General features: G+C 35.4%; 9 protein-coding genes, 2 long non-coding RNA genes and 1 other non-coding gene across 20 annotated transcripts; 8 read left to right on the forward strand and 4 right to left on the reverse strand.

Moving 5' to 3' along the window:
* The first annotated feature begins 8,810 nt into the window (after positions 1-8,810).
* LOC147563837 (GEM-like protein 6) lies at positions 8,811-10,055 on the forward strand. Its single transcript, XM_086665126.1, has 3 exons — positions 8,811-9,104; positions 9,245-9,519; positions 9,681-10,055. Exons 1-3 carry the CDS (start codon positions 9,035-9,037, stop codon positions 9,858-9,860), a joined length of 525 nt encoding a protein of 174 aa, XP_086521252.1. The 5' UTR covers positions 8,811-9,034; the 3' UTR covers positions 9,861-10,055.
* Positions 10,056-11,568: 1,513 nt separating this feature from the next.
* On the reverse strand, positions 11,569-12,723 carry LOC147563838 (putative GEM-like protein 8). Its single transcript, XM_086665110.1, has 3 exons — positions 12,561-12,723; positions 12,144-12,418; positions 11,569-11,983 (listed from the first exon to the last, which is right to left on the reverse strand). Exons 1-3 carry the CDS (start codon positions 12,628-12,630, stop codon positions 11,804-11,806), a joined length of 525 nt encoding a protein of 174 aa, XP_086521236.1. The 5' UTR covers positions 12,631-12,723; the 3' UTR covers positions 11,569-11,803.
* A 3,008-nt stretch (positions 12,724-15,731) lies between these two features.
* On the forward strand, positions 15,732-16,991 carry LOC147563839 (uncharacterized). The gene is made up of 2 exons (XR_015236693.1): positions 15,732-15,946; positions 16,637-16,991. It is a non-coding gene; the product is annotated as an uncharacterized LOC147563839 (long non-coding RNA).
* A 9,806-nt stretch (positions 16,992-26,797) lies between these two features.
* LOC147563840 (uncharacterized) lies at positions 26,798-38,862 on the forward strand. The gene is made up of 2 exons (XM_086659334.1): positions 26,798-26,960; positions 38,648-38,862. Exons 1-2 carry the CDS (start codon positions 26,798-26,800, stop codon positions 38,860-38,862), a joined length of 378 nt encoding a protein of 125 aa, XP_086515460.1.
* On the reverse strand, positions 31,737-79,252 carry LOC147563841 (RNA-binding NOB1-like protein). Of its 5 annotated transcripts, none has more exons than XR_015225416.1 (7): positions 77,619-77,841; positions 76,580-76,963; positions 74,800-75,841; positions 74,447-74,615; positions 74,190-74,306; positions 73,775-74,079; positions 31,737-31,795 (listed from the first exon to the last, which is right to left on the reverse strand). XR_015225416.1 is itself a non-coding variant. In XM_086641160.1 (6 exons), exons 2-6 carry the CDS (start codon positions 76,932-76,934, stop codon positions 73,933-73,935), a joined length of 1,830 nt encoding a protein of 609 aa, XP_086497286.1. In that variant the 5' UTR covers positions 76,935-76,996; positions 77,619-79,252; the 3' UTR covers positions 73,717-73,932. The 5 variants fall into 5 exon arrangements, 3 of the variants coding, with proteins under 3 accessions (XP_086497286.1, XP_086497294.1, XP_086497309.1); XR_015225415.1 differs by having other exon boundaries at positions 76,580-76,996; positions 77,619-77,834; XM_086641160.1 differs by lacking the exon at positions 31,737-31,795 and having other exon boundaries at positions 73,717-74,079; positions 76,580-76,996; positions 77,619-79,252.
* On the reverse strand, positions 39,643-47,614 carry LOC147563842 (uncharacterized). Its single transcript, XM_086659436.1, has 2 exons — positions 46,799-47,614; positions 39,643-46,723 (listed from the first exon to the last, which is right to left on the reverse strand). The coding sequence occupies exons 1-2, from the start codon at positions 47,612-47,614 to the stop codon at positions 42,152-42,154; spliced, it is 5,388 nt and encodes a 1,795-aa protein (XP_086515562.1). The 3' UTR covers positions 39,643-42,151.
* A 7,385-nt stretch (positions 79,253-86,637) lies between the features above and the next one.
* Positions 86,638-88,971, forward strand: LOC147563843 (uncharacterized). Of its 3 annotated transcripts, none has more exons than XR_015225420.1 (3): positions 86,638-88,092; positions 88,226-88,294; positions 88,622-88,971. It is a non-coding gene; the product is annotated as an uncharacterized LOC147563843 (long non-coding RNA). The 3 variants fall into 3 exon arrangements; XR_015225421.1 differs by having other exon boundaries at positions 86,638-87,354; XR_015225419.1 differs by lacking the exon at positions 86,638-88,092 and having other exon boundaries at positions 88,099-88,294.
* On the forward strand, positions 87,741-87,811 carry LOC147563844 (small nucleolar RNA snoR60). The gene has a single exon (XR_015231628.1). It is a non-coding gene; the product is annotated as a small nucleolar RNA snoR60 (small nucleolar RNA).
* Positions 88,972-92,001: 3,030 nt separating the features above from the next.
* On the reverse strand, positions 92,002-94,894 carry LOC147563845 (uncharacterized). Of its 2 annotated transcripts, none has more exons than XM_086641209.1 (5): positions 94,423-94,894; positions 93,687-93,864; positions 93,507-93,608; positions 93,290-93,439; positions 92,002-92,353 (listed from the first exon to the last, which is right to left on the reverse strand). In XM_086641209.1, the coding sequence occupies exons 1-5, from the start codon at positions 94,563-94,565 to the stop codon at positions 92,144-92,146; spliced, it is 783 nt and encodes a 260-aa protein (XP_086497335.1). In that variant the 5' UTR covers positions 94,566-94,894; the 3' UTR covers positions 92,002-92,143. The 2 variants fall into 2 exon arrangements, with proteins under 2 accessions (XP_086497335.1, XP_086497343.1); XM_086641217.1 differs by having other exon boundaries at positions 93,507-93,605; positions 94,423-94,813.
* A 3,116-nt stretch (positions 94,895-98,010) lies between these two features.
* LOC147563846 (uncharacterized) lies at positions 98,011-106,278 on the forward strand. The gene is made up of 4 exons (XM_086665138.1): positions 98,011-98,077; positions 98,185-98,254; positions 98,359-98,640; positions 103,747-106,278. The coding sequence occupies exon 4, from the start codon at positions 104,070-104,072 to the stop codon at positions 106,095-106,097; it is 2,028 nt and encodes a 675-aa protein (XP_086521264.1). The 5' UTR covers positions 98,011-98,077; positions 98,185-98,254; positions 98,359-98,640; positions 103,747-104,069; the 3' UTR covers positions 106,098-106,278.
* A 2,245-nt stretch (positions 106,279-108,523) lies between these two features.
* LOC147563847 (uncharacterized) lies at positions 108,524-110,317 on the forward strand. The gene is made up of 4 exons (XM_086641229.1): positions 108,524-108,874; positions 109,367-109,397; positions 109,707-109,725; positions 109,845-110,317. Exons 1-4 carry the CDS (start codon positions 108,698-108,700, stop codon positions 110,041-110,043), a joined length of 426 nt encoding a protein of 141 aa, XP_086497355.1. The 5' UTR covers positions 108,524-108,697; the 3' UTR covers positions 110,044-110,317.
* A 5,224-nt stretch (positions 110,318-115,541) lies between these two features.
* Positions 115,542-120,052, forward strand: LOC147563848 (Calcium-binding EF hand family protein). 2 transcript variants are annotated; one of them, XM_086641250.1, is made up of 7 exons: positions 115,576-116,330; positions 117,342-117,444; positions 117,532-117,597; positions 118,024-118,197; positions 118,294-118,390; positions 119,701-119,833; positions 119,956-120,052. In XM_086641250.1, exons 1-6 carry the CDS (start codon positions 115,772-115,774, stop codon positions 119,818-119,820), a joined length of 1,119 nt encoding a protein of 372 aa, XP_086497376.1. In that variant the 5' UTR covers positions 115,576-115,771; the 3' UTR covers positions 119,821-119,833; positions 119,956-120,052. The 2 variants fall into 2 exon arrangements, with proteins under 2 accessions (XP_086497368.1, XP_086497376.1); XM_086641242.1 differs by having other exon boundaries at positions 115,542-116,330; positions 119,701-120,052.
* Positions 120,053-120,883: the final 831 nt, after the last annotated feature.

A 120,883-nucleotide genomic window follows, 5' to 3' on the forward strand; every position in this document is an offset into this window, starting at 1 on the left:
GCGATACTGTCTCACCTTAGTTGATGACTATTCCAGATACACTTGGACATTCCTTATGCAGTCCAAGTCTGAGACTAAGAAATATTTAGAATATTTTTTAATTTCACAATTAAACAATATCAAAAGACTATTAAGTCAATTTCTTCTGATTCGGCAACCAGCTCTACCTGCCCTATTCAGACTTTTCGTTCCGACAATGGAACTGATTTCTCACTAAAGACTTACAATCTTGGTTCCAGTCGAATGGTATTATCCACCAACGCAGTTGCGTTCATACTCCACAACAAAATGGGGTCGTTGAACGCAAACATAGACATTTGTTGGATGTTGCTCGTGCCTTGCGATTTCAAGCTAATCTCCCCCTCAGTTTTTGGGGCGAATGTTTAAAAACGGCAACTTACTTAATTAATCAGATGCCAACTCCAATTTTATCACTTAAGTCACCTTATGAGGTTTTATATGATACTCCACCAGACTACTCGACCCTCCGTGTCTTTGGCTGTCTGTGCTTTGCTCATAATTTTAAAGCTACTACTAAATTTGATATGCGAGCTAAACCAGGAATTTTTATCGGGTACCCTTATGGAAAAAAGGGTTACACCATTTATGACCTAGAGACTAAAACTCTCTATGACTCTCGAAATGTAACTTTTTTTGAAAACAAATTTCCTTTTGAGTCGGTTACTGACGTTTCGTCTGACTCACACATTTTTACTCTTTGAATATTTTGGATGACCATGTGCCTTCTCCCGACACTTTTCAGACTCCGTCGCGACACAATATTTTTCCACCTCCACCTTTAGTCGAGTCTTTTCACTCGCCTTCGGTTGATTCTCCTCGTTTGCCTTTTATTGAGACGACGCCTCCTATTTCAGGTAGGCCCCTGACTCCCTCTGATCCCAGCAAGGATATACTTTCATCATCTCCTGTAGAGGTGCCTATAGCTTCTTCTGATAGTGCATCTTCTCCAGACTTTTCAGCTTCCGCTTCTCCTCGGCCTTTTACCACCAGTGGCACTTCATCACTCGACTCTCCCGTCGAGGAATCTGGTAATCCTACACGACCAATTCGTGTTAGGAATCCGCCTGCTTATTTGGCTGACTATATTCTTTCTAGTTCAGAAACGACATCTTCGCGCACTCCTTATCCACTGGTCGACTATATCAGTTTTGACCGTTTTAGTAATTCTCATAAGGCTTTTCTAACTTCCGTTATCACCACAGAAGAACCAAAATCTTACAAAATCGCTTCTGCTCCTCCAGAATGGCGTGAGGCGATGACTAAAGAGATTTCAGCTCTCGAGACTAATAATACTTGGTCTCTGACTTCCTTGCCACCTGGCAAGAAACCCATTGGTTGTAAGTGGGTTTACAAAATTAAATATCGTTCGGATGGATCTATCGAACGTTATAAGGCACGCCTCGTCGCCAAAGGATATACCCAGGTTGAAGGTGTCGACTATCATGATACATTTGCTCCAGTTGCCAAATTGGTAACCGTTCGAGTCCTTCTATCCCTTGCGTCTATCCAAGGATGGTCGTTGCATCAATTAGACGTCAATAATGCTTTCCTCCAAGGAGACTTGGAAGAAGAAGTCTATATGACCATTCCTCCAGGTTTTAGTAGCAAAGGTGACACTAGAGTTTGTCGCTTGAACAAATCTTTATATGGTTTGAAACAAGCCTCCAGACAATGGTTTGCTAAATTTTCATCCGGTTTAAAAGCTGAGGGTTTTTCTCAATCTTCGTCAGACCATTCTCTTTTCACTTATTTTAATGGTCCGACTGCTATCTATATTCTTGTCTACGTAGATGACATCATCATTACAGGCAATGACAACAAGGAAATTGACCTCCTTCGACAACGTCTCGAGAAACGATTTTCTCTTAAAAATCTCGGACGACTTCAATATTTTTTAGGCCTAGAAGTATCTAGGTCCCCTAAGGGTATTTTCCTCTGTCAACGGAAATACACTTTGGACATTATCCGTGATTCTGGACTTCTCGGAGCTAAACCGAGTTTATTTCCTATGGAACAACACTTGAAATTATTACCTACAGATGGTACACCTTTAGACGATCCCACTTCTTTTCGGCTTCTCATTGGTCGACTTCTCTATGTCACTGTAACGAGGCCTGATATCGCCTTTTCAGTCAATTATTTAAGTCAATTTATGCAACATCCCCGTTCAACACATATGGATGTTGCGACTCGAGTGCTAAGGTACTTGAAGGGCACCCACGATCATGGGATTTTTCTTTCATCTTCTAGCTCTCTGACACTTTCGGGTTTTGCCGACTCTGATTGGGCCAGCTGCCCCATCACACGTCGTTCCACCACCGGCTACTTCACAATGCTTGGTGCGAGTCCGTTGTCTTGGAAATCTAAGAAACAACCGACAGTCTCCCGATCATCTGCTGAGGCAGAATATCGTGCTCTTGCTTTCCTTACTGCCGAGCTCCAATGGTTAAAATACCTTTTTCAGGACCTTCGAATTTCCATTCCAGAACCTTTTGAGGTTTTCTGTGACAATAAGGCGGCTATGCATTTATTATGTTATTATAACGACATTCAAGTTTTTCACTTAGTAAATCAATTTTAATTAATAATCGGAATTGATTTGTTCATGAATTTCATAGTGTGTAATAATAATAAAATTTGTTGTAAATTTCAATAACCAAATCATTTATTTTCCTTAAATAGGTTGTAATAAAATAAGTTGACTTTGGGTGAAGTATAATTCATAATTGGTGGTAAATGATGAAATAAGAAGTCTTAAAAAGAACGTATAAGTAAGGTGCTGTTTGTTTTTTTTTTTTTTCTGTGTCTGAATCTGAATTAGCTGAATCTGAATTGACTGAACTGAATTCGCTGAACCTGAATTGGCTGAATTTGAATACATATTAGAGTGTTTGTTTTTCAATCTGAAATGTTGTGTCTGAATTTTAATTTTGACACTTATACCCTTTTATATATAAGTAAACATGTCACCTCCAAATTAGAAACCCTAACTCATTTTTTATCTCCCTTCTTTCTATCTCTGCCGCCTCTACAAGCTCAGACAACATAAACCCTCTTTCCTCTTTCTCTCTCTACAGCCTCTCACCTCCCATGAAAAACTAGTGGTCTTGGTCCAGACTCATTGGAGACCTGTTGAATAAATTGAAGATCCTTCACGATCTACACATAGAAGCTAGCAGGAGGAATGATGAGAAGATGGTTCAGGAAGATGTGAATCTAGGATTCTTTTTGAATAAAAAATCTAGGGTTTCGTTGTAGCACATACGTTTTCGAAAATCACCTTGATTGAGAGAAGAATATGAATCTAGGGTTTCATATTCTTGTTTACATTGATTAATTGTTTACATATGAATCTAGGGTTTCGAAAATCACATTGATTTCGAAAATAACCCATCCTTCAAACAGGTTTGATTATCAATGGAATCAGGGCTTAATTGTTTACATTGATTAACAGAATTTAAATGATCATCTCCTTGCTTCAAAATTTGCCTTTTAATTTGTGTTCCCTTTGTTATTTTGTTTTATTTTATTTCTGTGTTGTGGTGGTCGGAGGTCGACATTGTGGTGGTGGTGGTCGGCGGTGGGTGGTGGTGGTCGTCAGTCGGTGGTGGTTGTGGTGGTGGTCGACTGTCGGTGGTGGTTGTGGGTGGTCGATGAAGTGAAGATGGAGAATGAAAGGTATTTCATTATTTTCATGAGGGTATGTTTGTCATTTGACTTATTTTCAGATGGTGGATTCTATTTCAGACTTGTTTTAAAGTCTGAAATATATGGACTCTTTTTTAGTCAATTCAGATTTTGACCCAATTCAACTTAATTTTCAGATTTTTTCAAATTAAAAAACAAACATCTGAAATCTGAATTGGGGTTCCAATTCAGATTTCAGATCTGAAAAATAAAAAAACAAACAGCACCTAAGTATCCAATACCCGACAAGTATTGTATCCAATACCCGACAAGTACTCGTTTTCTTTATAAGTTTTGGGTCGTTACATCATAGGATGGGAATCCAAATTGTTATGAACCTAAGTACTTATTAATAATTTCTGATTTTGAGCAGTGGCAAAGTCGAACCAGAACTGATCCGTGGACACTCCTACTATCTTGACTACCTCTACTACTTGTTTATATGTATGGAATTGATGGGATATAATAGGGAGTAGGGGTGGGAATCGGACGGGTTCGGACGGGCTCGGGCAACTATGAACTGGACTCGGGCGGATCGGGCTCGGATAAGCCGAGCCCGCGATAGGGAATCGGGCGGATCGGGCCGGACCAAACGTTTAATGTAAGAGCCCGTAGCCCGTCCGAGCCCGGCTGCCCGAGCGGGTTCCAACGGGCTCGGGTTATTTACTTATTTTAAGAAATTAAAATATAAAATTTATTAAGCCTCTGTTTATGAAACCCTAGATTAAGGGCCAACAAATTCTTGCTTCAGCATCTAGGGTTTCCTTCAAAAAAAAAAAAAAAAAGAACATCTAGGGTTTCAATTTCTTCCTCATACCCTCATTTACTAAAAAATTGGCAATACTTCTTCCCTAAATCTATTGCTCTTGCCTACTTGGGTCCTTTCTTCATTAATCCAACCTGTTCCTTGAATTTCATTTCTGTTTCATCTTCATAACATCCTAAGAAGTTTATGCACAGGTTCAAAATCTACTCACTTTCTTCAGCAAGTTGTTTCTTTGTTTAGGTCTTTTATCTCTCAGTTCTACTGATCTTTTGTGAATGCAAAATGGTTGAATCTAGTTTTTTTCATCACATCATATATCAAAAACAACCAAATAACCGAACATCATCTCACGTTTTTACCCACCGTTGTTGAGTTGTAACCGGTTAGAGAGATTAGGGTTTCTATTTGAGAAGAGATTAGGGTTTCTATTTGAGATCAGATTAGAGTTTCTATTTGAGAAGAGATTAGGATTTCTATTTGAGAAGAGATTAGAGTTTCTATTTGAGAAGAGATTAGGGTTTACTGATGGAGTGATTGAGTTGTAACCGGTTAGAGAGAGAGAGAGGCAGAGAAGAAATAGTGTTTAGGGTTTCTGTTTGAGTGTTTGGGAAGGGATTTTATAAGAGATGGCTCGGGCTCTCCATCGGGCTCCCATCGGGCTCGGGTAACGGGCGGGTTTATCGGGTCGGGACTCGGATTTGAGCCCCTGTCCGAGTCCCGGCCCTATAAGCTCGAGCCATCGGGCCGGGTAAGCCCGACTCGGGTAGTACGCGGTCAACGGTCCCTAATGGTCCGTGCCGAACGGGCCGGACCCCGGGGTCTCGGACCGTTTTCCCAGCCCTAATAGGGAGAGGTAAGCACTAGACTAGAAGTCCATATACCCCTTCTCATTTGTTGTAACTCTAGCGCAATGTTTGGCACGTGGGAATGAAATGCGATTTCTGGAAATCCGTTTACTGTTTAACTCGCGAGAATGTATATTTCTCAGGAATATTGTTCCCGAAAGAATAAGATTCCCCCTAAACGGGATAATAGCAAACTCAGGGAAGGTGTGGGTTTGTGATTCTCATTCCTGGAAATGATTTATTTTAATATTTATGAACATTCGTAATAAAGTATTATAATGACTAATTTAAAAATCGTCATTAACATAATATCACAACTAAAAGAATTAAAAACCTAGGTATTTAGCCACCACCATTACATATCTCTCTCTCTCTCTCTCGATCGAATGTTACCCTCGTCTGTTTTCTCTAGTTCTTTTTTCATTCCAACCGATTCCATTACTTTTAAAAAGAAAAAAAAAAATTAGTCGAGACCTTTATTTGTTTTAAACAAATATTTGAATATTATTTAAATTGGTGTATCGCGTTACTAACTCATATCTACAGATTAATATTGATTAAATTACATAACAAAGTCTTTCAACAAAAAATTACATAACAAAGTTGGCGTATAATTTAAGTAGTTTAAGTAAGAGTATATAACATGACTTTTAAAAAAATTAACAATCTTATTCCTATATGAACTAAACACCAACTTAATAATCTATCAGGAATCGAATTCATATTCCTGGTCAAACCAAACATTAAACTAAAATAACTGATTTCCAAAAATCGCGCTGTACGGATGCGATTTCCAAAAATCACTTTCCATTCTGACGCACCAAACGCGACTTAGGAGTAACTTAGAATAGTGGCATATTTTGATTAAAGAATCCAAAGTAGGATTCTCCTTAAAAATAAGGATTCACCAAGAACTTCAATTTTAGGATCTTTTTGCCAAATAGATCTTAGGAAATTTAAAACAAAAAAGAAATAGACCAATAAAAATTTATATTTCATGAACTTTTCGTCCAATCGAATATATGGTCTTTATTTGTATAGATAGTTAGAACTATAATCTAATAAGATTCCATCTTAAAAAGTAGATTCTAAATGAGAAAAATCTCCTCAAGATATTGTGACATTATAAAATGCCCCTATATCTTACTGTCTTACTAACATTTTTTTTGTTGATCTGTCTTACTAACATTGTATCATATAAAACTATAGGGTCATTATCTAAACACTAGTTTAAAAAAAAAACTCAAACACTACAGTGCTATCAACTCGTTCCGATGAGACAGGTCACTGTGTTGTGTTTGTTTTTTAAAATTCCAGATATGAAATATGAACTGGCATTCGATTTTTCTTTTTTCAAGGGTATCTAAAATCTCCGTCTCAATGGACTGAATAAAACTCATTTTTTCGGCCTTAAAAAAATGTAAAATTAAAGGCCACCCTAGAAAATATACCAAATGAAGAAAATGCATGCCCTCGATAAAACTGAAAATATGTACTCCTTAAAATTGATTGGAGTTGTTCTTAATCTTCTCCATCTATTACTTCATCAACCAACATTCACTCGTATACTCTAAAAGTTTTCTACTTATAGGACAACGTAGGTAGGGGCATTCCCCTGGCGGGGTCTCTATAATCTACTTACATGCATACATTTAAGGGGTAGTGTTTCAGGACATTAGTGGACATCTCGTCTATAGACAAATATTCCGAAATGTCTTAAAATATAGCTAAATATCTTAAAATATTTACGAGATATTTTGTCCATAAATGTTCTTCTAAATCCATATTTATTACCACCTCTTTAGAGCATCTCCAATGCAACACTCAAGCAAAACTTCAAAAATCCTATATGTCAAGTTGTGAAAAGTGAATTTCTAAATGGTTTGTTTCCTTCTCGGTCATATAGATACACTCTATTAGAAAGCCTTCTCCAATGCAACACTAAAGACAAACTCTAAAACTTATAATTTGTCAACAAAATTTATTGATTAATTTGCTTATGTCGCATTTAGAAATCCTAAAATAAATCTTGTCGCATCATTTTAAACATATATATCTAGTTTTGCATTTAAGATTATTTTTAAGGAAAAAATCTAAAAAAATTGTATATTTAATTTTAGAATTTGAGGGTCGCATTGGAGATGCTCTTATACAGTTGAAGTAAAAAACATGAGATCTATTTACATGCATAGTTTGTCGGCATTAGAGTTTAAAATAAATGATCAGTAAATAGAAAATATATATTAGTCATCTTAAAAAATGCTTAAATCAAAAGCTTAAACTAATAAAAAATTGAATACAAAAGATTTTGATTAGTAACAAATGGAGAAGAATGAAATCTTTAGTGGGGTCAACCATGCTAGACTTAAAAAAGAAAAGAAATACGTGTTTATGTCACTTCATTCGTGGCTCTGACACAGCATTTTTCTTCTTGGCCAAGGTAGTTGCCATTTGCATCATTTAGGTCAATTGTGGGGTATTCCAATTAAAAGCCAACACAGCTCATTCAATCCGTCACATATGCCCTGATGGCCAATGCTATTGACTAATATGGACCGTGGTGTTTGCTTTTCTCATCATTTTCTAATCTCAACCATTTGATTAAAATAGTCTTTAGGATTAAGGGTTGATTAATCCACCTAAGTCAATGTACCGACTAGATAAAGTTGTCATTGTAGGAGAAGAAGGAATGTATATGCTGACAAAGAACCACGTAGGATCTTCAACAAAAAAAAAGAACCACGTAGGAAGCTCACATCGACAAGTTCTTCTCTTCGTTCACCCTCTCAAAATCGAATAGTAGTACTAAATATTGTTTTACCAAATTGAGCGGCAAAGCCATTAATATTGATTAAACTCAATTGATACGGTACTATTCCGGTATACGGTACTAATTAATATCGTTACATAATACGTCACTATCTGCGTATTGAGTACGTTCTGTGTATACTTCTTCAGTATGTTATTTCTTATTGCATTATATTTTGGATTATTTTCCTAGACAATTTATATTTTTAGGATGTATTTGTCACAAACAAAACTATTCATCGAAACTTATGATCTAACAAGATAAAGAAAAATAGTTTTTGTAGTTAACAATCCAACTAGTTAAAAAGACTTTGGATTTATTAAGACTAAAAATTTCGATATGCTAATTTTGAAATACTGAATCGCGAAAACACTAAAAAAATACGAAGAAACGGGCTACGCGATATGCAAGGAAAGAGAGTATCTGGTAACATTTAAACTTACTTAAGTTGGACACCAACATCATGCAACATGTAGCATGTATCTTTAGTCTTTGTAAACTATTTTTTTACATGAGAGGTATAAAAAAACAAATCAAGGAATAAATCACATACAAGGAATAAATCACATAGGATTGCTTGGACTTATTTTAAAACTTTTTGAAAAGTAATATTAATGACACCATTCTTTAGGAACCATTTCTTCTTTTTCTTTTAAAAACTTTATCAAAGATAAGATCATGTGGGCCTTTGTTTGTTCTAATTGATGACCCATGAATGACTCTGCAAAACCAGAAAAGTATTGATTCACTAACTTTCCTTTCTCTTCTTTAATTCCCTAGGCTATATATATACACTTCACATGATCAAAGTATTTCATCACCAATTCCAAACTACCTCTCTTCTCTTCAATCTCTTGTTTTCAGAGAGGCACCAAGCAAACTTAATCATTTTTCAAGTAGTAAAGCATGAAGAGCAAGCTCGCTAACCGCGTTATCGACATTCCAATTAGTTTCGCCCATGGCGTTCGTGAACATGGTAACTAATTAACCACTATATTATGTACTTAAACTTATAGAACACACATTTTTTTTCAATGGTTTCTTTTGATTTTCACTCCAATCTAGTTGGGCCTAATTGATTATTGATATACTTTTCTTTCTTCTTTGGGTAAACAGTGAAATTGGGGCCTAAGATATCAGAAACAGTCAAGGGGAAGTTGAGTTTAGGAGCAAAAATTGTTCAAGGAGGTGGAGTTCATAAGGTTTTCAGGCAGTTATTCAATGTTGGTGAAGATGAGAAGCTATTGAAAGCTTCTCAATGTTATTTATCAACCACTGCTGGCCCTATTGCTGGTTTACTCTTTATATCGACCGAAAAAGTTGCATTTTGTAGTGAAAGATCTCTTACTTTTTCTTCACAAAATGGAGGTTTAATCAGAACACCTTACAAGGTAATCTTTGATTCATTCTTATTGATATAATTTTCGAATGATTCTGGATCAATTGTATTAGTATCGGTTGGGAACCGTTGCTAATAGTTATTTAAAAATTTCAAGTAGAATCAACCACACGATTTTGTTTTAACATTTTGATTATTGATTTGATTTTACAGGTTGTGATCCCAATAGAGAAGATAAAGAGAGCATCCCAAAGCGAAAACGTTGATAAACCGACACGAAAGTACATGGAAATTGTTACAGTTGATCATTTTGATTTCTGGTTTATGGGATTCGTAAATTATGAGAAAGCCTTCAAGTATGTTCAAAAAGTCATCTCTGCAATGCCTCAATGACTAGGTTACTTGATGAGATATCAAACACCCCTTTTTCTCTACCGTTTTAACACATCTTCGATGAGAAAAGAAGCTAAAATGATAAATACTCTTTATCTAGATTTAGTTTTAGTTAATGTAAGATATATTTACGCAGTTCTTGTAACACAATCATCAATTTGTATAATATTCTATCCTTATTTATCTTTCATTTTATATCTCAATCTTGTCTATTTTCTCTTAAAAGATAAATTCTTGTCTATTAGTCCTAGAATATCATTTGTAGTGAGATCTAATATATCTGATTCTCACTGACTTAGAATGAATGATTATAAGATTTTTTTTATAGGGGATATAAACTAATAACCATTTCAATGAAAAAAAACTAAGGGACTATAAATGTTAGAGTTCTGACAACTAAATGAACCTAGGCTTGATATTGAACATTTTTTTGAAGTAATATATGTAATTACGCTCGAACCTGAGACTTAGAAGGTCGAAATTAACCAACTTGATAACCACTACAACCAAAAGGCGTTGAAAATGTTGAGCATATATATCACCTTTAATTAACTAAACTAACCTTTTCAACACAAAAAAACTAACCTAGCCGTCAGATACAACCGCGTGTAATATAACAAAGTAATCCGAATTTAAATGTATATTCTATAAAGATCTTAGAATTCATGGTAGAAACTACTTCATAAAAAATATAGCAAATTTCCTTTTGTTTTCTCTCCTTTCACAAAAATAATTTAAAGATAAGTCAAAGATAGGTTATAAACAAAGAATACAAAAAGGTTTTTCATTTAAGGACAGACATTGTATCATGAGTGGAAACTAGATGCAATGAAGAGGATGGAAAGACTTTGTTGGTGTAATCCACCTCATCCACCAAAACTATGACCATAATCCAGGTTGGTTTTGCCATTTGTCACAATGTGGTTGCACCATTATGCTTTTTAGCCCATGGGTATGGTGCAAAAAGATATCCACCTCATGACCTATGTCAAAAGACTAATATGGGAGGGACAATTTCACAATTCAAATCTTCTAAATAAGATTTTCTAGTTTGAATATTAATTTTCTTAAAAAGACTAAAGCCACACTTTTGCTCTCTTATGTTATTTGAGACTATATTATTGAGAAGGTTCTAATGGTATTATTGAGTACATTTCCTTGAACATATAGTATATGGACCTAATTAGGAATATAAGAAAATTTGAATATAATAACATAGTGGGAGGAGGAACATAATAATCATATAATATAGTTCTATTAAGTTATGGAACGGCACAGTCAAAGGGTAGTATGGAAAACAGTTTGCCAACCGGCCGAGTGTCGCGGTGGGGGTGTATATTTTGTTGTTTGACACTAACTATGCGCGGTCTTTTGTCTGTGAAATTCTTTGATCTTAACAATTATCTATTTGTTGAGTGATTTACAACATATGTTGCTACTAAACTTCTTGAGTGATTTAGATCATATGTGGCCACTAAAGGTAGGTCCTATGTGGTCACTAAACTTATCAAGTGACACACTAATTTTGATACCAAGGTAAGTTTGACGACGCCAAACTCTAGTCCCAATTGAAAATGATTAAAGATGACCTGCATATATATTGATAGTAACGGTGTTCATGTAAGATTATTTTCGCTATTTTTACCTCCCAATTTTAGGTTTCACCTTTAATTCAGAGCTAAAAAATTCGAATAAAAAATACTTCAAATTTGCATAAGATGAGATTTGTATAACTTTGATAATTTTGAATATAAATTGGAAGAGAGTACAATGAGGATAGATTGTACAGACTAATATTTCTCGTATTTGAGTCAATATATCTTACATTAACTTCTCTTAAGACTAAATTAAAAAATATATATATAATACTTCAACTTCTTTTTTCTTTGAGGATTAAAACGACCGAGAAAAAATGGTGTTTGATATCTCTGCTCGTGAACTAGTCATTGAGGCATCTGAGAGATGACTTTTTGTAGATACTTGAACGCTTTCTCGTAATTTACAAATCCCATGAACCAGAAATCAAAATGATCAACGGTAACAATTTCCATGTACTTTCTAGCAGGTTTATCCATGTTCTCACTTTGGGATACTCTCTTTATCTTCTCTATTGGAATCACAACCTGTAAAATCAAATCAATAAGCAAAATGTTAAAACAAAATCTTGTGGTTGATTCTAATTGAAATTTTTTAATAACTTTAGCAACGGTTCCCAGCCGTTACTAATACAATTTATCCAAAATCATTCGAAAATTATATAAATTAGAGTGAATCAAAGATTACCTTGTAAGGTGTTCTGATTAAACCTCCATTTTGTGAAGAAAAAGTAAGAGATCTTTCACTACAAAATGCAATTTTTTCGGTCGATATAAAGAGTAAACCAGCAATAGGGCCAGCAGTGGTTGATAAATAACATTGAGAAGCTTTCAATAGCTTCTCATCTTCACCAACGTTGAATAACTGTCTGAAAACCTTATGAACTCCACCTCCTTGAACAATTCTTGCTCCTAAACTCAACTTCCCCTTGACTGTTTCTGATATCTTAGGCCCCAATTTCACTGTTTACCCAAAGGAGAAAGAAAAGTATATCAATAATCAATTAGGCCCACTAGCTTGGAGTGAAAATCAAAATAAACCATTGAAAAAAACAAATGCTTGTTCTATAAGTTTAAGTACATAACATAGTGGTTAATTAGTTACCGTGTTCACGAAGGCCATGGGCGAAACTAATCGGAATCTCAATAACGCGGTTGGCGAGCGTGCTCTTCATGCTTTACTACTTGAAAATTATTAAGTTAGCTTGGTGGCTCTCTGAAAACAAGAGAGTGAAGAGAAGAGAGATAGTTTGAATTGGTGATGAAATACTTTGATCATGTGAAGTGTATATATATAGCCTAGAAAATTAAAGAAGAGAAAGGGAAAGTTAGTGATTCAATACTTTTGTGGTATTGCAGAGTCATCCATGGGTCATCAATTTGAACACAAAAAAGAGGCCCACATGATCTTATCTTTGATAAAGTTTTTAAAAGAAAAAAGAAAATGGCTCCCAAAGTCTGGTGTGATTAAAATTACTTTTCAAAAAGTTTGAAATAAGTCTAAGCAATCTTATGTGATTTTTTCCTTAATAATTTCTTTTTGTCAAGAGAAAGATTTGTAAAACTAAGAGGTAGTAGTTATGGGTCTATTTTTTAAAATAAATGTCCTCACACATTAATATTAATTTTTTTGGCCTTTGTATATAAATAAAGTTTTCCTCGTTATATAAAGTATAACAAAAATTTTGACACCACAAGAGTAGGAAGTAGTCGAATTAATAAGTAGAATTTGAATTCTAGCTCTCTTATTTGAATTGTAGTAATCTTTTTTCTTTTTAACATGTCAAAGAAAGTGGGTAAATTTTAGCTCTAAATTTAAGACTTCAATCCTTTCAACACAAAAAAAAAGACTTCAACATGAAGAATGTGATGGTTGGTTCTTATATTTTTATAAGGATAGTATTTCATTTGGTCCAATGTGAGAAAGTGACCAATAAAGCAACAAAACATGTGGATATAGCCCTTGATGAGGTGGTTCCTAGTCATCATGTTCCTTCTATATGACAGTTTTATGGAGTGGTAGGTAGGCCTGAGTTAGTTAAATGTCCCTTTAAACCCGACTACCGGCGTTTCATAATTAATTTTGCATTAACGCAAACTTCATTTCAGCCACATATATAAATAATCTTCAAAAATACATGTAATTATGTAAAATATTGTTTTTATAGTTTCTGTGGCTCTTAAATCAAGATTAAACTACCCCACATTAAAATAAGTTCAACAGATTGAGAAAATGGATGATGAAGTAAAGACTGGTCATGAGGTTCAAGCCACATCCATGCATGATTTTGGTGTTTATTGGTTTAATCTAACTATATATGACTATTAATCCAGCTTGGATTTGCCATTTGTCACGACTCTGTTGATCGAGTTGATCGAGTTGATCGAATCATTCTTTATCACTGTGGATGTGTTGCAAAAAGATTTCTTCACACCCACCAAATGGATAGGAATGACAAGTTCACAACTCAAATCTTTTATTTGATATTTGTCTAGTTTGAATATAAGTTTATTTTGTCATTGGTGAAATAAAAGGGAAATGATAAAGTTACAAAAGATTTTGACAAAAAAAGGTTCCCAGCTGATGTGGTGGGTGTGGTTTCAAACTTTGACCAAATCTAGGCCGTTGAGAGATGAAAATCACAACCGCCACATCAGTTGGGAACTTTTTTTTGTCAAAATCTTTTGTGATTCTAGCATCTCTCAAAATAAAAAGAGTATTAGTTTATCCAATGGAGATAGATTATCAAACTGATTTGCTAACTAAAAGTTTGTCCGCCTGAGATCTTCAACCCATCTTTTGGTTTTAATTTTTTCCTCTTCTTCTCGCTCTATCTTCTTCCTTTTTCCTTGCTTTTTCTTCTTCTCTTCCTCTTCTCTATATTCACTCTCTCCTTCGCCAGCCAGAGTAGAGAAGGAGAAGATAAAAGAAGAGGAGGAAGAGAAAGAGGAGGAGGAGGGGAGGGGTAGAGGAGGTACTTCGTCTTCGATGAAAACAAATCCTTTTAACTTCGGCATTTCCAATAAGCTTCCCTAACAAAATATTTTTTGTCGAAGACCCTAAAACATTTTGTTGACGGTAAAATCTCAAACTATGAAAGAATGTTTTCAAAAAATGGGGGTCCAAAAATTTACGTAATAGTGGGGGTATATGTCAAAATATCTTAAAATATTTCAACAACTACAAAAGAGTAAAATCGTCATGGTTGGGGTGTGTGTCGCACACGCCTAACTTAACTCGGAGTTGACTGTTTCCATCCACGTGGAGGTATATATCAAATGTTTTCAAAAAGGGAGGGTGTAGTCCTACTATGCATATAAAAGTAGGGGTGTATGTCAAAATCTCCCATTTTTTTCTTCTTCTTGCTCTATCTTCTTTTTTTTGAATTGTTCAGCGTGTACCTCGAACTCTATCTTCTGCCTTCCTTTTTCCTTACTCTTTCGTGTTCTTTCTTATTCTCTTCCTCTTCTCTCTCTTCACTATCTCCTTTGTCGCCGAGAGTAGAGAGGGAGAAGATAAAAGAAGAAGAGGAGGAGAGGAAGTACATTGTCTTAGGTGAAAAATACATTATTTTTAACAACTTTAGGTTCCCTAAAACATTTTTTTTTTGAAGACCCCAAAATACTTTGTTGACGACATGTGACTGTGACATAAACATTATTCTGTCGCACATTGTAGAAATTTAGAGAAGGAATTGTATAAATTTCGCATGTTGAGCCCGAATGACTTGGCCCATGTATAGATAAACCCAACCCCTACCGGGGGTGGAACTACAGCTAGCTAAAGGGAGCCATAGCCCCCCTTGACCCATCCACAGGTCTTTATTGTAACCATGATTATCAAAGAATGTTAATTTGTGAAAAACGTAAGCAATAACAAGTGAAGTCTTTCAGTCTTTTTGGTAGCAGTTCTTAAAGTTTAGTACTAATGTTTTCATGTGCAAATCAATAAAAAAAAAGGCAATTGAAAATTTTGAGCGAAACAAAACAACAACGAAACAAGAGTCACACATTATAAAAATATATTTGATTTTTTTACATTGATATTTGATCTTTCGATTAATTATTTGAATGTGATGTGTGAACACCTGTATCTCACTGCTATTAACCATTATTTAGAGACATAAAAACTTCACTGTTTGAAACAAAAATGATGCTATGTCCGGCCGGGCGAGTTGGCAGTCCCACCGGGCATAACATCCTGACATGTTACGAGGGAGAGAGTCCTTTTTGGGTATTTAGCTTTGAGTCCCTCAAGTTTTGTACTTTCCGAGTTGAGGACAACCCCTATCAAACACGGGATTCAGATTTTGCTTTACAACAGCTAGGGCAAAACCCAAAAGCTAGGGCAAATCGCAATTTCTCCCCTCTTCACTCGATTTCAAATCGATTTTTTTAACTCGGTTTCAACTCGATTTTCATCATCCAAAGGGTAAGGTTCAACATCTCATCCCCTTCTTCACTCGATTCCATCCACCTAGGCATCATCGGGTAAGGTTAACTCTCATACCTCTTGTCACCGTCTAACTCTCTCTCACTCTTTACAAATTTGAAGGTTTCAGTCCACTTTCTCTGTCTTTCTTGTTGAAACTCTTAGGGATTTTGATGCCTAAAGTTTATAATTTCATTTTGTTTTGAAGTTTTTATGAAACCTTAGTGACCATTTACATGACACTTGAATTTGTTTTGAAATTGTTATGATTCAAACATCAGTGAAATAAACCCTCAAGTTTATGATTCCATATTGTTTTGAAGTATTTATGTAACTGTTATGATTTATGATACTTGAATTTGTGAAACTTTTATGAAATTGTTAGGGTTTATGTTATTTCATGATTCATTTAGGGATTTGATGGTAAGGAGCCCGAGTCCGTAAAATTGTAGGTTATCAAATTTTCGGGAGCGACAAACGTATACAACTTCTTCTCAAATCCTCAATTTTTCACTATCTGAAATCCGAAAGAGTCGAGTAATGGTTAGAAATAACTTCAGTTTAGTGTCTTTTATGAAGAGTTTTTGTTTTCTTTTTAGTTTGGTTATTCGTGATGATTGAACTCATGGATATCGTCTTAATTGTGATTCTGGGTTCCCGTCAAGTGTTTGTTAAGAAGGGTTTTCGTTTACGAGAGACCTTTAGTCCCTGCGAGTTTCGTCTGATCTGTAAAACTTCTTGAAATATAGGAACTGAGGCAAGGTGGAGATTGTCTTTTGGTAGCAACAACTATAGCAACCAGAGGCTTTGATTTTCCAGAGACAACCCGTGTACAACTTTGATCTTCCAAGTTCGACTGTAGATTATTTTCCGAAGAAAAATGTGTTGTCACCAACATTATAGCAGCCGAAGAATGATTTGTTTTGCAGAGACATGAAAATGAGCTTATGTTTCGCTGTGAAGAACGATTTGTTTAGTAGAGACATGAAAATGAGATTATTTTTATAATGTTGGTTTGCTTAAAAATGCGATTTGTTCTCTTGTAAACAATGGATTGTTCTTCTGCATTGACTTGATTATGGATATAGTTTATGTTGTAAGAAAGTTCCCTTGAATTCAACTGTCAATTTGATGAAATCTTATGATAATCTCATTTTACAACTAATTGTTGTGATTTTCGTGGTATTTTGTGTTTATAGTTGAGTCACGTTCTTGGGAGCCAAACATTACTACGATATGTACATAAAAACTACCAACAAGAGGAATTTTTAGACAATAAGAGCATAGTCTTCAATTAGATCGTAAATATTTCCAATTACAAGAATAAAGAGATCAACTTAATTCACAGGCTTCAACTCGAACTAGATGTTGTGATTTGTAATAGTTTAGTTTACAAGCGTTGTAAATCTGGTAATGCCATTAAAGCAGAGAAGGTGTTTGTTGAAATTAAAGAAGTTCAAAAGCATAGTAACCGATCTGTCATGTCGAAATGCCCAAATTCGACCATAATCAATATAACACAACATTGAAAACTACATCAACAAGATAAAGTATATAGATCAATTAAAACTTCAGTTCTACCATTATTTTAAGCCCTAATAGTATATTCAAAACTTGAACTTCAGCAATGAGAACACAATAAGTAAAATAAAACAAACTCTTCGTGATTTATAATCAAAAGTGTAAAACCCTAGATAGAAATTTTTTTCTGGAAAGGTATCTAACTATCTATAATGGGTACCTTCTTAGGGTTATTCGAAATCACTTTAAATTGAACAAGAAGCATAAGAGAAGAAAACTTTAGGGTTTGTAAGATGGGATGCTATGAAGTAGAGAGTGATGAAGTCGATCTTTAGAGAGAGGAAGGAAGAAGGCAGCCGATAAGATGGAAAATAGATTTTATGGTATCTCCAAACAGGTCAGATGCTATGCCCGAGGGGATAATAGATAGGTGTGTGTAAGAATTCGATTTTTATTTATAATCTTTTTCACTTCCTTGTTTAAACCAAAAGGTAAGTTAACAATCAATTTGAGACCAATAATTAAGATAGTGCTCCTAAATATCACATACACCCTTGACATTTTTATAATATAAGTTTCCTCCAAAATCTTACTACCTTCGAGCTCAAAATAGGGTAGCTTTGGTAAAAGTATAACATGAGATACAAGGGAAAGCTTATTATGAATTGTTTTATAGTCCCAAGAGAAACCAACTCAAAACGTGTGTCTTTTATCAACTTGGTAGTTATTTTGAACTGTAGTTAGTTGAGCTCCATAGATAGTGTGTTGTGACACAAAATTCTCATAGTTTCGTGACTTTTAACTTAGATTTGGCCGAATTAGAGCTATATGTTTTTTGGGGTTGTTTGTTCCTCGTCTATTTTTTGGAAAAGTATAGGGAATTTAGAGATACACCTTCTCCACTAATGTAAAATTTGACTTCTCTTTTTTAGTATCCATTTATAGATTGTTGACAAGGGTCGTTATAGCCCACAACAATTTTTTCCCGAAAGGATGAGCACCACATATTTCCAAAAAAAAATACATTTGTAGTTAGGATGTAAAATCATCTCTAATTAGCCATTAGTGGAGAGGGGTACCCTTCAAAGAATTTTTGTTATTAATGAGTGAACAACTCTTTCTTCTATAAAAGCAGGCAGGGTGTCCAAAATATTCTTTTGGGAATATTAGTCAATTAGATATGAGTTAGGAATTAGGATGCAATTTTTTCTCCGATGGTGACTTGAAGAAATAAGAAAAAAATTCGGATGCAAAAACTTTCTAAAAAGTTGGTCAACTTTAATTGACTCATTTTTTTAATTGTTAGAAGGAAATTATTTTGAGTAAAATATTTTTTTATTTCATTTCTATTCTCCACAACTCTACCGCTATCCTCTCTCTCCTCTCTCATCTCTCTCTCCCTCTCTCTCTCTCTCTCTCTCTCTCTCTCTCTCTCTCTCTCTTCTTCCTGTCTCTTCTCTCTCTCTCTCTCTCTCTTCTCTCTCTCTCTCTCTCTCTCTTGCCCTCTCTTCTCTCTCTCTTGCCCGTCTCTTCTCTCTCTCTTACTATGTAGCCGTTTTGTGGTCTCTTTTCTCTCTCTTACTATGTAGCCGTTTTGTGGTGAAATTTTTTATCGAAAACGACCCTGGTTTGGGGGATCCCAAACCAATCATGTTTGGGAGAACCCCAAGCTGCTAGCCAAACGACTTTCCGAGGAAGGGGAGTCAGATTAAATAAAGAGAGAGAGGGAGAAGTGGAGAGAAGAGGGAGGAGTAAAGAATGGAAAGGGAGGAGTGAAGAAGAAGGAGAAACTAGTAGTGGACGGAGTTAGAGGTGGTGATCGGAGTTGGTGGTAAGAGATTAGGAAGAAGAAGATGACTTGTTTCTCATTAAAATTTTGGACCCTGGATAATTCGTCAAAATTCACATCTTCCCTCTAAAATTTACCTCAGATAGTTTTAGCAGTTATCATACTTATCACACCTTGATGAAGTGTCAATGTCATGTAATAACCATTGTAGTTAATTTCCAAAAAAATAAAAAACATTGTGTAAACTATATAATCACATTATAGCATGTCATATGTTTTTTTGTTGAAAATATATGTCATAAGCTAATCAACAAACAATTGTGGATCTAAAGTTTGATAGTTATCCTTCCAAAATTCTACACATTCGTTTGGCCATTTGAAACAATGATTTGATCATTCTGAGATATTTTTAGACCGTAGTTGAACACATAAAATGACATTTTGAGGACTTTTATTATGTGATCTTGATAACACTAAAATATTAGGATTTTGATTCCAAAAAAAATATTGGAATTTTATGGGAAATATCCAAAGTTGTCGGAAGCAATCTTGTTAAAGGCAATCCCACAGATGGTTAGACACAATGTCTTCTTGAGAGCAATACACATCTTTTTTCTTCTTTGTATCCTCTTCTTCTCTTCTCTCTCTCTCTCTCTCTTCACTCTCGCCGACCCCCCTAGTCATCTTATTTTGACCAAGTCTTGGGTGAAAACCTCGTTGTCGTTAACAATTTTGGGTGTCACCTATAAAACTTCTCTAAAACATTTTGTTGACAAGTGACCGTAACCTATACATTACGCTGGTATACATTGTGAAATATTATAAAAGAAATTGTATATAATTTGTGGGTCGACCAGGACTGACCTGACACATCTACAAATAAGCACAACCCTGATCCCGTGTTGAACCGACCTATTTCACCATCGAGAAGTATCAGGAGCAAAACAAACAATTGACACAGTTATTCACTTAACTTGGTTACTTGGTCAAACATGTGTAGGACCAAAGTCAAAGTCAGGGAGATATGCTATCCCTTTGGTATAATTGACTTGCTGTTTGGACTCCCTTTTTCCAAAGTTGCACTTTGGACTCCCTTTTCCAAAAAAAATTAAATATAGCATAGTTATAAGGAAAATTACTATTTTATCCTCTACTTTTTTTTTGTTGAAATTTTATCTTCTACTTAATCCACCAATATATATTTCAACCAAAAAAAAATAATCCACCAATATATGAAAACCAATTCAAATGATATTTTTTTTTTACTAACCATTCAAATGATCTTGAGAACAAGAAAGAAAATAAAAGAGACATTCAAATCTAAGTGCTCATTCCATCATTTCATTCCAAAATGCATGAATGGCAAACCCACTTCCTACTAAAACACCCATTAATTAAACTTCTAGAGAGAGAGATGAATAGAACCTGTACCATTAACAGGTAGGATCCAATTTTTACTTCTTCTTGATATTTATCCTCTCCTAATGAAATTAAACCATCTCTCATTAGCTATGGTTTACTATAGCAAATGGAAGAAGCTCTCACTGTTAAAGAAAATGGAAGAAGCTCATTGTTTCCTTATCACTAACAGATTCAGATGAGTTCAGTATCCTCTCTCTACATCTTATAGTAAGACAATTTCATCATGAAAAGAGTTTGAATGATTCAAGATGAGTGAGTAGCTTGTTGTTTCACACATTTAAACAGACAGAGATATCCCATTTTGGGTAATGACTGCCTGTATGAATTATTAAATCAAACCAATGTGTTAAGTTTGTGGCCATCCAACTCAAAACCAATTGGCAATGAGTGGAGAGGACCTATACTTTATATTCTTGGTTGCTAGTCGCCCATTCTCCCATGTGGGACTATTCTCACACGCCCCCTCACGTGTGGCGTTCTTTGAGCCTAACACGTGTGTTTTTTTTTTCTTTAGGGTGACGTGGAGCACGTGTGGCTTTTAAGCCTATCACGTGTGGGCCTAGCTCTAATACCATGTTAAGTTTGTGGCCATCCAACTCAAAACCAATTGGCAATGAGTGGAGAGGACCTATACTTTATATTCTTGGTTGCTAGTCATCCATTCCCCCATGTGAGACTATTCTCACACAATGGAAGATCAGATAGTGAAAATTACTTCTCTGAAATATATTCAATTCTCGCTATAAAGAAAACATTCACTTTGACATACAAAAGTATCTCCACCCCTTTCCCTTCCCCATCCACACTCATTATTTCCTTCAACATAATTCTTTTGTGGACTTTTGTCTATAAATGCTTATACACAGTGTTCCATCCCTCTTTCTTTCTCTTTCATAATATTTTCAAGCTTTTCTTTCTGACATCCATTTTCCTCTTTTCTGCATGGACTTTTGAAGCTCCACCAGCTAAACTCTTCTGTGCAAGTGTAGTCGACCCGCCAACAACAGTCGTCTCGTTACCCGCTGCAGAAGCTCCTACTGGAGACAATAGTAACGAAATCTCATCATCACGTACACGAATTTCTACTAGTACTCCCATGATTGAGTCAATTTCTAAATCAATTGACAGTAAAGAGGGGGAACACAAGTTTATTATTGGCCCCTTCCTCCACATTTATCCTCTCCTAAATGCTAAGTGTACAAAGAATCTTTGACAAGATTCTTGACACGATGAGTCACACGGGTAAAAGAACGGCCCAAATTAAAGTCAAACTTTGAAAAACTTTGAATTTCTTTTGTCTTTTAGTGAAAATGACTCATCATGTCAAGGATCTTGTCAAGGATTTTGTACATCTAGCACTCCCGATGAAAATAAACCATCTCTAATTCACAGTCATTATTATTATTGATTCCTTCCTCCATTGAATGGGGCTTGAAGAAACTCAAAAAATAGTTGTAGAAATCTCGGAGGAAATTCGTTGCGAGTTGGATCCTGGAAGAGAAGAGAGGAAACACAAATTTATTAACTAATTCATCTACATATTTTGTATATCCTAAAAGTCAATTCAAGTAATTAAGTCATTAGGGTTTGTGAGGAAGAAAATGAGTTAAAGATAGAAGAAGATGATGAGTTAAATAAACTAGGGGGTCTAAAATGCAATATTGATGATATAAGGGTAAACTGGGGACTCTTCAAAATATAACTTTAGAGACGGTATATTCTCGAATGATTCCGTCAAAAGGGAGTCCAAAGTGCAACTCTGAAAAAAGGGAGTCCAAACAGCAAGTCAATTATACGAAAAGAGGTCTAAACAGCAAATCTCCCTCAAAGTCAATTAAAAAACCTATGTTTTTCTTACTGACTCCACCGCATAACCCATAACTAAGTACACAATAACCCTCGCCTCAAGGATCTATTTAGTTGGGTCTTGCCGAAATACCACTTTTATCTTCTTTCTATCTCATTAATGTAATTAGTTGGGTCTTTCCGAAATACCACTTTTATGTAATTAGTTGGGTCTTTCCGAAATACCACTTTTATTTTCTTTCTATCTCATTTGTTAGTTATTAAAGTTTAATATTGATGTCTTAACTGAAAAACAATGAAAAAAAGATGGGGTAACTCAAAATCTAGTGAAAAACTTTCCTAGAGAGAGATTTATGGAGAGAAGAAGAGAGAGAAGAAGATATTATTTCATTATTTTTCAATTATGACCAGGGGCGGCCCAGGCCCAAAGCAGCCAAAGCGGCTGCTTTGGGCCTCACATCTGGAAGGGCCCCAAATCTCGAGTTAACTTAAGGCACCTATGAGAAAAAAAAAATAGAAACTCAATCAAACAGTTTAAAGTTGGGCCCAAAATCTATTCCTAGATCCAAGCGTACCTGTTTAGAAGGAAGGGCGTTGACACTTTTAATAACTAAATCTTGGGGCCCACAATATAATTTAAACAGTAACTTACATTCAAATTTTACAGGCTTCTCAAACCCTATAATTTACACTTTTCTTTCTCTCCATAAATATTTGCTTTTCTATCTCAAAAAGTTTTTTTTTTTTTTTTTTTTTGAAAAGAAACTTTAATTTCATTAATCAATATCATTCAATACATATGTCTGAATACATAATGGAAGATTTAAACTATTCCATTCTCCTTCGAATCCTTGGTTTACCACCAGTGCCGCGAGTTCATGAGCCACTTTATTGCAACATCGTGGACAATGGACAAATTGAATTGACTCAAATGTTGATTCTATAGATCTGATATCAAGTAAATAAGGAGTGAGACGCCAAGGAGGGGTTGTCGTTGTAGTAGGGATATTGTCGATGAGTTCTTTTGCATCACTTTCTAGAATAATTTTACCATAACCTCTTGTTGTCGCCAAATGAAGTCCTAAAAGAATTGCATTAGCCACTGCCAAATCTGATGAAACGGGTGAAAGCAATTTTGAAACACCCGCTAGAAACTCTCCTTGATTGTTTCTTGCCACTGCCGAACAACTGGATCCGGAGTTTGAACACGCCCCATCTACATTAATTTTGATAAATGATTCCGGTGGAGGAGTCCACTTCGGATAGATCTGAATTTGAATTTGATTTGAGGATATAGATGGTGTAAGAGTCTCACCTTCCACAAGTATCATCTCTTCAGTGATGGAATTCCGAACTCGATTGAAATTATATGGAGTAGAATCAAACACAACTCGGTTACGTTCTTTCCAATGATTCCAGAAGACCACACAAACCATATTAAATGTCTTAAAACTATCTTCAACCTGTAAGCACTCATGTAATAAAGAAATTCCCGTAGTCCCATTAAAGTTTTGACCCGATAAAAAATGATATCCCGTCCTTAGTTGTTGAAATATATAGCATTCACCAAATAAGTGATCAATTGTTTCTGGTTCTTGATTACAACAAGGACAGTTAACTTCGGAGTCCGGTATAAATCTATGAATATTTGTTTTTACAGCAATACCAAAGTGGAGAATTTTCCATATAAAGTTTTTAATCTTCGGTAGGAGGCACTTATCTTTGTAGAAGCGAGACCAGTTGAAATTGGTAGATGGGTATGTAGAATGTTGAGATTGTAATAGTTCCTGATAACAAGATTTTGTCGAAAATATCCCACTTTTGTTAGGCGTCCAAATTAATTTATCTTCAGTTTCCAGCATTGGTAGTCTGATCTGTAGAATTTTTTCTGCTGTATCATTATCAAAGAATTGACGAATTAACATTTCATTCCAACTTCTAGTTAAAAAAATCTATTATATCACCAACCGTATTTAGATTCTCCGGCCAATGTGGGGGTTTTGGCAGCAAGCATTCCACTCTACTCTGGATCCACGGATCATGAAATAGGTTAACTCCATATCCATCTCCAATCTGCCACATTACGGTTTTATCAAAAATATTTCTTGATTTTAAAATAGCTTTCCACAATGGTGATGAGGTTTGAGTAGATTTTGCCCTCCAAATATCCCCTTGCTGAAAATATTTAGCCCTTAAAAGTTTAGCCCAAGTAGCCGATGGAGTCTTAAGATAGCGCCAAACAATTTTGGCTATCATTGACTTGTTTACCAACCCGAGTTGACGAATACCCAAGCCACCAACGTTTTGAGGAAGACAAATTGTGGTCCAATTAATAAAATGGTGTTTCTTTGTATTATCATCATGTCCCCAGTAGAATGACCTTTCAATTTTTTCCATTTGCTTAATGATTCCGAGGGGGATCTCCGTGGTACTCATGTAAAACACCGAAAGTGAGGAGAGGACTGACTTAATGATAACCTTTCTTCCTTCTTGTGATATCATTTTTTGTTTCCAACCCGACATCTTCGACCTGAATTTACCAATTAGGAAGTCAAATGACTTAAGACGGGTATCCAATTTTAAAAGTTTAGTGCCCAAATATTTTTCTTCCATTTCTATTTGGCGAACACCTAACATTTGTGCAATTGCTACAACCACTTCTTCTGTCACCCCCTTACTAAAGTAAATTGCTGATTTATCGAAATTGACCAATTGGCCAGAAAAACTCGAATAAAGAGCAAGTAATTGCTGGAGACTAGTGATATTACTTGGATGACAACTTCCAAAAATAAAAAGATCGTCTGCAAAAAGCAAATGTGAAATTGAGGGTGCCGTATAATTAATTTTATAACCTTGGTAGAGTCCCGATCGTTCAGCTTGTGCCATTAAAACCGAAAACCAATTGGAAGTAAGAATAAAGAGGTACGGAGATAATGGACAACCTTGTCTTAGCCCTCGACCACTTGTGAATTTTGCTTGAGGAACTCCATTGCAGATAATCAGAAATGAGGGAGATGTAACACAATTCATAATTAAATCATGAATTGTGCCTGACAATCCGAAGCATGTAAGGGTGAAACTCAAGAAAACCCAATCCACCCTATCATACGCTTTCTCCATATCCATCTTTAATGCGAATGTCCCAACCGTATGCTTTGATAATTTCATTGAATGAATTAATTCTTTTGCTATAATGGGACTATCAGAGATTTGTCGAGATGGCACAAATGCATTTTGAAACTCAGAGATTCTGTCCTCTAAAAAGGGTCTAATTCGATTTGAAATAATTTTAGTTATGACCTTATAAATAACATTACATAACGAAATCGGTCTGAAATCCGTTTCCTTCTCTGGGTTCTTTTTTTTTGGAATGAGAGTGATGTAGGTATGATTCAAAGATGGAGGTAAAGAAGAAGTAATAAATATGTTACTAATGTAATTACATATATCCGAACCAATTACTGCCCAACATTTTTTATAAAACAAAACTGGATAACCATCTGGTCCTGGTGATTTAAATGAACCCATGTTTTGAATTACTGTCCATATGTCATCAGGGGATGGGGCTGTGGCTAACTGAACTCGATCAAACTCTGGGATTGATGGAAATAAAGAATGTAAACCCGAAGGGATCGGTATGACATGTTCTTCTTCAAATCGACTCTTGAAATGTTCGGTTAGTCTAGCGCCAATCAGGTCCCGATCTGTTATATGGTCCCCGTTGTCTAACAATAGGTGGGAGATAGTATTCTTTGTCCTTCTATTCTTCACTGATTGATGAAATGCCTTGGTGTTTCTATCACCGTTGTGAACCCAGTACTGCTTTGCTCTTTGTTCCCAGAATCTAGTATTCATTTCCTCCAATTCTTGAATTAGTTGTTGTAGTCGGAGTTCTATGTGTAACGACTCTGGAGTTAGGTTTAGTTTCTGAATTTTCAATAGTCTTGTCTTTAAATTACGCAATCGTTTTTGTACATTGCCAATTGCGGTTTTGCTCCATTGTTTCAACTTCGAACCCATCTCATCTAATCTGACTTCGATTGTTCCTTCAGTTGTGGACCAGATTTGTTCCACCGTTGTTTTAAATTCATGGTGAGATAACCATTGTGATTCGAACCGGAATGAATGATGTTGTTGCTGTTTTGACCCTTCAGTCTTTAATAGAATCGGTGAGTGATCTGAATTGTATCGTGGCAGATGAAATACACAAGACTGGGGATATAAATCACACCAACTTAGGTTTGCCATTGCCCGATCTAATCGTTCTCTTGTAAGATTATTAAATGATTTCTGATTTGACCAAGTGAAAGCCGGTCCTATAAATCCAAGGTCGACCAGAGCGTTAGCATTCATAAAATTAGCAAAATAATCGATGAAAGGAATCCTATCTGAACCACCAAATTTCTCTGATCTACTTCCAATGGCATTCAAATGCCCAATGCAGCAAAAAGGTTCGTTAGACGCTGAAATAATGGCAGTAAATTGCTCCCAAAATGCTCTCCTATTAGATAAAGATGGAGGACCATATATGCAGTGTAAGTCCCACTCATTAACAGCCCCGTGAGATGCTATATGAACCGCTCAAAAAGTATATGGTTTTCCCTCTACAAATTTTTGTTGTTCAAATGTTCTCGCTTGTGGATTGTGCTAATCCAAACTCTTAACAATTCTCTCTCTAAACAATATAAACAAGTAATAGTTCTTTTCTTTTAGCCCTAATCTAATTTCTATCCTAACTTTGAAGAATAAGTGCCAATTTGAAAAGATTTAAAATTAGGTTTTAGCAAAAAAACAATTACATTATCTCATTTTGGGATCTCTTAATGTTGAAGAATAAGAATTATTTTTATAAATAAGTGTTGATTTTAAATTTTTAAAAGGTTGGAAGAATGTTTTCGGTAGATATTTAGTTTATCTGAATATGTAAATTGGATCTCCTTATATAATTCAGATTTATGATTTAAAGTTATGATTTTCATACTACTTTTTTTGTTACAACAAAAAAATTAACATTTTTATAACTAGTGGAAAAAGGGCCCCAAAAATTAGTTCGCTTTAGGCCTCCCAACTACTTGGGCCGCCCTGATTATGACATACATCTTTATTTTTAGAGTTGAGTTTAGAGAGAGAATGGAGTAAAAAGTAGAGTTGTTAGTGTTTTTTTTAGATGGGAGAGTTGTTAGTTAGAGTTTGTGATTAAGCCTAAACAAACTCTAACTACCATTTAAAGTAAACACTTATTACTAATACACTCCTCTTACACCTCTATTTATTCTTAAGAAAACTTCTTATTCTCACACCCTAGTAACACTATTTTCTTCCTAAACTGTTACCAAAAGGATGGTGTTAACGTTTTCATAGATAGATGTTTACTAGTATTCCGAGTGTCTTTGTAAACTTTTTCGCGCTTCGTGATTGCAAACCACAATCAAGTAATTTAACCATCATTCTGACACGAGTCACCAAGATGGTAACACTAAATATCCAATCAAAGATGGCATTTTTATAAAATCAATTTCCTCCAAAATCTTACTACCTTCAAACTCAAATAGGAAAGCTATGGTAAAAGAATAGGAAAGCTTTGGTAAAAGAGTAGCATGAGATTTGAGGGAAAGCTTATGATGAATTCTTTTATAGTTAGAAGAGAACCCAACTAAAAACGTGTGACTTTTATCAACTTGGTTAGTTATTTTAAACTGTAGTTAGTTAAGCACTACAAATAATATGTTGTGCCACAAAATTCTCATGGTTACATGATTTTTAATTTAGATTTGGCCGATTAAAGCTGCATGGTTTTAAGGGTTGTTTGTTCTCATTTATTTTCTTGGAAAGTCATAGGGAATTTGGGAATACACCTTCTCCACCGACGTAAACTTAGATTTCTCATGTCCATTTATAGATTGTTTACGGGTTGTTACCGCCCACACAATTCTTTCGTGAAAGGATGAGAAGAATTGGAATACATATAAGTATCTATTGCTACAATAATTAAGAAGGCCAAAATAATATTGAAAATGAGTAGAAAAACACAACATATTTCATAATTATTATCCCGGTAAAAAAAAAACATACAAAGACTAAAGTACCATTTTATCATTTTATGTAACTAATTCTTTTATTTTATTTTTAAAACTTTAAATCTATATAACTTTTTTTTTGAAATTGGCTACGAAGTACGATAGTCACTACAATGTCGTTGATACATCAAAGATGTGATAAGCAATATAACTGCAAAATTTAACAAGAACAAACTTAAAGCCTAACTAAACTATGACCTAAACCTTGATCGGTCTGTTGACGACTCCGGCGAAGGGAAACCCCTTCGCCGGTGTTTTTTAGAGAGAGAGAGATATGAGAGTTTTTTCTTTTAATGTTTAGGTTGTCGGTCGGAAAATTTCCCGGCCGGCAACCTTTACAGGACTATTTAGAGAGAGAGATAGATGAGAGTTTTTTTTATGTTTAGGTCGTCGACCGGAAAATACCGGACTATTTAGAGAGAGAGAAGAGAGTTTTTGAAAATAATTTTATTTTGAAAATACATATATAGAAAGGGTACTTATGGCATTTACACAAAAACTTGGGACCATATTTGAATTTATGAAAAATAGGGGGTCATAAAGGAAGCTGGTCACAAAGTAGGGGGCCAAATAGAAATTAACTATTTTTTCTTTTTGCAAACTGGGTTTCCAATCATTGCAAATAAGGGTTTGAAAAATGTATATCGCAAACAGAAGTTTCCGCAATGTGAAATGCAAACTTGGGGGTTACAAAATGTAAGTTGCAAACTAGGGTTTGCAAAATGTAAACTGCAAACCGGATTTGCAAGCATTACAGATTATGATCTCGGCTCAGATTTTGCAAACTCGATTTGCAATACGATAACAAAAAAACCGAAATTTCTTCTTCAAATTTGGAAAATTGCATCTTCATCATCATCATTTAAATTAAGGTTACAGATTTGGGATCCTAATCGACCGAGGTTCAAAAACAAAGAATACTTCAATCAATGTTTTTAATAAGCAAAGTTCACCATTGCTTCGTGGATTTGCATTTTCTCTCTCTAGAAAAAGTGAATGAGTAACCCTAGCCATCAAGATTTTTCGTAGGGTTTGATGTTGATTTTCGATTTGGTAATGGAAGTATTCATGGTGGTGATATAGTTTAGGGTTCTGGTTGTTTCTTCATCTTCTGCTTCCTTTATTAATCTCGATTTGAAGATAGTAGCATCTCATGCAACAATCATGTTTTCTTTTATTTGAATAAACATCTGATTCAATCTTCTCAAACTACAATCGCAGTACTTGATGTACTAAACTTCTCGATCGTTGCCCTATCGTATTTAGACTACTCTTAATTTTCCAAATCCATGAAGATTTGAATCAGGTAAGAAGAAGAATTTATTGTCCATTGAAGAAGAGAAAAAGAAAAAGATAATGATATTTTCTAGAGAAGAATTAGTTTTAGTGGGTAAAGTTATTTTGGGAATGAGGAAAAAAAATGACCTTATTCATAATTATCAATATTGTTTCAAACTTTACCTACTACTGCACATTAAAAGCTTTGGTAACTTCTACCTAATAGGAAAAGACTTATACCTTTTTAGTTATTATAATAATTTTTTCAACATAAAAAAAATCATTTTCTAATACTATTATTAATAAACATAGCATTTTCTTGTTGTGTTTTAGTGTCTAGACTCTAGACTGCATGTTTGCAAAAAAAACAATTGCTAATTGGAGTGTAAAACATCTATAATTAGACATCAGTGGAGAGGGGTGCCCCTAAAAGGATATTTATTTTTCTATTAGCGGATGAACAACTCGTTCTTCTATAAAAGCAGGCTGAGGCATCCAAAATATTCTCTTGGTAATATTAGTCAATTAGATTCGAGTTAGGGTGCGATTTCGTGTAACTTAAGGGTCTCGCGGGAAGCGGATCATACTTTAGGAGACCAATCACCAAATAACACAAAGTAGGGTCTTCGGGTCAACATGTAAAAATTTACGGGGCCAAACCAAACTGTCAGACACTTATGAAGATCAAAACAGCTAGTTGGCCGCACAATGGGAGCCAAAATAGAATTAACCTATTCCTTTTGTGTAGTGATACTATTGATTATATGTTGTCATTGAACCAATCACCAGTGTCGTGGTTGAAGTTTCGGTGTCCAGTATCACATTCGATCCTGACTAGAAATTTAGTGAGGGTTAAATAAAAATCAAAAAGAAAAAACTTCTACCATGATCATGTATATACGTTTGTTGGATCGGAGGCATTATGAGTAGGTTCATTATTGGGTTATTTCCCTAATGGCCCCCTACTTTGTGACCAGCTTCCCGCCTGACCCCCTACTTTACGAAAAATACCCATATGGCCCCCTTCCGTTATAACACCGTCACTCTCTCTCCTCCATCATGTTTTCTCTCTCTGCCAAGTCATGCCACATCATCTGATACGCCACCTCATCACCTTCTCCGGCGAGAGTCGCCGGCCGGCTAATTTCCGGCCGGCGACTTCAAACAAAAAAAAAAATTTCTCTTCCTCTCTCTCTCTAAAATTTTTTATTTTTTATTTTCTTTCTTCTCTCTCTCTCTCTAGAACTGAGTTCTAGAGAGAGAGAGGAGGGACCTTCAACAGACTGTTGAAGGTCCCGACCGGACCTTCGACAACTCTGTTGAAGGTCCGGTCGACCTTCAACAACTCTGTTGAAGGTCCGGTCGACCTTCAACAGAGCTGTTGAAGGTCCGGTCGACCTTCAACAGAGCTGTTGAAGGTCCGGTCACCTTCAACAGATCTGTTGAAGGTCCCGACCGGACCTTCAACAGAGCTGTTGAAGGCCGACCTGACCTTCAACAGATCTGTTGAAGGTCGACCGGACCTTCAACAGTCTGTTGAAGGTCCCCTCTCTCTCTTTAGAACTCAGTTCTAGAGAGAGAGAGAAGAAAGAAAAAAAAAAAAAAAATTTTTAGAGAGAGATAGAGGAAGAGAAATTAATTTTTTTTTTTTATGTTTGAAGTCGTCGGCCGGAAATTAGCCGGCCGGCGACTCTCGCCGGAGAAGGTGATGAGGTGGCGTATCAGATGATGTGGCATGACTTGGCAGAGAGAGAAAACATGATGGAGGAGAGAGAGTGACGGTGTTATAACGGAAGGGGGCCATATGGGTATTTTTCGTAAAGTAGGGGGCCAGGCGGGAAGCTGGTCACAAAGTAGGGGGCCATTAGGGAAATAACCCTTCATTATTTTGCAAGCATTTGGTTCACAAAGCATCTCATCGAGTTTGAAGGGTCAGTTATCTTAAGAATGGATAAATAAAGAGTAAACTCAGTGTTTTAATTCATTCAAGTTCAAAATAACAGAGCAAAATCGCACTTCGACAATAATGTTATTGTTGCGCACCAAAAACACATTTAATCAAAAGTCTATAATATCAGTTTCCTTCAAACTTCCATCAACCTATAAAAAATGAAAAAAAGAAGAGAAGAAAATAAATAACTTGTCACTGGCTTCATCAAATTCGAAATTACTCAATGCTTAGAATAACAAGAAAGTGATTATCATTAGGGTTCCGTTTTCCACTAAATACAACAAGAGCTTTTCGGATTGGTGGATGTAAAGGAGCTCTTTTATCTGGGGCGTGGCTGAAGACATTGTCGGGAACGAAAATGTCATCTCCCTGCAGTGAAAAACATTAATGGTGTGTTTGGTTACAGGATTCCTAAGTAGGATTCCTATCAAAAGTGGGATTTGGTAGGATTCATGAATCCTTGGTTTGTTTGGCTACCAAGAATCCTAGGACTCTTGAATCCTAAGGATTTCTAATTCCAAAATTTGTATTGGACCAAAATCCCACCCTACCCTCTAGGATTTGCTAGGATTTTTGATTAATGAACCTAAATTTCAAACTTAAAATCAACAAAAAAAATATTTCCTTCTACAAAATCATTATTTTTTTTCAAAATCATTATTTTTTTCAAAAATCGTATTCTTTCTAAAGACGTTTAAAAATACTCAAATAATAATAAATCATAGGATTCTTAGTTGCCAAACAAGCCAAAAAATATTACTAGGATTCATGAATCCGTGGAATCATGAATTCCAAGGACTCATGAATCCGCGGATTCATGATTCCGCCATCCAAACACACCATAAGTTACAAAAATGGATTCCATGTTGTACCAAGGATGAGGTATTCATGGGAAAAAAAAGTTGTACTTAGTTACTTGATTTCTTTTTTGTCATGGGGGTATAGAACCTTCTGTGGGAGCTGATCTTAGAGTTATAGAAATCAGAAACTATGAAAGTTTAAAGTACGTCCGTACAATATACAAATTTATCTAACTTAACCATTTATGATCAACCAAATCTTTTTTAAATGCTTACTTTTGTGCCACCAAGTTAATCCGATGACACGCTACAATAATCCGATTATCCAACTATCACCGCTACGTACCCTTCGTAGAACACCCTTCTCACATTTCAGACAACATATTATCCCAGGGCCGTGCCTAACAATTTAGGGGCCCGGTGCCAAACTTGAAATCGGACCCTTTTATATTATAACATGAGATTTGAAAGATTTCTTTAACATAATTTTTTTTTGGTACCATTTAACTATAAAATAAAGATTGAATCGTTAAATAATCCAAACTCAATGTATGATATTAATATATGATAACACTTTCCATGTAAAACTTCTTTGGTTTGACGAGAATCTTTTATTTCATAAAACATTATTTTAGAATTCAAAAAATGAAAATTGAACTACGAGAATAAGGAATTAACGTCTAGGCTTGTTTGCTTTCTTTTTCTATGATGACAAATTAAAATTTTTTCTTAGATAATCAAATGTTAGTCTGGTACGATTCAAGAAAAATTAGATTAGTCCATCATGGTTTTGACTTGGAACAAATTTGAGAGGGAGGTGAAGTGCACGAGCAAAAGAATATACCAAAAGGTTACTAAACTCAAACTGGATTTCGCGTTCACACAATGAGGTAGCAATCACAAAAGTATGGTGCTCTTAAAAAGAAAAAAGTCAGAAAGCACACAAGTGTTAGTGTTTTTCAAAAAACAACATAAATATTATACAAATTGTCGGCAGGATAGCTCGGACTCGGGACCTCCCGCATGGATAGAGAAGCATTTAACCAACTGAGCTACTTCTATTTGTACTAGGTGTCCACCGCGCCTTACGGGTGCGGTACATCCCTTTTGGCTACGCCGTCGTGTCGAGAATATGAGGGAGGTCGTACTTATCGAGATCAACTACGTCTCATTGGTGTGTGTATATCAAAATCGTGCATATACGCAGACGTTTATACGTCGAGGACTTCATATCTACACCATCCAACATTATACACAGACCTGTAATTCGCATTAACAATGCGAATCACATGTCTCTGCTTCATCCTAGATGGTCTGGAAATGAATTCTTCGACGCATAAACGTCTACATATATGCACGATTTTGATATACACACACCAATGAGACGTAGTTGATCTTGATAAGTACGACCTCCCTCATATTCTAGACACGACGGCGTAGCCAAAAGGGATGTACCGCGCCCGTAAGGCGCGGTGGACACCTAGTTGTTGTTCTAAAAAAAATACTTGAAAAACTTGTACTGGAATTTAAAGTAGAAACGAAAAATAAATATATCTATATCAAACCATAAAATTACTTGAAACACATTATTTTCAATATGAAGGAGAAAGAATTAAAAAATATAAACAATAGATGAAAAAATAAATTGAAGAACAACTACTATAGGAGATTACAAAGAACAATTACAGTGAGATATTACATTGATATAATCAAAGATAGTAGAATGTAAACCAATCTGTATTTAAGACCGAATATATAAAACCGACAATGACTATGATATTTGACATAAAAATAAATACCAAAATAAAAAAAATCATGAGACTATTACTGCTTCTCAAAAGAAGTATATTACAAAGAAATATAAATTAATCAATTATATGCTTCATTCCTTATTTTTGTGTTCTTTAATCCACTCATCCTTTAATCACAATTTCCTGTAGACTAAATGTTAACATAAAGTTAAAAATTTGAAAATTTTACAATTCTTTAAAGAAATAAGAAAGGGAGAGATTGAAATTACAAACAATGAAGGGAGAGATTGAAATTACAACAAAACTATATTATACAAAGAAATAAGAAAGGGAGAGATTGAAATTACAAACAATAATACGAGAAAATGGAAGATGAAGTAGTTGATGAATATGTTTTAGATTGAAGAAATTGAGTTCAAACATGGAACCAACTGATCAATATATTTTTATATTGGTATACATAAAATATAAAACCGACAATGACTATGATATTTGACATAAAAATAAATACCAAAATAAAAAAATCATGAGACTATTACTGCTTCTCAAAAGAGGTATATTACAAAGAAATATAAATTAATCAATTCTATACTTCATTCATTTTTTTGTGTTCTTTAATCCATTCATCAATTTCCTGTAGACAAACAACAAAAATGAACAAACTAAGCGTTAACATAACTTGAAAAAATTGAACAAACTAATCCATTCATCAATTTCCATTCATCATTTTTTGTGTTCTTTAATCCATTCATCAATTTCCTGTAGACTTACACCACATCAATTTCCTGTACATAAACAACGGAAATGAACAAACTAAGCGTTAACATAACTTAAAGAAAAAGAAATTTGGGGATGGTTTCTGACACCCTAATGAATTAGGTAAAACATGAGTGGTTCAAAAAACTGAAATTCCACCACCTAGATTTTAGAACAAACTAAGTGGTCAAGCGGCAAAACCATATAGTAGGGATAAATGAGAAAGGGAGAGACCGAAATTACAAACAATAAAATGAGAAAATGAAAGATGGAGTAGTTGATGGATATATTTTAGATTTAAGAAGTTGAGTTTATACATGGAGCCACTGCTCAATATATTTTTATACGATATACATAAAATAAATGCAATATCATAATCTATAGGGTCCATGGGTTTTAGGTCCAAAATAAAGTTCAAAAAAAGTTTAAGGTCCAATCTTCCCAAAAAATAGGTTTTTAGTCCTTTTCGTTTTGGAAGAAACATTGTTGATAAATAACGTGTTATGTATGACACATTTAAAAAAAATGAAATAAAGTATGGAAACATGAAATAAAGTATGAAACTTTAACAATAAATAACAAGTAATTTATGAAACAAAACAAGAATTTTTAAACAGAAAAATACTGTAACTTTGAAGTCTAGACATACTTTAACTAATTTGGACTAAATATCCATTATAATTATTATTTTGGCTTAAAATCCTATATTAATATTAGGGGGGACTAAATGTGTGTTTAGGGGTAGATTTTTGGACTAGGAACTTGAAATGAAAGAAGACGAAGAGGACAAATACGTAGCAAGAAATTATTAATGGAGTAAAGAATAAAACAACTTGAGCGGGAAAGATGATGACCAAACAATGTTAGAAAAAAGTGAAGAAAGACCATGACTGAGTTGATAAACGAAGATACAGAAAGATTGTAAAAGAAGAAATTAGAGAAATTTTAGGGAGAGATCGGGTTTAGTGAAAGGGTAAGTAGTTATAAATTGAAACAAAATATTAAATAGTTGAGATTTTTAGGGTAGTTTTTTGGACCTGACCAAAAGTAATAAAAAACTAAATTCGTGGGGATGTAGTTTTTTTAGGGAGACTCTAACCGAATATTCAAAACAATAATTTGTTGACACTAATATCCTTATTTTTTTAATTTATTTACATAAAAAAAAAATTTATATCATCCGTCGGATGTGTTCCCAACCAAATCTCTAAAATAAAATGGACGGTCAGACTTATCCCCTGGATAACCGACTGACCTGTTTTAATATAATAGATGTTTACACTGTGAAATGTTTTTTACTTGTTACAAATCGCTACATCCTCGCAAGGTAGAAACGGGCCCCATGTGGTGGGGGGCCTGTGCGGACGCACAGCCCGCACCCCCCACCACACGGCCCTGTATTATCCCAATGGGACTATCAAAGAGAAGACCAAAGGGCATTGATCCTTGTGCTTTTACCTAGTCATCAAATGCTTCTCTTGGTGTGATGTGGAGGGAGATCCATGCAATGGCATTTCATCAACAGATACTACTAATTATCGGTTCGTATGCTGTTTTTTAGAATGCCACCTTTCAGCTGGGCCTTGTAATGAAGAATTGGAATTGGACGGGGAAAGTCGTATTGAGCCGATGCGTGGAACTACATTCTTAGTATGACTTGCCTAGCTAGTGTTCCTTACTGACTGTACTACATGCAGTTGTGTTGTCCAAGCAGCACTACATACATATAAAATACATAATATACGAGTATTATGATATGTTGTATGTAAGGTGGTTTTAAAGACGCTCTCTCAGAGTGTTATTAGCGCCTCTCTCTGAGGCCAAATTTTAGGATGAGATTGTGTAGAAAAGTGGCGCCAATAACACTTCAGTGAGAGGCATTTAAAATTGGTTAGGGCTTTGGGGAAATCAAAATAGTTTCCGGGATGTGAAGACTTTGTCAAAAACTCGTCAACTTTAGTTGACCGGTATATTTTCTAAATGTTAGGGGGAAAGCAAATTTTTTGACCATTTCTTCTCCATTCCGGCCACCACTATCATCACCGAAATCCGGCCACCACCATCATCACCAAAATCCGGCCACCAACATCTTCACCAAAATCCGACCACCAACATCTTCATCAAAATCCGACCACCACCTCTCTCTTTATCGATCTCACTGCCTCTCTCTCACTATATCTCGTTCTCTCTATCATTGAATCTCGTTTTCTCCGATCACCAAACCCAAATATTCCGTTTCCCTCTCATTCACCCTAAACTCGTTCTCTCTCCCTCGGCCCCTTTTTTCTCTTACCATCTCTCTCTCATACACAGTTCCGGCGAAGGAACCTCTTCCTCCGCCGGATCAAGACCTCGAGGAGGGTTTCACCAAACCCTCCTCGAGGTTTTGTGGGTCTGTCGACCACGAAACATTTCGTGATGGATAGACCACTGACATTTCATGGGAAGTCGTACCACAAACAACCCAAACCCTCCTCGAGGTTTCGTGGGTCTGTCGACCACGAAATATTTCGTGGTCGACAGACCACCAACATTTCGTGGGAAGTCGGGCCGCGAAATGGTTCGTGGTACAACTTCCCACGAAATGTTGGTGGTCTGTCGACCATGAAACCTCGAGGTGGGTTTGGTGAAACCCTCCTCGAGGTCTTGTTCCGGCGAATGAAGAGCTTCCTTCGCTGGGGCTGTGTATGAGAGAGAGAGATGTAAGAGAGAGAGGGGCCGAGGGAGAGAGGTCCCATTAGACTAAGAGAGAGAGATCGGTACTTGGGGTTAGGGTTTGTATTTGCAGGTCTAAGAAAGTGACGGTAAGAGAGAGAGGGGCAGAGATAGAGAGACAAACTATAAGAGAGAGAGAGTGGGGAGAGGAGGTAGAAAATGGTGGTGGTTGTGGACGGAGATGGTGGTCGGAAATGGTGGCCAGAGTTGAAGATGATGAAGAAGAGGAAGAAGCAATGTTAGATTTCCCCTTAAAATTTGTTTCCCCATAAAATTTCTAAAATTTTACATATTCCCTTTAAAATTTCACACCCGAAAACTATGGTTGTCGGAAATGGTGGCCTTAAAATTTCATGTATACAATAATGTAAAATCCCTCCAAAACCTCTTATGCACTCCAAAACCTCTTATGCACTCCAAAACCTTTTATGCACATTTATTTGACCATTTGGAATAATTAGTTGACCATCACAATTATCGCAATCATCTACTGATAGTTCCCATCCTCAAAACTCTAGATCATATTTGACCTTTCAACACAGTTGTCGCACTCATCTACTAATAGTTCACATCCTTCTTCAAGCTCAACTAATTGTTAGTTTAAGGGTTATTCCCATAAACCCTAATAGTAAGTTGTTATTCCTTTTGACAATATAAAGGACTGTTGAATCATACTAGTTTTGATGGTAATACTTAATATGGGAACCTATGAAATCAGTTTCCTCCAAAACCTCATACAATTACTTTAAATTGTAGTTAGTTGATCATTGTAAATGGTATGATGTGCCAACGCAGTTCGGTGGCTGTTTGTTCCCCGTGATTCTTAATTTAGTTTTGGCTGATTAAATTAACCAATTTCACTGTTCCATCGAAAGATTTCAAATTAATTGATAGGTTGTGATAGTTTCATTACTACTTACACTTTTGGTACTCAAACTGCAAAACACAATTTCTGCAAAATTTGTGGAATTGCGTCGTATTATGTGCCACGATCAGATCCAGATGGAGTGGCTTTAACAGTAAAATGTATTGATTCAGGTACTTTGAATCATGTTGAGATTAAACATGTTGATGGTAGAAATTGGGAAGAAGTATTTGGTCGTGGTTGATAAGGAAGGTGATGGACCTAAAAAGTTACCTAAATAGGTTTCCACCCGCAAGTATACGGGCGTCAAGTAATAGTTCCGGTAAGACCGGTTCGTTCCTCAGAGACTAAGTTAAATTAATTCTAACCTTAAAACTATTGAGATTTAAAATTGGTTTTGATGGTGATAAAATAGAATTAAAATATAAAACTCAAGAAAAATAAATAAATAAATAAATATTTCGATATTCAGAAAAAGGGAACCTAGGGTTTTCGAATCCGTTCTCCTAACAATTCTAAGGACAAATTAATTTTGGTCTAATTCGATAGTTCTTTGTATAACTCAGGTTTTCAGTCCATGAACGGTCTAAAGAAACCCGGAAGATATTATCGTTAAAACAATAAAAACTGTAATAAATTTATTATTAGAATAGTTATTTAAACTTCATCTAAAACCCTAGATATAAAAGACTTAGCTACTCATGCTAGAAACGATAAATATTCGAAGTAATAGAAGAAAAAGATGAAAGAAACTTACTTTTCTGCGATTTTCCCACCAAACAGACCCTTAAGGAGTTGATTTCCTTCTGTTTTTCCCGGAAATCTGCCAAACGCACCCTCTGGGAAAACGATTTTCTCGTCTTCCCGGAAATATTTTCCTTCTGGGAAAATAATTTTCTCACCTTCTTCAACTCTGTTTTCTCTCTCTAAACTTTCTGTTTCTTTCTCACTCTTTCTGTAATCTCTCTCTCTCTCTTTAATCTCCCTCTCTCTCACTAAGAAGTAGAAAATAACAAGAGAAATAAAAAAAATCAAGAAGATCGAATTAAGTTCTTTAAAAACCGAGAACCTGTTTGTCTACAATAGCTCTCTGTCTCTCTCTCTAACTCTCTCTCTTTCTCTGTAATCTCTCTCTCTTTCTCACTAAGAAGCAAAGATTAACAAAAAGAAATCAAAAAAATCAAGAAAAACTGACTTGATAAAGCTCTCGGTTTCTCTCTCTCTCTCTACTTTTCTGTTCTAAAAACCCGTGATGATCAGCTCCTCTGCTTGCCTTCTCTTTTATAGCCCAACCAACCTCTCTTTGATTCGAACTCATCTCCAAAATCTCCTCCATCTCTCTCTCGGTTTTCTCTCGATCCGATTCTCTCTCGGGTCTTTATCTCCAATATGGTTTTGATATGAGATGGGAGCAGATTTCACGTACTGGTGATGGAGCAAGTGATCCAGTAGTTCGCGGGTGGACGAAAATGGTACGGCCTCAGCTCTCTGATGTTGCCACGTATCTCAGCTAAACCGGGTCTGTTAAATAATCCCGTATTTTCTAATAGCTGGGTGTACTTCTGACCGTGACAGAATGTAGCCCGCGACTTCTTTGGTCCCTCTGATGACTTCCTGGATGCGCGCCACGTGTCCCTCTTGACCTTTGGTCAACTGAATTTGACCCGAACTTTGACTCGCTCTATTTTACTCATTCGAACTCCGATTTGACTTCCGTTTTCGCCTACGGGTTCGTCTTGGTCTCTACTTTCCATCCGAGCACTAACCTTGACCATGAAATCAGAATCAGCAAATGACCAAAATACCCCTAGTCTGTATTTCTTCCGATTTTATCCGTTTTGCACGCATAACTCTGTAAAAAGGTACCTGATCATAAAAGAGAGTAATTCGTGAGAGTAACTGCTCTAGAGAGACTAACTCGTCTAAATTAAGAGACTCAGATGAGACATTTCCATGTCTCATCAAACATCCCCAAACTTAGATTTTGCTAGTCCTCGAGCAAAACAGAAAAAATAAAACTAAACCCATTTCACCACTTTCGTAGGGACCCACGATTGCACTTAGCCCGTGCAACAAGCCGTTAAACCTCTAGGTTACCCAAGAGGACGAGTTTTGTCTCGTGAGGGTTTGCAGTGAATATACCCACAAAATTCAAAAATCAAAAATGCAAAAAGGTCTAAATATGATGTGGACTAGAAATGTTCATCCGGTAGATTTTCAAAAGTTAATAGACATGAAATCTAAGTCGACCAAACCATACAAATGCTAAAAATCCCTTCACTAGTAATCAAGACTCGAAGTGCACGTGACCAGCCAATATGAGTATCATTTCGGTTCTGAAAAGACAAGACCTCGATTACCGTCTCGATACATTTCGCCTCGACTACTGCCTTACGGTCATACACTCAAAAATCAAAGTCACTCAAGAATGGTTCACTCTATGTGTTAGTATGAATATGAGGGAAAACTCAACACATGAAAAAGATGGACTAAAAGTTTAGTGAACGACTGATCTCATCGGAAGGAAACAACCACTAATACGGAATGGGGAAGCTAACCAACTCTTCTCACCTAATCAACTATCTAACAATGCTTCCTAGAGGTCGATAGACACTAAGGATGAACTAGAACTCCTGAGAACTCGACGTCTTCAAATCTTCAAGAACTACTTCAAGGGGTAAACACTTAAACCAAACAAACACTTTTTTCCTTCTTCTTCTTTTCTATTTCTATTTTTTTTTTTTTTTTTTTTTTTTTTTTTTTTTTTTTTTTGCTACTGACTCTGATAATAAAACTCAAGATACATAACATACTTTCTTCACATTATTCTTTCCTTGGATAAAATTCTATTCACTTTGCTTCATGCCTTATTCTCAGAGTTCTACATAATGATGGCGTTCTATCTTTCTCTAGTTGACACTGTTTTCAAGTTTCTCAGACTACAAGAGAAGGTTTGCATTCCTGATGACATCCCTAGTGGTTGTAAAATTTGAACTCACGAGATCAACTGAGTTCTAATGAATACTGCGAGGTTGAGTAGCTCTTCATTCTACTCAGAATTAGCTCAGAAGAGATCACTCAAAACAAAAAGAAAGGCTCAGAATCTCACATGGGTTAAGTCTCCACTAATGATCGATTAAGTTCTCTTAGAAAAGTCTACTCTTCACCTATCTAATACTCACATGGCTCGTGCACAGACAACTTCAAGACTCAAAATTCGTGGAAAAACCCTTAGCAAAAGCATAGTACAACCGACTAGACTCTATAACTATTAACAAGCAAAAACAACTAGACTCACGTTTCTAATCCAAAAATTAAAAATTTTGAACCCTTTTGAATTTTTGAAATAAGGACTAAAAATTCAATCCCCATCCCCAAACTTAAACCGAACATTGTCCTCAATGTTCTAAAGACTATGCAAAATAACAGGATTAGGGAAAGATGTTACCAGATTCAGAAGTCCTATGCATGGGTTGCCTCCCAGAAAGCGCTAAGTTTAACGTCTTCAGCCAGACGAAACTGATCATAGCGGATCAGTTTTGATAGACAGGATCTTCGATAGGAACGTCCTCTGTATCGGTCAACATCTCTAAAAATGGTTTCAGTCGTTGTCCATTCACTTTGGACACACTACCATTTTTGTCTTCAATGTCAACCGCACCATAAGGATACACAAACTTGACCGTAAAAGGCCCTGTCCATCTAGAACGGAGTTTACCAGGAAATAAATGCAAACGTGTGTTATATAATAGAACTTTCTGACCCGGTGAAAATGTTTTTCTTAAAATAATTTTATCATGCAACATTTTCATCTTATGTTTATATAACCTAGCACTCTCATATGCATCATTTCTCAACTCCTCCAACTCACTGAGTTGCAACTTTCTCTCTCTACCCGCCTTGTCAAGCGAAAAATTCAATTGCTTGATAGCCCAATATGCTCTATGCTCTAACTCAACGGGTAAGTGGCATGCTCTGCCATACACTAGTCTATATGGAGACATTCCAATAGGGGTCTTAAACGCTGTACGGTAAGCCCATAGTGCATCGGTTAGTCGTAAAGACCAATCCTTCCTATTGGTGTTAACCGTTTTCTCCAGAATGCGTTTAATCTCCCTATTCGACACCTCGACTTGACCACTAGTCTGTGGATGATATGGGGTAGACACTTTATGGGTAATACCATATTTATTCATTAAAAGCTCAAACTGCCTATTACAAAAGTGTGTGCCCCCATCACTAATAATTGCCCGCGGTGTACCAAAACGTGAAAGTATGTTTTCCTTCAAGAAAGTGATCACAACTTTGTGATCATTCGTTTTGCAAGCAACCGCCTCTATCCACTTAGGCACATAGTCAACTGCCACTAGGATGTACAGATTTCCAAATGAATTTGGGAAGGGACCCATGAAATCGATGCCCCACACATCGAAGACCTCAACTACCAAAATAGGATTAAGGGGCATCATGTTCCTACGTGAAATGCTTCCCAACTTTTGGCATCGTTCACATGCCAAACAATATGCATGGGTATCCTTAAATATAGACGGCCAGTAAAAACCACATTGCAGAATTTTGGCAGCCGTCTTTTTACTACTAAAATGCCCTCCACATGCATGATCATGACAAAAGGAGATGATTTTCAATTGTTCCTCATCAGGAACACATCTCCTAATGATCTGGTCGGGACAATACTTAAACAAGTATGGGTCGTCCCAGAAGAACCGTTTCACCTCGGATAAAAATTTATCACGATCTTGCTTGGTCCAGTGTTTGGGTATTTGACCAGTGGCAAGATAGTTCACTATATCAGCAAACCAAGGTAATCGGGAGACACTAAAGAGTTGCTCATCAGGAAAGCTCTCTCTCATGGGTAACTTGTCTTTGACAGACTCGACTACAAGTCTAGACAAGTGGTCTGCTACTAAATTTTCGGAACCCTTTTTGTCCCGAATCTCTATGTCAAATTCCTGTAGCAGTAGAATCCATCTAATCAGCCTAGGTTTTGCATCCTTTTTAGAAAGGAGATATTTTAATGCAGCATGATCAGAGAATATAATGACCTTAGACCCAACGAGATATGATCTGAACTTCTCTAAGGCATACACTACAGCTAACAACTCTTTTTCAGTGGTAGAGTAGTTTAGTTGTGCATCATTCAACGTCTTACTGGCATAGTATATAACGTGAAGAAGTTTATTCTCACGTTGACCTAACACTACTCCAATGGCATAATCAGATGCATCACACATGATCTCAAATGGAGTACTCCAGTTGGGAGGTTGAACAATAGGGGCGGAAGTAAGCATAAGTTTAAGTTTTTCAAAGGCTTCTAAACAAGGACCGTCAAAGACAAATTTGTTCTCTTTTGCCAAAAGATTACAAAGAGGTCTAGATATCTTGCTGAAATCTTTGATAAACCGCCGATAAAATCCAGCATGTCCTAAGAACGATCGAATATCTTTGACCGTTTTAGGGACTGGGAGGCTTTTCATCAACTCAACTTTTGCTTTATCTACTTCAATGCCCTTTTCAGAAATGACATGCCCTAAGACTATTCCTGAGCGAACCATAAAGTGACATTTCTCCCAATTAAGAACTAAGTTCTTCTCTTTGCATCGAACCAACACGAGTGTGAGGTGATGCAGACACTGATCGAATGATGAGCCAAAGACTGAAAAATCATCCATAAAGACCTCGAGAAACCTCTCTACCATATCTGAAAATATGCTCATCATACATCTTTGAAAAGTGGCGGGTGCATTACACAACCCAAAAGGCATCCGACGATAAGCATAAGTTCCAAATGGACAGGTAAATGTGGTTTTCTCTTGATCTTCAGGGGCTATAGGAATCTGATTATAGCCAGAATAGCCATCTAAGAAACAGTAGTAGCTATGCCCAGCTAGTCTCTCTAACATCTGATCAATGAAAGGAAGAGGAAAATGGTCTTTCCTCGTGACCGTGTTCAATTTCCTGTAGTCAACACAAACACGCCACCCAGTGGTCATCCTGGTGGGTATTAACTCATTTGCTTCGTTCTTGACTACAGTAATGCCTGATTTCTTGGGTACAGTTTGAACAGGACTGACCCACGTACTATCTGAAATAGGGTATATGATACCCGCACCTAATAATTTCAGGACTTCAGCTCTAACTACCTCCTTCATGTGAGGGTTAAGTCTACGTTGCATTTCCCTAGACGGTTTAGCATCTTCCTCTAGATAGATATGGTGCATGCAAACAGAAGGACTTATACCCTTTAAATCTGATATTGACCACCCTAAGGCCTCTTTGTGGTTTCTAAGGACATCTAACAGTCTACTCTCTTGTTCTTTTTCTAACTCAGAAGCAATAATGACAGGTAGAGTTTCAGATGGGCCTAGAAACGAATACTTTAAGTTGTCAGGCAAGGGTTTCATTTCTAAGGAAGGTGGTTTGTCTGTGGATGTAGACAACTCTGGGATAGATGGACCACAGGACTCATTGGTAGATGATAGTTGATTTGTCTCTAAAGTTGGTGAGTCAATTGGCTTAGACAAAATGAGGGGTTCAACTTTCGCTTTCCACTTATCAGTATCCAGTAATGGGGTAGAATCCAGCAAAGCATTTACCTCATTGATACTTCCCTCCTCATCAAAGTCTAAGCCAAAATGAGCCAACAGTGTTTCTAAGGGATCCTCAGATAAAGTTTCAGGTAAAGAATCCTGAACAAACATATCTATCAGATTCAACTCGGTAAAATCCTCAACATCATCTGGAAAAAGTCCAGCTTTATAGATGTTCATCTCTACAGTCATGTTTCCAAAAGATAATTTTAAGAGACCACTCCTACAATATATGACAGCATCAGATGTAGCTAAGAATGGTCGCCCTAAAATGACTGGAATCTGACTCTGGGTATCACGAACAGGGTCGGTATCCAAGATGATGAAATCTACAGAAAAGATGAATTCACCGACCTTTATTAAAACATCTTCCACAATTCCACGTGGTCGTCTAATAGACCGATCCGCCAACTGGAGAACTATAGGAGTGGGTTTTATTTCTCCTAAACCTAACTGTAAGTACACCGAGTAAGGAAGGAGATTAACACTAGCACCTAGATCTAATAATGCTCGTTCGATCTCATGTTCTCCTATGGTGCATGGTAACGTAGGACTTCCTGGGTCTTTGTACTTAGATGGAAGGGTTTGTTGGATAATAGAACTCACTTGATTAGTCAAGAAGACTTTCTTATGCACGTTCATCTTACGCTTTTGAGTACATATGTCTTTAAGGAATTTAGCGTAAGACGGGATCTGTTTAATGGCATCTAATAATGGAATGTTAATACTAACCTGTTTGAACATTTCCATTATCTCCTCAAACTGAGACTTCTTCTTAGGTTCTACCAGACGCTGAGGATAAGGGGCTCTAGGGACATATGGCTCAGGTACAATGGGCAGGTTTTCAGACTCAGGAGCCTTTACAGGCTCTTTACTAGGGGTACTAGTTGGTAAGGTTGGTGGTTCAGAGTTTTGTTCATTATCTTCGGGAACTCCTACCTTATTGTCAATTGCCCTACCACTTCTAAGGGTGGTTATTGCATTGGCCTGGTCCATTTTACCCTTCGGGTTTGGCTCTGGTTGACTAGGAAATATACCCTGTTCTCTCTGCCTAAGGGCTTCTCTAAGTTGACCTACCTCGGTTCTTAAACTAGTTACAGCTTGGTTGGTCTCTTGTACAGTCTGGTTAGTCTGTTGTAAAGCCTGGTTGGTCTGTTGTATAGCCTGGTTGGTCTGTTGCATAGACTCTCTATGGGTTTTAGCTAGTTGCTTCATGGTTTCCTCTAAAGATTCACTGTTTTGAGAAGGATATTGGGTACTAGATTGACCCTGGTTTTGAGCATAAGGATTCCTAGGAGCATTAAACCCAGGAGGGTTCATTGAACTACTAATCTGGCCCTGACCCTGACCCTTTGACCAAGAAAGATTGGGGTGATTTCTCCAACCCGGATTATAAGTGTTCGAATAAGGATCATATTTCTGACGGTTATCTTGCCTAGAGTTTAGATAAAGAGCATTAGCATGCTCTTTTTCGTCAGGAACAAAAAATAAGGTACACTTATTTCCAGTATGAGATGGGTCTCCACAGACCGAGCACGGAAAAGAGATGGATTCATTTCCAACACTCATGACTTGAGTGGGATCCTCCCTGAATGCTTTAGGCTGACCAAGTTCTAGGGCTTCTATCCTTCTCGTCATGGCGGCGAGTTTAAGATCTGACTCATCAACTCTATAGATGCCAGCTTTATTCGGAGTAGGATTAGCCCTAGTAGGAGGTCCTCTAGAAGTTTCCCATTGCTGGGATTTCTCAGCTAGATCTTCTAGAAAAGCCATGCAATCATCGGCGGATTTATGAGTAAAACCGCCACCACAGAATGATTCTACCATGGATGTAGTTGGGTAATTTAGTCCGTCATAGAGAATCTGGACTAATCTGATTTTTTCAAAACCATGGTGTGGACACTGTAGTAAGATTTCTTTAAATCTCTCAAGATATTTATAGAGAGATTCGTCTTCTTGCTGCACAAAACTGTTAAGACTTTGCCTTAAAGAGGTAGTTTTGTGTTTCGGGAAGAATTTCAGAAGGAATGCACTGCTCAATTCTTCCCATGTAGTAATGGAATGGGGTTGTAAGGCATACAACCAAGATTTTGCTTTCTCCTTCAGTGAGAAAGGGAACAACCTAAGTCTCAATATTTCGTCAGGCATATTGGGGAAATTCATAGTCCCACAGATTTCTTCGAAATCCCTAACATGGTAGTAGGGATTCTCGTTCTCAACCCCACGGAAAACAGGGAGCATTTGAATAGTGCTCGGTTTCAACTCGAATTGAGTCGTGCATTGGGGTAACTGTATGCATGACGGTTGACACGTTCTAGTGGGATTCATGTAATCCCTGAGTGTCATAGGCTGATTTCCTTCCCTGGCTTGGTTTAGATTCTCACCCATAGTGTCACTCAAAGAGAGACTCGCTAAAAGATTACTTAAATGTGTTTCTCTACTGATGAAACGACCTCTCTTATCACGATATCTATTGGGCATACACTAGAGCCCAACGACCAAGGATATTCGAACCAAAGAATCACTACGAGGAACCTATAGGAAAGCAAACACAAACAGTCTGACTCCACCAAGCAACCTAAACAAAATCTAGACAATAGACAGGTTTGTCAGATTCCCCTAAAAAGCTAGACAGCTCCTACTTCTCCACAACACTTGAACTTTGACTGTTTATAAAGGTTACTCGACCAGAGTAGTCGGTAGACAATTCTCCAGGAAGACAACCAACGATGAACGTTGTGATAGCTGTCTTCCTTCGGCAAACGTTTCCTCTTCTCGAGGCGGCCTTTTTGACAAGAATTGTTTACAAACTTTCCTCTGAGAATGCCTAGATAAAAGTCAATTCCTCGAGTTGTTTTTGAAGGGTCTTATGAGCTCGATACCTTAGGGGCTGATGTCTAAATAATATTTTAGCTTTTTAAGTAAGGTCTGGGTTCGTGAATGTTGTTACCTATGTGGGCAAGAAAACGGTGATGAAATCCGTTTCTTATCTTGTAACTGGGTTAGTGCCCTTACTAGAATGATTACACTAAACAGTCCGATCAAAGCAATTAGGCACACGAATTCACACCAAAAACCCACTGACAGGAGATTCGTGGGTGTTCAAGAAATTTACCTCCCGTTCAAGACGGGCGATGACCTTTGTAGATGACCCGCGAGTGTTCCGAGACTTCTTTTTGGTTTTTTTTTTTTTTTCGGTTACAATTTAGCCCTTTAAATTAGGGTCAAAACTTAAAAAAAATAAAACTTGAAAGTCTAAAAAGTCTCTCTCTCACCAAAAAAAATAAAATAAAATAAAAATAAAAATAACAAAAAATGTAAATTCTTCTTCTTGAGCTCCTCTCCTTGTTGCGCCTTCTCCTTTGCTCCTTAGTGTTTTTCTACACCAAAAACGGAAAAGCAAGTAAAAGTGTCCAAAAATATAAACTTACAAAAAATAGAAATAAAATTAGATTAAATTTAAACTAAGTCCCCGGCAGCGGCGCCAAAAACTTGATGGACCTAAAAAGTTACCTAAATAGGTTTCCACCCGCAAGTATACGGGCGTCAAGTAATAGTTCCGGTAAGACCGGTTCGTTCCTCAGAGACTAAGTTAAATTAATTCTAACCTTAAAACTATTGAGATTTAAAATTGGTTTTGATGGTGATAAAATAGAATTAAAATATAAAACTCAAGAAAAATAAATAAATAAATAAATATTTCGATATTCAGAAAAAGGGAACCTAGGGTTTTCGAATCCGTTCTCCTAACAATTCTAAGGACAAATTAATTTTGGTCTAATTCGATAGTTCTTTGTATAACTCAGGTTTTCAGTCCATGAACGGTCTAAAGAAACCCGGAAGATATTATCGTTAAAACAATAAAAACTGTAATAAATTTATTATTAGAATAGTTATTTAAACTTCATCTAAAACCCTAGATATAAAAAACTTAGCTACTCATGCTAGAAACGATAAATATTCGAAGTAATAGAAGAAAAAGATGAAAGAAACTTACTTTTCTGCGATTTTCCCACCAAACAGACCCTTAAGGAGTTGATTTCCTTCTGCTTTTCCCGGAAATCTGCCAAACGCACCCTCTGGGAAAACGATTTTCTCGTCTTCCCGGAAATATTTTCCTTCTGGGAAAATAATTTTCTCACCTTCTTCAACTCTGTTTTCTCTCTCTAAACTTTCTGTTTCTTTCTCACTCTTTCTGTAATCTCTCTCTCTCTCTCTTTAATCTCCCTCTCTCTCACTAAGAAGTAGAAAATAACAAGAGAAATAAAAAAAATCAAGAAGATCGAATTAAGTTCTTTAAAAACCGAGAATCTGTTTCTCTACAATAGCTCTCTGTCTCTCTCTCTAACTCTCTCTCTTTCTCTGTAATCTCTCTCTCTTTCTCACTAAGAAGCAAAGATTAACAAAAAGAAATCAAAAAAATCAAGAAAAACTGACTTGATAAAGCTCTCGGTTTCTCTCTCTCTCTCTACTTTTCTGTTCTAAAAACCCGTGATGATCAGCTCCTCTGCTTGCCTTCTCTTTTATAGCCCAACCAACCTCTCTTTGATTCGAACTCATCTCCAAAATCTCCTCCATCTCTCTCTCGGTTTTCTCTCGATCCGATTCTCTCTCGGGTCTTTATCTCCAATATGGTTTTGATATGAGATGGGAGCAGATTTCACGTACTGGTGATGGAGCAAGTGATCCAGTAGTTCGCGGGTGGACGAAAATGGTACGGCCTCAGCTCTCTGATGTTGCCACGTATCTCAGCTAAACCGGGTCCGTTAAATAATCCCGTATTTTCTAATAGCTGGGTGTACTTCTGACCGTGACAGAATGTAGCCCGCGACTTCTTTGGTCCCTCTGATGACTTCCTGGATGCGCGCCACGTGTCCCTCTTGACCTTTGGTCAACTGAATTTGACCCGAACTTTGACTCGCTCTATTTTACTCATTCGAACTCCGATTTGACTTCCGTTTTTGCCTACGGGTTCGTCTTGGTCTCTACTTTCCATCCGAGCACTAACCTTGACCATGAAATCAGAATCAGCAAATGACCAAAATACCCCTAGTCTGTATTTCTTCCGATTTTATCCGTTTTGCACGCATAACTCTGTAAAAAGGTACCTGATCATAAAAGAGAGTAATTCGTGAGAGTAACTGCTCTAGAGAGACTAACTCGTCTAAATTAAGAGACTCAGATGAGACATTTCCATGTCTCATCAGAAGGATAAAGAAAGCTCTTTTGATTCTCAACGAACTTTTGAGAACCTTTATTTTTCTGAAATTTTGATTTCGTATTAACGGAGATGATTAAACTGCTTGGGTTGTTAAAAAAGGAAATATTCATGAACAAGTATTTCATTAATTGAACATGAGCCTTCTCTATTTCATGATTAACTTCCTATATAGTAGTATTTCAAGATTGACTCAGAGTTAGTTAATAAAGTTGTATTACAAAAGAAAATTTGAACTAATAGGAAATTGAGATATTGGAGTAAACTAAAATGGTTAATTTGAATTAATAGGAAATTTGATGTTCTTTGTTCCTGAAAAGCTTATGAACTCCACCTCCTTGAACAATTCTAGATCCTAAACTCAACTTCCCCCCTTAACTGTTCTTTGTTCCTGAAGAAAGAAACCTATATTAATCAATTAGGCCTAACTTGGAGTGGAAAAACACATTGAAAAAAATGCTTGATTTATAAGTTGAAGTACATAAATATTGGATAATTAGTTACCATGGTCGCAGACGTCATGGGAGAGCTTTGAATATAGAAGTGTTTACAAAGGAAATTAAAGAAGAGAAAAAGAAAGTGAATCAATACTTTTCTGGTATTGGAGAGTCATTCATGGTTCATCAATTGGAACAAAAAAAAGGCATCTTATTTTTTTTTGTTGAATGGCCCACATGATCTTAATCTTTGATAAAGTTGTTAAAACCAAAAAAAATGGCTCCCAAAGTCTCGGTTCCCACGAAAAACGGAAAACGGACATTAAACAACCAGTACGGGAACAAGACCTAAGTGTCCTTCTAATTTCACACTACCCAAACAAGTACTGTATTGAAACTTTCAACAAAAAAAAAAATACTGTTAGGAACACTACAACAACAGATTATTTATTAAAAAGTTGAACTCCCACTACAATGTATCAGGAGGGTTAAAAAAAATGATAAAACAAACAGAAAACTAAATTTTTCTTAATTCGTAGCTCCTTAAGCTTCTAACTATGTAGCGAGCCAACTCAAATACATCGGGTCTCTAAAAAGTAATATTTCCATCCATTTTTCACTTATTAAGGTATTTGTCGATTCTTATACGACATCTAGTTTAAAATTAGTTTCTTGCTTTTTTTTTCTTTTTTGTTCACAATTAGTTTCTTGCTTGACCCTTATAAGTTTTCTTTCGATTATGTACTTATATTTTTCTTTTGTCTCTTTCTATAATTTATTTTTCCACTTCAATTTTTCATTCTTATCTAAAAAAATAGAACGAACAATTTCTTTCATCTCTCCGTTCTCACTTCCTTTTCATCTTTGCAAAGTCACATTTGCTCGATTTTCTTCCCGATTCATACTGCACATATACAATAGCTTGTGAGAATATCCCAACTTATTAGTTGGTTTGGAGGGGATTCACCCAAACCGCACCGGTTTGGAGGATATTTTCCTTTGTCGGAACAAATAAAGAGAAGAGGAAGGGGAGAAAAAGTGAGAGAAGGAAGAAAAGAGAGTAAAGATATATTCGTACTCATATTTAAAATATATATTTTTCGATATTTGTGAACATCTCTGTATATCTGAGGACATTAATGGACAATTGGTGGATATTTATTATTTTAATATTATCATTATTGTCTAGCCACATGAAATAATATATTTGTACTCATATTTCAGAAATATATTTTTCGACTTTTGTGGGCATCTGTGGATATCTGAGGACATTGATGGACAATTGGTGAACATTTATTATTTTAATATTGTCATTGTTGTCTAACCATATGAAATAATATATTTGTACTCATATTTCAAAAATATATTTCGACTTTTGTGGACATCTGAGGACATTGATGGACAATTGGTGGACATTTATTATTAATATTACTCCCCCCGTCCCAATTTAAGAGTCCCGTATTCTTTTTTCGTCTGTCTCAAATTAAGAGTCTCATTCCTCTTTTATCATATAAAATCCATAGATTTTCCAATTATACCCGTGTTGACAATATATAATGTATATATTACTTAATTAAAACAATTCGTATTTTGGTAATCTTTTAGAAAGAGATAAGAATAATTTGTGTTTATGGAAACTAATCTTATATATAGTGCTAATTCTTTTGAATTCCAAAAAACATGTTAAAAATTAATATTGGTAAAAACGGAAAAGTAAAAGTTATGAAAAAAATTACGGTTTTAAAATGGGACTCTTAATTTGAGACGGAGGGAGTACTATTATTGTCTAATTATATGAAATACTACATTTGTACTAGTATTTCAAAATATATTTTTTGGACTTTCGTAGACATCCGTAAATATCTATGGACATTGATAGACAATTGATAAATATTTATTATTTTTATAGTAGAACAAATATATTAATATAATATTAATAATATGATACAATATAATATAATATAATAATATAACATTAATATAATATAATAACAATGATATAATATAATATAATAATAATACAATAATATAGTAATAAGTAATATTATGATAATATAATAATAGTATAATATAGTAATATAATAATAAGATAATATTATAATAATATAATAATAGTATAATATAGTGATATGATAATATTTTTATATATTATTTAATCTAATTTGATAATAATAACTTCCTTACTGATATGTCCCCAAGTTTCCTCAACTGTCTTTCATATTTTGAGAAATATTTTCTCTCAAAAACTCTCCAAATTTACAATAAAATGTCTCCAAATGTCCCCAAAACCAATTTGTCTTGAAATGTCCATAATTTCGTGTCCTAAACGAATAACACAGACATTTCAGGACATCTGAAATGTCTCAAACAAATAACAAGGACATTCGGAGACATTTGAAATGTCTCCAACTAATAACACGGACATTTGGAGACATTTGAAATGTCCCCAACCAATAACACAGACATTTGATAATATTTGAAAGGTCAAGGATTCAAGTCCTCCTCTAAGCATTATTAAAATTTTCATTTATTTTTTGTAACATGCACTATTTAGGGTCCCAATTTTTAATATCGCTTGGGGCCAAATGTTAGGGCCGGCCCTGTTCCAGGTCATCATGTTCCTTCAGACAGTTTTATGGAGTGGCAGGTAGGCCTGAGTTAGTTGAATGTCCCTTTAAACCCGACTTCCGGCGTTTCATATTTAATTTTGCATTAATGCGAAATTCATTTCAGCCGGATATATAAATAATCTTAAAAAATACATATAACATAACTTTTTTTTTTTTAATTTCTGAGACTAGCTTAAATCAAGATCAAACATGACAAATGACTTAAATTCTCATTTGATATATCCTCATATATAGAAACTACCCACATTGAAATAAGTTCAACAGATCGACAAAATGGGAGATGAAGTAAAGACTGGTGATGAGTTTCAAGCCACATCCATGCATAATTTTGGTGTTTTATTGGTGTAATCTAACTATATATGACTATTAATCCAGCTTGGATTATCATTTGTCACCGTTGCTCGACTCATTCTTTATCACTGTCATGGATGTGTTGCAAAAAGATCTCATCACCCCACCAAATTGATAGGAATGCCAACTTCACAACTTCTTTTAGTTGAGATTAGTTTGAAAATAAGTTTATTTTATCATCGGTAAAATAAAAAGAACATTAGTTTACTCAAATGGAGATAGATTATCAAACTGATATGCCAACTAAAGGGGTAGTGGTTGTTGTCATTGGTGGACAATGACATGTCCTCCAATGTATGAGTTGCTTGTTGTTGAAATATTCTCTGATATAGTTTTGAGTACAATGACCATCTTCCTCTCTCGACGGTAAAAGGTTGTCGGCCTGAGACCTTCAACCCATTTTTTTTGTTTTTATTCTTCTCTATTTTTCCTTATATTTATTCTTCTTTCCTCTTCTCTTCTCTCTCTCCACTCTCTCCTTCGGCGGCAAGAATATAGAGGGAGAAGATAAAAGAAGAGGAAGGGGACTGGAGGTGCATTGTCTTGGGTAAAAAACACATTCCTTTTAACAATTTTGGCACGGCCTATAAGTTACACTAAAACATTTTTTTTTGTTGAAGACCCTAAAAAGTTTTGTTGGCGACAAGTGATTGTGACTATAAATTATTTTAGGGCACATTTTAGAAAATTGGAAAAGAAATTGTATAAATTCGCAAATTGAGCCCGGATGCCCTGGCCCATGTACAGATAAACCCAATCCCGATCCCATGTTGAGCCGCCTTATTTGACGGTGGAGACGTATTAAATATTACCGCAAAACATAAATTACAATTGACACACTTCAATCACCTCATCCCATGTTGAACCCCAGACCTATGTTTTTCTAAGGTACCTCAACATTAAACTGCAACTCTCACCTCAGGGATCTCATTAGTTGCATCTTTCAAAAATACCACAATTAATTCTTTCAACTCATTTGTTAGTCGTGACTAATAGGTCATCTGTTGTCGTTCCATTCACGAATCTTTTATTTATTTGTTTGTAAATAAAAAAAAATATTTATTTTTTAAGTCAAACGGTGTGATCTTTGTTTAAACTTCAAAACCTATAATTGTTTTATTAATTATTAATTTCATTAACTATTAATTTTATTAATTAATAACAATTTTAAATAAAAAGGAAATAATATCTTGTAACCTAAAAACCTGTTTCTAACGGGTAACGTGGCGTGACGGGTTAGGAACGCCACGGATCGTAACGGTCATATTTTTGTTCCTGACTAGTCATAGTTGACTGGTCTGGGAGCTTAAAATCCTTGACCTGTCACGCCCCGCTTGGCTCGTGAAGAACGGCACGGCAAGGCACGCGTCGTTCCATGTCATATTGTCTTATAAATGAAGCATTCCGGCAAGCCACGCGTCGTTCCGTGTCATGTTGTCTTATAAATGAAGCATTCCGGACCGTTTTCAGATCAACTCCTCGTTAGCCCCCAATATTTAGTACTTAGAGAAAGAAAAAATGGAGAGGGAGACACGGGATAATAGATAGGTGTGTACAAGTATTCCATGTGTTTTTATAAACTTTTGTAGTTCCTAGTTTTAAAACGAAAGCACGTAAGTTAACCATCAATTTGACACCGTGACAATTTTATAAAATCAGTTTCCTCCAAAATCTTATTACCTTCAAGCTCAAAATAGGAAAGCTTTGGTATAAATACAACATGAGATATGAGGGAAAGCTTATTATGGATTGTTTTATAGTCTCAAGAGAAACCAACTCAAAACGTGTGACGTTTATCAACTTGGTTAGTTAATTTAAACTGTAGTTAGTTGAGCGCTACAAATAGTATGTTGTCCACAAAATTCTCATGATTATACAATTTTTAATTTAAATTTGATCAATTAAAGTTGCATGTTTTCTAAAGGTTCTTGGATCGTAACTCTATTTTATAGGGAAACTAGGGATACACCTTCTTCAATAATGTAAAATTAGATTTCTCTATTTTAATGTCGATTTATCGATTGGAATATATATCAATGCCTATTATTATATAAACAAAGCATTTTTGTTGTGTTTTAGCGTCTCAACCCCATATTTGCAAAAAAAAAAATTGTAATTTGGGTGTAAAAACATCTCTAATTAGACATAAGTCTAGAGGGTACCCAAAAAGAATTTTTTGTTAATGACATGAACAACTCTTTCTTCAACAAAAAAAAAACTCTTTCTTCTGTAAAAGCAGGCGGAGGCATCCAAAATATTCTCTTGGGAATATTAGTCAATTAGCTAGGTTCTGAGTTAGGGGGCAACTTTGTTTTGATTTCAGAAATCGACTTATTTGTTTTCTTTACTTGATAATATTTATCTCCCTTCTACACTTCCGACTATGACAACCCTCCCTCTTTCTGTCAACAAATATACGCGTAGCTCCCACAATCATGGAAGAAGTGGATCCGTCAAGAGTTCAAATTTCTCTCTTCACAACTCTTTTCAAAAGTTTCAATTTCTCTCTTAACAATTTCTCGCTTTTGGAATCATCATTGTCGTCATCATTTTCTTCTTCATTCAATACTATCTCTTGAAAGATTTAGGTTTTGGTTGAGGAAAACCATATACCTCCATGTTTATTTATAACTCCATGTTTATTTATAATAGAAAAATACTACAATAGATGGAAACAAATAACGAGAAATAACGTAACTATGGAAACGACCCAAATCCTTAGCATATCCAATCCTTTCATATCTTGGAGATATTCATAAGAAGATTTTTCCTGATTTATATATTACCCTTATTACCCTCCCGCAAATTGAACGGAGGTTCAAAGCGAAAGTTCAATTTGGAAAATAAATCCATGAGACGAAAATTGATGAAACCATTCTTCTACAAATTCTTCAGTAAGGCAATCATGGAATACATTGATGAACAAATTTTTATTTGGTGTAGATCGGTATGAATATTACGGCAGTAATAACGAACAAACATGACACAATCACACTGGATTCAGAGACCATTTAAAAGACACGGGTTAAACCACACTAGATTCAAAACCCTTTGCACTTAATGAGCTTAATCACAACGGATTCAGAGGCTCACGGCAAAAATACAACCAATTTTTGCTGATAAAGTAAGCAAAAACACAAATTGGAGGCATTAACCTTGCACTCCAAACAACGATAACAATTACAGCCGATATTATCGATCGGCAAAATCTTCCCTTTACGGATATCGAACTTGCACCAAAATTGAATTAACTTCAAACTTACTTCAACACCAATTTAACTCTTAAAACATCCATGAGTCCCTTTTTCATTATAAATAACCTATCTATCATTATTATATACTCCAAGCACAGAAAAGATTTGTCATTGTGGATGAACTTTCTTTCTTGATAATATAAACCTTAAAATCCACAGTTACTATAATATTAGTAACTAGAGTCGCCACCATTGAATATTATTGAAAAACATTAAAAAAAAAAACTTCGACGGTAAACCTTGACTAAATTTATTGAGAAGTATGAACTAAGCTAATTAAAAAATTAGAAAAGACAATAAAGGAGAAAAAATAACTATGATTCTGGCGGACGGTAGTCATAGAAGCGGCTACCGCCGCCGGTTAAGCGGAAGCTAAATAGGATCGAAACTCTACTTGTTAGAGTTCTCTAGGCTCTGATACCATGAAAGATTTAGGTTTTGGTTGAGGAAAACCATATACCTCCATGTTTATTTATAATAGAAAAATACTACAATAGATGGAAACAAATAACGAGAAATAACGTAACTATGGAAACGACCCAAATCCTTAGCATATCCAATCCTTTCATATCTTGGAGATATTCATAAGAAGATTTTTCCTGATTTATATATTACCCTTATTATCTCTGAGAGTGAGACAAAGAGGGAAAGAGAGAGATGATGATGGTGGTGGTGACTGGTGAGGGAATGAAGATGAAGAACATGAGAGATAAACTATTCAGAGAGAGGAAATAATCAAAGAAAAAGTTGAAAAGCTATGAGTTTCTTGAAGTTAATATAGTATTAAAACTTCTCAAATCAATAGTAGTTACAATGATTATCAACTCTCTTTATATAAGTAGAGAGAGAGAGAGTAAACTGAAATTAGTTATAGAGAGAGAAAGAGAAAACGGACTTAATTAACTAACTAATCAAGAATTAGTTAAAACAAACGCACGTTATCTACCCCCACCAGGAGTGCCTCTTAACTTTGATATTCTGAGTGCTCTACTTCAAGTGCCCGAGTGCCTATATCTTGGTAGTTGGTAGTTAACTTCTTCATCCTCTGATCTGCTTCTCTCATCCTCTATCTCTTACAAAAGACAAATCTGACTACTCTCCCCTAAGATGAAAGGGAGGCCAAGAAAAAAAGGAAAGGGGCCATCTTGGTATTTCGCGTTTAGGGCCACGCCTACGCGGGAAGTGGTCATACTTTGGGAGGCCAATCACGAAATAACACAAACAAGGTTGGGTCTTGGAGCCAAAACAAATATGTTGTGGTTGAGATTTCCGGGTCCTCATTTTTCTATAATTCTAGTATTTTCCTTGAGTCATTCTAAGTAGGTTCATTATTTTGCAAGTATTTGGTTCCAAGGCATCTTATCTAGTTCGAAGGTTCAGTTATCTTAAGAATGGATAAATAAACAGTAAACTCAGTGTTTTCATTCATTCAAGTTCAAACTAACAGAGCAAAATCACACTTCTACAAAAATATTATACTTCCGCACCAAAAAACACATTTAATCAGAAGCCTATAATATCAGTTTCCTTCAAAGTTCAAACTTCCATCAGTCTATAAAAAATGAAAAAAAAAAAGAGAACAAAATAAATAATTTGTCGTTTGCTTCATCAAATTTGGAATTACTTAATGCTTAGAACGAGAATAGGGATTATCATTAGGGTTCCGTTTTCCACTAAAAACAACAAGAGCTTTTCGGATTGGTGGCCGTAAAGGAGCTCTTTTATCGAGGGTGTGGCTGAAGAGTGAAGACATTGTCCGGAAAGAAAATGGCATCTCCCTGAAATATTAAAGTGTTTTTGAGTTGGAGGACCAAATATTAGTGGGTTAATAAGGTTCTCCTCCACCATAGATGAAATATGAGGTGCAGGTCCAAATTTCAGCTTTTGTGGTATCCCAAGTAAAAAGGTGTTTTGGAAGTTGTGTTTTTTTTTTCTCTTTTTACCCTTTTCAAATCTCTCTCTCTAATTAACGCATTTTCTTTTTCTTTCATATTTCTCATTCTCAGTTTCTCTCTCAACTTAATGGGAGATTTACTTTCTCTCTCTAAAATATATCCACTTAAAACCTATTGCTCATCATCTTCTAACCTGATTCAACTTAGAGTTACAAATTGTTGGCAAAAGTATATAATTGTAAAACACTAAATAAATTTCTAATCCAAATCATGAAGTAAAACAAAACCTCATCTTTTTTTTCTCTTAATGTTTTTTCCATCGATTTACTCAGTTTTAAAAGAGTTCAGACCTTAGTTTCTTCTTTCTTGATTGAAGACTGATTAATCAATTTTAAGATCAATTGATAACACCAGAAACTTGTACGAAACTAAACTCAACTTCAAAGTTGAACCACATCTTCTTCTTCTTCTCTTCAAAGCCTTAGATTTACTTTCTCTCTCTAAAATAACTTAATATGAAAAAGAAATAAAACTTTAAAGATAGCGAAAATAGGAAAAATCTGGAGAGAAATTCCAAACTGGAAAAGAATTCTCGGTACAGAAAAAGAATAAAAATAGGAAATATGGAGAGAGAAAATTCCCAGGCTAGTACATAAAATAATTCCCGGTACACAAGAAAATTCCCAGCACATAACTAAATGACCAGTACATAAAACAATTCCCGGTACACAAGAAAATTCTCAGTACAAAAAGTATCTAGTACATAACCAAATGTCTAGTACATAGAACAGTTCCCGGTACACAAGAAAATTTCCAGTACAGAAGTTTCATTCGCCTCATATTTCTATCTTTGTCCTTATTTTGTCAAGGTTGCAACGTGAAATCTTTTTCTTAAACAGAGAGTCAGAGATTAATAGATTTTGGAGAAATTTACAAAAATTTTATAAAAGGGGAAAACACCATGGAATCATTTGGAGACTGATTAAAGATTTTATTCCCATTTTGATCTATCTAACCTTAGAATGCATATATAAACAGAGAGAGAGAGAGAGAGGTTTCAGCAGGTAATCTTGTAAAATTGATTTGGGGAGGAGAGAAATGGTTAGGTCGGTGGATGTTTTAGAGATGGGGTTGGGCGAGATTGATGGATCGAGTTAGGAGATTGTAACTGTGGGCGTGTGGGTTTATACATTTATAGAGAGAGATGGGAAAAGGAAGTTTGGACATTGAAGAGAAAGAGAGGGAGACTATGTACATACAAAAATTCCAATATAAAAGTGTCACGTACATAACCAAAGGGCCAGTACATAAAATATTTCCCGGTACACGAGATAATTGCTAATACAAAAGTGACCTAGAAATAAAAAAAATGTATAGTTAATAAAACAATTTCCGGTACACAAGAAAATTCTCAGTGAAAAATGTTTCGTAAGTAACCAAATGTCCTGTACATTTCAAAATTCCCGGTTCATGTGAAAGTTCCCACGTTTCTTTGTCATGTGGAAGTTCACTGTACATTTTTTAGTTTCATTTGTTTCATATTTCTATCTTTTACCGCATTTTGTCAAGGTTGCAACTCTGAATTTTTTTTCTTAAACGTTTAAATTTTTCAATTTAGGAGTTATCCTTAACTTGATCTACGTTGACTATTTTATTTTCTTTACTAAAAAAATTCCGGTACACAAGACAATTCTCGGTACACAAGAAAATTCTCAGTACAAAAGTGTTTAGTAAATAACCAAATGGCTAGTAAATAAAACAATTCCCGGTACACGAGATAATTCTTAGTACAAAAGTGACCTAGAAATATAAAAAAATTGTATAGTACATAAAACAATTTCCGGTACACAAGAAAACTCCAGTAAAAAATGTTTAGTAAATAACCAAATGACCAGTACATAAAACAGTTTTCGGTACACAAGAAAATTCCCAGTACAAAAGTGTTTAGTACATAACCAAAGGCTAATAAATAAAACAATTCCCGATACACAAGATAAATCTCAATACAAAAGTGTCCTGTAAATAAATAATTTCTGATACACAATAAATTACCCATTATCATATATCGTACAGTTACAATGTTTTGTAAATAAATAATTTCCGATACAAGATAAATCTTAATGTAGGTTACAGACTTGTACATGGTACATTTCCTAATTTACAGTACATTTCCTAATTTACTGTATATTCCAAAATGTGAGTACATTAGATTATGCACATTTCTAAATGTAGGTTGCAAACTTCTATACGGAGTACATTAGACAATGTACTGCACATTTCAAAACGACATGAACTTAAGGTTGAAATATCACCAAAACATAATTTTTCAACATATACATTCGTGTGCAATACACATGTCTATTAGTAATTAAGCAAAAATACAGTAAATGTTACAAAATACGGTAAATTGTTTCACTAAAATTATTTATGTTTTGGAAGAAATGTATATGACATTTGATTATAAATGGAATGAAACCTGAAAAGAAAAATATAAATCTGTAGATAAATTTGAAACTTGAAAGACTAATATAAATAGAATGAAATATTTGACAAAAAATAATGCAACATCTATCCAAAAAAGAAAAGAACTTTAAGATTTTAAGAAAATATCATACCTAAAATAAAAGAAAAAAATTACAAAGAGAGAAAGTATTTAAAGTACATTTCCTAATGTGGGGTACAGACTTGTACAAGGTACATTTCCTAATTTACTGTATATCCCAAAATGTGAGTACATTAGATTATGCATATTTTCAAATGTAGGTTGCAAACTTCTATAGGAGTACATTAGAAAATGTACTGCACATTTCAAAATGACATGAACTTACGGTTGAAGTTTTACCAAAACATAATTTGTCAACATATACATTCGTGTGCAATACACGTGTCTATTTGTACATAAGCATAAATACAGTAAATGTTACAAAGTACAGTAAATTGTTTCACTAAAATAACTTATGTTTTGGAAGAATTATATATGACTTTTGATTATAAATGGAATGAAACCTGAAAAGGGAAATATAAATCTGTAGATAAATGGAATTAAAAATTTGACAAAAAATAATGCAACATCTATCCAAAAAAGAAAAGAACTTTAAGATTTTAAGAAAATACCATACCTAAAACAAAAGAAAAAAACTCACAAAGAGAGAAAGTATTTAAAAAGAGGAACAAAAATATATTTGTAGAAAGAGAAAAAATTTATTTTAGATTTGAGAGAGAGAGAGATGGAGAGGATGACTGTGGATAATAGAATGTAGAGAGAGAAAGTGGAGAATAAAGTGTAGAGAGAGAAACGTGGAAAGCCGGATTTTTTTATGGCATTTCTGTAATTTCGGGGTGGCAATTTATGTAAATAAGAGTAAAAATTTCCCTAGTGTTGTAATTTCCCACCATCACTTGATTATTGGACCTGCCCCTCATTCCTTGTGTGCAGTGGGCCTGCTTCTCTTTTTGGAGAAAGGAATGGGCCTTTTGCCCAACCCCTCAATATTAAATTACAAAAATCTTAAGGGATTCCATGTTGGACCAAGGATGAGGTATGCATGGGAAAAAAAAAAGTTGTACTTCATGATTTGATTTCTTTTCTGTCATGGGGTATAGAACCTTGTGTGGGAGTTGATCTTCACGTAAAATGATAAACATGAATAGAGTTGTAGAAATGAGAAACTATGAAAGTTTAAAGTACGTCGGTACAAGTCGGTACAATATAAAAATTTATACAACTTAACCATTTATGATCAACCAAATCTTTTTTAAATGCTTACTTTTTAATGACAGTGAACCGGTGGGACTCGGTTAGAGTCTCACCCAAGTAACAATCTTGGGAATATCCTTTGAGATATTCCTACATTTCTTGTATATCAAGTCTTTCCTTTATGTATATCCCTTATTATGTAAAGTTTCCGTTTAATTGTAAACCCTAGTAGTATAAATATAATACAAGGGATTGGTATACAACCATCCTGTTTTACGGTATCTATTGAATTGTTTCATGGTATTAGAGCCGTAAACTATTTTACATAAAGTATTGTGGTTTTTTTTCCCGATCTCTAATATCGGTTGTCTTCTCCGATCGCTAATATCGGTTGTTTGTCTGGTTTCAAGTACTCATCTTGTACTTGTTGTTTGGTATTTGGTATTATTTTTATCGGTATTCGTATCACTTGTTTATTATTTGTCAGTATGACTACTCCTGTTGAATCGACTATGTCGACTGGTTCTTCTTCATTTCCTACACCCACTATGGTATCCTTCCCGCAAATCAGTTCCATGATCAGTCTTAAGTTGTCATCCGACAACTATCTTCTATGGAAACCACAATTACTATCCCTATTGGAAAGTCAACAATTGCTGCCCTATATTGACAGCTCGGTTATTCCCCCTTCTCCAACGATTCAGACAACTGACGGGTCTCTTGCTATCAACCCTATATATGAATCTTGGAGAAAAACGGATCGACTTGTGTACTCGATTCTTTACAGCTCGTTAACTCCGGAAGCCATGACTGAAATCATGGGAATTACAAATGCAGCTGAGGTCTGGTCTCACTTGGCTCAGACTTATGCCAATCCTAGTGTTACTCGTTCTCTGCAGCTTCAAGAAGAAATTCAGAATCTACGAAAAGGTACTGCCTCTATTACTGACTTCTCTCGCACCTTTCGTACACATCTTGAATCACTTGCAGCTATCGGAGAACCTTTATCAGACCCGAAGAAGGTTTTCTATTTTCTCAAAGGGTTGGGACCCGACTATGCCTCTCTTGCTGAATCTATACTATCTAAGAGTCGTCTCCCGACATTCAAGGAACTTCTACCTATGCTCCAGTCACAGGAAGCACTTCGGACATCGTTTCGATCCTCTCAATCGATCATTGAAGGTGCCTATTACTCTCAAACATCTCGGACTTCTAATCGCTCTCAAAATCCGAGCCAACAGTCTACATATCGGTCTCAATCTCCAAATCGTGATCGACGACAACAACCAAAGTTTCGACCCCCTTTAACTGTTGATAGGAGGGACTCGGGTTCGGCCAAACCCGTAGGTCCTCTGATGAGACATCAAAATGTCCCATCTGATTCTCTTAACTCGGACTAGTTAGTCCATTTAGAGCAGTTATTATGATGAATTGTTTGTTTCTCTTTCACAGGTGTCTTTTATGGAGTTCAGTGCGTAAAACGGATAAAATCAAGAGAAAGACGTGTTAGGGGTATTTTGGTCATTTGTGATTCTGGGAATTTTGGTCAACATTGGTCCTCGGTTGAAAAGTAGAGCCCGAGATGAATTCGTGGGTGAAAACGGAAGTTAAAACGGAGTCCGGACAAAGAAACTAAAGCGGGTCAAGGTTTGGTCAAAATCAGATGACTAAACGTCAACGTGGAGCTTTAAGCAACACATGGCATCATCTTGGAGGCATGTTGCACGTTATTACGATACACCGAGATGCATCCTATAGACCCTTATGATAGTTAGAAATTGTTGACTGGTTGTTTCAAAACTTATGGGATCCAATTCAGGCTTTGATTCAGTGTGATGCAGTTCACGGTACCATGGTGCGGACCCCGATCCGATGGTCTTTTTTTTTAGACACGTTAACAGCCCCTACGATCCAACGGCTTGTGCTTGCGTCTCACACTTTTATTCTTTGTCCCGCGTACCACCGTACCATTCTCTTTAGTGGGATAACGTTAGGGGTGGGAATTGGGCGGGTATGGGCGTCCATGGGCACTTGAAGCATCGGGTCGGGCGGGTAGGGCACTAATTTAAATGGCTATTAGGGTAAGCGGGTTAATCGGGCGGGCGATTTTAAAATTCGCCTTGTCCATTACCCGCCCAAGCCCATTAAAAAGCTCGGGTAATTCGGGTATGGGCGGGCGGGTAGCGGGTAAGCTCATGGCTTGAATTTTCTTTACTTCTTCATCTCTTTTTATAAAGTTTCCAAACACTTTTCGTAATTTTAAAGAGACAATGTGAGATTAAAAGTAGACATTATTTGTGTTGTTTCTTTTAAGAATTTAATCTCAAATTGAAAACTAGTGTAGAATTCCCATAAGATATAATATAAACTTATCCCACTCTGTGCTCCCTCAAAGCCAAACACTACTTCAGCAAAGCCTACCATGAATTCTCTTAGGTCATTGCAAAATAATGCATTAGGTTCGTGTAGTTGCCCTTAAACACATTGTTTGTCATCTTAACTAGGCTTAGCAATATGGACTGTTGGACTTCATCAACCCAAAAATTTGATATAATTTGGTTGGTTATCATTGGGTGACGTTAAGTAGGTGCGGACATGAACGGGTGCGCGGGTAGAGGTTTTAACCCATGCCCGTCCACCAAAACTTGGCGGGCTGGGCGGGTTATGCTCGAGACGGGCGCGGGCGTCCATGGTCCTCGTTGGGCTCGGGTGCCCGTGGACGGGTGCGGGCTCATGGGCAAAATTCCCACCCCTAGATAACGTCAACAGCTCACTCGGCTCTCCCCCTCTTTATCTCGTCCAATATTTGGGTAACAAACAAGAAAGAGATTTTCTCTTTCCTCTCTAAATATTTATGAAACAGAGAAAGAATCTAGAAAGAGAGAAAATTTCATTTCTTTCTTTCTTGAATAGATATTAGAGATGGAAAGAGAAAGTGATGGATTATAGAAAAGTGGAAAGTGAAATTTTGAGGTTTTAGGGAAAGAATGAGATTGATAGAAGATTTTTGGTATGAGATTTCAAAGAGATAACAGAAATTATAGAAAGTGATTGAAGATTTGAGATTCGGTTGAACTTCATGGAGATGATTAACCGAGAGATTAACAGAGAATCATCTCTTGAAAACCAAGTTTAGAGAGAGAGATGGGAAAGAATGGAAGGTTAACAAGGAAATAGATGAGTGTAGACACAGTGATTGAAGTATTTAGGGATATATTCTTTTAGTTTTAGAAACAAAAGAGATTCATTAGAGAAAGATTTGGCTGGAAATTGAGGTGAACAGAGAAGGAAGATTCAAATCTTTAACAATACAGAGAGATTTCTTTCTCTTAAAGGCAGAGATATTTTTATCTAAAAGGAGAATCCGGCCATCAGGGTATAAGAACAGAGCTTCATCAACTGATCAGATCATCTCGGTTGGGGGGGACCAATTGGGTTCATCACTTTTCGATTCCTCTCTGTTCTTCTTCTCTGAAACTTCATAGAGAAAATTATAAAAAGAAAAGGAGGAGAACAGAGGAAGAGAGAAGTTTTCAGTGTATATTATAGAACAAAGAGAGAAATTAGTGGGCAGGAAGGTCATGTTTTGGAGTGTTTTTGAGAATCATCTTGTCTTAGTTATTTTTCTAGTTGTTAAAAATTACAGAGAGATTGAGAGGGTTTGTGAGAGACCATGTTTCTTTGTAGTTTATCTTGTATAACTAGTAAACAAAGATGAGAGAAAGTTTTATGAAGGAAGAAGTGTGGGTTGATTTTTTATTAGTGTCTTTGTGAGAAGAGACATTAGCACTAGTCTCATCCTCACCTCATCAACAACCTCCCATCACCTCCATCATTATTGGAAAACAACTTGGATCATCATCGAGAAGTCTCTTACTTGGTGATATTCTTTATCATGTTTATCTTTGATCTTGTAATAATATTACTTTTTATAATTGTGAGGTTGTTTTTCACGAGTAGCTAATTTTCTCTAATCTAGGTTTTGATGAAATCATGATTTTTTATGGATATTGACTTATGATCTTATTAGTTTGTTAAGCATCTCATATGCATTGATTTTTTATGACATTCGTGATTCCTTCATCAATTATATTTCCGAGTTGATTCGTCATATTTAGAGTGTATCTTTAATGATTAATACTTCTTGATAATAGTTGATTCTTGAGTCATGGCTAATCTTTCATTACTAATGCTTCTTGAGTCTTGATCCACCATGTTTAGGTTATGTCCTTTAATGGTGGATACTTGCTAGTTGATAGGTAATAGTTAGAGTCGTTAGAAAATTGATTAATTCGAATCATAAAAATATGGGATTTAGGTCGATATCTATGCATGATTAGAATGGATTCAAAACTTTAGGTTTCTACCCCACCGATTTCCTTGTATCATCGGTAATTATTTTCTTTCGGTACTTGATTTTATCATCACCAAACCAATTTCAAAACAAAATCGTATTAATTCTAAGTTTTAGAATAGGTTTCACTTAGTCTCTGAGGAACGAACCGGACTTACCGGAATTATCACTTGACGCCCGTATACTTGCGGGTGGTGACCTATTTGGGTAACCTTTTAGGCCCATCATCCTCCGTATCTCTGTCAATGGTGTGGACGTAATGGTCATACTGCCGACCGATGTTATGATTTGATTGGTCGCCCACAACGAGACTCCTCTCGCCCGGCTACTGTTGCTCGTCGTCCGTCTTCTAGTGAAGCCCATGTGGCTGAGCACACGGTCTCGGAAGATGTTACAACAGCTCTAACTGCACTTCAAGTTACCGATCCCCGAGACCCAGCCTGGTATGCGGACAGTGGTGCTTCTAACCACATGTCTTCTTCTTCTGGTATGTTCACTCATATTACTCCTTATACTGGTCAAAGTCATGTCAAAATTGGTGATGGTTCTCCTCTCTCTATCTCTCACGAAGGGACTCTCACTCTTACTACTTCCCATGGAACCATTACTTTACCTAATGCTCTTCTTGTTCCGTCGCTCAATAAAAATTTGTTGTCCATTAGTCGTTTAACTGATGACTTGGACTGTTTCATTCTCTTCTCTAAGACTGGTTTTGTGTTATTTCAGGCGAACGGAAGGACACTGGGAACCGGCAGTAGATGCGGCAATCTTTACGTATTAGACTCTTCACACCACTCCTCCTTATTCAGTTCAACCTCCATCTCTCTCAAGGCACCTCCAGAAGTTTGGCATTCACGTTTAGGGCATATCTCTTCTCGCATTTTAGAACTTTTAGAAAAACAATGTTTAATTCAGTTTTCGTCTAAGTCTAGTCCGATGACTTGTACTCCTTGTGAAATGAGTAAAAGTCATCGTCTTCAGTTTAATTTAAATGAAAAACGTGCGGATTCACCTCTTGAACTTATTCATATTGATGTATGGGGCCCCGCACCAGTTCTGTCTTCTCATGGTTTTAAATATTACATTATTTTTGTTGATGACTTCAGTAGATTTTGTTGGTTCTACCCTCTTCGTTTAAAATCTGATTTTTTATCTGTCTTCATTAGTTTCAAATCGTTAGTTGAAAATCAGTTTGCTACTACTATTAAAACTCTTCAACTCGATGGAGGAACTGAGTTTTTAAGCTCTAACTTTTTAACTCTTTTAAATAAATGTGGTATTGTTCGACGTTTGTCTTGTCCCTACACTCCGGCTCAAAATGCTAGAGTTGAGCGAAAGCATCGACATATCACAGAAACTGGTCTCAGTCTCCTCTTTCATAGTAAACTTCCGTCCTCCTTTTGGGTGGATGCCTTTCAGACTGCTGTTTATCTCATTAACCGCATGCCTACGCCGGTTCTCCAGGATGCCTCTCCGTTCTCCACTCTATTCGGTAAGTCTCCCTCTTATTCAATGTTACGTACCTTTGGTTGTCTTTGTTTTCCTTACCTACGTCCTTATGCTTCTAACAAATTGTCGCCTCGTAGTCTTCCATGTGTCTTTATAGGTTATAGCCCTCACCACAAGGGTTTCAAATGTCTTGATCGCTCTACGGGGCGTGTCTATATCTCCCGTCATGTAGTATTTGATGAGTTTGTTTTCCCGTTTCACACTGGTAATGTTTCCTCCACCTCCACAGACCTCTTAAGCTTTACTGATTTGCCAGATTTGGCCTTACAACCAGATCCGACTCCACCATCTGCCTCAGTTGAGACGACATCATCGTCTCGGACAGTTCACCTTGACTCGTCTGTCCCTCTACCCGACTTGGCCAGGTTTGAGAGTCCCAATTTAGCTCCACTACCCTTAGCTGCTGATAATTTAGGGCTGGATTCAGATACTAACCCGCCCTCTCCTCGGACACCTGGTCCGTTGTTTCCATTGTTTGTATCTTCCCCGGTTCAGTCCGGATGTGGTTCGACTTTTACTGCCTCGTCTACCAGGTCTGGCTCGGTCTCGGTGCCTTCATCTGTGCAACCCACTGCTGAGTCATCTTCGCAGGCTCTGTCCTCACCATCTCATGGCCCACGGGGATATCGTGATGTGCAACAGTTGCTGGACGAAACGTCTCCTATGGTGGATCAGTCTTATCTTGCTTCACAGGTATTATGTCGTTACCCCATTCCTCCTCGAGATTCTACTATTTTTGGTGATGTTGGTTCTTGTTTCTTTGCTGCACTTTCGGCTATTAAGGATCCACGAGGTTATCGTTTGGCTTCTTCCTCTCCTCATTGGCAGTTGGCCATGGAAGAGGAGATGGCAGCTCTTCGTAGACAGGACACTTGGACACTTGTTCCTCGCACCCCCTCTATGAATGTCGTTGGTTGTAAATGGATTTATCGGGCGAAACTGAAATCTGACGGGACTATTGATCGATATAAGGCTCGCTTGGTGGCTCAGGGTTTTACCCAAAAACCGGGACTTGACTTTGATGAAACTTTTAGCCCTGTTGTCAAACCCACTACCATTCGTATCATTCTTTCACTCGCAGTTTCCAATAGTTGGCCTATGTTTCAGTTGGATGTGAAGAATGCATTTCTTCACGGGGAATTGCAGGAGGAGGTCTATATGGCTCAGCCGCCTGGTTTTACTGACCCATCCTACCCGGAATATGTCTGTCGCCTTAAGAAAGCTCTATATGGCCTCAAGCAGGCGCCCCGTGCTTGGTATGATCGTTTCAGCACTTATCTCACTCGTCTTGGTTTTAAGACAAGCAAATCTGATACATCTTTGTTTATTCTATCTACCGCTGCTGGATTTGTTTACTTACTTTTGTACGTTGACGATATTATACTTACTGGTGGGAATTCTTCTGTCATCTCCGATATTATATCCTCTCTAAACTCAGAATTTGATATGAAGAATTTGGGCTCTTTGCATTACTTTTTGGGTATTGAGGCAACTCAGAATGAGAAGGGTCTTTTACTTACACAGTCTAAGTATGCGTTGGATATTCTTAAGTTTCTCAACATGGATGGGGTCAAACCGTCACCGACTCCTTTGTCTTCTGGCTGCCATCTTACTGCAAGTGGGGCTCCCTTCAATGATCCCACCTTATACCGTAAGATTGTTGGTTCTCTTCAGTATATCACGTTAACCAGACCAGATCTTGCATTCTCCGTTAACATGGCATGTCAGTTATGCATGCCCCGACTCAGGATCACTTTCAGGCAGTGAAACGAATTCTTCGCTATCTCAAGGGCACTATTCATCTTGGTTTACAAATTTATAAGGATTCTTCTAGTACTTCTCTTTTGGCGTACTCTGATGCTGATTGGGCTGGGTGTCCTGACACTCGTCGCTCCACTACAGGTTTTTCTATTTTTCTGGGCTCAAATTTAATTGCTTGGAGTGCGAAGAAGTAGCCCACAGTCTCTCGCTCGAGCTCTGAAGCTGAATATCGAGCTGTTGCTGCTACGGCTGCTGACTTGACGTGGATAGGTTTTGTTCTAATGGAACTTGGTATCTCTCTAACTTCACCTGCTCGAATTTTTTGTGACAACAAAAGTACGATTCAGATGACTGCAAACCCGGTGTTTCATGGCAAATCTAAGCACATTGCTTTGGATTACCACTTCGTTAGAGAAAAGGTGGCGGATGGTTCTCTTCTTATCAAGTTTGTTCCGTCACAGGATCAGTTGGCCGACATTCTCACCAAAAGTCTTTCTCATTGGCGTTTCCTGGATCTTTGTCCCAAATTGAATCTCCGGTCCAGTCCGGCGTTCAATTTGCGGGAGGGTAATGACAGTGAACCGGTGGGACTCGGTTAGAGTCTCACCCAAGTAACAATCTTGGGAATATCCTTTGAGATATTCCTACATTTCTTGTATATCAAGTCTTTCCTTTATGTATATCCCTTATTATGTAAAGTTTCCGTTTAATTGTAAACCCTAGTAGTATAAATATAATACAAGGGATTGGTATACAACCATCCTGTTTTACGGTATCTATTGAATTGTTTCACTTTTGTGCCACCAAGTTACTCCGATGCCATGCTAAAATAATCCGATTATCCAACTGTCACCGCTACCCTTTGTAGAACACCCTTCTCACATTTCGGACAACATATTATCCCAATGGGACTATCAAAGAGAAGACCAAAGGGAATTGATCCTTGCGCTTTTACCTCGTCATCAAATGCTTCTCTTGTTGTGCTGTGGAGGGAGATCCATGCAATAGCAATTTTTAGAATGCCACCTCTCAGTTGGGCCTTGTAATGAAAGAAGAATTGAATGTGGAAAGTCGAATCGAGCCAATGCGTGGAATTACATTCCCACTATGACTTGCCTAGCTAGTGCTTCCTAGCTGACTGTACTAAATACAGTTGTGTTGTCCAAGCAACACTACATACATATAAAATACGTAATATAATGATATGTTGTATGTAGGGTGGTTTCAAAGTTACTCTCTCGAAGTGTTATTAGCACTTCTCAAAGTGATATTAGCACCTCTCTCTCAGACCAACTTTAGAGTCAGATTGTGCAGAAAAGTGGTGCCAATAACACTTGAGTGAGAGGCATTTAAAATTTCATTTTGACAATCTAAAGGACAGACTGACAGTCGAATTATACTAGTAGTTTTGATGGTAATACTTAATACTCGAACCTATGAAATCAGTTTCCTCCAAAACCTCACACGGTTAACTTTAAAACTCAAAATACATATTGGAAAGATTCTACAGCAATGATAGGAGGGAAAGTTTAGTATAAATTGTTTTACAGTCAAATTTGTAAGAGAAACCAACGCAGAGCGTGTGACTTTTATCAACTTGGTTCATTTCGTTTAAACTATAGCTAGTTGATCATAGTAAATGGTACGATGTGCCAAAAAAAATTGTGGTTACATGATTCTCAATTTAGTTCTGGTTGAATTAAAATTAGTGTTTTTTTGGGTGGTTGTTTATTCCTTGCGATTCTTAATTTAGTTTTGGCTGATTAAATTTAATGTTCTTTGTTTCTGAAAGCCTTATGAACTCCACCTCCTTGAACAATTGTAGCCCCTTTTACTGTTTCTGATATCTTAGGCCCCAATTTCACAGTTTTCCACCATATGTACCGAAAGAAGAAAGCAACGTATATTAATCAATTAGGCCTAACTTGGAGTGGAAAAAAACATTGAAACTTATATCAACTATTCATTCTTTAACCCTTGGCAATTAAGTTTGATTTTTTTAGGGTCTCTCAAAGAAAAAGATTGAAGAGAAGAGAGATAGCTTGAATTGGTGATGGAAAGCTTTGAATATGGAAGTGTTTATAAAGGGAATTAAAGAATAGAAAATGAAAGTGAATCAATACTTTTCTGGTAATGCAGAGCCATCCATGGATCATCAATTTGAATAAACAAAGGCCCACGTGATCTTATTTTTGATAAAGTTATTAAAAGAAAAAATATGGCTCCCAAAGTTTGAAAATAAGTCCAAGCAATCTTATTTGGTTTATTCCTTAATTATTTCTTTTGTCATGAGTAAAATTTGTAAAACTAAGAGGAAGTAGTTAAGCGCGAATTTATTTTTTAAACTAATCACTTATTACTAATACACTCCGCTTACACCTCTGTTTATTGTTAAGAAAACTTCTTATTTTCACACTCTGTTAACAATCTTTTCTTCATTTTGCTCTTCCTTACATTTGGTTTTGAGCCAAACAAACCACAACATTGAAAGAAGATACAATCATTAGCAAAAGAATGGTTTTAATGATTTCATAGTGGGGCACTTAGAGAAGGGATTAGAGAAGGGAAAAGGGTAATAGGTGTGTATTCCATGTGTGTTTATGAACTCTTTGGCTAGGACTAAATATCCAAACAAACATAGAATTTTTATAAAATAAGTTTCCTCCAAAATCTTGTTGCCTTCAAACTCAAAATAGGAAATCTTTGGTAAAAGTATGGCATGAGATATGAAGGAAAGCTTATTATGTATCGTCTTATAGTCCCAAGAGAAACCGAATTAAAATGTGTGACTCTTGTCAACTTGGTTAATTATTTGAAACTGTAGTTAGTTGGGGGCTACAAATAGTACGTTGTGCCACAAAATTCTCATGCTTACATGATTTTTAGTTTAGAGTTGGCCTATTAAAGTTGCATGTTTTTTTAAGGGTTAGTTTGTTCGTTCTGGTCTACTTCCGCGAAAAATAATAGGGAATTTAGGGATACACCTTCTCCACTAGCGTAAAATTAGATTTCTCTTTTCTAGTGTTCATTTATAGATTGTTGACACACGGGTTGTTATCGCCCACGACAATTTTTTCCCAAAATGATGAGAAGAATTGGAATATATATAAATATCTATTGTTATATATGAACGTAGCATCTTTTGTTGTATTTTAGTGTGTGAACGGCATATTTGCAAAAGAAAGAATTTGTAATTGGGATGTTTAATCATCTCTAGCTAGACATTTGTGGAGAGGGGCACCACAAAAGAACTTTTATTTTTCTATTATAGTGAATGAAAGTTGCAGCCAATATTCACTCTCAAGTAGTCCCAACTTTATTACCAGCTTCTTAAAGAATGGATAAATAAACAGTAAAGGGTCAGTTATCTTAAGAATGGATAAATAAAGAGTAAACTCAGTGTTTCAATTCATTCAAGTTCGAAATAACAGAGCAAAATCACACTTCTACAATAATGTTATTGTTGCGCACCAAAAAACACATTTAGTCAGAAGTCTATAATATCAGTTTCCTTCAAACTTCGATCAACCTATAAAAAATGAAAAAAAAAAGTGAACAAAATAAATAACTTGTTGTTGGCTTCATCAAATTCGGAATTACTCAATGCTTGGAACGAGAATAGTGATTATCATTAGGGTTCCGTTTTCCACTAAAAACAGCAAGAGCTTTTCGGATTGGCGGCTGTAAAGGAGCTCTTTTATCGGGGGCATGGCTGAAGACATTGTCCGGAACGAAAATGTCATCTCCCTGCAGTGAAAAATATTAGATTACAAAATCTTAAGGCCTTCCATGTTGATGACAGTTTGACGAAGATGAAAATAAGGACCAAAGGAGGTATTCATGAAAAAAAAACGTACGTTACTCGATTTCTTTTTCGTCTTGGGGTATAGAACTTTGTGCGGGAGCTGATCTTCACGTAAAATGAGGTTCTTAGTAATGGCATCCCTTCCTCCTTGGGGCAGAGGCAGTGAAAACTGTACAAAAGGCCTAGAGTTAATTTTATCCCAATAAACATGAATAGAGATCACAATATGAAAGTTTGAAGGGCGTTGTATAGATAAATATGATTAAACCATTTATGATCAATCAAAATGATTTTTTTTTTAATGCTTACTTTTGTGCCACGAAGGCCAATCCGAGGCCTGCGAGCTGCTAAAGTCATCCCATTTTCGCCAACTGTCACCGCTACCCTTCGTAATGTTCCACCGTTCCCGCATTTCGGACAGAATATCCTCCCAATCTCTGCAGTCACCTTATTGCAGGCATGACACTTCAGAATCCACCTACACAGAGCACCAATTTTCATAAATGATTACAGGACTCATCCAAACGTCAAACCATTGATTCTACATCCTGCGAAAAGTATTAAGAAACAAACTGGGAATATCTCGTATGAGAAATAGTTGTATCATTTCAGTAACTTGCAAGACATTATAAACAATTATACGAAATGGCAACGAGATTGACCTGTGTAGCTCACGAATCTGCATCCCACCTGGTGCCACTAGTCGTAGACCTATTTGAAGAATTACATTTTGCATGGCAAAATCACCAGTTATACATGCTACAGTCGATTCAGACAAAGACCGAAGCATCCAGCTCTGCTCACTACTTTCATCATCGAAAAATGATCCATCAACACTATCATTGGTCTGGCTTGCAATATCTTCCAACTCTTCATTGCATGTATTGACTACATCTTTTTCAACAATATTGTCAGAGTCTGCATAACTAGAAACCTCCTTGCACGGGCCGTTTAAATGTTCTGATGAATCGTCCTTTAGACTCATTTGCTCAACGATTAAGGCTAGATCAGTATCAGCAGTTTTTTCTTCTTCCTTTTCATGCTCTCCAGTGGCTTCATATGTGTCGTGTGACAGCTGATTATCGCAGTGTGTGTCCTCAAGAACATTTTCGGTATCAATGTCCTCTTGTGATGGCTCTGACATTTCACGCCTAGCTTTTCGTCTGAGAAATCTTCTGTGAGTACTTCGACTAACAGCAGGAAGCCAATCAGTGGTGTTGTCATCCTGGCCTTGTGAGGCATCAACTCCATCTGCTACCATTTTTCCTTCAATGTTTACCTCTTTCTTTACTGGAGCAAACCTCCTAGGTTTCCTAAAACCACGACTTGCATCCTCTTGATCCTGAGCAGAAGTTTCACTACAATTATCAGTTAAGCCAACTTCAGACTTCGCATCACCATCTAATGGGAGGACATTCAAGTTTAAGTCTTTTAGCGGGAGAATTCTCGAATCTGAGTTGGACCCTGACTCAACCACATGTTCTAAAGCTTCCCATTCTGCCAGATTAGGTACATTGGAACCCCACCCCGGCATCTCTTTCTCAGATAACCTTTTCACATTAACGATATGAATTGGAGGAGGAGTGTCTCGCAGATGCTTGGTCCCGTGGATTTGAGCTTCCAACGTATAAGTCAAAGCAATAAGTTTGAGATCGACATCTGACAGAGTCTGTAAGTCACCAGTCGCCCTTGCAAAGCTGATAACTGTCCAATCAAAAGGTTAAAACATGTATTATGTATATACAATAGATATCTAACTTAACACTCCAACAAACGGAGACAACAAAACGGGATTACAAATTGCTTAAACCATTTAGAAGAGGGATGATTCCATGATTAATTGGGGTAAAGCATTTAAGCATCAAACTACAGGAAAACAGGATTCCTCATATATAGGTCAGAAATTGTTAACAACTTAAAATGACTCGAAGTCCATCACACGCAGAAAGATTTCATGTGATTCCACGTTATCATATGAATCATCTAAAGAGGGCTAGGATGTTAGTTTTAAAAGCTATCAGTAGACATGAGAAATCATCATACAACTGAAATGTTCTGGTGACCTGCAGCTTAAGACTCACAGTGTTCTATAATATTTTGTTTCAGCATGTTTTATTTATCTTTTCTTTACCATTCATTTTTTTTTTCATTTACCGTCGAATGACACATTAACTACAGAAATTTCTACTTGATCACTATTAGGAAGGAAACAGAAAAAGGGTGTACGGCATTCAAACCAATAATACATTTGGAGATATCTTAGGCTGGCCTAAACTGAAATCCTATTCAAACTACCTGTTGTATTTAGACAAGCGTATATTATTTTTTTCTGATCTTCATAGTATCTCTCTGCTTGCTTTTGAACATCTCAACAATGACTACATAACAAAACTATCAAAGGAATTCAAGTAGATTTCAAGCCTAAGCATTTAAAATACCAACCTTTCTTAAGGATTTCAGGAGAAGGTTCCATGGTCTCAACAGTAAAAGGCATGAAAGCAAGCTTATGACGAGAAACAGGATCCCTCACTTCCTCCAAAACTTCAGCAACAGAAACAAACTTATCAGCTGAATTGTTAAGGCTTTCTCCACCTTGAATAATAGCATTGGCATCGACAACAGCTACTGCAATTCCTTTACTTGATTTACAGCTCTCCACAAATACACGATTCACAGAGTCCTCTTCTCGCGGTTTCGGAGGCGCTTCTTTCTTGACAATGTTGCTCCAGCAAGAAGTTGGTGTTGCTGCTACCGGTGGAGTCACCCCCATCGTTGTTGTCGAAGGAGTTATCTCCATTGTTGTAGGTATAGAACAAAGATTGAACTCTCGTTGATGACAACTTAATTAAATTCTGAACCCTATAAATCAACCCCAATTACATTATAAATAAAAATAACAGATGATGGGTGAATTGCATCAGAACATAAATATCTGAGTGTTACAGTAGATGGGTAAATATAAAACCCCTGATTCCGTGAACGATAAATACCTAAAACCCTAATTTTGTGCTTTATTAACTATCAATTGTAGACTTGGGCTGTGTAAAATTTCATATTGCCTCTAAAAGTGAGTTCAAGTAAATCATCACAAAAGCATATGAGCGTAACTTCGTCCCAGATTAAAGCCATGAAATGTACTTCTTATTCTAAGAAAGAATCAGAAAAGGGACATGCCTAAATCCCAAACGACAGCTCTTCTCGAACAATCAATTAACTAGGGTTTCTAAGTTCAAAAGAAAGTAACTATTTCATTAAACAATACACTATGGTCGGTTGCTCGATATTTCAATCTAACCATAAAATCATATGAAACCTGCTAAATGTTCACTTAAAACCTGCTGAAAATTCAATCAAAAATCATAACCAAGAAAAGTCGAAAACGAGTCTGATATGAAGTATTATGAACTATGAAAATGTGATCTAGGGTTTTAGTTCCTGATCTTAACCAAGACAATCAAGAGAGAGAGAGATTAGGGTTTACTTGAAGTTTGTCTTCCTCTGAGCCGAAAACCGTTGGAGAGAGAAAGAGAGACGAGTTTGCTTCGAGCCTTCTGTGCTTCTACCCAGCTCCAATGGTGTTCACTGCTCAACTGTTCGTGTTGAGATACTTGAAAGTTGAGAAAGGTATCGGTCGCGTTTGGGTTTAGGGTTTTATATTAGGGTCTGTTTGGTTCGTGTGAATATTTGGGTATGAAATGAATTCCTTTTGATGGAAAAGAAATCTATTATATTAATAAGTCTGACCATCCATTTTATTTTAGAGATTTGGTTGGGAACACATCCGACGGATGATATAATTTTTTTTTATGTAAATAGACTACAAAAAGAAGGGTATCTATGTAAATCAACTAAAATTAGTTAGTGTAACTACTACCCATATGTTTCTCTTCTTTTTTCTATTGAGTAGAAAAACGTGGGAGGATGAGAAATTAGTGGGGAGAAAATCTCTCTTCCACATTCCTGATCGGTTTTAAAATATATAAATAGGACTCTTGCCAGACTGATATCTTTTCACTGTAAGAAAAAAACAATCTCTCACATCTATTTTATAGTTCAGGCTTCAATGAAATATTAATTATTTTCTCTAAATGTAATTCTTTTTTTTAAATGTAAATTATTATTATTTAACTGTTACAATATTCTTAACACGACGGCGCAGCCAAAAGGGATCTACCGCGTCCGTAGGACGCGGTGGGAACCTAGTTTCATGGAAAGTCAAACGTGGTAGGGAAATTCAAATGGGACATTAAAGATTTCAAATTTGGGAATCGGGTTTCTTTAGGATATTTTTTCTCATCTTGGAGCTTAGGGTTATTTAAATTGAGATTTTTTTTTGTTGCAAATTGAGATTTTTATTTGGAGTTACGGTTTTTAAAGGTCTTTTTAAATTGTGATTTTGGACTTCTTTTTTTTAAATTAGGGTCTATTTTCCACTTGTGGGCTTTCGTCGGAATAAGAAGATTGGTCTTCAAAATTCAGAAAAGTAATCAAATAAATTTGAAGTAGTCAAAATCTTGAAGCAAAAAAATTACAAAAAAATTATAAAGAACATATCTGGAAACTTCCAATGAATTGGAAGTGAAAAACATAAAACAAAGAATGTAGGGAAAAACATAAATCCTACAGTGAAATTGACATGTACTAAGATTCTTTCGTTGCCACACATGTATTGTCATTGCCCTTTAACTGTTGTACAATGTTTTTTACTTGCATCTCAAGGTTTTCTGATTATAGTTATGTGGAGATGATTCTTTCTTCGTAGTTGTTTGGATTCAAATTTTATTATGCCAAGCATTTAAAGCGATTTGTTCATTATCATTGCAGTTGAGTAACTTGAGTTGAGAGATAAAAAAAAAAAAAAATGAGATATATATATTATTAATCTAGAGATATAGCTAAAATAGGTTTAGAGCAGAAAAGAAAAAAAGAAAATTTTCATTTTTCGGTAGAAACAAACAGACCTTTTTCTCAAACATGCACCCACAGTCAATGTGGAGTGTAGAGTCCACTTAATTTTTATCACTACTGTAAATTCAGTTTCCTCCAAACTCTCACATTTTATATCCATGCCTCAAAATACATTTGAGAGCTTGTGTTAGGACTATTGCAAAAATCATAAGGGAAAGTTTATGAATTGAAAATTTATAGCAAAATTCTAAAGGAAAATCATCGACACAAAAAATGTGTTTTTTTATCTACTTTCTTTGTTTTAGTAGTTAGTTGTCGGCCCAAAAATAACATGATGTGCCACAAAATTCTCATGTTCCATGATATCTAATTCGAATTTAGGGTAGAGTTGTTTGTATAGTTGGTGGTCGGTGAATCCTCTCGTATTTCCCAAAAAAATTACAATATCACCAATTTTATACATTCAACTCTTTATAAGAACTACAACTTCACCAAATTCCAAGCATAAGCACCATTAATTTTACAACTAGAATGCTACCATCTCCAAGTCTCAAACTCCGTTTCTGCATTTTTTTCCCGTTTCTCCATTCACAAAATGATTAAATTTTGGTTCTATTGTCTTTGAATTTCTTTTAAACGATATGATGCTTCAAGAGTTTTTTCCCTTTCAGTAAAACGGAGGGTGCTTAAATTTTTCCTACATCCAAGACCAGACCCGTGAACACCATGTCAAACAAGAGAGTGAAGCCCAACCCATCTGTATGAGTATTAAAGGAGAAAGAGAAGCTGGAGATTGACATTGAGAGGACATAAGAATGAAAAACATTAGAAATGCGCGATTGCATTGGGAGTATTACAGAAAAATTTTATATACACTCACCATTGTTACCTACCACACTTACATTCGTTGGTCAATTGTCTTGATTGAGTCAAATTTTACACACACTCGCCTCTAAGTCAATATTGGTAAAGCTGATTAAAAAGAATACCTGAAAGCTATGACCACTCCCAAAATCTAGCAGTTCCTCTATTAATTCTTGCACTAATCACACTTATAGCTTTTATGTCGACGGAAACATCATGAAATCAAACAGTTATCCTACTCTAAGATCATATTCAAATTATTCAAGTTTTTTATTGGTGTTTTAATGGTGAAAATCATTAAAAAAAAATTAGAGAAGTTTCACATTCTTATTTTGATCCAAATAAAACCATAAAGACTGACGAATCACCTGATAAAAAGGTATACAAACATCTCATAAATCTTTGTTTTAAATTTTTCCTTCACTGAAAGTGGTGTTATTTTTAAAAAGTAAGAACTTCATAAAGATAACACACAAGAGGTACTAGTCCGATGGATTCATTATAGGTCGACAAGAAGCTACCGATATGTAACTGAACATATCAATTTTACCTTACCGACAAAAAACTTATCAAACTTCTCTTCAAATGTTGTTCTTTGTTATCTGTAGATATATCGATGTCTCATGTCACACACTAGTTTCATCTTCCGACAGTTTGTGTATAGCAACAATTTCATTCAATTGATGGAAGTTTATCAAATCTCTCTTTACTATATGTAGGTATGATATATTGATGCATTATGTTTCACATCGATTTCATTTTTTCGATAGTTTGAGTATAAGACCAGTTTCATGTTACCGACTAAATGGTCGAGGTATTTTGAGCAGCCTATGTATTGAATAAGAATGGCATTGGTAACATTTCCCTTTCCTACATGGTAGAGACCGTTCCCTCATTTTTTGTCCAATAAAAGTAAAAGTTAATATTTTCAACAGAAAAAAAAAATGAAAAGTAAAAGTTAATAAAGGGAGTAGTTTTCATAGTCTAGTTAGCATTTGTTTCAACATTGTGTAGAACTTCTTTTTTTTTAAAGAGTTCAGGCTCATGGGGAGAAGTATGAGCTTGAGCTCATGGCCGTTGGATTTATCAAGATCTTTTCATGGCAAAATATATTGATTTGGTATGTCCTTAATTGAAGGAGTCTCTAAAAACTAGAAAAGTTAACCCATCCTTATCACTTTAATTACAAGGCTGCCACAATCAGTAATTCCCAATTTCCCATCCATAACAGTTGTTATTTTTTGAAAGATTTTTGAGTTTAAGGTCCAAAAACAAGGGGGGTAATTAGTCATATATCCACTCTTAAATTAATAAATAATATAAAATCAAAATAAACAGAAAATGAAAAATAAGTCAAAAAATTTACTATTTAGTGGGCTCCATGCATCAAACCATTTATTTCCTCCCATTTTTACCCTTTCATAAATATATATTTAACCATTGGCAAACCAAAGGTTTCTAATGGTTGAGTTAATACATTTATTCTTTCCATAAATTATAAGAGAAATATTTATGGTGGATATTTATTGTCAATATTTATTTCCAAAACTTATATTTGTCTAAAGTAACCTACCAAGACAATCGTGATTTACCTAAAACGAGTTCCCCTCTGTCTCTAACTCTATGTTTTATGAACTTGAAGAAACTGTGAATTTGTGGATGGCTTTTTACCTCTACCTCGATATTTCCAACTTTAAAACATATTTTTACTTGAAAATCATTAAGAAAATTGTATGTATGTCGATTAAACTTAGAATCTTGTTAAAAAATTATTTTATCATAACAACAAACTTAAAATGTAACATTATTTCGTACATAGTGAATTTTCAAATCTTTATCACTATAATCTTGTTCTTCTAAAAAAAATATAAACTGAATTTGTTTTTACTACATTTTCAGTAGTTTACTAGCACTTTGTTGATTCTATTAGCATCTGTTATGAATATGTTAGAAATAGGTTAATAATCATTTTATTATTTTGCTAGTATTTTATTTATTCTAACAACATTCTTATATATAACAGAATTCTAAAAAATTTCTAGCATTTTATTTATTTTAAAAATTCAATATTATACTTAGAAAAATAAATTCTTCTGAAATTGAGATACATTTCTCTAGCATCTTATTGATTCTAACAAAATTCTTCTGAAACTATATTATGCCAACCAAATTTTTAATATTTCTCTAGCATTTCACTGATTCTCCTGCCCATGTCTTAAATTATGTTTCTCTAGCATTTCATTGATTCCTCTGCAATACTTATATTTCTCTAGCATCCTATTTATTCTAACACTTGAAATTATAGTATGTTAAACAAATCTGTATTAAAAAAGGTTATAACTAAAAGCTTAGTCATTTTGATAAACGAAAAAGAAAACTTTTGTTGTGAAACGAAATTTCTTTTTTGAGAAAATAATTTAAGAAATCTTTAATTTGAGTTTTTTATTAACTTAGGATATGTTAGGTAGTAATAAAAAAAACCAAAGGTTACACATGTAATTTACTATAAGTGGATTTATTTTCTATTTCAGATTATCTTTGGGCTCTAGACCCATTGAGCATTCAATTTAGGCTTTAGACTCTTATCCCCATATTATAAACCAATAGAATTACGATCAATTTCAATTTCTTCGTAATAGTAAAGAAATAAGGAATTCTATTACTGGATATGCCTAGTAATAATAAGGGAGGATGGATTTTAAGTCTGAATTCGAATGATTAAAGGTCATTTACGTCTTCAAAAATATATGAGATTTTCAGTTCCTTATATTAAGGAAAATTACAACTGTGAAGGTTTAATCTATGCAAATCAACGATTGTGGAGCTCGAGCTCACAAATCACCGAGTGAGCTCGAGCACACTGAATCACACCTCTTTTTTAAATAGTTTACGTTGTTATTGGATCTTTCGAAAATTTATAAGATAGCATATGATGTTATTGCTTAGTGGTACCTCTTTCCCGCAACTTTCCTCTGCATTTTGTTTTTTTGTGAGGCATTAATACCCCTTTGGTAAAATAACCTGTATGTTTCATGTCATGTAGCACCTCAAATCCCAAATCTCAAGCTAACCGTCTTGAAATCGAAGATTTGAGACCTTCAAACTGGATCCACGAGCAACGCCATGAGTGCACAATCAATACCTCTTTTTGCCCTAGATGACATCAAGACTACAATCATGCCTCTTTCTCTCTAGGGAACTCCATCTCTACCTCTTTTCTTCTTTATTCATTCTTCCTTCACTGAGGAGTGGTTTGTTGAAGATTAAGAAGATATACCAACTATATCATAAACAATACATAGATTTCTTTAATTTGTTCATCAAAATCTTCTCCAAAGAATACCATCTCTCTTTCTCTCTCTAAGTTTTGTTCTAGATCTACAAAAAGAGTTCTACACCTCTGTTTATATAATCAACTCAAGCAACCCTATTTTTTCCTTATAATCCACTTATATTTTATAATACTCAAGGCCCACACTAACTTACTCTTCATATCAGATCCAAACCCAAATTGACCTAAAGTTTTGCTATTTCCACCTAATTTGATATATATATATATATATATATATATAATAAAAATAGGGGCGTTACAATCTTCCACCCTAAAAGAGGATTTCGTCCTCGAAATCAAACATACCACAATCACAAACAATATGCAATCAAGTGTAGCAACTGCTAGAACATAAATGTTATACAAGCACAAGAAATACAACACAACATAAGGCACTCTGTACCCACTGGTTTAAGCAAACAACATTCACAAGCTCGCAACAACAAACCATAAGTTACACATGATCAGACTCGATACAAGTCACAAGCGATGTACAATCTCTATATCATAATAGCAAACTCATATGATATCAAAACTTTCATAACAACGTCTTCTAACTAGATTGATTATGCAACCTATTTCGAGGCCCACTTGATAGCTTCACTTGCTATCCGTTTTAATCCTCTCCAATAAACCATGCGACCCTTCAGTCATCGCACCTCTTATGAGCAGGAAGCGACCCAACTTTTGATATTGCTCATTGAGTAAACATCCAACTCAAAGCTCCACTAGATAGTCTATCACAAATTAGACATGTGTTTGTATCGACCTTTACGTCGAGGCAACCTCTATTCGGGTCAATATTTTCTCACTCAATCAAATTTTTAATTAATTCATAAACGACTGATACACTAGCGACGACATACATTCAAACAATTCAAAGCCCCATAAAAGTAGGGAGTTTCACTATACTCGTGTACGTCATAAACATATGGATTGTTATAATAACGATCACATACCTTAAGTATGACATCACAGTCAGATAAGACATTTGATCACACGTATCACAGACAAAAACACATCATATCAATAGGCATCATCCTTCATATGAAAATTTTACACCTACAATTTAGATTCGGAAAACACAAAACAAACTTCTTTGAAGTTTTCACAAGAAAATAATTCCAAACACATATTCTAGATTCAACTAGTTGTGCAAGACACTAATTGATGAGACATGAAAATGTCCCATCTGAATCTTTTAACTCGGGTTAGTTAGTCCAGTTCGAGCGGTTACTCTGATGATTTGTTTGATTTTCTTTCTCAGGTGTCTTTTACGGAGTTCGGTGAGAAAAATAGTCAAGATCGGGAGAAAGACATTAAACTTAGCGCTTTCTGGGAGGCAACCCATGCATAGGACCTTGGAATCAGGTAATATCTTTCCCTCATCCTGTTATTTTTTTGCATAGTCTTCAGAACATTGAGGACAATGTTCGGTTTAAGTTTGGGGATAGGGGATTGAAATTTTTGCTAAGTCCTTATTTCAAAAATTCAAAAGGGTTTAAAAATTTTTTCAAAATTTTTAATTTTTGGATTGAAAGCGTGAGTCTAGTTGTTTTTGCTTGTTAATAGTTATAGAATCTAGTTGGTTGTACTGTGCTTTTACTAAAAGTTGTTTCACGAATTTCGAGTCTTAAAGTTGTCTGTGCACTAGCCATGTGAGTGTTAGATAGGTGAAGAGTGGACATTTCTGAGAGAACTTAATCGATCATTAGTGGAGACTTAACCTATGTGAGATTCTGAGCCTTTCTTGTTGTTTTGAGTGATCTCTTCTACGCTAACTCCGAGTAGAGTGAAGAGCTACTCAACCTCGCAATTTTGAAAGAAGAACTCATTTGATCTCTTGAGTTCAAATTATACAACCACTGGGGATGTCATCAGGAAGCGAACTTTACTCTTGTAGTCTGAGAAACTTGAAAACAATGTCAACTAGAGGAAGATGGGAACCTCATCCATCATTTAGAACCCTGAGAATTAGGCATGAAGCAAAATGAAGAGAATATTACCAAAGAAAGAATAATGTCAAGAAAATATTTGTATTTTGAGTATAGTACTAGTGTACGGAAAAAGAAAAAAAAAAAAAAAAAAAAACAAAGAAAAAAAAAATCAAAGAAAAAAAATGTTTGTTTGTGTTTAAGTGTTTATCCCAAAGTAATTCTTGAAGATTTGAAGACGTCGAGTTCTCAGGAGTTCTAGTTCATCCTTAGTCTATCGACCTCTAGGAAGCATGGTTAGAAAGTTGATCAGGTGAGAAGAGTTGGTTAGCTTCCCCATTCCATATTAGTGGTTGTTTCCTTCTTTGAGATCAGTCGTTTACCAAAAATATTTTGGTCTGTCTTTTTCATGTGTTGAGTTTTCTTCATATTCATACTAACACATAGAGTGAACCATTCTTGAGGGACTTTAATTTTTGAGTGTATGACCGTGAGCCAGTAGTCGAGGCGAAATGTATCGAGACGGTAATCGAGGCCTTGTCTTTTCAGAACCGAAATGATACTCATATTGGCTGGTCACGTGCACTTCGAGTCTTGATTACTAGTGAAGGGATTTTTAGCATTTGTATGGTTTGGGCGACTTAGATTTCATTTCTATTAACTTTCGAAAGTCTACCGGATAAACATTTTTAGTCCATTTTAGACCCTGCTAGATTTTTGAGATTTTTGAATTTTGTGGGTAAATTCACTGCAAACCTTCACGAGACAAAACTCGTCCTCTAGGGTAACCTAGAGGTTTAACGGCTTGTTGCACGTGCTAAGTGCAATCGTGATTCCCTACGAAAGTGGTGAACTGGGGATTAGTTTTATTTTTTGCTCGAGGACTAGCAAAATCTAAGTTTGGGGATGTTTGTTGAGACATGAAAATGTCCCATCTGAATCTTTTAACTCGGGTTAGTTAGTCCAGTTCGAGCGGTTACTCTGATGATTTGTTTGATTTTCTTTCTCAGGTGTCTTTTACGGAGTTCGGTGAGAAAAATAGTCAAGATCGGGAGAAAGACATGCATGAGGGGTAGTTTGGTCATTTGATGATTTTGGAAATTTTGATACTCGGATGAAAGGAGAGTCCATGACGAGCCCGTAGGTGAAAACGGAAGTCAAATCGGAGTCCGGACGAGCAATTTAGGCGAGGTCAAAGTTTAGGTCAAAATCTGATCTTTCCGTAACACGTGGCGCTGATTCAATGGGGTCTCGTGATAATCTCTTACAACGTACCTTGATACACGTTATAATTCTCTTGTCAGCCAACAAATTAAAACATGATTCAATGGGTCCCGTGATAATCTTGTCCCGTGATACACGTTATAATTCTCTTGACAACCAACAAATCAAAACAGGAAGTTGTCATCTATCCTTATCACCTCTTTCCTTTAATAATTAGTGTCCCTTATTAGTTATTTCCATCCTTATTAGTTATCCCCAGAGAAGGGAAGAGATATTTTTGAAAAGGAAACAGGGAACGTGAAGAATATAGAAAGAAAGTGTTGTGAGCTGGAGATTTACAAGAGATGGAAAGAGAGATTGATGAGGAGATTTCGTGGGTATTCTTGAGAATGAAAATCAGAGAATCATGAAGAATGAAGAGCTGGATTTATTAGTTAGAGAAACAAAGGGAAAGACAGGTAGATAAGAAGATATTCTTAGAGATTAATGGAGAAGGGAGAGCCAGCAATTGGAGTATAAAAACAGAGACATAACTGAGCAGAAATGATCTTGGAATGGGAGGATCTTCTCGAGCTCAATAGGACAGCAAGATTAGAGAGAGAGAGAGAGAGAGAGAGAGAGAGAGAGAGAGAGAGAGAGAGAGAGAGAGAGAGAGAGCTCGGCCAAAATCATCATCATCACTTGTTTTTGATTATTTTCTTTTTCTATTTTCTTGTATTCTTTCTGTTTGTGAGAGAGAGAGAGAGATTACAGAGACAGAAAGAGAGATTACAGAGACAGAGAGAGAGATTGTAGAAATTACAGAAAAGAAAAGAAAAAAATCTGAATTTCTTTGTTATTTATCTATTTTTTGCTCTACTGTTCCTGTTAGTGACAAAGAGAAACAGAGAGAGTGGGAAGAGAGAGAAAATACAGTAGAATGAGGAAGAAACAGGAAGTTAGAGAGAGAAAAAGAGGTTGTTACAATGCTGCACCTCTTAATATATATGAAGTCTACTGATGGAGAAATTAAATTGAAACATTGCTTAAACTTTCTTACAAATAAAGTTTTATTAGATAGGAAGCTGGCATTATTAAATGCCCAGGCTAAGAAGTTTGAGAAGTATGATATTTGGTTTGATGTGTGGATTTCCATTTGATGTTATTTTCTTCCCAAAGGTTTTCTCTTGCTTGTTGGTATCCTTTTTTTTTTTGGTGTTTTTTGTTATTAGCTGTGGATAATGCTTTTGAACAATTTACGTCTTGATGATTACACTTATGAATCCGACTTGTTGATTCTTTGTTGGTAGTGTTTGAATGAATGTTGCATTTCTGTGCATTATCCGATACGCTGAATAGTTTAGAGCATGTGATGAATTACTCGGATTCCCCTTCAGGACTTCTTGGATGATGCAAACTCGAGTTTCTGATGCTATCACTGATTGTAATTTGTTTGTCAAAGTCACGAGTATGTAGACTGCTTTTCATTCGAGTGGCAGTAAGAGTTCATGTAACTAATCTAGTAGTTATTGATGCTGTGTTTGCTTAGTTGTAAACCCATTTTCGTGTAGAAAACCTCGTTCTCTTTGGATAACCAAATGATGGGATTTGTAGTTCTTGGGGTGTCATTAGTTTCATTTTCGGACAAATGCACCTTAACATAGTGAGATCCCCCAGGCTGGTTTCCGTGTCCAAGTTTTATATGTGCTATTGGAGTAAGTTCCTTCGAAATATCTAATATTTTCCTTCTGCAAATAATAAGAGTTTGTCACCTTTGCCTCTCCAATGGTGGTGTTAGACTTGTTGAACTATGTAGAGTATGTATTAATGACTTCATTCTTCTTGCAGGCTAGAATCCTAGCACTGAATGCTTCATATTTCCTCAAAAATGGTGGGCATTTTGTGATCTCAATCAAGGTTTGTTATTAGCTTACTACTTTTAAGTTTGTACATGTTATTCTTTGCCTGCCTTACTAATCTGAAACTTATTTTCCTATATGTTAATATATATAATGCTCCAATCACTAAAGCAATTGATTCGTAGGAACCATTAAGAACAACTGTATTTTGTTCCACCAACTTGAGTACTAGTGTAACGTTAAACAAACCAAAACCCTGAATTGATTACTAAGAAGTCTTTTGTTATGAATAAGTAGCCTTACATGCTCATCAACATAAATTATTGTATTTGGCATTTAGTTACGAAAACTAAAATTTGTTGTTTTCTTTCTTTTGTTTTAACAGGCAAACTGCATTGATTCAACTGTTCCTGCTGAGGCTGTGTTTGCTCAAGAAGTAAAGAAACTTCAACAAGACCAGTTCAAGCCATCAGAACAGGTGACACTTGAGCCTTTTGAGAGAGACCACGCTTGTGTTGTTGGTGGCTACCGAGTGCCGAAGAAACAAAAACCAGCTGCCTAAATATGTCATTGGAAGTATTACTTGGGATTGTCTCCTTGAGTGATCCTGGAAATTATTATGTTCTGTTTTAATCAGAGTGGATCATATACATTTTATGTTACTTGATATTTTGGGCTCAATCTATGTTTTGCATTTGTAACATATCTATTTTAAGTGATTAGAGGAATTAAGTACATTTTGTTTCAGGGTAAAATATATACCAGTGAGATGGGCTCGATTTTGTTAGCTCTAGCCTGTTACTGGGGTGGTCATGTGAAGGGTTTTTTATAACACATTTTATGATGCTGAGTTTTATGACAAGATTTTTAGTCTCTGGAAAATCAATAATTGAGTCATTTTCCCATCCAATATTGTCAAGTATCTCTTGTTTGTATGGTTCCATATGAGATGATCTGAGAGGATTTTTAGTTCATCTAGACATGGAGGTGTTACTTGCATTTTTAAAAACAAGATTGGCTAGCTTAATCGAAAGTGAAGCTAGGTTATACTTTTGTATCTACTTTAGGATGGGTTGGGTGGAATGGAAGGGGCCCTAGTTTAACTCTAGTTAATATATGCCCCACACCCTAGTAATTCGTGATAGTGCATTTCAGAACCTTAGTTAAATTTGCGAACTGCCCTGTCTTTGTCTAATAATTCTTTATTTTTTTTATGAGACAATAATTCTTTATTTGAGAGTTTACTTTGGCAACAAATTACTTTATTTCCATTAATTTTTTGGAAAGGAATATAGAAAGAGGGTAAATGTAGCATTCACACAAGTAATTTGATAATGTAGTTTTAAGTTAGGGCATTAACTTCAATTGTCTAACTATGCATTTAACAATTTCTATACAAAGAAGCATTGACCCCATAGTGAACTCCATCATAGGTCCTAAACATATTTCAAAAAGTTGCAAGTCATCATCATCTAGAAATTAAAATGGTCATGTTGGTTCATGTATCCATTGTGTTTTTTGTTTTTCTACTTGTCTTTAGACCTAGCTCAGCCTTTGTTCTTCTACTTGTCTCTAGACCTACCTCAGCCGGTAATCTTGTTTTTTTTATGAGAGGAACATTGCATTAACGAAACCAAAAGTACAAACCAAATAACTAGAGTAAAGCAGAAATAAAAGAAGGTATAGTGTTCCACACATTTCTGTAATCATGTCTTCTTCCCTATTTTGCAAGCGCGTCTACAGGAGCATCGCAGTCTCTAGGAACAAAAGTGAAGATGATGCCCTCGAATTTATCTATTTGGGCGCTCTACTTGTTTGTTATAGGATAAAATAACCGGTTGTACCTTCATTTTTATGGTTATTATTTGATACACCAAATACATCTTTATTATTGGTTTAAACCTCCCTTTGGTGAAGGATAGAAAAGACAATGATTGTCAAATAGTACATGTGTTAAAATTAGCGTTTATGTGATCAGGTCGAGAACTAGAAATTAGTCAGTATCCAGCAATATTGGTAGCGTGTATGTAACTCGTTATCAGAGTTAGTGCATTGGGTATAAGACTCGAAATTTTCAGACTCTAATGTGTTTTCATAAATGTAAGGCCTTGGGGTTTCCTGGTATTAGATGGGACTTGAGAAGATGTTGTTGTTCTAAGGGGACTTTGGCCAAAACTTCCTAAGAAATTATGACTTTGGTTAAAAAAGATTCATCAAAGTTTGTAGGCACTCTCATTTTCAGGGTCAAAAATACCCTTTGTGTGATGTAAAATACCAAAAAAAAATCAATTTTTTTATAAATTGGGAAGTTTTTTTTTTCTACTAATGAAAAAAAAAACGAATGTGGGAAATTGGTGGATTTCTCCGAGCTGATTCTATAAGGTCGATCTCCTTATGTTTTGATCATCAATCTATTTTAGGTTTTTGTGATTGAATCTCTTACTTGTTGTTAGAAGATGATTTAGAGGGTTTGAGTTAGTTTTGGTGAAAAATTCTAGAGAGAGAAAGTTGCAATTTCCAAGTTCCGAATCTTTAGGGTTGAAGTAAATTTTTTGCTATGTTCGTTTTGATGTATTGTTATTCTTGATGTTTATGTTCAAACTTATTTGTTGAATTTATATGGTAGTTATGGTAGTATAGTTGATGCACGGAATGTGTTTGATAAAATGCTTGAAAAAAATGTTGTTGTTTGGAATGCAATGTTAGTTGGTTATACAAAATTTGGGTTGGTTGAAATAGCTCTAAAATTGTTTGATGAAATTCCTTTGTGAAATGCTTCCTCTTGAACAATCATGATAGATACTTATGTTCAAATTAAGAATTTCATGTAAGTTTTTCGAAGAAATGTAAAAGGATGGTGCTAGAGTTGATAAAATGACAACTATGAATTTTTAGGATATTTAGCTAGTTTTTTGGTAAAACATTCTATTAATATAACAATTTGTAACAAATTTCATGTTAAATCAATTCAAAAACTAATTTGCAAACCATTTGCAAGGTTCAACAAGTTACTTGCAAGGCACTGCAAGCGCATTGCAAGGTGTTTGCTAGGTTATGCAAGGTGTTTGCAAAAGTCATGCAAGGTGTTCGCAAGGCTCTGCAAGGTGTTTAGGCTATAAATAATGTAATAATTTGTCGGGCTTTAGGCCTCTTTCACTCTCGGTTTAAATTAGGCGGTTATCGTGCTTATTGCATCTCTATGATGCATCAATGCCTTGTAACGACAAACGTAGATCCTGTCGAATTCTCAAAAAAAAAAATTAAAAAATTAAAACTCACTCTCATCTCCTTCCTTCTTCCCCCACCTTCACTACAATGTGTTCATCAAGTTTGGAGGGAGAACAAGAGTTTTTGGTTGAGGAGGAAATCTAATTTAGAGAGAGAGAGAGAGAGAGTAAATCAGATGAAGTTAAAGTCCCAAAATAATAATGTGGTATTTTAGAGAGAGAAATTGAAGGATAAATGAGATTTATAAAGAGAGTGAATATGAGAGAGAGAGGGAAGCTGTTGGAGATGCATTTTTGGGAGGGATGGAGCATAGAGATCCGTATTTTGGTTTAATTTGGAATAATATTTGGGTTTTGAGTTTTTAGTGGGTTATTATTCCGAGCTAGGTTTTATTTCTTATTTGGACCTAAAATTTGGGTCTATATTTTATCCATTATGAAGCCTAAAAGGAACATTGTTATTATTATTATTGTATTATTATAGTTGAAAAGAGATGATATGAGGGGCAATAATGAAAGAAAAAGAGAAGATTTAGACTGATCCAGAAGTCTGCCTTAGATGCCTCATTTTAAAATAAACAGACAATTAAAAGAACATCAAGTCTGTCAACACAGGTTTGAACAACCAAAAGAGAAAAGTCTGTCAACACATACAATACCAAGTCTGTAAGATTCATTCTTTAAGTCAGGCAATCCACATGCGTATTGGCAGCAGTAGAAGCACAAATAGTACTCAGTTTTGTTTCTTTGTGAACTCCCCTCTTTTTCAGAATCCTACCCATACACTGTACTATAGCCATCCCAATCTGTGTCAATTTAGACACGTCAGCAAAAAACTTACGGGAACAACGCATGCCTTCCCACTGTTTGTCTAAAATTTTAGCCACATCCTACAGTTACAAAATCATATCATCAGTATGACACAACAAATCATTAAAAACAATTTGTACAAAATATAGTACATGGAATGATAGAAATGGCAATCGAAGCAGATTATAAGGAAATTAAATGATGTCCATGACACAAGGCAATGACAGATATAAATATAAACATGATACAAGGCAATAAATGATGTGCATGATATAAGGCAATGAATAGATATAAAAAGTAATTGTGACAGAAATCGGGCAACTCGATTTGCCCTCTTTTGATAAGTTACACTTCTATTAGGGTGGGTCACAAGGTGTCATCTAATCTGCCTATTGGTCTTTTGATCTAACGTGATGAGCCAAAAATGGAGGTGCAACTGGCATTATCCAGATGGATTGTATATGGACTTTCGATCAATGTATAGTTATGCAGATGAATGGTATTTCTATACTTGTACTTTGTTACGGTCATCCGGTATAACTTTTCCTTCACTATTTTTTTATCAGATTCATGGGTCAAGAGTTCGGTTCCGAATTATTAAAAACTAGGAGCTTCACAATGAAAAAGGCCAAAGCACCCTAACACCATGGGTCAAGAGTTTGGTTCCGAAGTTATTAGAAACTAGGAGCTTCACATTGAAAAAGCCCAAAGGAGGCTGACACCATGGTCAAGAGTTTGATTTCGAAGTTACTACAAACTAGGAGCTTAACAGAATTTGGGGACAGGGACAGGGGGAGGGGGGGCTTCTTGGCCCCTTCGAACAAGATCGATTTGTTTGTGTGTTCCAATAGAAAACCCTATTACCCATTCCTGATCACAACACCGTCACATTACCCATCATCAAACTCTGGAACAATTCGATGTTGTTATTTTGTATCACCCCCACACTATAATTCGGAAAACCTAGCAATTAAATTAGGAAAATCATTAGAAACAATCTGTTATACTTCGATTACCTCGTAGTTATCATCTTTAGTGTCTCCCAAATCCATCTTCTCCCACGTAGGAATTAAATCGTGGACAATAAATTCAAGGAGGTAATATCTATCAAGTTTACGGACCGAGAGATCCTCCCTCATCTTGTTAACCACGTTGTCCATGCCCAACTGTTCATACATGTAAAATTTAGGGCAAACAGAGATGGAGTTAAGTTGTTGAGAGAAAGAGGTTTACCTTATATAATTTTCCCAAATTCAATGTCCATTCACGATCATATGTTTCGTTGAGATAATTATTGAATGCCTGAATGTCCTTGACCAATTCAGCAAGCACCTTCTAAAGAACCATAAAAGCATGTTAATACAATAACAGATGGATTGATTACCTCGTAATACAGGTTTAGAAATTAATTACCTTGAAGAGGTTAAATTCCACTTGTATTTCCCTGGTGTTACTTGTAGCCAGTGAGTTATGATCATAATAATCATCAAGGATCCTTTGTAGCTCTAAATAATTGAAGTTCCAAGGATCTTCCATTCTTTTTTGATAAGGAAGGGCCTTCCAGTAACTGATATGGTTTTGGATCTTTTCCCTGAAGAAAAAGAACAATATGATGAAATAAGTAGTAGAGAATTCAACAACAAGCCTCATCATCCTATAGGTCCAATTTTAGGGTTTCTTAATTTGATTTATCTCTGCATCAAGATTTTCGAGTAACAGTTCCTAATTACTCTAACCTATAACTTCAACAAATCAAATTGAAGACTGGTAAGAAGTAAAATTCTAACAAATCTCACAAGAAAAAAATAAAGTACTCCCTCCGTCTCACAATGAAAGTCCATTATCGAAACTCATCCGATTTATTTTCGTTTTGTGTGTTCCCATATTGTCCTTATTAAATAAGAGTGCTAGCATTTATTGTAATTCAATCTAGTGAATTTTATTGGACAAAGTAGTACATGCATTATCTTTCCCAATAAATGCACTTGATATTGATTGAATTAAGGAGGGGTAAATTTGCCAAAACATGGGATATTATAGGCTATATGTGGTATGAGACTTTCATTTTGAGACAACCCAAAAAGGAATAATGGACTTTCATTTCGAGACGGAGGGAGTATATAAATAAAACCGAACAGATCTTCCATACCTGATTTCCTTCAGATCATCAATAGAAGACAGCTTCCGATTATCTTCTTCCTCCCTTTCGTATTCAAAATCTTCGTCCTCCGTTTCTTCTTCTAGTTTTTGCTTTTTTGGATCCGGTGGATTGCACAAACCCTCATCCTCCATGTTTTCTCTTTCTTTTTTTGTCTAGGGTTTGAGAGATTGCAATGTCCTTTATACCCGAAAAGAAATAGATTTAGACCTCTGGCGATATTTAGGGACACCCTCATCCTCCATGTTTTCTCTTTCTTTTTTTGTCTAGGGTTTGAGAGATTGCAATGTCCTTTATACCCGAAAAGAAATAGATTTAGACCTCTGGCGATATTTAGGGACACCCCGTCACACCCAGGAGAGAGAGAGGGTTTAGTGTGATCTATGATCTATGAATGAAGTCTGAATATTTAAACCATTTGAGAAGTGGACAGATAAGAAGAGAGTCGTGTTGTCATGTTTACATCAAACTTGACAACAATTAAAAACAATTAATACAGAGACTATGTCTACACATGCTATTTGTACATAAAGTATTAACAACTTCTCTCAACAAAAAAAAAAAAAAAAAAAAAAAGTATTAACAACTTCCTTGAGGCATATTGATGTTGGTGTCCAAGATTCCTTATATCATGTGACATAAATAAATCATGGATATATAAATAGAAAATATATCAAGAATATATAATGGAATAAAGATACATGGTGAATCGAATAAACATTATGATCCGTGTGAATTACGACGTTTCGAGTCTTAAACACCAAAAAAAGATCATTAAGAGCATCTCCAATGCAAGACTCAAGAAAAACTCTAAAAGTCTTGTGTGTCAAGTGTGGAAAATGAATCTCTAAATGTCATCTTTCCTATTTGGCCATTTAGAGACACTCTATTGCAAAATCTTCTCCAATGCAACACTCAAGAGAAACACTAAAAACCTATATTTTGGTTTAAAACTTATAGATATGCTTATGTGGCACTTAGAGAATCTCAAGATGACACTCTAAATTTAGAGTGTCCTCATAAGAATCTCTAAAATAAATCTTGACACGTTACTTTAGATATTCATGTTGAGCTTTGCATTGAAGATGGATTTTAAAGAAAAACTCTAAAAAATCCTATGCGGCACTCTAAGATTTAGAGTTTAAGTGTTGCATTGGAGATGCTCTAAGACTATCACACACAGTGACGGACCAAAAACTTTTGGTTATGGGGGCACACTTTAATTATAATAAACGGTAAAAAAGAAAACATCATAATCGACGGTTGGTTGTCCAATTACATTACCAACCTCTATCAAGATTACCTAAATCATTGAGTTATAGGTAAATTATCCAAAATTTATGTGGTGTTCAAATTAGTAACCTTTTATTTATTTATTTTTTGTTAAAATGTTATGGGGATATTCTCAACGAAGTGCATGTGACTAACATGTGAAATATTTTAATAATAATCTCAATATTAGATAATTAGTCATACTATTTAAATTACATAAAAAAAATTATTTGTAAAAATATTAGAATTTTTTTTCTGTAAACAAAATCCTCGTAATTTATGTTAGTTAAAGAAGTTAAGGAGAGATAAGAGTTAGAGATAAAAGATGCATTAAGAAAGTCATAGACAAAATAGGGCATAAAAGTATATGGAGACAAGAAATAATTCACTAGATGAAATGTTGATTAAAAAGATATAAGCCGAAAAAATTAAGAGCAAAAATTTAAAGCGAAGAACTTAAAAAAAAATAAAAGAAAAGAAAATTGTTTAGTGGGGGGTTCGAATCCCTATCAACCAACTCTAGCATATCATTCTTCAACCAAGTAGGCAAGCTCTCTTTTGTGTCAAATACATGTGTTTGACCCTATTTGACAATAATACAGCATTGCGAACACTTTAACCTTGTGCCGCTCTAGAAGAGAATATTTGTAACTCCAGATCCGTGGGGGCACGTGACCCCACGGGCCCCTATGTGGGGCCACCCCCGATCACACATTCATAGCTTTATTTCATTCATGTCATTAAGAATATATAATGGAATATCTCTCTTGATTCTCACTATCTCTTTTTTTGCTTAGAGTTTTCGGAGAATATGAAAACATTTTCTCAAGTTTTTCGTATTTTCTTGGTGTTTGACAGACATTTTAAGGGGAAAAGAATTTGGAGTCACGTGACTATTTTTTCCTTGTTTTACCCAATATACGAGGAATTTGTTAGCCTAAAAAAATCTGAGTAAAACTTTCTTGGTTAAAAGAAACTATCTTTAGACGACACTCTTTCTTTCTCTATGGATGTCGTGTATCTGGTTGTCTCTCCTTTTCTTCTCTCATCCCACTATAGAGAGTGAAGGTGTAGGGTAATGGGTTTGTGTCAAACAATAAGGGTAATACGGTGGTGGTGGCGGATATGGTGGTGGATAATACGGTGGTGGTTGTGTCGGCACGGGATTTGTAAAAGAATGGCTTTGATTTGGTTGTTCTACAGAATAGTAGAAAGATGGAGGGGAAGGACGAAAATATGACTTACTTGGTTCGTCTCCGGTTTCCAATCATACGAACATGTCGAATTCTTCTTTGGATTATGATATTCTTCAATTTCGATTTTGTCTTCATAGTTATGTTTTGAATATTCCCATTTGCATTCAAAATCATCCATATTCGACTCATCGAAGTTTTCTTCCTCATAGTATGGGAAGTTGTCTTCTTGTCGATCATTGAAATAAATAACTTGGTAAGATAAATCATCTTCCCCGTAATTCGATCTTTCTTGAAAAAAAACTTTCATCCCTATAGGACGAAGAATCCATTGATATAAGAACTAACCTTCACGAAAATACTAAAAAAAAATTCCAGAATTTTGATGGCTCTGAATACCACTTGATGCAGACGCAGCGGAATTAAAGAAGATAATAAAAGTAAAGGGAAGAACGATTAAAGAACTGTAAATAACTGAATAAAACTGTAAACTTGATTAACTTCAAAGGGGTTTTTCTCTTCAACATAAATCATAAAGACAGACTGAACATCCTTTTATAGGATATTAGACTTTCCTAGATAGACTCAAACTGGACTTTCCTAAATAATGGAAATACTGCAACTTCCTAAATAGATAGACTCAAACTGGACTTTCCCAATTAATGGAAATACTGAAATAATGCAACTTCCTAAACCTAGATTCAATACGAATCATACTAAAACTGGGATTTTCCTAAAACTAACGTTATGGCCGATTGGCCTACGTGGCCGATAGGCTCAGGGGCGGCCTCACATTTTCAGGGGCCCCAAATTTTTTATTTATTAAAAGCACCTCCAAATTAATGATGAAAAAGAAAAAACTTGAGTAACCAAAACCCAGCTGAATATTTCGCACTCTTTCCCGTGCTTGTTCCCACACAAGAATTAAGACGGGGGCCCCACAAAAACTTAAAAAGAGGTAAAGACTTTGTCAAATTTATCAACCTAGTCAGACTTAGTCAAATTTAGTAACAAACTTCCAAATCAAATTCAACCGACCTAGGGCTAGGAGGCTAAGAGTTGTACTTCACTTTTCTATAAATTTAGGTTGTCTCTCTCTTTCCTTTATAAAATCGAAATCTAATTAATCTAAGAGGCTAAGAGTTGTTATCCTTTCCTTTATCTCTCTATCTAACAAGCAGGTAAGTTCTCTCTTTTAAACTTTTTCTCCTTTTCTATTTCTTTTTTATTTTATTTAATAGTATCCCTTTACCCCTTTAAAGAATTAATTTCATTGGTTTTAAATTAGGTCTTCACAAACAACAATTACTACTTTTGATTCTCTCATCTTGGAATCGATCTCATCTTCTCCTTATAAGGTATGTTCTTAAATTTGTTTTTGTAAATTTTATTTTCTTCAATACAATTGTAATATCTAATTAGATTATAGGTGTTTGATTTAAATTTTATTATTCTATTTTAGGCTCAATTCTCTTATTGTCATCAATTATTCAATTGAAGTAGTGTGAAGATGAAGCGTACACATCCATCGAGACATACTAAAAGAGAAAAGAAAAAACGGTTAGATGAATTAACGAAATCTCAAGAAGGTTCCATAAATAAATACTTCGCGAAAAATATAATGGTAGACAATTCTGCAATGGGTAATTCTAGTTCTAGTGTAGAACTTAGTAATGTAGTTGAAGAGTTCACTAACGAAAATAATGTTGAAAAGATAGTTAATGAAAACGTTGAGGATGATCAAGTAGAAAAATAATACAAATTAAGAATAATAGATTGAGATAAACTCGTTTTCTTCCAATAATTCTTGTGTATACAATAGGAGATGTTCTTCCCCTTATATAATTACAAAAGTTACATATATAGAATATATTATATAACGTATTTAGTATATCCCATATATCCCATATATCATATATATCATATATTCAATATATATCCCATATTGAGATAATATATTCTATATTATGTATATATGCTATATTGGGAGAATATATCCTATATTCAACATATTCAATATATATCCCATATTGAGAGAATATATTTATATTATGTATATATGCTATATTGGGAGAATATATCCTATATTCAACACTCCCCCTCAAGTTGGAGCATAGATGTCAATCATGTCCAACTTGTCAATCGCTTTGTTAAATATTCGTCCGCAAACTCCTTTTGTAAGAATATCTGCAAGTTGATCTTCTGATTTTACGAATGGAAGACATATGCACCCTTTGTCAATATTTTCTCTGATAAAGAACCGATCCACTTCAACATGTTTCATACGTCATGTTGAATTGGATTATGTGCAATCATAATTGCCGCTTTATTGTCACAGTGCAGATCCATTGCTTTCACAAGCTTAAATCCAAGATCCTTCAATATATTTCGTATCCATAGTAATTCACACACCCCTTGAGCCATACCCCGTAACTCAGATTCTGCACTTGATTTAGCAACAACTTTTTGCTTCTTAGCTCTAAATGTTACCATATTCCCACATACAAACGTAAAATATCCAGAGGTTGACCTCCTGTCCGTTACATCTCCTGCCCAATCTGCATCCGTGTATCCCATTACTTCCATATCACCACCTTTCCGAAATAAGAGACCTTTTCCCGGAGATTTCTTCAAGTACCTTAGTATTCGAAAGACTGCCTTCATATGTTCTTCACTTGGATTATGCATGAATTGACTCACGACGCTAATGGAATATGCAATATCTGGTCTAGTATGAGAAAGCTAAATAAGTCTCCCCACTAAGCGTTGGTACCTTCCTTTGTCACATGGAACTTGATCTGAAAATATTCCCAAGTGATGATTTGCTTCAATCGGTGTATCTACCGGTTTGCAATCAAGCATCCCAGTTTCAACAAGAAGATCGAATATATACTTTCGTTGGGACATGAAAATACCTTGACTTGATCTTGCAACTTCAATGCCTAAGAAGTATTTTAACTGCCCCAAATCCTTCATCTCAAATTCCTGTGACAAATAGTTTTTCAGAGCCTCCATTTCCACTGAGTCATTTCCAGTAACAACCATATCATCAACATAAACAATAAGAGCAGTAAGTTTGCCTAACTTTTGTTTTATAAACAAAGAATGATCAGAATTACTTTGTTTATATCCAAATGCCTTCATGCTCTTTGTAAACCGTCCAAACCAAGCTCGTGGTGACTGTTTTAACCCGTACAATGCCTTCTTTAATTTGCATACTTTTCCTACTTCAGAATTCGTGACTCCAGGTGGTAACTCCATGTATACTTCTTCTTCTAAGTCTCCATTGAGAAATGCATTCTTCACGTTAAACTATTGTAATGGCCAACCTTGATTGGCTGCAAGAGAAATGAGTACACGAATAGTGTTTATCTTTGCCACCGGGGCGAAGGTCTCCTCATAATCCACACCATACGTCTGGGTATACCCTTTGGCAACAAGTCTGGCTTTGTATCTGTCAATACTTCCATCTGGATTCGTCTTTACTGTAAAGATCCAACGACACCCAACAATACGATATCCGTGGGGTTTATCAACAAGTTCCCAAGTGGAATTCTTCTGTAATGCATTCATCTCTTCATTCATAGCTTTCTTCCATCGTGGATCTGATAATGCTTCCTGTAAATTACTAGGAATAGATACAGAGGATAATTGATTCATGGTGCATGTAAATGACTTAGACAACCTATGGGTGGACACATAATCAGAAATTGGGTATTTGGCTTTAGAATTAATATCTGGTTCATAAGTAAATTTTAGAATACCTTTAGTAGATCTTTCTGAACGTCTAGGTTGAACACCATTAATAGTGGTAGGATCAAGTAATACCTAAGGTTCGACATTCGGAGGCAGGTCTTCGGTAGATGGTGTTAGAAAGTTGGAGTCACGGGCAACTTCTACTACTTCAGCTTGATCTCCCCCTGTCGTCTGATCCTCTCCATTTTCATTAAATTCATCTTCACTACCCTGATCCCCCCCTGTAATCTGCTCTGGTTCACTCCCCTTTCCATCATCACCTAGATTACTAGGCCTATTGAAATTACTTGTCAAATCCTCCAGTTCTTGAAATATATCCCCAATAATGGGGAACTTTCCTTCACTATCATTTTGTTTCTCCCCCTGAAGGGAAGATCCCATAAAATATGCATCTAATTCTCGAAACGAAACATCTAATGAGATATATACTTTCCCCTCCTCAGGGTCATAACAAGGATAACCCTTTTGAAAATCAGCATATCCAAGAAACACACACTTTCGAGCACAATGATCTAATTTTCCTCGTTGATGTTTAGGTATATGAACAAAGACAACACACCCAAAAACACGTGGTTCTAGGTTTGGCATTGCAGGGATGGTGATAAGGTCATGGAGTTTTTTGAAAGGGGTCTGAAATTCAATGACCCTAGATGGTGTACGGTTTATCACATAGGCAGCAGATTTTAACGCCTCTCCCCAATAATTTAATGGCATATTCATTCCGAAAAGAGATGCACGAACAACTTCTAGCAGTTGTCTATTCATTCGTTCAGCTAACCCATTTTGTTGTGGGGTATAAGCGTTAGAAGTTTGATGTCGAATGCCGTTATTTATCAGGAACTTCGCCATGTCATTACTAGTAAAGTCTCCTCCGTTATCAGATTGATACACTTGTATCCTCCTTTGGAATTGGGTTAAAACCATCTGAAAAAATACTTTGAATACTTCAAAGACTTCACTTTTATGAGTGAGTAGCGATACCCACGTCATACGAGTACACTCATCGATAAAAGTCACAATGTAACGAGCTCCAGACAAAGAAGGAATACGTGCAGGACCCCATACATCAGAGTGAATAATACTAAAAGGTTCTGAACTTTTATTGAAACTTGGAGAATATGTAATACGGTGACTTTTAACAAGTTCACAAATATCACACTTAAATTCTGAAACACTACACTTCGAAAATAACGATGAATTTAATTTCTGAAGATATCCGAAGGAGAGATGACCCAATCGCCGATGCCATAACCAAATATTAGCTTTTGCTTCTTCAATTCCTCCAACTTTATTCACCTGATGAATCTTCTGCTCTCCACTACTAGACATGTCCAAATAGTAGAGATTGCCCTTTCTAACACCACAACCAAGAACCTGCCGCGTCACTATGTCCTGAAAAATACAGAATTGAGGCCAAAATGTCACAGTACATGCAAGTGCAGCAGTGATCCTACTGACTGATAGGATATTGTACTCTAGCGCGGGAACAATGAGGACAGAGTTTAATGTCAGATTTTCAGATATGTTAGTGGAACCTTCCCCAATTACAGGAGAGGAACCACCATTTGCTGTGTATATAGAGGTTTGGGTTGAAGGTATAATGGATGATAATATGCTAGTGTCATTTACCATGTGATCCGATGCACCAGTATCAATTAACCACGTATTATTCAAAGAATTTACAGATAAAACACTACCTTTAATTTTCATACCTGACTGGGCAACATTCACTGATGGAGGAATTATAGCAGAATCCTTCTTCGCAGATATGTTTTTCCTAGGTCGCTTTGTAAAATCCCACCATTCCGGATACCCAATGACTTCATAACACTTCTGTTTTGTGTGTCCCTTCTCTCCACAGTGGGTACACTCAAGATCAAGGCGTAAGGGTCTAGCCTCTTTGTGAGAATTCCAGGAACCTTGAGGTTGTCCCTTTTTATAGTTGACTGCCATAACTGAAGACTCAGTTACAAGTGTTTGGGTTCCCATCACCTGTTTGTGAACTGACACCCTTCGTACTGTCTGATAAGACTGTTCCAAAGTAAGTGGAGGGTCTTTTCGAAGAATCTCACCACGCACCTGATCATACATACTATCTAATCCAGAAAGGAACATGTGAACTCTAAGACGTCCTACATATTGTTGTAAGATGGCGATAGACTCAGCACTTTTTCCTTTCACATTGTTGCGCTGGTCAATTTCTTGAAAAATTGCTGCTAATTCATCATAATAGGTCGCAATAGATCGACCAGCTTGTTTTGTTGAGAAACACTTCCTATGTAACTCAAAGATTTGAGTTTCATCAGATGTGTCTGTATACATAGCTTCAAGAGAGTCCCAAACTTCTTTTGCAGTTTCCAAACAAACATACATGTTCATTAGTGTTGTGGACATTGAATCACACAACCATCCCTTCACCTTATCATTATCCGAGTACCAATTTTCATATTCTTCACTTCCTTCTGCAGGTTTCGCTTTAGTGACACTAATATACCCCCACATCTTCCGACCATTAATACGCATCTTCGTGACCTTTGACCAAAGGGTGTAATTGTTCTCATTCAGGGTATTACCTAATGGAAAGGGTGCATCGATGTGGTTGTGAACAACGTGAGGGTTTGATAGTACCATTGTTGCATCATCATTGGAACCAATTGAGTTTTCAATTTCAAGATTCGCAGCGGAATTCAATTCAATTCAATTCAATTCGAAATAACCAGGTTCAATTATCGAACCTGCTCTCGATACCAAGTAGAAAAATAATACAAATTAAGAATAATAGATTGAGATAAACTCGTTTTCTTCCAATAATTCTTGTGTATACAATAGGAGATGTTCTTCCCCTTATATAATTACAAAAGTTACATATATAGAATATATTATATAACGTATTTAGTATATCCCATATATCCCATATATCATATATTCAATATATATCCCATATTGAGAGAATATATTCTATATTATGTATATATGCTATATTGGGAGAATATATCCTATATTCAACATATTCAATATATATCCCATATTGAGAGAATATATTCTATATTATGTATATATGCTATATTGGGAGAATATATCCTATATTCAACAGATCATACAATTGAAGAGCATGGAAAAGAAACTTTTGTTGAAGAACATGAAAACGAAAATGTTAGTGAAGAACTTGTCAACAAAAACATTGATAACAAGTTAGACAACAAAAATATGAATGAAGGACTTAGTGATCCCGCTAATTGGAAAATAATCGATCAACCATTAAGAGACATTTTAGTCGAAAGATGACACATTAGAGTTTTAAGAGATGGAGATGATTTTCCAAAAGATGCTCTCAAGAGACACTTCTCTTCGAAATATTATACTCGGCATTTATCTAATGGTGATAGACAAGATAGGAAGTGACTTGTCTACTCAAATATGTTGAACAAAGTATTTTGTTTCTGTTGCAAATTATTCAAGCAAGACCAAATGTCATCTTTTTTAGCTGAAGATGGAACGGATGATTGGCGTAATCTCGGAGCCAAACTTAAACAACATGAGACGAACATTGAACATATTATGAATATGAGTGCTTGGATTCAGTTAGAAACAGGACTGAAAAATAATACAACTATTGATAAGAGTACGCAAGATCAAATTAACAAAGAGAAAGATCATTGGAAAGAGGTATTGGTAAGAATAACTGCACTAGTGAAAACTCTTGCTAGTAACAATTTGGCTTTTCGTGGGAAAAAAGAAAAGATTTATGACCGTAACAATGGACTCTTTTGTCAATTTATTCAAATGATTGTCGAATATGATCCTATAATGAAAGAGCATGTTCGACGGGTTCAGAAGAAAGAGATATATTCACATTATCTTAGTCATAAGATTCAAAATGAATTGATACTTACGTTATCAGGAGAAATCAAAGACAAAATCATTCAAAGAATTAAGAAGGCAAAGTACTTCTCAATCATACTTGATTGCACTCCGGATGTAAGCACTACAGAACAGTTGTCTCTTGTGATACGATGTGTAGGTGTTACAACTACTCCAGTAAGGGTCGAAGAGTTTTTCATAGAATTTTTGGAAGTGAATGATACGTCTGGGAGTGAGCTTTTCAATAAACTTAAAGATGTATTAAATACTCATCAACTTGATTTATATGATATACGAGGACAAGGTTATGATAATGGTTCTAACATGAAGGGAAAACACAAAGGTGTACAAAGAAGACTCTTGAATGAAAATCCAAGAGCTTTTTATACACCGTGTGGTTGTCATAGTCTTAATCTTGCTTTATGTGACATGGCAAAATCTTGTTCAAAAGCAATAAGTTTTTTTGGAATCGTGCAACGTATCTACACATTATTTTCGTCATCACCTCAAAGATGGGATATCCTCAAAGATCATTTGTCAATTACAGTGAAACCATTATCAGATACTCGTTGGGAAAGTCATGTTGAAGCAGTTAAAGCGATTAGATATCAAGCTCCAGAAATAAGAAATGCGTTGGTTCAACTAGCAAACACTACAAAAGATCCTATGACGAAGAGTCATGCCATAAGCTTGGTAACCAATGATTTGGAAAATTACGAATTTTTACTTGGTTTATGTATTTGGTTTGATTTGTTAAATGTAGTGAATGTCGTTAGCAAATTTCTTCAAAATGAAGATATGCAAATTGATGTTGCGATAAGTCAGTTACAGGAACTGATTAGATTTTTTGACGATTATAGAGAAAATGGGTTCGTTTCAGCCATTTTAGCTGCTAAAGAGATTGCAGAGGCCTTAGATATCGAGCCTATATTTCCACAAAAGCGTGTCATTCGTAGAAAGAAACAATTTGATGAAGGTACCAATATCAGAGATGAGATAACTCAGACTGCAGAAGAATCTTTCAAAGTTAACTATTTCTTATATATCGTTGATCAAGGTCGTATTTCATTGAAGACTAGGTTTGAGCAGTTTCAAGAATATGAAGAAAAATTTGGGTTTTTGTTTGATTTGAAGAAGTTCACTATTGCAGATGATGAAAGCTTAAAAGAATATTGTCTTAAACTCGAAGGTTACTTGAAGCACGACACGCAATCTGATATTGATGGAGCTCAACTGTTTGCGGAACTCAAAGTTTTAAAAGTGATTTTACCAAGTGGCATAAAAAAAACGATTGAAGTGCTTGATTTTATTAGTTCTAATTCTAGAGAATTAAATTTTCCAAATGCTTGGATTTCTTACAAGATTGTATTAACTATACCAGTTACAGTAGCCTCTGCTGAGAGAAGTTTTTCTAAGTTAAAATTAATCAAGTCTTACCTCCGCTCCACCATGTCACAAGAGAGACTGAACGGACTAGCTACGTTATCAATTGAACAAGATATGACGAAAGAATTGGATTATGAACGCATAATTAGTAATTTTGCGTCTCAAAAGGCAAGAAGAATGTTTGCTAAACATATTTAGCTCATCTATATGTGTAAATTACATCTTCTTACATAATATATAGTTCAGATTTATGCTTTTCAGTTATGTTTTTTATATTAATTTATCTGCTACAACAAATAATTTTTTTTTTTTATAATTAGTATAGAAGGGCCCCAAATTTTTTTTCGCTTTAGGCCTCCCAACTACTTGGGCTGCCCCTGGATAGGCTCACGGTTAACGTGTCCAGCCCGGGTGCCCCAGCATCAGAATATATTTCCTGACTTTCATTATCTCTTTCTTCTCGAATTTTCCCATCTATTAGATAGAACGAGACCGAATAGAGCTATAGATGGAGATTAGGAAAAAGTGAAATAATAAAGTTGAAGTGAGGAAACAATTACTTGCTTTAGTTGGTTGTGCATCTACTAAAAAAATTGAACATCACAAGATTGAAGTTCGGTGTAAGTCAGAACTCTACGATATATGATTGTTTATATTGTACTAAAGCAGTCCTCCTGTTTCAAATAAAACTAGAGTTGTATTAAAAAGTCACAACTTCATTTCTTCACGTATATATGAAAAAAGATAAATAAAGAAAATTCAAAATTAATAAATTCTGCAGAAAGAAAAAATAAAAAGAACGAAAAAAGAAGATGGAGATTAGAAATGTTTTTTTTTTTTAGAATTCGACTACGGTCTACGTTAGTCGTTACAAGGCATTGATGCATCATGGAGATGTAATGAGCACGATAACCGCCTAATTTGAACTGAGAATGAAAGAGGCCTAAAGCCCGACAACGAAGAGGCCTAAAGCCCGACAACGAAGAGGCCTAAAGCCCGACAAATTATTACATTATTCATAGCCTAAATTACATAGGATAAATCTTGATGGCAACTGCTTCCACCGAGGCTCGATTCCGTGACCTCATGGTCTTAAGAGGGGTGTCCAACCGTTACACCAAAGGGTGGTGGACGGAGATTAGAAATGTTGGTAACTACACATAAGGGCAAAATGGGGTTAGAATTGTTAACGGGTTGTGGACGGAATAAAAGAAAACAGAACAACATGTGCATCTTTAGTAAATTATGGGCCTAGACAGGAAGTTGTTCATAAACTAGGGGTTATTTGAAAAAGAGTCACATATGTATTAAGTAGCTTTCTGATACCATGTTAAGTTTCCTTGGTAAGAATTCTATTTTATTTCAATGATCTTTAAGTACAATATTAACTCTATTTTTAGGTAGAGTTAGGAGAAACTAAATGTTTGTTACACATAACAGAAAAATCTGTTAGTTAGTTTACTAACTAACTCTTTATTTGTTACAGGTATAACTGTCTGTGAGTGCCTATAGACGTTCTTGCTTTGCTTGACCATAGCACCAGACTTCATGGACTGCTTGACTTGAACTGCTGGACTTGGTCTTGCACCGTAACCCTAGTCTTCACTGACCATTGACTAGGGTTGACTGTATAAGAGATCGTATTTTCGACCTAATCTCATTTCATCTGGTTCTCTCAAGCCCTAGTTCTTACAGAGATAAAAAAAAAGTTAGGGTGTCTCTAGATTCCCACCTAAAAAAAAATTCATTGGCCCTTGACAGTTAGAATTTTTGGAGTGTTTCTTAGTGATAGTCTTGAGTTTTGTTCCAGACATAGACTGCTCAAGACCCGTGTGGAAAGTTTTGTACACAAACTTGTAGTCATCCTATAATCTGAAGACTAGCGCTTTAGGGAAATAAGAATATTTTTTGGGTGCAAAAACTTAGTCAACTTTGGTTGCCTGACTTATTTTCTAATGTTACAGAGAAGTAATTTTGAGTGAACTATTTTGGTTTATTTTATTTTGTCCAACTCTACCAATTTTTTTTTCACTCTGGTTATGGTCGTCGGGAAACAACCATTGCCGACGGCTTTTATTTTTTTTCTCCACCCACAGTTACTACCATCAGTTTCTCTCTCTTATTTCCTTCCATCCCTATCTTCTCCACCCTTTCGAGATTTTTTGGCGAAGGGAAAAAATCTCCTTAGGCGGAAATCCGAGTTGTAACTGGTTGGGGATTTTCCCCGACCAGTTTCCTTGGTTGGGGGATGCCCAAACCACTATGAACCGGTTTGGGGATCTCCCAAACCGGTTTTTCGGCAAAGAAATCTTCCCCTTCGCCGAATTAGATAAAGAGAAAAGAGTAGAGAGAGAAGAGGGATGAGTAGAGAGAGAAGAAAGTTAAATGGAGGTTGTAGTTTTATTGGAAGAAAAGAAGAAAAAAAAAGGAAAACGGTAGTGGCCGGAGTTAGAGGTGGTGGTCGAAGTTGCTGGTGGTGGCCGGAATTGATGATAAGAGATGTGGAAGATGCGTGGTTTCCCTTTGAATATTTACGTGAAAAATTGGTCAAGATTAACATGTTCCTTTTAAAAATTTCTACCGAAAAATATTCTTATTTCCTCAAAGCAGGGCTAATCTAAATTGACATAAAAGTGGAGAGGGCTAACCAAAGAGGGAGTGAACTCTCACCTTCCCACCCCTTTTTTCGAACAACCTTCCCATCCCCATGGCCCCATGTTAAGTTGTTAACAGTGGTCAGTGGGCATCAGTAGATTACTACTAGTAGTAGGCGGGGTTTCGAAAAGTAGAGGTTTCTCATGTCGTCGTTGGCAATGGAAGAGAGTGTAATTAGAAAAGCAGAGAAGTTGGTGATTTCAGTAATGGAAGGAAACGATGCATCTCATGATTCCTCTCATGTTTTCAGAGTAAGAGATCTTTCTCTCTCTCTTGCTCACGAGGAAGGATTGTCTTCTTCTCCTCATTCTATGGGAATTGTAAGTTATTTCATCATCACCTTCTCTCTCTCTTCTTCTTTTGTTATCTCAAATTGTAAGTAAGGGTTTAATAAGGTTTAATGTGTTCCTTTGTAGTCATACTCAAACCCTAGTTATATAAGTGACCTTCTTGCAACTAGTTTATCATTCAGGACAATGTCGTTAGCGGATTGATATAAAAAACTAAAAAAAAAAAAAAATATTATTTAAGCAAATTTGTAAATGTTGAAATGATTAACTTTTCTGGGTTCATAGATTCAAGTAAAAGCAAAAGCTTGGGGTCAGTATAGAAGGGTTTATCATTGGTCATCACTAACAAAACCATTTATCTTTGTTTACCCAATTAGTATGGAAACACAAATGGAATTTCTGCAAACTTGTATAGATGAAGATGTTGCTCAAATGAAATCAATTGGGTCTAAGATTTCTCATTTCCCCTTCTATTATTTTCATTTTTGTAGTTCTTAAAATTGATCTTCTTCTTCTTTGAAGGTCGAACTTGCTGCGCTTCTCCATGATATAGGTACGTATTCTCTTTGTTAAATTTTTAGGCTTTCTTTCACAGATTACTGTTATAACATTATTTTTGCATTTACGGTTCCAATGTTTTAGTGACATTTAAGTAAACCAAAAGGACAATAGGACATGACTAACAAAAGGCAAATTCGGATGATATGGTAAACATTGGTTTCTCACTAGAGTTATATTCCTTCACATATTCAACTTTGAACGTCTGTGCATTTCCGCCAATTATAGTTTCTGCATATTGTGCATGTTATTGGTCACCCAGTTAATAGATTATATTAATTACGCGTTTTTTTTTGTTCTGCAGGAGACTATAAGTATTTGAGGTGAGAATTAGTTTCTATTATATGGTGCTTTTTCTTTCCGTTTAACTTATATGACATTTGTTTTAAAAATTGAAATTTTTTCTTTCCCTTCTCATGCTATTTCCTTGTTTGTGGTTTAGAGATCCTTCTGAGGAAAAAATTGCGGAGAGATTTCTTGAGGCGGAGAATGTTGAGGAGAGCAAGAGAATGATGATATTGAGTATCATAAAGGAAATGGGTAATTTTCTTTTTTTGTTGTCGAATGAGATTTTAATACTGAATCCTTTAGTAAATCTGATTCTTCCAGTAGTAATTCAGTTCATAGATGTTTCCTATTAGAGAAGTGCTATTCTTCCTATGTGATGCTCCGGAGTCCCGGCATCAAGTGGTGTAACTGCACAGATAAGCATTTAAGCTCGTGTCTAGTGCTCATTGCGCTTGATACGAAGAGCCCTGATTAGTTTTCTGGTGCCTTTGAAGGCATACGCCTAGACTGTTTTTACACCTTATGCCGACCTATATAAATCTTTTGTTCATATCCAATTTGGGATGTATATTAGATTTACCTTTCCGTGCTTAATATATTTGATATCCTTCTCGTTCTTGATCAAAATTATGTTCTCCTTGTGATGCTATTGAGATATTCTAGCTTAAGTTTATGATATATCATTAGACCAGTAATTTCTAATGCTTTACCTCAATCTATGTCTCTCTTCAATCAACAAATTCTTTCTTTTACATTAATATAGTTACTTTAAATGACCAGTGGTCAAATTTAATTGATAATCCTTGGATTACTCTAACAAAAGTTATCAAATAAAGAAGGGTAAACTTGGAAGAATAAAAACTATGAAAATAAGTTGAATTACCAAAATGGGACTCTTAATTTGGGACGGAGGGAGTAATATAAAACCAAAATAAACAGAAAATAAAAAATAAGTCCAAAAATTTACTATTTGGGGTCCATGCATCAAACCATTTATTTCCTCCATTTTTTACCCTTTCATAAATATATATTTAACCATTGGAAAACCAAAGGTTTCTAATGGTTGAGTTAATACATTTATTCTTTCCATAAGTTATAAGAGAAATATTTGCATCAAACTATTTATTTCCTCCCATTTTTACCCTTTCATAAATATATATTTAACCATTGGCAAACCAAAAGGTTTCTAATGGTTGAGTTAATACATTTATTCTTTCCATAAATTATAAGAGAAATATTTATGGTGGATATTTATTGTCAATATTTATTTCCAAAACTTATATTTGTCTAAAGTAACCTACCAAAACAATCGTGATTTACCTAAAACGAGTTCCCCTATCTCTCTAACTCTATGTTCTTTGAACTTGAAGAAACTGTGAATTTGTGGATGGTTTTTTATCTCTACCTCGATATTTCCAACTCTAAAACATATTTTTGCTTGGAAATCATTAAGAAAATTGTATGTATGTCGATTAAACTTAGAATCTTGTTAAAAAATTATTTTATGATAACAACAAACTTAAAATGTAACATTTTTTCGTACACAGTGAATTTTCAAATCTTTATCACAATAATCTTGTTCTAAACTGGATTTGTTTTTACTACATTTTCAGTAGTTTACTAGCATTTTGTTGATTCTATTAGCATCTGTTATGAATATGTTAGAAATAGGTTAATAATCATTTTATTATTTTGCTAGTATTTTATTGATTCTAATAACATTCTTATGTATAACAGAATTCTCAAAAAAATTTCTAGCATTTTATTTATTTTAAAAATTCAATATTATACTTAGAAAAATAAATTCTTCTGAAATTGAGATACATTTCTCTGGCATCTTATTGATTCTAACAAACATTCTAAAAAAATTATTTTAAAAGAATGACCATTTTTTTCTCTAGAATTTCTTTGATTCTCCTGCAATAATTATATTTCTCTAGCATCTTATTGATTCTAACGAAATTCTTCTGAAACTATATTATGCCAACCAAATTTTTAATATTTTTCTAGCATTTCATTGATTCTCCTGCCCATGTCTTAAATTATGTTTCTCTAGCATTTCATTGATTCTCCTGCAATACTTATATTTCTCTAGCATCTTATTTATTCTAACACAATTTTGCTGAAATTATATTATGTTAAACAAATCTGTATTAAAAAAGGTTATAACTAAAAGCTTAGTCATTTCGATAAACGAAAAAGGAAACTTTTGTTGTGGAACGAAATTTCTTTTTTTGAGGAAATAATTTAATAAATCTTTAATTTGGCTTTTTTTTTTAACTTAGGATATGTTAGGTAATAATAAAAAACCAAAGGTTACACATGTAATTTACTATAAGTGGATTTATTTTCTATTTCAGATTATCTTTGTGCTCTAGACCCATTGAGCATTCAATTTAGGCTTTAGACTCTTATCCCCATATTATAAACCAATAGAATTACGATCAATTTCAATCTCTTCGTAATAGTAAAGAAATAAGGAATTCTATTACTGGATATGCCTAGTAGTAATAAGGGAGGATGGATTTTAAGTCTAAAATCGAATGATTAAAGGTCATTTACGTCTTAAAAAATATATGAGATTTCCAGTTCCTTATATTAAGGAAAATTACAACTGTGAAGGTTTAATCTATGCAAATCAACGATTGTGGAGCTCGAGCTCACAAATCACCGTGTGAGCTCGAGCTCACTGAATCACACCTTTTTTTTAAATAATTTACGTTGTTATTGGATCTTTCGAAAATTTATAAGATAGCATATGATGTTAATGCTTAGGGGTACATCTTTCCCTCAACTTTCCTCTGCATTTTGTTTTCTTGTGAGGCATTAATACCCCTTTGTAAAATAACCTGTATGTTTCTTGTATGTAGCGCCCCAAATCCCAAATCTCAAGCTAACCGCCTTAAAATCGAAGATTTAAGATCTTCAAACTGGATCCACGAGCAACGCCTACCATGAGTGCACAATCAATACCTCTTTTTGCCTTAGATGACATCAAGAACACAATCATGCCTCTTTCTCTCTCTAGGGAACTTCATCTCTACCTTTTTTCTTCTTTATTGATTCTTCCTTCACTGAGGAGTGATTGCTGAAGATTAAGAAGATATACCAACTATATCATAAACAATACATAGATTTCTTTGATTTGTCCATAAAAATCTTCTCCAAAGAATACCATCTCTCTTTCTCTCTCTAAGTTTTGTTCTAGATCTACAAAAAGAGCTCTACACCTCTTTTTATATAATCAACTCAAGCAACCCTATTTTTCCTTCTAACCCACTTCTATTTTATACAAGCCCACACTAACTTACTCTTCATATTAGACCCAAACTCAAATTGACCTAAAGTTTTGCTATTTCCACCTAATTTGATATATATATATGATAAAAATAGGGGCGTTACAATCTTCCACCCTAAAAGAGGATTTCGTCCTCGAAATCAAACATACCACAATCACAAACAATATGCAATTAAGTGTAGCAACTGTTAGAACATAAATGTTATACAAGCACAAGAAATACAACACAACATAAGGCACTCTGTACCCACTGGTTTAAGCAAACAACATTCACAAGCTCGCTACAACAAATCATAAGTTACACATGATCAGACTCGATACAAGTCACAAGCGATGTACAATCTCTATATCATAATAGCAAACTCATGATATCAAAACTTTCATAACAACGTCTTCTGACCAGATTGATTATGCAATTCTAGAGATCCGTACATTTCAATTTCCCTTTTGATGATCAGTTATAACCAATTTCGAGGTCCACTTGATAGCTTCACTTGCTATCCGTTTTAATCCTCTCCAATAAACCATGCGATCCTTCAGTCATCGCACCTCTAATGAGCAGGAAGCGAACCAACTTCTGATATTGCTCATTGAGTAAACATCCAACTCAATGCTCCACTAGATAGTCTATCACAAATTAGACATGTGTTTGTATCAACCTTTACGTCGAGGCAACCTCTATTCGGGTCAACATTTTCTCACTCAATCAATTTTTTAAGTAATTCATAAACAACTGATACACTAGCGACGACATACATTCAAACAATTCAAAGCCCCATAAAAGTAGGGAGTTTCACTATACTCGTGTACGTCATAAACATATGGATTGCTATAATAACGATCACATACCTTAAGTATGACATCACAGTCAGATAAGACATTTGATCACACGTATCACAGACAAAAACACATCATATCAATAGGCATCATCCTTCATATGAAAAATTTACACCCACAATTTAGATTCGGAAAACACAAAACAAACTTCTTTGAAGTTTTCACAAGAAAATAATTCCAAACACATATTCTAGATTCAACTAGTTGTGCAAGACACTAATCAATGTGTTTCTAATAATGACGTGTCTAACGTCGACAATCAAACCCACAATACAACCCTAGGACCACTAAACCTAGAGCTCTGATACCATTTTGTAGCGTCCCAAATCCCAAATCTCAAGCTAACCGCCTTGAAATCGAAGATTTGAGACCTTCAAACTGGATCCACGAGCAACGCCTACCATGAGTGCGCAATCAATACTTCTTTTTGCCTTAGATGCCATCAAGACCACAATCATGCCTCTTTCTCTCTCTAAGGAACTCCATCTCTACCTCTTTTCTTCTTTATTCATTCTTCCTTCACTAAGGAGTGGTTTGTTGAAGATTAAGAAGATATACCAACTATATCATAAACAATACATAGATTTCTTTAATTTGTTCATCAAAATCTTCTCCAAAGAATACCATCTCTCTTTCTCTCTCTAAGTTTTGTTCTAGATCTACAAAAAGAACTCTACACCTCTTTTTATATAATCAACTCAAGCAACCCTATTTTTTTTCCTTCTAACCCACTTCTATTTTATAATACTCAAGCCCACACTAACTTACTCTTCATATTAGGTTCAAACCCAAATTGACCTAAAGTTTTGCTATTTCCACCTAATTTGATATATATATGATAAAAATAGGGGCGTTACATGCCATAAAATATATACTCTTATCGTCATAATCAAAGTGTAAAGCTAGTAGTGGAATCATTCAAATTGCTCTTTACTTTTTATATAGAGAGAAATACAAATCTTGACGACTGTTTCTTTTACCTCCATTAACAATCGTTCCCACTAATAATAAGTATAATCTTTTAAGTAAATCACAAAGAGAAGTCGATTAAAACCATTTGATCTTATAATTTTATAACACCAACCAAATCGACATTTGTCATATAACTTCAACCTAAATTGATGGTGATTGTGGTTTTTCTACCGTTTGAATTAGAGGTATCTGAATCTAAAAAGTCTAATTTAAATAGATTAAAATCAGTTCGAGTCGGCTTTAGATTCGTCAAAAACCATAACTCATGCAAAAACAAACACACTTAAATTTGAACTAGACAAACTTAGACTTCAAATAAATTTTAAAATTCTAATGCAGATTTTAGATTTGGTCTAATGGAAAACAAATACCATTTTAATGGTGATCAACGTGTCGTGATTGGACGCTCGAGGTCTGTTCATTTCAAACACATCACAAACCAACCAAATAAATTTTTGGACACGCGTGGTGGGTTACTAACTGTCTGGTTGTACATGCACTATTGTCATGTTGTTCTACAGGTTCGTGCACATTCTGCAACAAAGCGTCCTCAGTCTCAAAGACTTAGAGATAACAAGTCTCTCACGCGCCTGGACAAACCCATCATGGTGTAACATGTGCCGAACTTCGCTCGAACCGTGTCATGTCGATCAGTATCCTAAACAAACCACGACAGTCATATCTAGATCGACATGACCGGTTGACCACCACTACATTACTACGGAGGACAATCTAGTAAAAATCCTAATAAAGATGAATTATTATGATAATCAGATTCAGATCTCTTAATTTTGCTCTTCTTCTCCATCAATAGAACTTAAACAAACCTATTCAATAAAACCCCCTCTTTCAGTTGCCATTTCTGAACTCAGTCCAAAATTGTCAACCTCATCTCTCTCTCTCTCTAAAAACTCTTTAAGATCTCACTTTCTCTCTCTATAAACCAACTTGAGAAGAAGAGAGTCGGATGAATAATGGGTAAAGTCTCAGTTATAATCTACATAACTATAGCTCTACTTCTTCTCTTACTAATCTCTAAATCTCCCACAAAACCCTCAAATCATAACCACCGTCGTCTCAAAATCCGGTCAGCTTTCTCTTTTTCAAACTCTGATAAAACCCATGATCGTAAAATCCCATTTGATCCACTTATAGCTGATATTGAACGTCGTCGTGAAGATAAAGAATGGGAAAAAAAGTATTTTGAACACAGTCATAAAGAATTTGTTCATGATGCTGCTCCTGGTGAAGAATCTCAACCTGAATGGGAAGATTTCATGAATGCTGAAGATTACTTGAATGATGAAGATCGATTTAATGTTAGTAATAGGATTATTTTGTTGTTTCCAAAGATTGATGTTGATCCAGTTGATGGGATTGTTAGTGAACATGAATTGACTGAATGGAATTTGAAACAAACTCAGAAGGATGTTTTTCATCGTAGTGAGAGGGATATGGAACTACATGATAAGAATCATGATGGGTTGGTTTCTTTTTCTGAGTATGAAGCACCTAGTTGGGCTCGTAATTCAGGTTAGGGTTTTTCTTTTGTTGGTTGATTTTGTTTCAGTTTACAGGAGTTTATTTGTTGAATTGGTTATACCATTTTGCAAATTAGGTTTTTGGTTCTTAGTTTGCCACTGTTAGTGATTATTCATTGCTGCTATTCTGATTCAACTTAGGGTTTGATTTATCAGAACTTCTGATGCCATAGTTTCTTCATTAGTCTCCCTTTATTCATACTGAACATCTGGTTAAAGTTAAACTTTGGTTTTGTTTAGTGATCGAATGAAGGACTTTTTTTAGGTGTCATTTAGGTTTTGGGTGAAGCTATGTCTAAATGAAATATACGGCTATCGCATTGTTTCCTCGTAAATCGTAATGTTACTATAGCGCAAAGGTTGGTCTCTATCTAGTTCTTGACTCAACATTGCCTCATTAGTCTAGCATAGGGAAGTGTCTTCGAGTCTGAGATTTTCAATCACGTTTACTGCATTAGGACCTTTCTGTTCCTAGCTTAGAAAACTCGGCTTCAAACTTTGAAGTTGCTATTATAACTATGTTTGAGTTATAGCAATTTTGCAAAAGAAGCATATAAGATGAGCCGTTTGTGTGTCTCTGAGCTATTGTGGAGTAATCTTTTGCTCTCACAAGTTATCCGTACGATGTCTGATATGTTTGTCCTAATGGTAATTCCTCGATAATACATCTCAATGTGTTTTTCATACTTCATTTTTTGTTTTCTGAAAGATATCACATGAAAATCTATGGATATACGGTGCATGCATGGTCTCATTACTCAAGTTGTTCAATTCTTATTACTCAAGCCGATAAATGAATACTGGGATAACAAGTTAAATGTCGTCAAAATTAATTAACTTTTAATCACCTTCAGTGGGATTTGTCATGTTGTGTACTATATATAATGTCCATATCCTACGAAACTGAGGTTTTTTTTGAAGTTTTAATACAGCACCATGCTTACAACGCTTGGTTTCTCTAACTCATCTTTTCTTGGTAATTAATCTTGGTTATGTATATCAGATAATGATACATTTGGTTATGATATGGGTTGGTGGAAAGAGGAACATTTCAATGCTTCAGATGCAGATGGAGATGGTCTTCTTAATCGAACAGAGTTTAATGAGTAAGCTTATGCTGCACATAAAAGAAAGTCCTTTTTTTTCTGTAATCAACGATATAATTCTGATATTGTCTCTTCTACTGTCACTAGCTTCCTACATCCAGCTGACAGCAGTAACCCAAAACTAGTTCAGTGGTTGTGCAAGGAGGAAGTAAGGTAATAACTTTTACTTCAATCATTTTAAGCTTGTTTGTGAAGCTATTTCGGTTTTTATCATGTTTTCATTTCCCATATCCTATTTACTGTCATCTATGTAGTTAACTTTCGTGCTTTCGTCTATAACTTTCAAACCTTTCTTATTCTCTTTGCTAAATATCATTATTGTTATCCGTTCTCCAATAGTCCAATAGCAACCGTCAAATCATTTCAGTTTTACATTTCCTTTATGTTTTTAGTTGTGTTGCGATGTTATTGCAAACTGTTATAGATCGTTCCTATTTATGTAAATTAATATCTTGTTGTTGAACATCTTAAATTATTAACCTGGTTCATACCTGTCAAAAAGTTCAGATATTTTTCGTTCATTATCTCAAATATCTTCTGCCTTGTCATGACTTTCAACACTCTTTGTTTCCTTCTTAGGGAGAGAGACACCGACAAAGATGGAAAACTTAACTTCAAAGAATTCTACCATGGATTGTTTGACTTGGTACGGAACTATGATGAAGAAGGTCATAATTCTTCACATAGTTCTGACGATTTAATGGAAGCACCGGCTAAAATTTTGTTTCGTCAGCTTGACCAAGATGGAGATGGGTACCAAATCAGATTTATCTGTTCTGAATTTGTGATCATAAATGTGCTTAGTCGAAGTTCTAAAAATCGAGTTGGTTTTTCTCCTTTTTTTTTCAGATATTTGTCAGACACAGAGCTGTTATCAATAATCGGAAAGCTTCATCCTTCAGAGCGTTACTATGCCAAACAACAAGCAGATTATACCATATCACAGGTAACTCTTCAATTGTATCAAAATTCAAAAGATTTCATAATTTTATGTCTACTATTAAAGTAAAAAGTTTTTTTTTTGAAACTTCGTATTAATATTAAAATATAGGGGTTTGTACAAAATGGTAGGGAAGAAGATGCAAAAACAGAGTACAAGGGCACCAAGTATTTCTAGACTATATGTTACATCATGATAGTCTCCCAGTTAGTAACGAAATTCTAAATACGTTTTACCTTTGCTCATCTTATGTTTTTGCTCCAATGAAACAATCGTGCCAAGATGTCCTCCACTTCTAGCAAGCTATTCGGGTTAGAATCCTTGAAGATTTTGTCATTGCTGTCCTTCCAGATCATCCATATGATTGCTGATGGGATTATAGATTAGAGCTCGTGAAAGAAATTCATTAATACATTTAAAATTGCTCATGAATTTTGATAGTACTAGTGTTTCTTGTCAAGCGAAATCTGAAAACAGTAGAAGGTTATTAGATTTCTTATCTAATCTTTTCTTTTTTTCTTGACTAAAAACTTGTATCTATTTATATATAGCAATATAATCAAGAAATTGCCTACATAAGTTTGACATGATATTTCAGGGGTGTGTTTGCCATTTTCTGATGTCTTGTTTAATTACTAATACTCGATGTTTGGTTGATGACTTCTTGTAACTTGTGGTAGTTGTGTTACGATTATAAATTGTGTGTGTATTATTACTTTGCAATTTATGCGCGAATAAGACATTTTGGTTGAGCTTGTCTAACTATCATGTAAGCCCCATAGAATCACTATTGCTATCAGAAACACCGGAAGTGGACAACATTTTCTTTTATATATGACTATTACATTAGATGAACTCCTCTACTAGGGTGTTTGTAAATAAACATTTCAAAATAGATTTTCTCCAGTAAGATTCTAGCTTAACATGCCTATACTCGTTTGTACAAATAATTATCTCGGTTTGCAAGAGTTGAAAATGCAAACGCGAAGTTTATGCTCTGGGTAAGGGCATGTAGTAGAGCAAATTAGACTATCGAAAAGGTTACAAAACCAAAGTTCATATGTTGAAAGTGTGATTATCAAAATCTGGAATTCTTTTAACTAGAATATTTAAAATTGGTTGGAGCAATTTGAAGACACCAGCTTTGGGTATGATGAAACTAGGTTTAGTTAGGTTCTAGTGATCTGTTCTCTAGATGACACGTATTTGGGGTCGAAGACCATAGAGCCTCAGATTTCAGAGATATTGTGTCATTTATATTTGCAGTCTATGATCATTGGGTTGTAACATTTTTCGTTTCTTTACATTTTTGGCAGGCTGATATCGATAAAGATGGACGGCTAAGCTTGGCAGAGATGCTTGAAAACCCATACGTATTTTATAGTGCTATTTTCAACGAAGAAGAGGAATACGAGTACCATGATGAATTCCGTTAATTTGTTATCGTAGGTAAGCAAGTTTTTTGTTGTTGATTGTATTCTTGAACGAAATATATCTCAGGAGACTTTAGGATTTTGTACCATATCCACAAGAATTTAATACACGTTTACAATTCAAATTTCTTTTGCAAGATTTGTGTGGTATGAAGATAGTTCGATTCGGGTGTCATTGAACTTGTGGGTATTGTTTTGACAGATTTACACTAAAAAAAATACTCTTCACCTTCCACTTTTCTCTGTAATTTTTTTCTTGAATGTCCTATGAATATGATTCAGTGGTGTTCTCTCCTTGCCAAGGTTATGGATCTGAAATGAGTTGTGAAGTAAATTTTTTGAATTAGATTTAAACAGAAGAAACAGGTGAAATTTACTATGTTTATTGAGTTATGTCAGATTTCAGGGTCTTGTTTCTTTATAGTTTCACTATCAGAACCTTTTTTTATTGAGTTAATTCCATTTTGGCCCCAATTCTGACCGATTGGCCATTTTGGTCACACTAAGAGTATAAGTGTTAGCAGGGTACCCAAGGGCCAATTTTTGATTCAAAGATACCTTATGGCGTTATTGTAATGTTAGTATCTTTTTCCATTCATCCACCCCATCCTTTTTTTTTTCTAATTGTCAGCGTTGCCTCAGAACTATTGACCTCTAAAGTGAAAGACTAAACTTCTTACCGCCCCAACCAGGGGTTGTTGGCCTTCATCCCTTCTTCTCTCCTTCACAACACCCTCTCCCTCCACATCATTGAACCATCTCCTTCTTCTACTCCACTTCTTCTCGGAGAATTGAGAATGAAAGGATATATATATATATATATAATTTTGATGAAATACCTTGTTCATGTAACCTTTCTAAAAAAATGGCTTCCAAGTTTTTGATACTGTCAAATTATTTTTTGTTTTTAAATCTTGTGATTCTTTGTGTCGTTCAAATATAAAGATCACTACTATAAATCGAGTAGTTCCTCCATTCCGGTGAGATTAGAGAAATGGTTCATCTTGCAACGTCTTTTCAAGCTGAAAAGCTCTCTTTCTATAAACCCTAAATGAAAAGCTCCTAT

The sequence above is a fragment of the Eschscholzia californica genome, unplaced genomic scaffold, assembly GCF_041429995.1.
Source record: "Eschscholzia californica isolate CP2 unplaced genomic scaffold, dmEscCali1.0.p SCAF_1, whole genome shotgun sequence".
Lineage (NCBI taxonomy): Eukaryota > Viridiplantae > Streptophyta > Magnoliopsida > Ranunculales > Papaveraceae > Eschscholzia > Eschscholzia californica.

What these genes read in the sequence shown, in the direction of transcription:
- LOC147563837 (XM_086665126.1), top strand. Translation starts at nt 9,035, where the DNA reads ATGAAGAGCAAGCTCGCTAACCGCGTTATCGACATTCCAATTAGTTTC. An exon ending in CCATGGCGTTCGTGAACATG is followed by an intron (nt 9,105 to 9,244) that starts GTAACTAATTAA and finishes TTGGGTAAACAG; the next exon opens with TGAAATTGGGGCCTAAGATA. An exon ending in TAATCAGAACACCTTACAAG is followed by an intron (nt 9,520 to 9,680) that starts GTAATCTTTGAT and finishes TTGATTTTACAG; the next exon opens with GTTGTGATCCCAATAGAGAA.
- LOC147563838 (XM_086665110.1), bottom strand. Translation starts at nt 12,630, where the DNA reads ATGAAGAGCACGCTCGCCAACCGCGTTATTGAGATTCCGATTAGTTTC. An exon ending in CCATGGCCTTCGTGAACACG is followed by an intron (nt 12,419 to 12,560) that starts GTAACTAATTAA and finishes TTGGGTAAACAG; the next exon opens with TGAAATTGGGGCCTAAGATA. An exon ending in TAATCAGAACACCTTACAAG is followed by an intron (nt 11,984 to 12,143) that starts GTAATCTTTGAT and finishes TTGATTTTACAG; the next exon opens with GTTGTGATTCCAATAGAGAA.
- LOC147563840 (XM_086659334.1), top strand. Translation starts at nt 26,798, where the DNA reads ATGAAAGGAATCCTATCTGAACCACCAAATTTCTCTGATCTACTTCCA. An exon ending in TGGAGGACCATATATGCAGT is followed by an intron (nt 26,961 to 38,647) that starts GTAAGTCCCACT and finishes ATTAATTGATAG; the next exon opens with GTTGTGATAGTTTCATTACT.
- LOC147563842 (XM_086659436.1), bottom strand. Translation starts at nt 47,614, where the DNA reads ATGGGTGAGAATCTAAACCAAGCCAGGGAAGGAAATCAGCCTATGACA. An exon ending in TCAGGGAGGATCCCACTCAA is followed by an intron (nt 46,724 to 46,798) that starts GTCATGAGTGTT and finishes ACTGGAAATAAG; the next exon opens with TGTACCTTATTTTTTGTTCC.
- LOC147563841 (XM_086641160.1), bottom strand. Translation starts at nt 76,934, where the DNA reads ATGGAGATAACTCCTTCGACAACAACGATGGGGGTGACTCCACCGGTA. An exon ending in TCCTGAAATCCTTAAGAAAG is followed by an intron (nt 75,842 to 76,579) that starts GTTGGTATTTTA and finishes TTGATTGGACAG; the next exon opens with TTATCAGCTTTGCAAGGGCG. An exon ending in CGAAAAAGAAATCGAGTAAC is followed by an intron (nt 74,080 to 74,189) that starts GTACGTTTTTTT and finishes TTTTCACTGCAG; the next exon opens with GGAGATGACATTTTCGTTCC.
- LOC147563845 (XM_086641209.1), bottom strand. Translation starts at nt 94,565, where the DNA reads ATGGAGGATGAGGGTTTGTGCAATCCACCGGATCCAAAAAAGCAAAAA. An exon ending in GATGATCTGAAGGAAATCAG is followed by an intron (nt 93,865 to 94,422) that starts GTATGGAAGATC and finishes CTTTTTCTTCAG; the next exon opens with GGAAAAGATCCAAAACCATA. An exon ending in CTAAAGATGATAACTACGAG is followed by an intron (nt 92,354 to 93,289) that starts GTAATCGAAGTA and finishes TTGTAACTGTAG; the next exon opens with GATGTGGCTAAAATTTTAGA.
- LOC147563846 (XM_086665138.1), top strand. Translation starts at nt 104,070, where the DNA reads ATGTTGAACAAAGTATTTTGTTTCTGTTGCAAATTATTCAAGCAAGAC.
- LOC147563847 (XM_086641229.1), top strand. Translation starts at nt 108,698, where the DNA reads ATGTCGTCGTTGGCAATGGAAGAGAGTGTAATTAGAAAAGCAGAGAAG. An exon ending in CTCCTCATTCTATGGGAATT is followed by an intron (nt 108,875 to 109,366) that starts GTAAGTTATTTC and finishes TCTTCTTTGAAG; the next exon opens with GTCGAACTTGCTGCGCTTCT.
- LOC147563848 (XM_086641242.1), top strand. Translation starts at nt 115,772, where the DNA reads ATGGGTAAAGTCTCAGTTATAATCTACATAACTATAGCTCTACTTCTT. An exon ending in TTGTGCAAGGAGGAAGTAAG is followed by an intron (nt 117,598 to 118,023) that starts GTAATAACTTTT and finishes TTTCCTTCTTAG; the next exon opens with GGAGAGAGACACCGACAAAG. An exon ending in CAGATTATACCATATCACAG is followed by an intron (nt 118,391 to 119,700) that starts GTAACTCTTCAA and finishes CATTTTTGGCAG; the next exon opens with GCTGATATCGATAAAGATGG.